At 44.3% G+C, this 144,179-nt stretch overlaps 1 protein-coding gene and 1 pseudogene across 2 annotated transcripts; one reads left to right on the top strand and one right to left on the bottom strand.

The window, feature by feature from the left end:
- The first annotated feature begins 31,973 nt into the window (after nucleotides 1-31,973).
- Nucleotides 31,974-33,016, top strand: LOC114200894 (glyceraldehyde-3-phosphate dehydrogenase pseudogene; annotated as a pseudogene).
- Nucleotides 33,017-70,894: 37,878 nt separating this feature from the next.
- Nucleotides 70,895-121,744, bottom strand: XPNPEP1 (X-prolyl aminopeptidase 1). 2 transcript variants are annotated; one of them, XM_088019780.1, is made up of 21 exons: nucleotides 121,638-121,744; nucleotides 114,533-114,621; nucleotides 107,760-107,884; nucleotides 97,199-97,262; nucleotides 95,885-95,989; nucleotides 93,481-93,573; nucleotides 93,014-93,157; nucleotides 91,187-91,282; nucleotides 88,914-88,995; nucleotides 87,187-87,397; nucleotides 85,529-85,618; nucleotides 84,894-84,944; nucleotides 83,479-83,537; nucleotides 83,270-83,347; nucleotides 81,333-81,404; nucleotides 79,509-79,569; nucleotides 77,978-78,047; nucleotides 76,903-77,076; nucleotides 76,103-76,179; nucleotides 74,578-74,676; nucleotides 70,895-71,112 (listed from the first exon to the last, which is right to left on the bottom strand). In XM_088019780.1, exons 1-21 carry the CDS (start codon nucleotides 121,667-121,669, stop codon nucleotides 70,984-70,986), a joined length of 2,001 nt encoding a protein of 666 aa, XP_087875906.1. In that variant the 5' UTR covers nucleotides 121,670-121,744; the 3' UTR covers nucleotides 70,895-70,983. The 2 variants fall into 2 exon arrangements, with proteins under 2 accessions (XP_087875906.1, XP_087875907.1); XM_088019781.1 differs by lacking the exon at nucleotides 114,533-114,621 and having other exon boundaries at nucleotides 121,638-121,717.
- Nucleotides 121,745-144,179: the final 22,435 nt, after the last annotated feature.

Genomic DNA, 144,179 nt, shown 5'->3' with positions numbered 1-144,179 from the left:
CTTCACTGTCACCTCTAATCCTTTCCCCACAAACCGAAACAAGACCAAGAATAGGACAGGAGGCACGCCTTTTCCTCAAATAGCTACTCTCTTTCTTCCTGTGTCAGCCCACAAACAAATACTCTCTTGCCAAAAAAATAATAACAGCAAAGCAAAAGTTATGCATTTCAGTTCATGCAAATTGGTGCCCTGGTCCCAGCCAGGCCTTCCTGCTACATGAGAGCTGAGGGAAGCAACGCTGCTCAGACTGGGGTATCTGATCTTCTCCAGAAGTTTCCCTGCTGAGGCTGTAACAAGTAAAAATCTGTTTTTTAAGAAAGTACCTTCCCTGCAAAAGGCAGCCCTATATTTTTCTGTGACTTGAGCAATGTCATTACCACCCAGAGAATGGAGACAGAGGGGATTTACTGCTTAAAAGGCTTCTCAATAAGTCACTGGCCTCAGTAGAGATGCATATCCATAATTTATGGAGGAAGTGATCAATCACTAGAAAATACGTCCTGCCCATTAAAGTGAGCCGTTGGCTTCCGGACTCTTGTCAGCCCATCCCACTGAAATGGAGGGTCTGGGCCAAGGACACCTGCTACTGCGTCTCTCTCCACTGGTGTTCAGGGCACAGACAGGAACTATCTCATTGCCTCCGAGGCTTCAAGGCTTATAAAGGAACAGGGGTGTACAAGATAAGTTCATGTAGGGGAAATGGGGGGAAGAGATGTCTGTCCTTCATGAGGTCTGCTGTTCCCACAGGGCATGGGGGAGTGTGCATATCTGTGGCCAGAAATAAGATCTGGAGATTGAAGGCTGGTGAGCAAGGATGTAGAGACAGACAATGAGCGCTGGCTTATCTAATCCACTTGCAAAAGGGAGACTGAAGGGAAAACAAGAGAGCAAGCGAGGACGGAAGTAACCAATGAAGAAACAAGAAAGTATTTACTAATCAACAAACCAAAGGGAGACAGAGGAAGTTGAACCCTAGAGTCATAATGTGTCTGTAATTGCTCAGCACTCTGGCAAACTTGGCCCAAGTCTAATGTCATTTTTATTTTCAAACACTCAGGAGTCTAAGAGATAACACGGTCCTGTCTCCCTAATTAATGGTAATGGAAAACCAAGCACCTGGGCAGCTCAGCAGACATTCCTAGTCACACTGACCTGAGCTCCTGCTGGCTCTTCTGACAGCACAGGGGCAACTCGCTGCTTCCTGACCCTCAGGAACTATCCATGAGAGCCTTGCCCCCTTGGAGAGGGGGAAGGCCAGTAGGAACAACTGGGAGATATTTCCCTCTTCTGCTCCCACTGAGGCATTGCTGTAAGAACCTCTAGAGACTGAAGTGAGAAGCAGCCCCCTAGTATTCTGATTTTTCTCACCCACAGCTCTCATGAGAGAAAGCATCCACTCCTCCTCTAATAGAACCTCACAGAGACATCACTTACACCAAGATATCACTGAAATTTCTTCCCCTCTGTTTTCACATTTTAATGGAGTCCAATCCCTAAGTCTAAAAGAATGAATTGCTGAGGGTGGGATTTTAGTTAATAGCCAGCCTCGTGAGTAGGGTGGGCCCCAGTGAAGTCACCCTTGGTATGGCCTATAAGACACTGAAAGATCCAGTCTCTGCCCCAGGTCTCTAACATATCCTATCTCTGTGACACTTAGCTCCCTCCTCAAAAACACCACCGTCTCACCAAACCCAAGGCCTTTGAACATGCTCTCTTTTCTATCTGGAACTCTCCCCTGCAGCTCTTCACAGAGTTAATAGTCCAACTTAGCCTTCACATGCCAGCACAAATGTCACTCTTTCAGGGAAATCCTCCCTGCTTCCCCCAGACAAAGTCAGGTCTCCTTATTCTAGGCTCCCCAGCATCATGCATGACTTTTCCACAGCACATATCATTCATTCCTTCTTTGTCCTAAAGGCCCTAAAGGCACAAGCTTGACAGTTTCCAGCTACTTAAAGAGGGCCAGTGTGTTTGGGGATATAGTAGGAAGGGGGGGATGTGTAGGTCAGAAAGGCAAATTAGTCAGGCCCATAAAAGCTTAATTCAGGATTTAGTCTAAGGGCAATCAGAAAAAATGGGAGGTTTTAGGCAATGGAGTGACACAATCTGATTTATATCGTGAATGGTTACTCCAGCTCCCGTGTGGCAGGAGATAGGGGCAACCTTGGAGCAGAGAGATCATTTGGAAGGCTACCATACTGGGGCTGTAACTGTGCTATAGGGGTATTTGGGGGAGGTGCAGAGGAGTAGATGGATTCCGTGTGTGTTTTGGAAGAAGATAAAACACAGTGTATTGATAGGTGGAATGTAGTGTTTGAGGAAAAGAGAAGAATCAGTTTGTGGCTCGAGTACCTAGTAAACGTGGCATTGTTTATTGACATGGGGAAGACAGAAGGAGTAGGTAAGGGAGGGAAATCAATGTTGTTTTGGTGAGTTAAACTTGAAAACTCTTTTAGATATCCAAGTGGAAATGTCAAGAAAGCTGATGGGTCTGCTAGGAAAAGTCAGAGCTGGAAAAGGAGACCCAGCGATCACTGATCTATGGACAGGTTCACCAGGGTCAAGGCTGCTGCCCGAGTACAGTGAAGGAGGGAGCTGGCATCAGTGATGTTTGCGAGTGAGTGAGCATATGGAACCATGAAGCCCGGGGGAGCAGGGGAAGAAGGACCTGAGAACAGTGAGAATAGGAGAAACGGAGGGCTGAACGTCACAGTGAGGGGGTAGAATTGCCGCAGTGGGAGCTGTAGAGTAGGCGAGGTGCGAGGACCAGAGATGCTTGTCTGAGAGCGGATCTGAGGAGGCGGAGACCTCCACTTCAGACTTAGCTCGTTAGGTGAGCACACACATTCCAGTCCCAAGCCTTTGCTAGGCGTTGACGTTGCTCTGCTCCAAAATATCCTCCCTCCTGTTTAGATACCTGTCCTCCCATGACGGTTGTTACACATTCTGCAACTTTAAACCAGCTCCTTGTGCCTGTGGGTTGCCTACATGCCAACCATTACATGAGCACCAGAAAGGCTCCAAAACCATTTGTGAACACCTTCCCAAACCACATCCTGCGTGTTGTTGCTCTGCTTGATTTCTCACCCTGTGGAATTCTGCTCGGCGCCTACACTCTTTGCTCTGGTCCAGATTCAGGGTTCCATGGTCCATGCAAGATCATGCCTTCTGCTCTGGATTCCCTCCTATGTGCTCACTCCTCCAGTTAGTGCCATGGGACTAAGCCTCTGGCTGACATGGCACCCCAGCTGGTTCTGCCTGGTTCTCCATGAAGGAGAGGATTAGAAAACACCCATGATCCCCTCCCTGGAAGGGCTTCACTAGCAGACACCATCTCTGCGCTGATGGGCACCACCTCCCGTTTTCTCTTTATACCTGAGACTATGTTCCCGTCAGCTTTATATACATGCTCCTTCTAGACTGCTTTAATTGTCTACAGGAATGTTGTTCTGCTCCTTACTCTCTCTCCTTTCTTTTTATTTTTAACATCTTTTTGTGGAATTTGATTTCAATCTTTTTGTTGTTCATTTTTATAGGGATTTGGGTTGCTTTTTTCCTTCCTAACATCATGGCCCTAGAGCTCCCTCTTCTGCTGCTTTTGTGAAATGTCCACAATAGGTTTCCGGGTCTAAAAATCCATCTCTGCTCTCCTCCCTTCTTTCATCTGGACTTTTTTTCTCCTTGTCTCTATTGACCCCTTGTCTCTATTGGATCTTATTCCCAGCAGTTTCCACTCACTGTGGGGCTTCGTCTTGGAAGGGAGTTTTGTCTGGTTAGTTTTAAGGACTTGTGGGACCCTGACGACCAGGCCCTTGAGATCTCATAGCTTGCCCCCAGCCTAGTGGAGTCTAAAACCTCCTCCGGTTCCAGCCGTTGTTCTCAAACTGGCCCACTACATTTCCAGTGACTGCCCATCTACTTGTTTTGGAGGTTATAGCTCCATCAGATGTCCTGTTGCTCTCCCTTACTTTCTCCAACACAGATGTTGATACAATTCAGGTCTTGGAGTGTTGGTGGTTTGTCCCCACCTACTCATATTTAGGGTTCATCAAGATGCTTTGTCAATTAGCTTTTTTGTGGGTATTGACTATAGATTTTGGGAGTGGAGGGGGATAGTTCTAGCTAACGGCTTTGTTTTATTTATAGGTATATGTGGAGAAATTACAAAATCATACCACCACTGACTGCCATTTTTCCAGAATCCCTTGGGTTATCTGTTCAAGCCTTTGAACAACCCCTCTGAGTTGGGGTACTTACCACTATTATTCCCATTATATAGATGAGGAAGTAAAGCCTAGAGAGGTTAGACAAATATCCCAAGGCCAAATATCGTAAGCAGTAGAAATCAGATACAAATCCAGACATTCTGCCTATGCAGCATGCACTAACCCCTCTGCAAGCCTACATTTAAGCTACCAGAAGGATGAGTAGAAATTGAGCAAATGAACAATAGGGAGACACTTGTTCTCAGTTGAAAGAATGGGATAAACAAAGGCCCTGAGGTTTCCCCGCTTTTGAGCTATTGAAAGAAGCCTGTGTGGCTAGAGACTTGTGAGGTATAGGGGGATCCCATGAGATGCTGCATGAAAAAGAAGCCAAAAGAGACTATTCAGAACACTGTAAGCTGTGGGAGACATTCTGCATTATAACCTATATGCAATGCAATGTCATCCAAGAAACTCTAAGTTGTATGCAACAAAACTCAGAAGGATCACTCTGCACCACTTAAAGAACTCAATTAGGTATCTTTGGACCAACAGAATAATTTGACCACAGAGAAGGTGGGTGAATGGTATGGTATAGTATATTCATTGCCCGCTGGGGAGTGAACCAAGATAGAAGGAAAATGGTACCCAGGGAGGGGACGAATCATGAGAAAGGAGGGTAGGTAGCTTGGACGGGGGACCAGATGGAGAAAACCCCGGACAGTCCTTGCTCAGCAGGCTCCTGGGAGCAATGGCCTTTCTTCAGATCAGCTGCTTCTGAGAGAAGAATGGTGACAGAGCCACGGAGCCTGTAACACAATCAGAGCTAAAAAGAGCTACGGCTTTAGGCTGAATAGCACAGCACATTCTTTCAAGGGGCTGCATCCCCTATGACAATTTTTAGGACTTTGCGTCAGAAGGTCAGCCGTATTCACCTGTCAAGATATTTTGGGTAGTAATGACTCCCCTTTCTTGCTATTCATATCAGTCGCCTTTTGTTAGAGTCACCGAGGCTTTGAGAGCTGGCTTTGTGATACGACTTCCAGACAATGTAATATTTGGCATTTTTTCTATTCGCATTCAAACTTCGAGAGAAGTATCAGGGAAAATGGAAGAAAGGATGATGCCCATGACTCGGGATTATTTTTATCTACATCACATGGAGGAAGGTTGCTTAGATGCTATGGAATTGTCTTTCTGGGACTTCATATGTTTGATAAATAAAGCAGAATCACTTTTCCATACCCACTGATGATTTAATTTCTAGAGCTGTCCTAGGCTTCTATTTTAAACTCTGCCTTCTTTGGAATCATTGGGCATTATTTGTGGAAAGGCCACTGGGTGATGGGTCATAGGCCATAGGCCTGAGGAAGGTCGGGACAGCTGTAGTCCGCTAAGGGCAGTCATGGGGAGATTGCCACTAGTCAACCAGCCAACCTTACTCTCTGTCAACTCCCACCACTAGGATGGTTAGGAATGACGTGAGGCACTTGGGGCACTTTGTCCCAGGAAAGGACCGACAGCAGCAGTGATGCCATCATAAGATTTGATGCTTGGGCGCCTGGGTGGCTCAGCTGGCTAAGCGACTGCCTTCGGCTCAGGTCATGATCCTGGAGTGCCGGGATCGAGTCCCACATCGGGCTCCCTGCTTGGCGGGGAGTCTGTTTCTTCCTCTGACCCTCTTCCCTCTCATGCTCTCTGTCTCTCATTCTCTCAAAAAAAAAAAAAAAAAAAAAGATTTGATGCTTGACATGAGTATGACTGTTTCCTACTCAGCTGGAGCTACTCTGTGGATGGAAAAATGTGCCTCTAATTCTCTTACACAACCCTACATGAAACTTCCCTTCCTACACCAAACAGGCTAGGGGATCCCCTACTGAGCATGCCAGTGGTTCTCAACATTACCTGGGAACATGTTAGAATACAAAGTATGGACCCCACCCCAGAACTACTCAATGAGAAACACTGGGAGTGGGGCGAACAGTTTGTCTTAATAAGTCCTCCAGGGGATCCTGACGCTCCCTGAAGATGAAGAACCTGTGCATCCCACTAAACCTAGCAGCTAAGTAGGAAGCATGGGGTGGTCCCTGAGGCCTCCTCACCTCTGAGGATGTGGCATTGGCCCTGCGTCACTTGCACAGACCACACCATGTGCTTTCCACCTGTTCTCCACTCAAGCCACACCCTGTGGAGGAGTCAGAAGTCAGGGTCAGCTGGAGGGCATATCCTGGCGAACTTGCTGTGGACCAAGGGGATCTGTGCTTTCTACACAGTCACAGCAAGCAGGCTTGAGAACGTGCCCTTTTTTCCAAACTTCCTCATGCAGTCAGAAGTTTCACCATTCACTGGTAAAGGGGAGCAGACTAGCCACCTTAAAATACACTACTTTGGCATATTGATTACTTTGAATTAAAGTTACTTGAGAAACAGCCAATTCAAGAAGGACACTCTGACCTCCTTTGTCCCCCTGAAAGCAGAAAATAAATTACATGTGAAGGTACCCTCCCTATATCAAGAGGATAGAAGGCTTCCTTATTGCCAGAGATAGGGTATTCAGGGCCGAGAAGGCTGTATAAACAAACCTTGTTACCTCTTTGCTAATTAGCTACCCCAAGCCCAAACTCCTTTGTTTTGTCAATTCCTCACAAATTTATTGTTTCCTTGCCTAAAAAGCATAAAAGATGTCTGCTTTGGTGACTTCTTTGAGTCTCATTTTTTATGCGCTCCTGTACATATGAAATTAAATTTGGTTTTCTCCTATTAGTCTTATGTCAACGTAATTATTAGACCAGCCAAACAACCTAGGTGGGAAGAAGGGAAGTGTTTTCCTTCCCTACGCTGACAACTCCTTGTCCCAGGCTAAAGGTCCATCTATCTGCATTTGCCTAAGCAGCAAAGGAAGGCAATTTCCACAGATGGGGGTGGGGAACTGGCTCATACACTCTACCTCCCATGTGATGGTGATGATGATGATGTTGATGATATGATCCCACTGGAAAGGCATGTCCTTCATCATTAATGAGATGAATGCATGATGGAGACTTGGAAAAACCTCTTAAAAGACCATCTCCTTTAGAAATCTTCCCGACCACAGGGGCGTCTGGGTGGCTCAGTCGGTTAAGCATCTGCCTTCAGCTCAGGTCATGATCCCTCCTGGAATCAAGCCCCACGTCGGGATCCCTGCTCAGCAAGGAGTCTGCTTCTCCCTCTCCCTCTGCCTTGCTCATGCTCTCTCTCACTCTCCCTCTCTCTCAAATAAATAAATATTTTTTTTTAAAAAAAAGGAATCTTCCCTACTACAAAAATGAGGCAACATTTCTCTCCTCTTGCCCATCACTCAGAATCCTTTGTAGAATCACTTCCAATAATGTTTGCAATAAATCCAAGCTTGGGAGGGTGGAGTTTGTTCATGTTGTTTTGTAGTGTTTCAGCTTATTTTAAATAGAGTTTTGGAGCAGAGACTTTGGGATCAGAAAGATTTGGATTTGAATCTGAAAATACAACTTACTTGTTGTGTATCTTGTAATCTAAAGCAAACTCAACCTTTCTAGGTCTCTGTTTTCTTGTCTGTCTAGTGGAGAGGACAATGTCTACCTTACAGAGTAGTGAAAATTTTAATAAAATAATTTGTGCTTTCTATGTAAAGTAAGTACCTTTTTGTCTCCCCTGCCATTTTCTCTTTTACATGCCTTGCGTAATAATCTTGCACACAGGTACCTCCTGGGTGAGACTTCTTTCCATAGGGGAAAATGAAGGACATCACCTTGTAACTTTCCAGTTTTTAATGATCCTTATATTAGTCATGTCCAAATCCCCCACTGGACTAGAACACTTCCATTTCTCTATAAGCCTCTGAAGTTTGTGCCCCATGTCCCCCTTGAATGTTAGAACCAAAAGGGGCCTTAGCATTGGTCCATTTAATGTAATGTTCTCATTTTATACATGAAAAAACAGTGATCACAAAGGCTGAGATGACCCGTTCAAGGTCATTTGGTTAGGTAGTAGTGAAGCACAGATTTAGGTCTATTCCAGTCCATCTTCCACTCTGTTATCTTACCTAACAGCTGAAATTGAAGACACCACAATTTTCCCTTGGTTACCTGCCTGCTAAATTTTTAACTTAAAAAAAAATGGGAAAGAAACTGATTTTTCTTCCCACTCAATCCTGCCTCTAGATTATGCGCCTGTTTTTAAATCAGAGAATAATGGAACAGGCATGATCATGGATATATTTCAGAGTAGCAAGAGCAAAACAATTCTGTGGATCTCAAACATGTTTTTAAAAACAATAATCTTTGCAGAATTCAGTAAGGAAACACAAGAGCCCTACCAGACCACACACATGGTTCTGCATCCAGGAACACCCAATAGGAAGTCAAAAACATGACCCAGAAAGGAGGCTAATTAAAGCACACAGCAGGGAATGAAGCGGGCCACCTGCATCATCAATAAGCAGTGTTTATTCAAACAACTGTAGCATTGAGAGAAGAAAAAGTAAAGAAACCTCCTCTATTGTAGTTGATTCTGAGAGAGGCATGCTATGATTTCTTTGATGTTCCACCACAGGATGTCTGCAACAAGCCGCCAGGCCTGACAACAGAGCTGCTCCACTGGGAGGTCAACATTAAAGCCAAATGATATCAGGAGAGTTGGTAAGATGGACCCAAAGATCACTACATGTGTGACTTGGATGCAGAGTAAGACTGTTTCCAAATGTCAGATTTGTTCAGCAACCGTGCACTGAGGTGGCCAAACCCGTGCCTGAAGATGGACCAAGGCCTCCTTGATCTAACTGGAGAGCCAAAGCAGCCCCATACTAATAGTACTGGCTGCCAGAAACAGCAAACTGCAGTGCTAGGTGGGTAGAACCGCAGTGAGAGCTGAGGGAGTCCAGCTAAGAAGAGACCTCTAGGGGTGGACTGAAGGAGGACTGTACTTAGGAGGGAGGGCCCCAACTCCCACTTCCTGCTCACCTCCTCTTGGGCTCATGGATCTTAACCTTAATAGTTCACTTTGGGCCATACTAGCATCATCTACTACTGACCTCTTTGTGTTCCTACACAAGATTTACAGAAAAGTTGGGAACATGAGCTCCTACTTCTGTGCCACCTCCGTGTGTCCGCAACACTGACAGAGGCTGTATGGGAAGCTCTTCACCAATTCAGCCCTAACACAATACATTGAGGCTGGTATCACAGTCCTGCTTGTGCACTCCTCAGGCCCCCTGTCTTTCTCTCAGAGAACACTATTCACTCCAATCTCTTCAATTCTTCATGATCCCTTTCCCTAACAATGCCTCTGCAATAGTCTCCTCCCCTCCCAACCCCTCCCCTCAAGACGACTCACAAATCATCCTGGGCTTCATTGACTCCTGCAAGCACTGGGCTTTCTACTCACCTGTTCCCTCTATCGCGCCTTTGAATGATACGGCTTCTGGAGTATCAGTGATTTGTGCTTATCTACATAATACCAGTGCATCTCTTCACTCTTCTTATCCACATTTAACTTGGACTTAAATATCCCAGTGAGCTATCCACAAAATAAGAAAAATAAAAAGATTCTCTAAGAGCCTCCTAATTTTCCCAAGTCATATGCTGTGGTTGTTACTCTTAAGTATTATTGTAAGTGTTATTTAACAGTGTACTAGCTGCTGTGAAGAAACAGAGATGTATTCCCTTCTCGGTGAGTTAACAAGTTAAATCAGAAAAAAAAAAATGTGGGGGGCGGAGTATAACAGGAGAGGAAATAAAATACTAAGGAGATTGGTAATTACTCTGTATGAGTGTTCAAGGTACATGGAGTGGTGTGTGCTTCTGAGCATGTATTTCATAAACCTGGGAACCCACCAGAAGGTAGTTGTGAGACTCTTGGAGCATTGCTTGGATGATTTAAACTGGTAGCAAACTCATTTCCAACTGGAAAAGATTTCCTTTACTCAGTTTAAACAGTCAGAGTTAATTGTTTTAATCCCTTTGAACAATGACCTCTAGGTCTCTGGATCGTGGTGGTTATTCCTTGGCCATTCCCAGATGGATCACAACTTGCTATAAATAGCCTGTCTCTGAGGATGGGCTGTAACCTACAGTCATTTTCCCTACAGAGAGGAGTATGTTCCCAGGGTGCACAAGATACTAGCAGGCCGTAGGTCTCTGTCATGGAGTTTACGGTCCAGCGGAGTGGACACACTTACATGTGTACCCACGTGATTATGTGTTTCATTATAGATGCTCTGGAGGCAAAGTCCTGGGAGAGTTCATGGCAGAGACACAACCTCTGGGAAGGGAGGTGGTCAGAGAAGTTCTCCCTGAAGATGGGGTGATTAAGTGATGGTATAAGAGGTGAAGAGGAATTAATCAGAGAAACAGAAAGGGACTGAGGGGTTGGCAGCATCTAGAGGCCCATTAACACAGAAAGGGTGACACATTTGAGTCAATGGACAGTGGTCAATGTGGCTAGGACACAGGCAACACTGGCCAGTCATGAGGCTGGAGAGCCAAACAAGGACCAGATCAGGCACAGTCCTACGGCTCATATAGACAAATCTGAATTTTATATCAAGAACAATGGCTAGTCACTGTGGGGTGCAGATTTAACTATGGAACATGGAGCAAGACTTGAATGTTTAAATCATTCCTACCTTTGACTGACAGGAAGAAGTAGTTCTTTGAATATTTCTCAACTTTGTGTATTCATTTTTACAAATGAAGAATGGCATGTGAGGCCTTTATCTTCTTGACATCCATCTGGAATCTGGGCTCTAAACTGCCCTGACAGGATGCAGCATGGCGGATGAGTCTGCTTCTGTTTTCTGGTGACAGCAGAGATCTCTTGTGTGCTACATGTCTGCCCTCTTGTGTTTACTTCAGAATCGACTACTTTGTAAGCCAAAGGTCCAAAATAAAGCCGCATGGGAGTGTGAATGAGGGAGAAGACGATGGGTTGGGTCTGCAGTAGGGAAAACAGCAGCGTCTAAGTCACGACATGAAGGAGAGTAATGCTATCTTCCTCTCCCTCACTCCCCTGTCCTCCCAGGACAGGTGTTAAAAACCTGGGTTATGCAGGTTAACATGAAAAGCTATGGGGTTTTGAAATGGATTAACTATCGATTTGAAGTTAGCAGCCTAAAAATTGACCAAATCCATACAGATTACTGAAATCAACATCTTGAGGCACACTTTAGTTTAGAGAGAGCTCAATATTTTTTTTTAAACTTATTTATTTATTTTAGAGGGGGGAGGGGCAGAGGGAGAGGGAGAATCCTAGAGCAGACTCCCTGTCTTGAAGATATCATGACCTGAGCCAAAATCAAGAGCTGGCCACTTAACTGCCTGAGCCACCCAGGCACCCCAAAAGAGCTCAATATTAAGAAGGAAATTTGTTGTTGATCCTGAGCCACTTCTGCCTCCTCAGATCCATTCTGGGGGGCCACTTTCCCCCAAGTAGTCTTTCTGTCAGCATTTCCTGGCACAGCCTAGCTTGCTCTCCCCGCTCCTACCAGCCAGCAACTACTCCTCACCTACCCAGTCTATCTCCTCACCATATTTTTTTCTCTTTTTTTTAATTTTTATTGATTTCTTTTTGGAATGAAACTGAATAGAGGGAAATGTATGAAGAAATTGTACACCATAATATTATATCAAGAAGAACTTCCTAAAAGTCAGCTCAATGACATGGTAGAGTGAGTTTCCAGGAGAAATAAGAGGACAATCACCCGAGTTATTTAAAAATCAACTGGACAAAGTCTCCAAGGCCGGCAGGAAGGCCCCAGTCTCAGCCCTATTGGAATGAAGAAAATGATCCTAATAGGATTTCTCTCTCCTTGTCTTATTTTTTCTGTAGGCTGAATTCGTTAACTCACACTGAAATCAGTTATATCCAAAGACAGCAAGATTCACTGCTTTCCTGTGGCCAAATTCATCAGAAACTAGAACAAAAGCTAGGGAGAGGGATATTAAGAATCCCTTCTTCAACTATCAGAAAACACCCTGGTCCCGTGGGAGCAAATCAATGCAGGGCTTTCATTCTAGACCTGCTCCTGACTCTGTGATCAAAGGAAAAATCCTCTAAAAATAGGGGGGTAAACACTGCTAACATTTTGTGGTAAAAACTGCTATGTTATACCTAGTTTCCTGTAGTGTCTGCACATAATTCTTGCCCAACAACAAGTAAAGCTTTATCCCCCAAATAGCACCTGTTTTCCCATTATAGGTTTATGGTAATTTCTCTGAAGTCCATTTATTATTTTTTTGTGTACAGCCTTGCAGAACTTTGCAGTAATTTTTTCAAAATCAAAACATGTGAAATATGAGCATTACTATATAGGGGCAGATCAATGTCCTTACTGTCTAGCACTCTAGGGTCCAAGGAAGCATTGTAGTTTTCTATTAGGGCATGCTCAGATAAACATATCCTTTGACTTTACCCAAAATTTCAATGAAAAATCTACCATGATTTGATAATTTGATTGTACTTCATACATAGAGCACTTGTACTTTATAAGCTCTTTCATAAATACCCACTCTTCTAATTTAATTTGAGGAATATTAAGTCCATTTTACAAATGAAGGATCTGCAGCTCAAAAGGGGGAAACGATTTTCTCAATGAATGACACAGAGATGGCAAGAGCAGGCTGGAACACAACCCTGGATCTGTCTCCCAAACCAGAACTGTTGCTGCATTGCAAACTACATCAACTAGAGGCTTAAAACAACACCCCATTACTATCTCACAGTTTCTGTGGGGCAGGAATCTGGGAATGGCTTAATTGGGTCCCTTACTCAGGGTCTCACAAGATTGCAGTCAAAATGCCCACCACACTGAGAAAGATCTGCTCAAGCTCCCTCAGGTTGTTGGCAGATTTCATTTGCTTGCACTTGTAGAACTGACGGTGGCTAGCTTCTTCAAGACAAGCAGGAGAGAGAGTCTCTGATCCCAAGGAGAGGCCCCAGTTTCTCTTTTAAGAGATTGTACCTGATTAAGTCAGGCCCACCCAGGATAATCTCCCTTTTGATTCACTCAAAATCAACTGATTTGGGATGTTAATTGCATCCTCAAAAGTTACTTCATTTCTGTCATATTCTATTGGCTAGAAGCAAACCACCAGTCCTACACACACACGAGGGAAGAGAATACAATAACACGACTCATTGGGAGTCACCTTATGATATGCCCAACACAGGCAAGGTACAGTCTAAAATTTCTGATCAGTGTCAGTAAGTACTTTCATTTAGCCATATTATTTTATCAATTTTCATTAACTTTTAGTACCTTCATTTAGCCATTATTATTTTACCAATTTTTATTATCTTTATGATGAGGATCTATATCTCATACTTATTGCCAGGTGATTCTCTACTGGGTGTCAGCATCCTAATTAGGTTACATTTGAGCACATACTGATTTTGGAACTTATTTAATACATAAAACCCAATATATGGGTGAACCAAAAGGATCTTACAGTCCCCTAGCTGCTAAGTCTATTAACATGTGAGTATTATTTAATCTTACAAGAGGCAAACCTTAGGGTCTGCAACCATAGTGCCTAAGAGTGACTTGAACCTCCTGTAATGGACCACACTGACCCAGTTCCTGATGAGAGTGTTTTTCCCACAGTCTTCCTTCCATGCCAGGGTGTCTCAGTTCTCCGTTGTCCAGAGCAGGGACAATGATCAGTGGTCACCAAGGGACCAGAAGATCAGGACCAAGTGTAGGACTCTTGCAAGATTCTTCCTTAACTTTCATGTTTAATTTTTATCTCTTTGGGTTAAATAGTTAAGTGGTTTAGACATACCCCACAGCCTTGATTTCCGGTCTGCCAACAAGAAGTAGGAAGAGGTGTCTGCCCTCTACCCAAAATGGATTAATAGAGCAGGGAAAGACAAACACTACATGGGATCACTTATAACACAACTGAGTAGAAGAAACAGAGTAGAAAAGTAATTGCCAGGGGCTAGGAGTTGAAAGAAATAGGGAAACACTGGAAAAAGTGCAAACTTTCCATTAGAAGATAAATAAGGTCTGAGGATCTAATGTATAACATGGTGATCATAGTTGATAACACTGTATTGTATAATTGAAATTTGCCAAGAGAGTAGAGCTTAAATGTTTTCTCAAGAAAAAAAAAGAAAAGATAGAGTTACCTGGATGGCTCAGTCAGTTAAGCATCCAACTCTTCATTTCAGCTGGCGAAATGATCTCAGGGGTGTGAGGTTGAACAGCTCCGCTGAAAAAGCTTAGAATTCTCCCTCTCCCTCGCCCTCTGCCCCTGCCTCACCCCCTCACCCCACCCCACCCCCCGCTCATGCATGCTCTCTCTCTCTCTAATCAAATAATAAAATTTTAAAAATTAAAAAAATTGAAAGGAAAAAAGGAAAGGTAAACATGTGAGGTGATGGATGTGCTAATTAACTCAATGAGGGACTACTTTCACAATTTTTATGTCAAATCATGTTGTATGCTTTAAATATCTTACGATTTTATTTGTCAACTGTACACCAATAAAGCTGGAGGGAAAACTAGTTAATAGAGTACACAGTATTTGGTACTTTTATGATTTGGAGAGGTAATAAATGAGGGAGATGAACCAAATTAACTTTGCTGTAACTTATCCTCTAATACTGTAAGATTCCCAATATTTTTGAGTACCTTCTGTACCTTCTTCCATGGGTTTTTACAGGAGCAAATGCCCCTGGTCTGGAGTCACTTTGGCAAGGTTCCCTTATCCGTGTGGTATAATGAGATCCTCTCACGGGCAGTCTGGGAAAAGACAAAAGAAGGGATTGTACAAATCTGGAAAGATCCTCACCACCTTCTTGCTCTGAGAGCAAGTATGGAAGGGTGCTTGGGAATGCCTATCTTGCCAAAAGGAATATGGGCAAAACAAAATTGGTCAATGAACTGAAAGAGTTAAGTATAATTCATGGGGAAGCTAAAACCTCCTTTCCAAGTCAAAAATATCTTACCCCACACTAGCCCATGTAATTTACTTAACACGTATGTCCTAAGCAGTCACTCTGGGCCAGGAACTAGACGAGGTTCAAGGGCTCCACAATGTGCAAGAGATAATGCCAGGCTCTCAGTGACCCTGGTGATCCTGCTGGGAAGGAAAAGTATATTCCCAGAAAGGTTAACACATTGAGCTTGATATACTAGGAAAACCTGGGACCAAATCCAAACTCAGTGGTGTACCAGCCATATGACTTGAGAACAATTAAGACATCTCACCCTCTGAGGACAGTAATAATACCCACTTCCTTGGAACATGTGAGGATATGTAAAGCATCTGACACAGGGCCTAGCAAAAAGAAGTTTCTTTTCTCTTCCTTATCATATCCCTCTTCCCCTGAAGATTCCTGTAGAGAGCAGGGCAATGAGATGACAGAGCGAGGACAAGTATAATTCAAGATGGAAGGTACCTGGGAGGCCAGGCCTAAGCATGGTCTAAGACATGTGGCTTTCAGGACTGTGCAGGAATTGGCTGGGACACTGAAAGGAGGACTGAGGGTAAGGTTCACACTCAACAGCATCACTGCAGAACTTCTGAGACTTTGAGTCTGGTCAGCATGGGCCTTTCTAGCAAGAGTCCCTGCCTCCTGGAAAATAAAGTCAGGGCTCTGGGGAGTATTTTAGGTTCATCTTATTTTTCTTAGTGATTTATGTTTCTTTCACATTCTTAACTGCCTGGGAATAGGGCTGGCTTATGAATCCTGGAGTTAATGTCTTCTATTTTCATGAAGCTGGGAATGCCTTTTCCTTAGGGATAACAGGTTGGCTGGCCATAGCAAGTATTATATTTCAAGAGAAAATGCAAATGGTATGAATTCTAGGGATGGAATTCACAGGCAGAGATATCTTTAGGAGAAGGCAAGGTCTCAATACCCCTCCACCTGCCCCCTGTAGTTCCAGGGGAAAGGCCACGCCCTATCCTCTGATGACCTATTAGGACTGTCAAGAAAGGAAAAGGTGACTACCCATTGGAAACCCAGTAGGATTTGAGGTTCTGACCCTCAGGCTATTAGATGAATGGCTGAATCATGAGGGCTTAGAAGCCTATGAGCCCCTCAGCTGTTACTTACTTAGGGCAAAATATGAAGACAAACAGGGAAGAAAGAGGAATCAAATTTTGTTCACTTGCAATTAGAGGACATCTATTATTTCTTACCATCCAGGATTCCTTCACCCTTCTTTACATAAAATAGTTGTCTAAATTCCCTCTGGTACATCACCCCTCCTATAATCTCAGTCTATGGGTTTTGGCTACAGTTGGCTTCAATCACCCTTCCAGGAGTAGATACTGAAAAGTCTAAGTCACTGGTTCTCAAACCTGGGTGCACAGTGAAATTACCTGGAGAGCTTTTAGAAAATGCTAATGCTTGCATTTCATCCCCAGATATTCCGTCATAATTCTAGAGTATGGAAACAACATAAATATTTTTTAGCAACTCTAGGTGACTCTACTGTGAAGCCAGAATACAGAAGCACTGGTTGATCTTATCAACATATCCTATGCTCCTAGCTATAGTGATTGCTTCAGAGATAGGAATTCAACCTTATCTAAGAGACCCTGACCCTAAACATCTGTCTATTTGGAACGCTGAGGAGAAGGAGACAAAGTTCTCTCTTTCCAGCTGGAGGTAAAGCTAAAATGATAAAATGTTTGTAGATGCTGTGACCCTGAGGAGCATAAGAATGAAACCAACATTTGGAGGAGCACAACACTGAGAAGAGAGATGGAGGATGAGGGGTCATTGTTTCAAGCTGCACCTGAAGCTAACGAGAGCCCTAGACTTTGCAGTTCTCAGCCAGTGCATTTCCTTTACCTTAAGATAACTGGTGGGTGTGGTGGTGGGGGTCTGTTACTTGCCTAATATACTGCCACCCTCCGACTCAGACCAAAAGTCTAGTTTCCTAGGTTGATCTCCACAACAACATAGATCAATCAGAGTTATAGATTTTTTTAGGCTAGAAAGAACCCATTGAGTTTCTAGTCCAACACACTTACTTTATGGATTAAGGTCTACAACACTTTGGGAAAAAGCCCAGTAGGTGACAAGCTATATATCAAGATCAAATTTCTTGACTTGAAATCAAGTGATTTTTTTTTTCAGTACTCCACACTACTTCAGTAATACATTAAAAATCTATTAGTGGGGAGGAGGAGCAAGATGGCAGAGGAGTAGGAGACCTGAATTTTGTCTGGTCCCAGGAATTCAGCTAGATAGGGATCAAACCATTCTGAACACCTACGAACTCAACAGGAAATGGAAGAAAAGAATAGCAGCAGCTCTCTGAACAGAAAAGCGACCACTTTCTGGAAGGTAAGACGTGCAAAGACGTGAATCCCAGGCGATATTTGGGAAGATAGACGGGGGGGTAGCCTCCATCAGCTGCTACCTGCAAGTGACAGAGCAGCGGAGCACAAATTCGTAACTTTTAGAAGTCGGCTCCGCTGAGGGACCTCACTCCAGTGGCTAATCAGGAGGTGGAATCCTCGCTGGGACAGTGTGGTCTCAGGACCCTTGGGGTCACAGAACGACCGGGGGTGCCTGAGTGTGGAAGAGCTCCCAGGTATTGGAGCGGGGAAGCCAGCTGCAGAGATGGAGCCGAGGAGTGGGCTCTCAGCTCGGGGTTGCCATAAACCGTGATCCACGGCATAGTCGGCCCACTGCTCCTCCAGCAGGGACCTAACAAGTGGCAGATCCGGGGAGACTCCCCTTCCTCCCCTGGGAGGAGCAGTGGGGGAGCGCACCGCAGGGATCCGCTGGGTTTGGAGACTCCACACGGGGTCGGGTGCCAGAGATAGAAACACACGGTCACAGGCCAGGTGAGCACGGAGTGCAGCCAGAGACCAGGGAGACGGGAGTGATTAACTGCTTTTCTCTGGGGGTGCACTGAAGAGTGGGGCCCCGAGTTCTCGGCTCCTCCAGGGTGGAGATGGGGAGGCCGCCATTTTCACTCTCCTCCTCCAATGCTGTACGGAAAGCTTGCAGGGAACAAAAGCTCCCGAGAGCAAACCTGAGCAGATTACTTAGCCCGGACCGACAAGGGCGGGGCAATTCTGCCTCCGGCAAAGACATTTGGGAACCACGGCAACAGGACCCTCCTCCAGAAGAGCAGCAAGAACCGCCAGCCAAGACCAAGTTTACCAATCAATGAGAACACCAGCACTAGGGGAATACAGCACATAGAATTCATTGCTTTTTTTCCCGTGATTCTTTAGTCTTCCAAAGTTAATTTTTTTAATTTTCTTTTTTTTCTTTTTCTATTTTTTTAATTTTTCTTTTTCCCTTTTTCAACTAACATCTTATCAATCCCCTTTTTTTTAATCGTTTTTATTCTTCATTTTTAGAGTCATATTCTATCCCTTCATTGTAGTTAACCTTATTTTTTGGTCATATATATAAATTGTTCTCTCTTTAAAATTTTGGGATACAGTTTCTTCTAACAGACCAAAATATACTCTAAATCTCTAGTATATGGCTTTGTTCTAGTCTCCCACCTTATCACATTCTCTCCCCCTTTTTTCTAATTTCTCTTCTTTCTTTTTTAACCAACTTATCTTATCAATTCCTTTTATAAAATCTTTTATAATTTTTATCTTTAAAGGCATATTCCATCCCTTCATCATATTTACCCTTATTTTTGTACATATATGTTTTTCTTTCTTTAAAATTTTGGGAGGCAGTTTCTTCTAACAGACCAAAATATGCCTAAAATCTAGTGTGTGGCACTGATCTATTCACCAGCCTGATCATATTTGATCATATTCTCTTTCTCTTTCTTTCTTTCTTTCTTTTCTTTTTCTTTTTTCTTTCCTTCCATTTCTTTTCCCCCGGTTTTGGGTCTCTTCTGATTTGTTTAGTGCATGTTTTTTTCTGGGGTCATTGTTACCCTGTTAGCATTTTGTTCTCTCATTCATCTATTCTCCTCTGGACAAAATGACAAGATGGAAAAACTCACCTCAAAAAAAAGAACAAGAGGCAGTACCGACTGCCAGGGACCTAATAAATAGGGACATTAGTAAGATGTCGGAACTAGAGTTCAGAATGACGATTATAAAGATACTAGCTGGGCTCGAAAAAAAATGGAAGATACTAGAGAAACCCTTTCTGGAGAAATAAAAGAACTAAAATCTAACCAAGTTGAAAACAAAAAGGCTATTAAAGAGGTGCAGTCAAAAATGGAGGCTCTAACTGCTAGGATAAATGAAGAAGAAGAGAGAATTAGTGATATAAAAGACCAAATGAGGGAGAATAAAGAAAGTGAGCAAAAGAGAGATAAAAAACTACTGGAACTCGAGGGCAGAATTCGAAAGATAAGTGATACCATAAGATGAAATATTTATGCCCCTAACACGGGAGCAGCAAATTATATAAGCCAATTAATAACAAAAGCAAAGAAACACATCGAAAACAATATAATAATAGTAGGCGACGTTAACATCCCCTCACTGAAATGGACAGATCACCTAAGCAAAAGATCAATAAGGAAATAAAGACTTTAAATGACACACTGGACCAAATGGACTTCACAGATATATTCAGAACATTCTATCCCGAAGCAACAGAATACACATTCTTCTCTAGTGCCCATGGAACATTCTCCAGAAGAGATCACATCCTAGGTCACAAATCAGGTCTCAACTGATACCAAAAGATTGGGATCATTCCCTGCATATTTTCAGACCACAATGCTTTGAAACTAGAACTCAGTCACAAAGGGAAGTCACAAAGAACTCAAATACATGGAGGATAAAGAGCATCCTACTAAAGAATGAATGGATCAACCAGGAAATTAAAGAAGAATTTAAAAAATTCATGGAAACCAATGAAAATGAAAACACAACTGTTCAAAATCATTGGGATGCAGCAAAGCCACCTAAGAGGAAAGTATATAGCAATAAAAGCCTTTCTCAAGAAATAAGAAAGGTCTCAAATACACAACCTAACCCTACACCTACAGAAGCTGGAGAAAGAACAGCAAATAAAGCCTAAACCCAGCAGGAGAAGAGAAACAGTAAAGATCAGAGCAGAAATCAATGAAATAGAAACCAAAAGAACAGTAGAACAGATCAATGAAACTAGGAGCTGGTTCTTTGAAAGAATTAACAAGATTGATAAACCCCTGGCCAGACTTATCAAAAAGAAAAGAGAAATGACCCAAATCAACAAAATCATGAATGAAAGACGAGCGATCACAACCAACATCAAAGAAATACAAACAATTATAAGAACATATTTTGAGCAACTATATGCCAGCAAATTAGATAATCTGGAAGAAATGGATGCAATCCTAGAGATGTATCAACTACCAAAACTGAACCAGGAAGAAATAGAAAACCTGAAGAGACCCATAACCACAAGGAAATTGAAGCAGTCATCAAAAATCTCCCAACAAACAAGAGCCCAGGACCAGATGGCTTCCCAGGGGAATTCTACCAAACATTTAAAGAAGAATTAATACCTATTGTCCTGAAACTGTTCCAAAAAATAGAAATGGAAGGAAAACTTCCAAATTCATTTTATGAGGCCACCATTACCTTGATCCCAAAACCAGACAAAGACCCCATCATAAAGGAGAATTACAGACCAATATCCTTGATGAATATGGATGCAAAAATTCTCACCAAAATACTAGCCAATAGGATCCTACAGTACATTAAAAGGATTATTCACCACGACCAAGTGGGATTTATTCCTGGGCTGCAGGGTTGGTTCAACATCTGCAAATCAATCAATGTGATCCAATATATTAATAAAAGAAAGAACAAGAACCATATGATCCTCTCAATAGATGCAGAAAAAGCATTTGACAAAGTACAGCATCCTCTCTTGATTAGAACTCTTCACAGTGTAGGGATAGAGGGTACATACCTCAATATCATAAAAGCCATCTATGAAAAACCCACAGCAAATATCATTCTCAATGGGGAAAAACTGAGAGCTTTCCCCCTAAGGTCAGGAACGCGGCAGGGATGTCCACTATCACCACTGCTATTCAACATAGTATTAGAAGTCCCAGCCTCAGCAATCAGACAACAAAAAGAAATAAAAGGCATCCAAATCGGCAAAGAAGAAGTCAAACTCTCACTCTTTGTAGATATGATACTTTATGTGGAAAACCCAAAAGACTCCACCCCAAAACTGCTAGAACTCATACAGGAATTCAGTAAAGTGGCAGGATATAAAAATCAATGCACAGAAATCAGTGGCATTTCTATACACCAACACCAAGACAGAAGAAAGAGAAATTAAGGGGTTGATCCCATTTACAATTGCACCCAAAACCATAAGATACCTAGGAATAAATCTAACAAAAGAGGCAAAGAATCTGTACTCAGAAAACTATAAAATACTCATGAAAGAAATTGAAGAAGACACAAAGAAATCGAAAAACGTTCCATGCTCATGGATTGGAAGAACAAATATTGTGAAGATGTCAATACTACCTAGAGCAATCTACACATTCAATGCAATCCCTATCTAAATACCATCCACTTTTTTCAAAGAAATGGAACAAATAATCCTAAAATTTGTATGGAACCAGAAAAGATCCCGAATAGCCAGAGGAATGTTGAAAAAGAAAAGCAAAGCTGGTGGCATCACAATTCCGGACTTCAAGCTCTATTACAAAGCTGTCATCATCAAGACAGTATGGTACTGGCACAAAAACAGACACATGGATCAATGGAACAGAATCGAGAGCCCAGAAATGGACCCTCAACTCTATGGTCAACTCATCTTCAACAAAGCAGGAAAGAATGTCCAATGGAAAAAAGACAGTCTCTTCAACAAATGGTGTTGGGGAAATTGGACAGCCACATGCAGAAGAATGAAATTGGACCACTTCCTTACACCACACACAAAAATAGACTCCAAATGGTTGAAAGACCTAAATGTGAGACAAGAGTCCATCAACATCATAGAGGAAAACACAGGGAGTAACCTCTTCAACCTTAGCCACAGCAACTTCTTCCTAGAAACATCACCAAAGGCAAGGGAAGCAAGGACAAAAATGAACTATTGGGACTTCATCAAGATAAAAAGCTTTTGCACAGCAATGGAAATAATCAACAAACGAAAAGACAACCAACAGAATGGAGAAGATATTTACAAGTGACATATCAGATAAAGGGCTAGTATCCAAAATCTATAAGGAACTTATCAAATTCAACACCCAAAGAACAAATAATCCAATCAAGAAATGGGCAGAAGACATGAACAGACAGTTTTCCAAAGAAGACATCCAAATGGCCAACAGACACATGAAAAAGTGCTGTACATCGCTCGGCATCAGGGAAATCCAAATCAAAACCTCAATGAGATACCACCTCATACCAGTCAGAATGGCTAAAATTAACAGGTCAGGAAATGACAGATGTTGGCAGGGATGTGGAAAAAGGGGAACCCTCCTACACTGTTGGTGGGAATGCAAGCTGGTGCAGCCACTCTAGAAAACAGTATGGAGGTTCCTCAAAAAGTTGAAAATAGAGCTACCATACAACCCAGCAATTGCACTACTGGGTATTTACCCCAAAGATATAAATGTAGTGATCCGAAGGGGCATGTGCACCCCAGTGTTTATAGCAGCAATGTCCACAATAGCCAAACTATGGAAAGAGCCAAGATGTCCAGCAACAGACGAATGGATAAAGAAGATGTGGTATATATATATATATATATACACACACACACACACACAATGGAATATTATGCAGCCATTAAAAAAAAAAAAACGAAATCTTGCCATTTGCAATGACGTGGATGGAACTAGGGGGTATTATTCTAAAAGAAATAAGTCAATCAGAGAAAGACATGTATCATATGATCTCACTGATATGAGGAATTCTTAATCTCAGGAAACAAACTGAGGGTTGCTGGAGTGGTGGGGGGTGGGAGGGATGGGGTGGCTGGGTGATAGACATTGGGGAGGGTATGTGCTATGGTGAGCGCTGTGAATTGTGTAAGACTGATGAATCACAGACCTGTACCTCTGAAACAAATAATATATTATATGTTAAAAAAAAATAAGATGTAAGAAGAGTGAAATGAAGGGGGGGTAATCGGAGGGGGAGACGAACCATGAGAGACTATGGACTCTGAGAAACAAACTGAGGGTTCTAGAGAGGAGGGTGTTAGCCTGGTGATGGGTATTAAAGAGTGCATGTATTGAATGGAGCACTGGATGTTATACGCAGACAATGAATCATGGAGCACTACATCAAAAACTAATGATGTAATGTATGGTGATTAACATAACATAATAAAATTAAATTTAAAAAAAATCTATTAGTGATTTTTGAGAACCAACTATGTGTCTAGTTGTATGGGTCCCCTCCTGTAAAGAGTTGGCTATACAATAGAAGTAGAAGATGTGGTTGCCATATCAAAGAATTTACATTCTATCTATTATGAATTCCCCAGTTGAAGACAAGAGATTTGAACATAGAATTAGTGGTAAAGCATACGGACTTGTCAAGCCCACCCACTTATCACCACTTTCTTTTGACCTAGAATGATATACTTAATCTCTTTAATTTCCCTATTTCCTCACCTTAAAATGTAGTTAATACATGCCTTCATATGGCAAAGATTCAGCTAATTACCCTAGGTTTGAGTCCTTAACACCATATCTGGCATTATTTGGTGAATGAGTTAATATTGTTATCATTACATACATGAAAACCCAATGCAATATAATGCACAATTTAAATATCACACATGGAAAACTGAAATATATCAGATAGGACAAAGCACTGGGTGGTAAGTGATGGATACTAGCCCTTTATCTGATATGTCATGGCCTTCTCAGAGTATGCAAGTCATCTGCCTATAGGGTGAATCTACTTGGCAGGCATGTTTTATGTGATCCACACAGTGTTTTAAAAAACATTTAAATTATTTTCCAACACCTAAAGTTTAGGCATTTTATATAAAAATCTAGATTTCTCTCTTCACTTGACAAGTCAGAAGATCCGAAACTGCTGAAGCTACACTCCAGCATTGCAACAATCAGCTGGAACTGAGAAGTGTCTGCCCAATTCAGAAAGACCACACTGCCCCCCGGTCCCAGACCCTACTCAACGGTAGTTTCCGTCCAACCCTTGTAGGCTTTGGAGTTCTATGACTCAAATCAACACATAACAAAGATGTTCTTAGAATCCCCACTTCCACATTATGCTAACATGCATTTCACACACACACACACACACATACACACACACACATATATGCACACACAGTCTCCTTAGTCACATACATTAGGAAATGCTTCATAATAAATCCTCAGCCACCTGAAGCATAACAATTCACTTAAGACTCTAGAAATATTACAGAAAAGAAACCTGTTCAGATTGTTTTAACCTGGTATTTCTCAAATATATTAGACCATAGAAAATTTTCTCCCAAAGACTTGGTAACACTATCTACCCTAGTGTTTTTGGAAGACAGCTGGAGATTATTGGAATAGACTTGAAAGGACCTGTGTGCTCATAAGAAGAGAAGGTTCAAAAGAAGTAGGGTATGTCATGTCCTCTGCCCAATGTGTAGACATAGCCTCCCTACTAAGGCTGCAGAGTAAAGTTAACAAACAATCTAAAAGAGAAGAGAAGTTGGACAAATGGTATTTACGAAGAGAGATACAAGAAAAAGAAATATATTCTGATTTCTCATTAAAAAAAAAATGGAGGGCTTGGGTAATTAAGCCCTGTAAATATTTGGTACCATTTCTTGAAGAGAGGCAACTCCATGATAATGGCACCCAGAGAGCCAAAGCTGCAGCTGGCATTGTTACAGAATCTCCACTTTCATCTGCTGTTTGGTGTGCCTTTGCTTTTTCTCCATATGCTACATTATGATAACTTAAGAACAGATTTTCCTTTCATAATAAGTAGACTGGAGAATTTGACTAATGATCTACTTTTCTTCAGCAAACTGAACTCAGAACGATCAGTAAACCTTTAGTTACATGGGCCAGCATAGAAGTCCTTTGTTCACTGGCTTTCATCAACTCAAAAAGCTGGTTTTGCTCTGTGCCATGGGCTTGGCTTGGTGAGTCATCAAATATTAGTAGTGCCAATAATTTATGGCCAGATTAATTTGGCAAAGCTTGTCTTTAATCCCATGAGGTGGTTTCTGTTTGTTTGTTTAGAGTACTGAACAAATAGTTGTTAACTAGAGAAATTTGGAAAGTACAGATAGAAGAAAGACAATTAAAAATAATTAAAGGCAAATAATAATAATAATTGAAGGCAGAATTAACGGTTAATATTTGATATATTCCCTCAAAACCTTTCCAAAGAATATTTAATATATACATAGTATTCTGTATAATATGAATTTTTAAACCCATAATTTAAAAGTTTCAAAAAAAACATTTTTTTTAATTTTAAATTTATTCAAACCATCCAAATGCCCATCAACAGAACAGATAATATTCTATTATACATACACAATGAGAACGAACTCTCTGAAATCGTATACCTTAGACAAATTCCACAGAAATATAACATTAAGGAAAAGAAACCAAACACAAAAGAGTGCAAACTATAATGCTTCTCTTAATACAAAGAACTAAAATAGACAAAATGAATTTATGCAGTTAGAGGTCAGGATCGTGCTTTGTCTTCAAGGAATGATACCTGAAAGGTATCAAGAGGTCCACCAGATCTGCTGGCTGTGCTCTAGATCTGAGTGTGTTGACACAGACGTTTCTGTGTGTTTATATACAGAAAAAAATTTTAAGAAAAATTTTTTAAGTTTGTGAAGTTTATGTAAGCCTCATCTCAGAACTTATATGGGACATCTGCCTGCAGCTGGCCTGGTCATTGTTTTCTGCCCCTCTTCAAGAAAGGCTGAATACTGAGTCTTTCAGAAAATGGCCCTTTGGAAACACTGAATAAAAGCATTTAAAGTGTCAGTGCAACCACAAAAAAACAATAAAAATTCTGTTCCCCCTTCAAATACTTTAAGATGATATAAGATTTTGCAGATTTATGTTTATCTACATCTAACTTCCTTAGTCTTCAAAATAGCCTATCTTCTTTTACCCAATTTTTTATTGTGGTAAAATGCATACAACACAGGATTCAAAATAAAAGTAGTAGGTGGAAATATAGGTGAACTACACTTGTTAAGGATCTTTTTAAAATTTCCAGTTACTCCCTCCTGTTTCCAGTTACTCCCTCATGACCTTTACGGTCTCGTTGTCCTATATTTTAATTTTATGTATGCTATAAACTCACAAAAACATTGTTACTATTTTTGCTTTAAACAAGCGTGTGTAATTTGGAGTAGTTAAACATAAGCAAAAAAATTGTTTCATTTAAAAAAAAGACTGAATAGTTGTTTATTTCCTCTCTCTGACTTCTCTTCCTTTTTCTCAGAAAAGGAACTATCATTACAATTATATCATTACAACTATCATTTCATGCAGAATATATTTTACTTAGTCAATAAACTCAATCACAGATCAGATTTAATTCACAGGTTGTACAGATGTATGTTAATAGAGTTAATAGGGTTAATAGAGTTATTTTTTATTGATGTATGATTGACCTATAACATTATATTAGTTTCAGAGGTACAACATAATGCTTCAGTATTTGGATACACTGTGAAATGATCACCACAATAGGTCTATTTACCATCCATCATCATAAAATGTTACAAAATTTTCCTTTCTTCTTTTTTTTTAAATTTTATTTATTTATTTGAGAGCGAAAGCACGAGAGAGAGCAGAGAACACAAGCGGGGGAGGGATGGGGGAGAGGGACAGAGGAGAGGGAGAAGCAGACTCCCCATTGAGCAGGGACCTGGACACAGGGGCTCTATCCCAGGACCCCGAGATCATGACCTGAACCCAAGGCAGAGGCTTAACCAAATGAGTAACCCAGGCACCCCAAAATTTTCCTTTCCTCTGATGAGAACTATTAAGATTTACTCCCTTGGCAACTTTCAAATATGCACTACAGTATTATTGACTACAGTCACCATGCTTTATATTACATCCCCAAAACTTACATATTTTGTAACTGGATGTTTGTATCTAATAAAGTCATTTTTACTGGGATTCTAGACTATGTATAGAGGTAAGAAATAACTTAACCATAATTTTTAATTTCTTTATCATATAATAAATAATTTCTGAATTATGACCATGAATAAAATTAAATTCTCTATACTAAGTATAATATTATCCAAAAGTTATGTTTTTCTCTGGCCATTTTTAAATATACAGTTCTATAGTATCAGAACCAGAGGTAAGTAATTTGGACCTCTTGTTTTACTTATTTTCAGTGGCCAAAGACAAAAAATTTCTGTTGATACCAAGAAACTATTCCTTTTTAGCAAGAAATGAGCTGAAAGCATTGGATCAGTAACAACCTCTAAAATCGGATTAGTGTTACATTCGATTCAAGCTGGCTTTGAGGACCTGTTCCAATCTGGCTTAATTATAGCATGTATAGTCAAATGTAAATGAAGGAGATTTTGCTTCTGGCCATAGTAGAATAACTATGACTTATCCAATCTCTTATTCTGTTCTACAGCCAATTTGACCTAATAGATATTTATAGAACATCACACTGAAAACAGCAGAATGCCCATTGTTTTCAATTTCTCATGTAACATTCACCACCATAGACCAGATGGTAAGCCATAAAACAAGACTCAATAAATTTTCAAAGACTGAAATTAAAGAGAGTATGTTCTCTGACCAAAATATAATTACATTAGAAATAAACAAAAAGATATCTTGAAAATCTCTAAATATTTAAAAATTTAAAATATACTTCTAATTAACCAATATGTCAAAGAAAAAAACCACAAAAGAAATGAGAAAAATGTTGAATTGAATGAAAATTAAAGCATAACATATCAAAATATGTATGATGCAACTAAAGAAGTGACTGCCAGAAAAGTTATAACTTTGAATGTTCACATTAAAAAAGAATAAAGGTATAAAAATCAAGGGTGTAAGTTGCCATCTTAGGAAAGTGGAAAAAGTGAAGCAAATTAACCCCAAAGTGAATAAAATTAAGAAAAAAATAAAGACAAGTAGAAACCAATGCAGAGAAAAAAGCCAAGGAATAAAGAAATACAGTATAAACAAAGCTCATTGAAAAGCTCAGTGCAGTTGATAAACTTCCATGTTTAGCAGGAAAAAAAAGATAAGACACAAATTACTGATGTCAGGAATGAAAAATGGGAAATTGCTACAGATCCTACAGATATTAAAAGGATAAAAAGGAAATATTGTGGAAAACTTTATTCCATTAAATTCCAAAATTCTGGTGAAATGAACACATTCCTAGAAAGACTAAATCATCACAAGAAATTAAAACATTAACAATCTTATATGTGTTAAGGAAATTGAATTCCTTCCTTAAAACATTGCTATAAAGGAAATTCAAGCTCCAAACAGCTTCATGTAAACTTTATCAAATATTTAAGAGCAATTTAATATAATATTAAACTTTTTCATAAAATACAGAAGAAAGGAACACTTCTGAAATGATTTTATGAGATCAACTTATTCTGATACCAGAAACAAAGATATTATAAAAAAAGAAAGCTAACTACAGGCCAACATCCCCTATGAAGAATAGATTTTTTTTAATTTTTTTTTTTAATTAAGAAAGTTTATCCAGCAATATATAAAAAAGACAATGAATTGTGGTGCCCGGGTGGTTCAGTTGATTAAGCTTCCAATTCTTTTGTTTTGTTTTGTTTTGTTTTTAAGATTTATCTACCCTTTTGAGAGAGAGAAAGAGTGTAAGCCCATGAGTCGGGGGAGAGGCAGAGAGAGAGAATCCCCAAGGAGACTCCCTGCTGAGTGTGGAGTAAGACACACCCAATTGCCGAACCCTTAGATCATGACCCCAGCTGAAACCAAGAGTCCCATGCTTAAGCAACTGAGCCACCCAGGCGCCCCAAGTTTCCAACTCTTGATTTAGGCTCAGGTCATGATCTCAGGGTCATGGGATGGAGCGCTGCATCAGGCTCCACACTCATCTGCTTGAGATTTTTTCTCTCCCTCTCCCTTCGCTCCTCCCCACATTCACTCTCTCTCTCTCTCTTTCTCTGTCTCTCTCAAATAAATAAATCTTTAAAAATAAATAAATAAATAGATAGATAGATAGATAGATAGATAGATAGATAGATAGATAAATCATTACCAAGTTGGTGTTTTTCCAGGAATGCAAAGTTGGGTTAACATTCAAAATGTAATCATTATAATTTATCATATTAGCAGAATAAAGGAGAAAAGGCAGACGATCACTTGCTTAGATGCATAAAATGTTTTACCAAATTAAACACCCACTCATAATAGTAACTCTCAACACATTAGGAACGGAAGAGAATATCCTTAACCTGATTTTTAAAAAGCATCTCTGAATCATACTGAATGATGAAAGGTTGAATGCCCTAAGACTGGGAACAAAACAAGGATGTCCACAATCACTACTACTATTCAACATTGTACTAGAGGTCCTAGGTAATGAGAGAAACCAAAATAAATAAGTAATAAGAAAAACTAACAGGCATACAGTTAAGAAAAAAAAGTAAAACTGTCTTTACTCACAGATGACATAATTATGTGTGTAGAAAATTCTAAGGAATCCATTAAAAAAAAGCTACCATAACTGACAAGTAAGTCTAACATGTTTCTAGGATACAAAGTCAACATACATAAATCAATTTTATGTCTACACACAAGTAACAAACAATTAGAAAGTGAAATACAAAGTAAATAAATAAATAAATAAAAAACACTACCTACAGTATCATCAGAAATCCTGAAATGCTTAGAGATAAATATATCAAAATATATATAAGACCTGTAAAATAAAAATCATAAAACACTGCTGAGAGAAATTGAAGGAACTCTAAATAAATGGAAAATATACCTATACTAACCTGTAGATTCCATGTAATCTCAGTTAAAACCCAAAAAGTCTTGTTTGTATTTAAAAAAATAAAAAGCAATTTCCAAAGACTGGTATAGTCTAAACAATTCTGAAAAAAAAAAACAATATATACAGAAGCCTATACTACATCATTTCAGACAGTAATTAAATTGTGTGGTATGGGCATAAACATAATCATACAAATTTTCTAGAACAGAAAATTCTGAAATAAATTCACACATTTATAGTCAATTGAGTTTTGGCAATGTGTCAAGGTTCTTTACTTGGGAAAATAATAACCGTTTCAATATTGCAGCTGGAACAACTAAATATAAACACAAGGGAAACACGTTGACTCTGATGTTGATGTACCTCACACCATATATAAAAATTAACTTTAAATGGATCATAGACTTCTATAGATAATTTAAAACTTTAAAACTTCTAGGTAAATACGGATAAAGAAGAAAAGATCTTTATGGCCCTGAGATGGGCAATGATTTAAGAAAAAAGGAAAATCAGACTTAATCAAAATTTAAAACTTCCACTCATTAAAAATAAAAATGCAAACAGGCCAGGATAAAATGTTTACACTATCTACATCTGACAAATCTAGAATTTTTTAAACTTACAAAATAATAAGACAAATAATAAAATTGGCCAAATACTTGAGCAGACACTTCACAGAAGAAGATATGTAAATGACTAAAAGTACATGAAAAGATGCTCAACATTATTAATCATCAGGAAAATACAAATAAAAGCACAATGAGATATTACTCCACATACACTAAAATGACTAAAATTAAGACAACAATACTGGGGCGCCTGACTGACACAGTCAGTAGAGAATGCAACTCTTGATCTTGGGGCTGTGAGTTCAAGCACCACATTAGGTGTAGAGATTATTTTAAAACAATTAAAAATCCTAAAAAAAAAAGACTAATAATACCATGTGGGTAATGATATGGAGCAAATGGAACTCTCATGCATTGCTCATGGGAATGTAAAATAGCACACATGCTTTAGAGACCTTTTGACAGTTTGTTAAAAATTTAAATCTAGGGGCGCCTAGGTGGCTCAGTAGTTAGGCGTCTGCCTTCGGCTCAGGTCATGATCCCAGGGTCCTGGGATCGAGCCCCGCATCGGGCTCCCTGCTCAGCGGGAAGCCTGCTTCTCCCTCTCCCACTCCCCCTGCTTGTGTTCCCTCTCCTGCTGTGTCTCTGTCAAATAAATAAAATAAAAAAATTTAAACCTATATTTACCATATGATCCAGCCGTTGTATTCATAGATACTCTTCTAAGAAATGTATGTCTACAAAGAAGACTTTTGTTCATAGAAACTTTATTCGTAGAAGCCAAAAACTGAAAACAACCCAAATGCCCATCGACAGGTAAATGGATAGCAACTTGTGGTATATTTATGCAACGAATACTGCTCAGAAACAAAAGGAACTCCTGGCATGCAGAGAAACGTGGCTGAATCTCGAAACCATATGCTAAGCAAAAGAAGCCAGAAACAAGAATACACACCATATTGTTCCATTCATTTAACTTTCCTGAGTAGGTAAAACTAATCTCTAATGACAGAAAGCCGTCATGGCCCAGAGTTAGGGTGCATGCGGGGCATTGAGTATAAAGGGCATAAGGCACTATGGAGGATGACAAAAATGTTCTGTATCTTGATTATGATGGTCACATGGTATACATAGTTGCCAAAACATTAAACGGTACACTTAAAATGAGTGCGTTTCATTATAGGAAAATTAAATCTCAATAAAGTTTAAAGAAAAAATGAAGAGTCAGACGCCAGGACAAGAATACTTTTTCCCCAGCTCTCTGCTCCTCCCCATTCGACAGACAGCCGCGTATTCTGGTGCAGTGCCAGCCGCGTCCCTGAGACACGATGGTGAAGGTCGGAGTGAACGGATTTGGCCGTATTGGGCGCCTGGTCACCAGGGCTGCTTTTAACTCTGGCAAAGTGGATATTGTCACCATCAATGATCCCTTCATTGACCTCAACTACATGGTCTACATGTTCCAGTATGATTCCACCCGTGGCAAATTCCACGGTACAGTCAAGGCTGAGAACGGGAAGCTTGTCATCAATGGAAAGTCCATCTCCATCTTCCAGGAGCGAGATCCCGCCATCAAATGGGGTGATGCTGGTGCTGAGTATGTTGTGGAGTCCACTGGGGTCTTCACCACCATGGAGAAGGCTGGGGCTCACTTGAAGGGCGGGGCCAAGAGGGTCATCATCTCTGCTCCATCTGCCGATGCCCCATGTTCGTGATGGGTGTGAACCATGAGAAGTATGACAACTCCCTCAAGATTGTCAGCAATGCCTCCTGCATCACCAACTGCTTGGCTCCTCTGGCCAAGGTCATCCATGACAACTTCGGCATCGTGGAGGGCCTCATGACCACCGTCCATGCCATCACTGCCACCCAGAAGACCGTGGACGGTCCTTCTGGGAAGCTGTGGCGCGACAGCCGAGGGGCTGCCCAGAACATCATCCCTGCTTCCACTGGTGCTGCCAAGGCTGTGGGCAAGGTCATCCCTGAGCTGAACGGGAAGCTCACTGGCATGGCCTTCTGTGTCCCCACCCCCAACGTGTCCGTCGTGGATCTGACCTACCGCCTGGAGAAAGCTGCCAAATACGACGACATCAAGAAGGTGATAAAGCAGGCATCAGAGGGCCCCCTCAAGGGCATCCTGGGGTACACTGAGGACCAGGTTGTCTCCTGCGACTTCAACAGTGACACCCACTCCTCCACCTTTGATGCCGGGGCTGGCATTGCTCTCAACGACCACTTTGTCAAGCTCATTTCCTGGTATGACAATGAATTCGGTTACAGCAACTGGGTGGTGGACCTTATGGTCCACATGGCCTCCAAGGAGTAAGAGCCCCCTGGACCACCAGCCCCAGTGAGAGCAAGAGGAAGAGAGGCCCTCAGCTGCTGGGGAGTCCCTGCTCCAACTTATCCCACAAAACACTGAGAATCTCCCGACCTCCACCGTTTCCATCCCAGACCCCCTGAAGAAGGGGAGGGGCTTGGGGAGCCCCACCTTGTCATGTACCATCAATAAAGTATACTGTACCCAGCCAAAAAAAAAAAAAAATACTTTTTCCCCTTCGGATTAATTCCCATTTCTCATGTGGTATGGGTCTCCCAAAAGACAGTGTGTTGAATGTGCTGATAAGCCCGGGTTCTGAGCTGGAAGTTTCCTGTTAGTGACATCAACTGTCAAAAGCAATGCCTGACATACATCCTTGAGAGCCCTTTAAAGGGGCCTTAGGTCTTTGTGGCTGTGAAGGTTGAAAGGATGGCAGTTCCTGCCTTGAGGTCCCAGGGGACAAAGACAGCCTTCTGATTTAAGGACCAAGTAAGGTACTTGTCAGCATAACCAATGTGTTCTCCCAGTCTCTGCAACCAAGGGAGACTTGCTCTTTGGCCCCTAGCAGTGAGCAGACCTTTGCTGAGTTTGTTAGGGCTGCGCCAGAGAAGCTGGCAAATTGCACACAGGGACACCAGAGGCATATTATATATTATTGTTGCCACATAATTCTAGCACTTGTCGACATCTAGTAATCCCCTGTAACTCAGGCATGCTTCTAAAATGGCAAACAGTTTTTTACTGGAGCCAATAGAGGTCTAGCAATTACAAAACTAGTTATTAAGACCAAAAGAAGAAAATAATGAATAAATAATTGTCCCTGCAGTTTTTCCACCTTCTTGTTACCAAGAAGCAAGTAGTTTAGCTGACCTGTACTAAGGGGGTTATAGCATGCTTTTAGAGAAGACATATCCAGAAAGGAATTTTTTCCTGAATGTGTTCCATCTAAATTTATCAGGGATATTAAGAAGTAGCCCAGGAAGAAATAAATCAAACAAAGAAGGATAAGTTCCTGAATTCAAGGATTTACTAAAGAATTCCATAGAATTTTGCTGTGTCCTTAACTTTCTCATCAAAGGATGACATTCAGATCAGAATATTGTGAAACAAGGAATGGGAATGTGGGTTTGTTTGGGGGAAATGAGAGGAATTATCTACTCCAAATTTCTTTAAACCTCAGGAGGTTTAGGAGCTACAAGGGACCCTCAGGTCATGTAGCTCTGATGTTCCCCACACTCAGGAATGAGGTGGTAATGCCCACAGAGATGAAGAATCCAAGGCAAACATGGCTCAGCTTCTAAGATAATTCTATGCACTTAGAAGGTTTCGTACACACACATTATTATATATTAAAACAAACAGATATACTGTTAAGTCAAGTGAGCAATTTGCCAGAAATTTTTAAGGAGGCCTTGTCAAAAAACTTTACCAATTGCAGTGGCTGCTCCAAACCCACAGGTCTTCTCTCCTCTCTGCCACCAGATGTACCCAGGGGAATGTCAGAGATGCCCAGAATGAACCAATTCCTCACCAATTCTGTGATGATGGAAAGAGAGACCCAGGAAATGAAAGGGACTTGTCCAGTCCATACTGGGTCTATGGGCACAGCCAGAGCTCAGTTCCCTTTCTCCTCTTCCAGGGCTCTTTCTCTGACCTACAACAGGGTGGAACCTGGAGAGGGGAGCCTGCCCAACCCCATTTGCTTCAGTCTGGCCTTTGAGGTAAAAACAGATTTCCTTGCAAGCTGGTATAGCCGCTCTGGAAAACAATGGTGGTTCCTCAAGATGTTAAAAATACAGCTACCCTATGACCCAGCAATTGCACTACTAGGTATTTACCCCAAAGATACAGATGTAGTGAAAAGAAGGGGCACATGCACCCCAATGTTCATAGCAGCAATGTCCACAATAGCTAAACTGTGGAAGGAGCCAAGATGCCCTTCAACAGAAGAATGAATAAAGAAGATGTGGTCCATACATACAATGGAATATGACTCAGCCATCAGAAAGGGTGAACACCCACCATTTGCATCAACATGGATGGAACTGGAGGGGATTATGCTAAGTGAAATAAGTCAAGCAGAGAAAGACAATCATCATAGGGTTTCACTCATATGTGGAACATAAGCAATAGCACGGAAGACTACAGGGGAAGGGAGGAAAATCTGAAAGGGGAGAAATCAGAGAGGGAGATGAACCATGAGAGACTATGGACCCCAGGAAATGAACTGAGGGTCTCAGAAGGAAGGGAAGAGGGGGAGGGGAATAACAGGGTGATGGGTATTAAGGAGGACACGTGTTGTGATGAGCACTGGGTGTTATACATAACTAATGAATCATTGAACACGACATCAAAAACTAATGATGTACTATACAGTGGCTACCTGAACATAATATTGATTAATTAATTGATTTTAAAAAGCCGGGGGGTTGGGGGGACCAGATTCCCTGGTTGCTCTTCCTCGGGAGAAATCAGCCCCAGGGTGATGGTGTGTGGTCCTTCTCTAGGAGCCAGGTCACATCCCTTCCCACCCTGTTTCCACCTTCCTGCAACACGCTCCCCCTAAAACAGAGCTGAGTACTCATCTGTCTCTGTGGGTGGTGTTAAAGAGAGCTCATTCCTTCATTCATTCCTTCACTTTTATCCTATGCATGTTGTTGGAAATACAGAGCTAAGTAATCGAGCCATTGCCTCTCCCCTCCGAGAGGTTACAGTCTAGTCCAGCAGCAAGAAGGCAGGGAGAATGGTGTCCATTCACTTGACACTCAATGTGCATTCTCCATCCTGGTTCTCACCCCAGGAGGAGTTTTAATGACAGAGAAAATGATTTGTCTTGCCCATGTCCAGCAGCTGAGATTGCTCAGTCCTATCTCCCTGATGAGAGAAAGTAACTGTTACTTTCTGGTCCTGCCCCCAACTACAATAAAATATGTCAACAATAAACAGTGGAACTGAAGCTCTAGAAATTAATAATTTGGGTAAATATTTGCCTGATGATGATGAAGCCTCCAGCAAACTTCAGGAGAACGAGTCCTGGTGCTAAGATGGAGACTCAGGGATTTGTGTATCCTAAAGACTTTTTCCCCTTGTTTCTAGGTGGTGTATCCTCCCCTCTCCCTGCAACATGTGAAGGCAGGATGGAGATTAAGGCCAAACATCCTGACCAGCAGTAACAGAGTGTGGCCCCAGGGCCTCTCAACCAAGGGGGCTTCCTCTCCCTGCCTCCTTCCATGAGCCACACCCCTTCTTCTGGTCTTCCTGATGCTTCATGTTTCCCTACATCCTGTTGAAGGAGGAAGCACGATAAGCAGCCCTCCTCTCCCCCTGGACCTTCTAAGAAGGAGAAGACCCTAGATGTCAGAGGCCAACCTGCCATCTAAAGTTGAAGAGTAGAGCACAATCAATGTTTGCAAATACAACTGTTGATGGGTAGATTGTGTTCCAAAGCGTCACTCTATCTTGCCATTCACTACCTCTTTCCATACTCTATTAAAAAAAAAAAAAAAAGGCAACATCCTACCCTTTTTGACTCATGATAAAACGGGATTTTCTTGTTCTGAAGAGCTGCTGAGGCAGGAGACTTGGATTCTTGAAGACAGATTAGCAGATGCCAGCTGGGTTTATGAGCAGCCATATGATTTCTCACACAGATTCTTCTTGTCCAGTTTGATTTGAAAATGTTTGATTTGTGTATAGTTCACTACCGGGTATATTAATACTTATAATTTCCCTTGATCCTTGCTACAATTCTGTGGGAGCTTTGCTTACTATACTGGGGAAGAAACTTATTCAGCCAATATTTACTAATTGTCCTCCAAGTGCCATCACTATGCAGTGGATATAAAGTCGAGCCAGACCTGTCTCCCATTTTTAATACTTATAATACTCTGTGATACATAAGCCTCACCACCATCATACTATCTTATATTCACGATATTAATAAATGTTGATGGTTGTCCTGTCATCTGCTCTACCTGGAGAGAGCAGGGGAAGATCTAATGAAGATATTCTAGCAGAAACTTGAAGGAAGACAATTTACCAAGTGAGACCTTTGAGGAAAAGAGGCAACAGGACATGCAAAGATCTGGCAGCATTAATGTGCATTATAGCATGTTTATGGAACTTCATAGTGGGGAGTAAAGTGACTTCTCCAAGATCCTGCAGCATCAAGATTGGGGATCAAGGTCAGCTCTCTTTCCACCATCTCTTTCTCCCCATTTGTAAGCAGCCAGGCTCTCCCTACCACACTGAGCTTCCCAAATGGAATTCTGCCTGACCAGTTGCCCTTTCAATGGGTGCTCACAACAAATCACCTGTTATTCATGATTTCAAGCTGCATCTCTTTGGACAAGCTATCTCAATACACTGGCAAATTTCAATAGTTATAATCACAGTAATAACATCACAAGAATAATCACATGCTATTGAAACAAAAATGCACCAATTTAAGCTAGGCTTTAGCCACTGTAATGTGCATTTAAGTTTATGCACATTTATGATTTACGATAAAGATGATGCCCTTTATGATTCCCTGGAAGCTGTGATAGACTGCCCCCTTTGCAATCTGGTTTTGTTTGGCAATTTATCTCCCCTTCCCGCATCCTCAGTTTTGAAAGGGAGGGAAAACAACCCACTGGCTGCAATCTGAGCCTCTGCAAGCTAAGGCAAGGCTAAAGTCTGATGAACTATTAATTGATAATTCCCTTCAATCCTCTTTTCACTGGCCAGGACCAGATTGGGTTTGTGTAAATAACCTTTGTGCAGCAATCAGCTCAGCAAGTTGGTCCCTTTATCATTTTCCTGAGGCTGACTGGATACCACATTCTCCTGCCCTGTGTCTGCTGGTGTCATTCCGGCTGCTCAGGTCATTTTCAGACTCTTGAAAGCAGACAGTGTCTGCCACTGATTTTCTCTGCAGAAAGAAGCTGTCTGGTTGGTTGGAAGTGGGGGCCAGAAGACTTTTTTGAAGCTTGCATATCAAGGACATTGGGTTGACTTCAATTGTATGCTTATTTGAGGTGGCTGGGGGGAAAGGGGATGCAGGTGTGCTTAGATTTGCTCTCACCACTCTGTACCTCCCGCAGGGGACCACATATTGGGAAGGTTGTTCTGCTCTTCCATACCTATTTTAAATTCCATATTTCCCAGCAGCATTTTCTTCCAGGAGCCCAGGAAATATTTTATTGACAACCAGGGACATAGCCATAGGAGAGGGAGGCACACAGAACTGAAAACCCCACCTCCATCTCCACAGTTACCTTGGTGCTCTTCACCTCTCTTAAGTGCTTATTACAGCCTCCAGGCACTAGGATTACTCATGTTTGTTTATCTTTTATCTATTGCATGTTGAGCTCTTAGAAGAAAGAGTATCATAGCTATCTCTGCCTCCCCCATGTACAATAGAGGTTCAATAAAACTTGGGTAGCTTGTCAAAGGCAAAAACAGGTCAGTAGTATCTCAGTAAACATGGGGGGAGAGGCAAACACCAGATGAATAAGAAGATTGATTGTATTCGGGCTGTTGCAATAAAAAGAGCACCCAATCCAAAGATCAGGGCGTCTCCATGGGGTGGTTTTGCCTTAAACTTCTAAGGGAGCAGAAGGAGAGTAAATAAGCTGCAAGTGAGGTCATTTATAGTTGGGGTTGTTTTGCAAAGCAGGACAAGTCTCAGTCAGTTATCAGACCAGAAAACGTTTTCCTCTATGGTTAGCTAATTTCAGGGGGACAAACAGTTCTAATCTCAGCTAACCAATCATAAGACAAAGAACAGGAAGTTGGAGAGGCTGTGTCCAGCCTTGTCAGCAGGTTCAGACAAAAGGGAGAGGGCTGTGTTTGGCTCTGTCCTGGGTAAATAAGGGAGGCACCCCCATGTCTATGTGAGCCATAAGAAAGAGTGGACTTTGAGTCTTATCAAAGTCACATGGGGAAGGGTAGTTCTTTATGATAAACTGTTTATTGGAACACAAAAGGCTAGGAGATTTCTTAACTGTCACTGTTTTCCAGGAGTAATGGGCTCAGGTAAAGTTTAATATTGTGAAACGGAATAAGCAAATATGCTACACACAGAGAGAGAGAGAGAGAGAGAATGCTTTGTAGAGAGTATATACATAATATATATATATATATATATATTTATCAATCTATATTGGCCAGTGGTCTCTTCAAAGAAAAATTATTCCTGCTTTCTCTTCCTGCCTCTTCTATTTGTGACCTACTCAAATGAAGAACTAGAGAGAAGACAGAAAGTCCAAAGGGAAGAATTGCCTTTGAGGTTACTGGATTCTAAAACTTGCAGGATAAATATCACACTGGCAACTGAAGGTATGAGAAGCAGTGAAAAAAAAGAGGGTTTCTGCATGTGTTGATGGTGGTCAAGGGTGCTGTGATCTGAAGAGCTGTCACCAGGGAATCGTGAAGTTTTGGCATGATCCTTGTTGACCCCATGGTGGTCCATTACTGGCCATCACCACAGTTCGGTGGAGCTGAAACCCCATATCCCTACTGTTCTGCAACCACCCACCTATACCTGAGGCTCACTGGGTCAGGACCTGTGGGCAAAGAGTGATGCCTGCTCAGGAACTGGCTAAAGATTTCCTTCTTGCTAGAGGCATGGAGCTTGTGCCCATGTGTTTCTAGCCCAGACTGAAGAGCAGACAGAAGGCATAAGCCATAAAGAAAAGAGTTGTAAGGTGAAGAAATTCTTTGAAAAACAAGCTTTGTTTGAAGTCCCTCCTCTTTTTTAAGTTTCAATTTCTTTATCCCTAACAAACAGTAGATGAGCAGCTCTAGATATAATTATTTAAAAGAAAAAAAAAAGGAGGGGGGCTGGGTGGTTCAGTCGGTTAAACAACTGCTTTCAGTTCAGGTCATGATCCGGGAGTCCTGGGATCGAGCCCTGAGTTGTATGAGGCTCCTTGCTCAGCGGGGAGTCTGCTCCCTCTCCCACTTGTCTCTCTCTCTCTCAAATAAATAAATAAAATTAAAAAAAAAAAGATAAGCCTGTATGTACAGACATTCTTATCTTGTGCTATTTGGTGGGGTGCCCTGCTGTTTTTAACTCTAATACCCCATTACCTATTATAGTCTTTAGCATATAGTAGGTACTCAATTAATTGTTATTAGTTGACTGAATTGCCTTTCAATGGTGTATCTTATTAGGGGATATTGCCATACCTCCCAACATTTTGTGGGAGCACAGCAGGGTTTATTTGTTTCCGGGATTTTTAATAAACTGCCCTTGTCATTAGTGTGGCAGGTGAAAGACTTTACCCACAGACCCAGAAGATGCAGGCCAACTTGCTCAAAAACAGCACAGGTGGATGCTAATTCTCAGTCAAAAGAAAGAAAAGTTCTCTTCCACTTGCCCGATGAAGGCTGAACTTTCGTTCATAGAGAATGAAGCTTTTCACACCAGGATTCATTTTGGCCTTGGAAGCCAGGATCCTCCTCTCCCTTCTCCCGGGCCTTGTCACTGTTCAGTGGAGCTGAACAAAGTGGAGGCATAAGATTCACGTGGAATCAGGGCATGGTCAACTTGGGGAATAGCCATCATGTGCCCAGGCTTGTGCTAGGAGCCACAAGGTGTATGGAGCTAAATCCAAGGTTCCTACTCTAGGAGCAGGTGTGAAAATGCAAGGCCCCTGGAGGCAGTGTAATGGGCACCCTCAAAGCCTTCCCCAGAGAGGGGTGTGGGGTGGGGAAGTGCTGGGGCACTTCTCTCCTGTGATGGGGAATGCTGACTCACAGGGAAATCAGAACTGAGTTGGACAGCAAAGCTCAGAGCTGAAGCCTCGTTCCCACGTGGCCCGGTCCTCCTGAGGGGAAGCTTTCAGAAGATGCCAAGGCCAGACTGTGCATCTCCACTAGCTGCTCTCCCTGAGCTGAGTATCATTTGGGAAACTTCACTAGCTTGTTTTGCTGTTTGACCTAGTGGTACCACCAGTTTCTAACTTTTCCAGACTAATTTAGAGAGGTTGTTGTTTTTGTTTTTGTTTTTAATTTTCTTCTCTCATGCAGTCTGAGCAGATTAACCCACTGGGTACAAGAGTGTTCTGTGAAGCTCAATCATTGTGAGAATTTCTTTATCTCCTTGACGCAGCACTTCTCCCTTTGGCCTTTTTGGAGTTTTTCTGACCCCCAACCACCAATTTTCTGATTCTCCAGACACCAACCGGGTACTCAATAACTCAATTCAACTCTGATACTCAACTACCCGGAGTTAGTGCAGACCTCATAGGTTCGGGGCTCAGTCCCACAAGATGGCCCCCAACCACTTCAGATGCCAGCCGCAAATCCTGGGCCTCCTGTACTTCTGACCAACAGGCTGGCTATAAGTCAGGGGCTCCCACAATCCCTCCCTCAGGGTGGATAATTTGCTAAGTCAACTTACAGAACTCAGGAAAGCACTTTCCTTTTTATGAGCACTTTCTTATAAAGGGTACAACTCAGGAACAGCCAAGTGGAAAAGATACAGAGCAAAGATGCATAAAGAAAAGGGTGCACAGGACTCCCCTGCCCTCTCCAGGTATGCCAGCTTAACACCTTGCTGTGTTTGTTTACCAACCCAGAAGCTCTCTGAGCCTGTCATTTAGGAGTTCTTATGGAGGTTTCATTTCATAGGCATGATTGATTGAATCACTGAGCACTGGTGATTAATTCAATCTCCAGCCCCTATTCCACCACAAAGGTTGAGAGGTTAGGGCTGAAAGTTCCAAGTTCATGATCAAGGCTTGGCCTTTCTGGATCAAGCCCCCATCCTGAAGCTATCTAGGGGTCCAGAAAGAGTCACCTCATTAGAACAAAAGAGCTTCCTATCACCCTCATCACTCAAATTCCAATGTTTTTAGGAGCTCTGTGCCCAAAACCAGGGACGATAGCAGCTCTCTAAATAATGTCCTGCTCCTTGTTTCAGTCAGTTCATAAACAATCAGATATGGTATTTTGAGTGTGTGTAGTGAGAGAGAAGCACAAAAAGATAGGAAAGACAGTGTCACTTCCATGGGGAGGCTTATGGCAATGTCACTAGTAATTACTATATCAATTAAAGAATTATCCAAGGCAATGTCTTATCAAGTGCTGAAGCGGGCATTTTTACAGTTTCCTGCCCAGCTAACACTGCCTCCCATTCCCATGTCAGAGAAACTGACCCCACTCACACCGTGTACCCTTGGTTGGGTCACAGCTGATTGAACCGCAGTGGTATCCCGTAAACACCAAAATGGGCTAATAAGAGTGTCCCTTCCAGGGTGCCTGGGTGGCTCAGACTCTTGATCTCAGCTCAGGTCTTTTTTTTTTTTTTAAGACTGATTGATTGATTGATTGATTGATTTGAAAGAGAGCAGGGGGAGGGGCAGAGGGAGAAGGAGAGAGAGAATCTCAAGCAGATAACCCACTGAGCACAGAGCCAGACATGGGGCTTGATCTTACAACCCTGAGATCATGACCTGAGCTGAAAGCTGAAATCAAGAGTTGGGAGCTCAACTGACTGAGCCACCCAGGCGCCCCGATCTCAGCTCAGGTCTTGACTCCAGGGTTGTGAGTTCAAGCCCCACGTTGGACTCCATGCTGGGCATGGAGCCTACTTTAAAAAAAAGAAAGTGTCCCTCCCACAACATTGAAATCCCTGTGTTTCTCTTTAAACACCTGAACTAAAAGAGCAGAGGGATGCTGACCAAGTAAGGGACATGAAATAACACAGAAAACCTTTTATATGGAAATAATGGAGCAAAACACAGAGAGAACCTGAGACCCACAAGAGAGGAGCAGCCTTGCTTCCTGAAGGCTTTCAAGTCCCTCATAAGGCCCAGCTACATGAGCTGCCCCTCAGTTTCAGGAGATACTTTTGTGTCCTTCTGGTACATTCTCTTCATATGCCTGAGGTTGGAGTGGCATTTGCTACTTTTGACCGAAGGACATTGACTTAGACAAGTGCTCACCTACAGAGTCTAGGCCCTGCTTGCAGTAAGAATTCAAAGAAAAGAAAGGTCTACACAGCCTGGAGCAGCCAGAGATGTCACAGAGATGAGGGTTCAAGTGGGGCCTTAAGAAATTAGAAATATTTGGAGAGGAAGGCAGAGGAGGAAAGAGTCACAGACAGTGAGAGTAGCAGGACCAGAAGCAAAGGGATGGGAAGGGACACACAGAGGGGAGACCATGGGGCCAACCCGATTAACAAGATGTGTTTATGTTATGAGGCTATGACAGGTAAGAGCAGGAACATCAGAAATGTCCATTTTGAGGAAGGTCATCGTTGTTGCCCCTTGTAATGTTGACCTGAAATATCAAGAATGCAGCATGGGAGCCTTAACTTTCCATTGCCTTTCCATTACCCCTTCTGCAAAATGCTGAGACCGAACAAGGCAGTCAGTTGCGAACAAAAACACATAAACTTTGGGACCAGCCACACTGGGATCCAAACCTATCTCCATCATTTATCAGTGAGACTGAACAAGATACTTAGATGCTCTGGCTTCAGCTTGCTCATGTGTAAACTAGAAACAATAATAATTTAAGGCTAAATGAAACAATGTATGTAAACTGCCTGGTACAGTCCCTCGAAGATGTTAAAATATGTGCAATTACCCACAACCACTGTACATCAGTATCACTGTTAATTAGGGTTGTCACACGGCACTGATTAGGAATTATGATAGTAATAATAACACTGTTGATTACTTCTGTTTATTGAGCACACACTCTGCCACAAGCCCAACATTAAATGCGGTATGTGTGTTATCTCATTTGAACCTCACAACAATGCTGAGAGTAAGACAATCCAGTACAAGTTTACCCTTGTAAAACTCTCCAGTGAAATTGTGGCCAAATGATTATCAAGTTTGGACAAATAAAAGCTTCTCTCTTGTGAAGAGGAGGTGGACACTGTCATGAAAACAAATGCTCTCCCTCAAATCTAAGCTCGTCAGGCTCCAAAGAATATGGCTTTGTTCTCATGAGAAGGGGGGTCAGAGTTCAGAATTCAAAGAGAATGAACTGCTCATAAATTGGTAATGTGAGGAGAAGGTAGACAAATTATGGAAACAGCCCAAGTGTCCATCAACTGATGAATGGATAAAGATGTGGTGTGTGTGTGTATATATACACACACACATACATAATGAAATATTATTCAACCAAAAGAACTAAATCTTGCCATTTACAATGATGTGGATGGAACTAGAGAGTATTATGCTAAGCAAAAGAGGTCAGAGAAAAATTTCACTCATGTAGAATTTAAGAAACAAAACAAATGAGCAAAGGGAAAAAAAGAAAAGCAAAACAAGAAACAGACTCTTTAGAGAACAATCCAATGGTTACCAAAGGGGAGGAGGGTGGAGGGATGGGTGAAATAAGTGATGGGGATTACGAATGTACTTGTTGTGATGAGCACCAGGTGATATATAAAAGTTGAATCACTATATTGTATACCTGAAACTAATATAACACCGTATGTTAACTGGAATTCGAATAAAAACTTTAAAAAAGAATTAAATAAATAAATAGCAGCATAGGAAGGAGACTTTGGTTCTAGATGAAGATCTGCTGTATATTAGGCTCCTTGTGTGAGCCTCAGACAAGTCACTTGACCTCTCCAGACTTGAGTTTCTTCCCTTGTAACAGATAATGAGTTTTGTCATATATAAGGAACGTGCCTTAGATCAGTGGTTCTAACTTCTCATTATACATTAGAATCACCTGGGGAGAATTGTTTGGGGGGTTTTTTTGTTTTTTATTTTTTGTTTTTAATAGGATGTCCAGGTCTCTACCCAGGGCAATTAAATCACAGTCTCTGGAGAGTGGATCCCAAGCATAGATGTTTTTTTAAAATTCCCCCATTTGATTTTAATGTGCAGCCAAGTTTAAAAACCAACAAACTAGATGATTTTTAAGAGTTCTTCCAGATTTAAGATTCAAAGTACCAGACACTTGAAACAACAAAATGAAGAAAAAGTAGATATCCCATTATTTGAATTGAAAGGGGTCAGTGAATATAGTGCGGTACAAATAAAAGTTATGGCTGCCTGGTGATTTGGGGCAACTATATGAAGAGCTGAGCCCAATGTGGTGAAAAGATGTATGAAGCTGGACAAAGACAATGGGGTTAGCAATAAACCTAGACATCAGCATCCCGGGAGATTTACCGAATTTATTAATCAATAAATATTTATTGACCACTATAGGCCAATTGCTGTTAGATTCTGTAGTTGAAACATAGGTAAATTGGACATGGAGAGCTAAATACGAGCATAACACAGACCCTGGCAGTGGCGATACTAGTCACTTCTCTGTAGGCATCAGGAATTGCTCATGAAGGAAGTGATATTTGAATTGAACCTGAAGAATGGGTAGAGGCACATGCACATGTGGAACTCAGGTTGGGGTGGGAAGCACTTTGGAGGGGAGAGGAGAGGGTAAACAAAGCTTCACACTTCACACTCAGCAAAACTGAACTCCATGTTTCCCCACACACAGCCCTTTCACCTCTCCATACCTTTAATCAAGGTATTCCGCCTGCTGCTGGTACCTTTCCTCTTTTCACCTGGCTAAGTCCTGTCATTTCTAAACAGCCAGCTGAGAGTAACTTACTCTAGGACACCATCCCTGAGGCACCAGTTCTGTCTCCCAATACTTCATGCCTACCTCCATCGTGACATTCGCACATAATAGCCTCAGTCACTCTGCGAGCTCTTCTAGGGCAGGAACGTCCTATATATTCATCCATGGTCCGGTTTCCATTGTCTGTCACATGTCCTGGCTCATATAGGTCTCCAATAAGTGTTTATTTAGTTGAACCCAGAAAACAGTCTTTTTAAAAAGATAGATTGTATCATTCTTTAGCCGAAAATTTTGTACTGGTTTCTTGTTTAAGTAAAATCCAGACTCCTTACTGGGGTCTACAAAGTTCTAGATGATTTGGCCCCTAAATATTTTTCTAACCTTTAGTCACTTTCCTCCTTTTTTCACTATATACCTGAAACAAGTCTTGAGCCCCATGTAAATTAACGGCCTGCCAGGACCAAACTTAACTCTTCTAACAAGGAAAACGATAAAATACAGATAATCATACTGTGGCATCCAGCATACAACCAAAACTTTCCAGTTATGTGAAAAAGCATGAAAATGTGACCCAAATCCAAGAGAGAAATCAGTCAATAGGAACAGATACAGAAATGAAAGGAATGGTGGGATTAGCAGAAAGGGCTTTAAAATAGCTGTTAGAGGAGATCAAATAGCATACTAAAAAAAAGTCTCAGTTAATCTTAAAGAATGCAGGAAAGGAGGGAAAAAGGAACAAAGAACAGATGGCCCAAATAGAAAACAAAAAGCAAGATGGTAGACTCAAACCCAGTTAAATGCAAGTAAATTAAACACTCCAATTAAAGGGCAGAGATTATCTGACTAGATAAAAATAAAACTGAAAATAATTACATGGGAAATGAGAAATGTCCAGTTTGACCAACTCATCAGGTGTGAAAGTAATGGGTGATACAACTGGGAAGTCTGACTGAAGCCAAATTATGTTGGGTCACAGATGTCAAATCCTATACTTACTTTAGGCACTTGTGCCGTTGTGTGCAAATAAATAGTAGACCCCCCCCCCATAAAATGGAATGACCTTCTGGAAGAACAAGTATAAAGCTGACTTATTTTCCAGAATGTTTTATTTCATAAGAGAAGCAACGCTTTCTCCCATCTGATTCTTCTTACCTTCCTCATGAGGAAACAGGGTGGTCATGGTCATGCATTTCAGCTGCCCAAGCTACCAATGCATAAAGAAGCCAGGTGATAAACAAAACGTCAACCTTTAAGCTATACACTATGACCTTTCTTTTAAAAGTGAAAATGTACTTGGACACTGAAGAAAGTAATAAGTCGAATCTTCTCTTGTCATTAAATCAATAAAGAAATTAAAGAAAACATTACTCAAAACTGTGGTTCTTAGAAGATATCACTATTTTTTATTATTGTCATTATTATTATTTCATTTCTCCGTGGCCACCGAGTATAAAAGTTCCTGGAGTTAAAGGCACAGCAAGGTATAGAAAAGATATTGCTTTTGCCTGAGTTTCATGAAGCTGATATCAATCTTTTATTTCATAAACGTCAGGCTGGTTATTGCTTTAAACGCAGGCTTTGGTGCATTAAAAGTGGCAGCGACAGGAATACAAATAAGAGAATTCCCAAGGATACTAAGCAGGAGCCAGGAGAAGGACTGGCTTCACTCCCACGCCTGGAGAATGAAATTCAGGAAAGGTCACAGAACAGCCAGACTTTGGAGATAAATCTGAGCTCAACTGACTCAGTGAATAACTCAGAGGTACTGTGTTTGCTCTTGTTTTTTCTCAACCAGAGGAGAAAGGACAAAAGATTTGACTGAGCCTCAGAGGGAGGTCTGGCTGTGGGGAGGTGGAAAAGGCCCAGATTTGCATCAGAAGATCTGGAGTTTACCCCACAATTCAGCCCCCAAATAGGGCTCCCTGGTGGCCTCAGTTAGATTAGTACAATAATAGCATTTCCAAGCATGCTCGCTCTAAAAATCCTTTCTGGCTTGAAATCTTAAGGACCTAGTACATACCTATATGGAGGAATCGTTGACATTTGGAAAATACTCTTCAAAACACCAGTTGTCCCCATGCTAATCACAACTTCAAGAGGAATGAAGGGTATAGTTGAGTACATTGAGTTTTAGCTAAACTGAAGGCCAGGCAATTTTAGCTAACCAGCTGATAGCCCTAGTCCTAAGTTGCAGGTCTTCTGGCCTCAGGCCACGTGTCCTCAATCCTATCCCACACTGCCTTTCAACAAAGAGAATAGAAGGCTTATTTAAAGGGAACATTCAGAGGCGCCTGGGTGGCTCGGGTCATGATCCCAGGGTCCTGGGATGGGCCCAATTCAGGCTCCCTGCTTAGTGGGAGCCCTCTCCCTCGTTCGTGCTCTCTCTCTCTCTCTCTCTCAAATAAATAATTCTTTAAAAATAAAAAGTAAAAGTAAATAAATAAAGGGAACATTCAAGCAGAATTGGGAAATGGTGCTTTTGAGTTCTGCAGGAAGGATTTGGATCTGAGATCAAACTATAAAATGGGATGGGGCCATCCATCAGGTCAGGATTAAGAATGGAGTTTGCCTACTTTGGGGTATATACTCAAAAGAATTGAAAACAGGTCCTCAAACAAATCATTGTACACAGATGTCATTAGTGTCAGGGGATAAGAACAAATCTTTAGGCAAGACATCTGGATAATTCCACCATTAACAAAACTCTTAACCTCCAAAGCCCCAAACCAGCTGCCCACTCTTAGCTTTCCTCACTACTCTTCCCTTCAGGTACCTCATGCCCCAGTCAACCAAAGGACAGTTGTACTTGCCCTACACTCTCCTGACACCATATCCTTGCTCACACTATTCCCTTGGTCCATAACTGGATTCTCTGCCTTCATCTAAACATACCTCCACAATTCCGAGAAGCATCCTCTGATTCTTCCAGCTGCAAGGGCTTCTCTCTCTTTCTCCTCTGTACACTTTACTTCTTTCCTATAATTATTCCTGAACTTCCCTTAGCTCCCCTCTTAAATGGTACATCCCTTTAAGGCTAGAGGAATTGTCACAGGAGGTAAATTTAAGGATTCAAACCAATCTTATCTTGATCTTTAGGGTGCCAAGAGCCACGAATTGTCATCTCAATTTGGATATTAAACAGCCCAATACATATTAAGTGTTCAGTAATATTTGCTGAATGTTATTTCTTTGCTTATTCATTTTAAGACCACTTCAACATTAAAGCTCTCTTTCAACATTTATTCACTAGTTTATTTTAAAACTGGCTTTTGGAGTAATATTATCTAATACCAAAACAAATTTGCAAAATAGCTATGGACTTCTATGAATTTTTTTTAATTTTATTTATTTATTTGTCAGAGAGAGAGAGAGCACAAGCAGGGAGAGTGGCAGGCAGAGGGAGAGGCATCTCAACAAGGAGCCAGATGCAGGACTCAATCCCAGGACCTTGGGATCATGATCTGAGCCAAAGGCAGACGCTTAACAGACTGAGCCACCCAGGCGTCCCTTCTATGAACATTTTTAGGGAATTTTCTTCTAGAAAAAAAATGGAGGCTCTAAAGACCAAGACTCAAGATCTCTTTCCCATTGTTGATATCATCAGGAGAACCTTAGCCTTGGAGATTTTTCCTTGTGACATGTTTTTAAAGCTCCCAGATGAAAACATGTTGAACTGAAAGGAAATACTGCCATTTCATTGCTTTAAAGCCTTATCCTCTTGACTCCTAAAACACATACCTAATCATGGCACATATTAAAAGCCATGAAATATTTACAGTGCATTGCCTAAAGCAAATGATACATCGTATTATCCATTCTACAGTTCAGTAAATTCTGGATACAAAGACGCAAGATGATGCTCTCAAGTGATCATGTCAGGGCCAACAAACTTCCCTTAAAAAGCAGTTCTTCATCTCCAGAATTTGATTTTCACTTTGAAAGATGGTATTCTCTAGACATGTCATAATGATGACATAAATCAATCTAGGCTAGAGCTCTTTCCTACTGCCATCAAAGTACATTCTGCTTTGTGACTCACTCGTTTCTGAACAGGTGAGGCTCTTCCTGCTGCCCCTAACAGGTTAGAGCTGCCCCATAAAAGGCTACATCTAAGTACGTATTTGCTAAATGAAATAAAAATTCTCCGTTGAGTTTCCCAGAGTTTGGAACAACTCCCCACCACGGTTTTGATGTCTCTCAGGAAGTGCTGGCTACCTCAGGGAGTTCGTCATCCTGGAAAACCACAAACTAGGCAATAGCCACAAATGGAAGTGTGGCACGCCAAGAGCCTTGCTTTGTCAGAGACTGAGAAACTGTTGTACTAACAGCCCTACTTCATCCATTTGCCTCTTGAAATCATATTGTCTCTGTAACTTTCCCTCTGTGGTGATTCCACCACCATTATGTTTTGGGCTTTTTTTTTTTCCCCTCTCTCACTTTGTACAAATAGTCACTAGCATCAGTCCATGGGTGTTCAGTAGATATTTGTTGGATGAATGGAAAAGTATTTGTGAAACTCTGTTACCACATGTGAGGTACAACGCTAGGAGCCTAGAGGTTGAACTCAGAACAAATAGGGCCTCTGACACTGTGGAACTCACAGTCTGGTGGGGAAGACAGAGCATCAGTCAAATCATGACAAAATAAATGTTGGCTTACAGGTGCAGTAAGTACCACATAGAGCAGCAGGTGCCGTGGTAAGAGGGTGTTTTGGTGGGGGGAGGTTGCTCTGAGCTGGTCAGGAAGGTCAGGGAGCACTTCCCTGAGACAATGAAGCTCGAACTGAGATCTGACTTGTGAGTGGGAGCTGACCGGTGGAGACGGAGGAGGTGAGCATTCCAGGTAGAGCTAGTGGCCTGTGCAAAGGCCTGTGGGAAGCAGTCTGGAAGTTACCAGGGGCTGAAAGTCAGGTTGTAGGACTGGAGCAAAGAGAGTTAGAAAGAGCTCGAAGAGAAAGAAGCCTAGGGAGGGAGGACGATGCGGAGCCAGGCCCTTAGCTCCACATTCCAGGGTCCTTATCCTAAGAGCCTCAGAAGTCAGTGGAGGATTTTGAGCAGAAGGCTGACATAATTGGATTCGGGTTTCAAAACCAAAGTGAAAATTACTGATACCACAGGAGGAGGGGGCAGCAGAACTGCCCAGTGAGGGGAGAGAAATAGTAACCAGAAGGCTAATATTAACAATATGTTTTCATGATTGAGCTTTTACTGTGTCCCACTCTCAGTGCTAAACTGACCATCTATTCGTAGAGGAATCATCTATTTGAAATCATCTCCAAGTAGATCCTTGCCAACCCACCCTCCTGCACTAACTTTCCGGCCTTCAGAGGCACTAATGGAAATGATGGGAGAAAGAGCAGCCCTCTGGGGCCAGTGGTAGTCATGAACTCACTGGGTTTCCACATGTGAAGTGCTCAGAGGCCACATGGTGTGCAGTTTCCTGGGCCAATGGGAAGCACAATGTCGCTGTGCAGCCAGCTCCAAACTGTATCATTACCGAGCAAGGACCTCAGTCACATGCCACCTCAGTCTTGCAGGAACTCTGAGCGTATGACTTTAAGTCAGAGGTCCATCACATTAGCTTTGTATATGAACCAATGGCCCTATTTGCTTTTCCTCTAGGGTGTTTTAGTGACAGTGATGCCTCACTAAGCCTTGAGATTTAGTGCATAATAGGGGACTGTCTGATAAGTGAGGAGGCTTTTGAAATGAGAACCCTATCAACTTGTGTGCTTAATCATCTTTGTGTGGATTACAGGACTAACTTTGGGACTACTGTTTATTTAGGAAGACTCCCAAAATATCAAAGACATTCTACCTAACAATCTGAACCTTTATCCTCCATTCTATCTTCCTGATGAAACTGAAAAGACTGGTCCTGGGGAGGGGGTCTCACTGATTGTCAAATCTGCTATGTTCACAAATCCAAGCACAACCCTGCAGGGGTCCCCTTTTCCTCTTGGTTGAAATTCCACCAATCATCAGGGTCCATATTTCTAACAATACCTCTTCTGTGGAGCTTTTCCTGATCACTGCCCCTCAAGGAGCCATGATAGCTTTCTTCTCTAAATCTTCCAAAGCTTTTATTTATTTTTTTAAAGATTTTATTTATTTATTTGAGAGAGAGAATGAGAGATAGAGAGCACAAGAGGGAAGAGGGTCAGAGGGAGAAGCAGACTCCCCGCTGAGCAGGGACTCCAGGATCATGACCTGAGCCAAAGGCAGTCGCTTAACCAACTGAGCCACCCAGGCGCCTAAATCTTCCAAAGCTTTTAGAACTCAGCTTTTTAGACCAATGCCCCCGCATACACACTCCCTAGGTGGTAAGTTGTTTGAAGGCATGAGCTTCAACAATGAGCATTTACTGCATGCTGAAGTTTTCAGGGGGTGGTCCATGTGTTGAGTTGAGCTTTAAATGACATGCAGATGGTCCCTGAGAGCCCCAAACTTAATCCCTGTCCTCCCAAGGCTGTCTTAACAATGTAGGAAAATACATTTCTTATGTTTGAGCTGCTATTTCCATCAGCAAGGCTGGATCTTCTTATTGCCAGGATGATAATAATAAAGATGAATCCAAGCCTACAAAATGAGAGAATCACAATCTCAAGTGTGTAAATGCGTGAAGATCACTGAAGAGAGCAATGGGTGTGTGTACGCTACTGTATACAGGGGACTTATTTATTTATGTAAGCTGCTCTTTGCTTTCCTTACAGAACCTTATATGCTAAGGAATTAGGGCCACTCTCATCTTTGTACTTACAGTACCCAGAACTATGCCTGGTTGATAGTAGAAACCCCACAAATATTTGTGGAAAGTGATTCTGGTATGCCTTGCCACCATGATCAAGGTAAACTATGTTATAACAATGTTACCCTTTCCCAGATGTATTTCCATGTTAAAAGGGACACCTGCAGAAAATACAGCTTAACCTACATCTTTACAAAAGTTGGTTGCTGCTTCTTTGAACCACAGCTATAGGATGGCCCACCCACCCCTCAGAAGGCATCTGTTTTCCCAGCTCGACTTTCAGTTTGCCAAGAGCAAGGACTGGGTCTTGCGTTCATTCCTCAGTCACCAGGCACAGAAGGGAGCACACAGAAAGAATACAGTAAAGATTTGGTATTTCTAACCAATATTTATGGGTGCAATCTCAAAAGCTGACAGGAGAGAGTAACAATGCATTGCCTCTGTCAATCCCAGCTCCAGGAACCGACACTATAGAGCACCAAGCTATCCTATGCCAGAACATTCTCACCCACCCAGGAAGAAGGCATGTCCAGGTCTTCCAAAAGGCCAAAACTGAGCCATAAAAAGAGGATCGATAAAACAAGCATTTGGGGGCGCCTGGGTGGCTCAGTTGATTAAGCGACTGCCTTCGACTCAGGTCATGATCCTGGAGTCCCGGTATCGAGTCCCACATCGGGCTCCCTGCTCAATGGGGAGTCTGCTTCTCCCTCTGACCCTCTTCCCTCTCGTGCTATCTCTCATTCTCTCTCTCTCAAATGAATAAATAAAATCTTTAAAAAAAAAAAACAAGCATTTGGCTGTCACTTGTGAATTTGACTTTTTTTACCTATATCATTACCAAGAGTGGTCAATCCAGTAAAAATCCTGAATATTCTCTTTATCCCGTCAAGGAAAAAGTCCATCTTTGAACAGTCCTGGCTGTAGAAATTCATCCTGATATTGGGCCTGTCTTCCCTGCAACTTCCTCTATTGAGAAAAAAAAAAAATCAGCTCCTTAATGACAGGCATTTTTGCCTTTTAACTGCTTGTATCCCAGTGTCTAGAACAGAGCCTGGCACAGAATAGCACTCAATAAATATTTGTTAAATGAATGAATGCTGAGTCTTCACTCTGCTTCTCTGAGCCACATGGAATAAGTCTGCCTTCTTCCACATGACACGCTTTTAGACACTAAGGACCCTCACCTTCCCCTACAATTTCTCCAAGACAAATTTCCAAGCCGCTTCACTATCCTGGTCTGTCTCACGAAATCAAGGTGCTCAACAGGCTGGCTCAAGGTGGCTTTCTCCCTCTAACTAGACTACAAGCCCGGTGAGAATGAGGTCATGGTCACAATTATGTATGTAATATGTATTATGTCTACACAGCCTGGTACAGCACATTGCATCACTGCATGCAGTAAGTATTCAATAAATGTTGCTGAATGGGGATGCCTGGGTGGCTCAGTCAGTTAAATGTCCGACTCTTGATTTCAGCTCAGTTCATGATCTCAGGGTCAAGCCCTGCATTGGGCTCCGTGCTCAGCAGGGAGTCTGCTTCTCTCTCTCTCTCCCTCTGCACCTCCTCTGGCTTGCACTATAAATCAATCAATCAATCAATCAATCAATCAATAATAAGATCTTTAAAAAATAATAAATGCTGATGAATGAAGCTTTCTTTAGGTTTATAGCTCCCTGCGTGGCTCATCCGGATTTCCATGGCAAGGTCTTTTGCTCTTTCTTCCTTTCTGTTTTGTCTGTCTTTTCTCCATAGCATTCCTTCCTCCTAGGACTAATTAGGACTTGCCATTAATTAGGAAATTAACAACAAAACACACTATAACTATAAAATGAAAATACCCTCTTAAAACAAAGGTTATTCTCCCTACCCCACCCCCATGCTCACACATCACTTCGTTTCAACCTGTAGAGTAGAAGCTAAGAGCCATGGGAGAGAATTAAAATGATCAATGAGGCAAAAGCTGAGACGATGGGGAGAGCGTGGATCCCCTCATTCATGAGTTAAGTGAAATCTTTGACACATGTTCATTTGACATGTGTCTGAAAATTATGGCTTTATTTTTTTTTAAATATATCCCTTCTCACTTTCTAGAAGTACAGGAGGATAATTAATAAGGTAGGTCCAGCGTTTTTAATTAACCCCAGACACATCTTGCTTTGGGAGGTGACTTGTGCCTTCACGGAGTGCTGTGTGCCCAGCCCCTGCAGAAGCCAGCTGGTGACACACAGTCCTCCAGGAAGGTGAAGAGCTTGACGCTCTGGAGTTGCATCCTGAGCTGAACTGAGCGCGTGTGAACTTCCAGGCACTTAGGCTCGCTGGGTCATTGTACCTCCTGCTGTCCTGTCAGCATGAGAAAACTGAACTCAGGTCACTTTCCCAAGGTCACTCAGTCAACCATCAGGAGATCCAGGATTTCAGCTCCAGTAAGTCACTCTGCTACCACAGCCTGGGGTCTCGGTCACTACATCACGTGGTAGCCAGAAGAGGAAACAGAGACTCGGAGCTCCAGCAACTGGGACAGGCGTTGTCCCTCAACCAGTGACGCCACAGACACCGCTGCCCCCGCCCCCGCCCCAGGCCCCCGTCTATGGCGAGTTAGCCCTCGCGCCTCCCTGCCTTCAAGTCTCTGTGCAAACCGGCCGCTCCTCGGAGCCTCCCCCATCACACACGAGGCTGAGTCCTTCCTGCCCTGCAGCCTTGGAGAACTGGCCAGTTCCCTGGGGCACTGCCTTCACCCGCTCCATTTTGCTTGCTGTGCGGCTCTGAGAATGTTCCCAAGACAGTTCACATGTGCGCGCACACTCTCCCCCAGCTGGGCTTCATGATCCCTCGCAGCAGAGGAGACTCGGCCTGTCTTCGCAGCGCCCCCCTCAGGTTCTGCGCGCGGCGACATTCAGTAGCTCCAGGCCTGGACACGCTCGCTGAGGGAGGCTGCGTGGCTACGGACAGCCGTCAGGAGACAAGCAGACACAGGAACAGTGGCAGGTAGCCTGCTGTGAACGAATCATGTTCCAACAAAAAGCAGAGTGGAAAGTGGAGCAGTGACTGGAGAGGTTCAAACAAAGTTCTAGAGAATCCTTCCAATTTGGGGCAGGCTAGAAGGAGAAGGTGACATTTCCCCTTGGGCTTTGAAGAATGGTAGAAGTTGGGTATGTGGGAGGGGATGGGTGCTCCAGATGGACAGCAAGGGCAAAAGCCTCGAGGTGAGTAACCACGGGGAAGACACAAGGGAGAAAGAACAAATCCATTCGGTGCATCATCTGAAGGATGGAGCAGGGGAACGAAGGTTGTTAGGTGGGTGGGGTCCAGATGGGCGGAGTCTGAACCACAAGACTGGGATTTAAGATCTAGTCTGTGGACAACAGGGAGTCATAGGAGGTTTTAGAGCAGAGGAGTGGTGCAATCAGAAATGTGCTTCAGAAAATATTCATCTGCTATTTATATGGGAAATGTACTAGAAAGAGACTTGTAGCAGGGATGCTGGTCTGAGTAGGTCAGAACAAAATGAACAAAGTGAACTAAATGAAACAACAGGGACGGGGCAGCTCCCACCCAGCAGCTCAGGAAGGGAAAGAGAGGGTCATGAGGGCCCCAAGAGGTAGAACGAACGAGATTCCACACAGAGGGTGTCAGAGAGGACAGACACCTGGGGAGCTGGGAATAGTAACATTTACTGGGTGTTTATTGGGTACCAAGCACTGTGCTGAACACTGATGCATATCTTAGCCCTCAGGATCCTCATACCCCCCCTATGAAGTGGGCATCCCCATTCTGCAGGTGTGGTCACCGAGGCACCAAGAAGTTACACAACTTGCCCATGCACACACAGCTGGTAAATGGCAGCCCTGGGATTTGAACCAGAGCATCATCGTTGCAGTTCACACCCCTCATCACAAGACTGGGTTGAATCATAGAATTCTAGCAGGTTAGGGCAGAAAAGGACGAAGAGACAGAGAAAGTGCCTAGAAAGCATTGGAGAGCAAGGCAGAGACTATGGGGAGTCCAGGGGTGAAGGGGGAGGAGGCCCCCAGAAGGGAGCACTCCTCACTGAGCACTCGCTCTGTACCTGGAGCCATACCAAGCACTTTTTTTAAATTAAGATTTTAGCTTTAATTCCAATATAGTTAACATACAATGTTATATTAGTTTTGGGTATACAATATAGTGATTCAACAATTCTATACTCAGTGCTCATCATGCTAAGTGTTCTCTTAAACCCCGTCACTTACTTCTCCCATGCCCCCACTCTCCTCCCCTCTGGTAACCTTCGGTTTGTTCTCCAAGGTTAAGAGTCTGTTTCTTGGTTTGTCTCTTTCTCTCTTTTCTTTTTTTCCTTTGTGCATTTGTTTTGTTTCTTAAATTCCACGTATAAGTGAGATCATATGGTATTTGTCTTTCTCTGACTGGCTTATTTCGCTTAGCATTGTATCCCTTAGTTCTATCCATGTCATTGCAAATGGCAAGATTTCATTCTTTTTTATGGCTGAATAACATTCCATTGTATATAAATACACATCTTCTTTATCCATTCATCAATCGATGGACACTTGGGCTACTTCCACAATTTGGCTGGTTTTGTTCTTTTGTTGATACATTTGTCTTTGTCCCTGTTTAGCAAATTCAGCCTCTAGATTATATCATCTTGAAATTTGGCTGGGCCCAGAAATCCCCAAACGTGGGCCCTGTTGGTGTGAATGGTTCTGGGTACTGTGGGTTCTGGGTACTGTGATTCACTGGGCAGAGCTTCTTCAAGACTCTGAGCTTCCTGGTTAGAGCCCCCCGGACGGCTGAGTGTGGAGAAGTCCACAGACGCCCATTGGCTCCTGAGAAGCCGCAGAACTAAAACTCTGGACTTTTCTTAAGAGGAGAATGAAGAGAGGGAAGGGAGGTATATAGCCCACACAAGCTGTGTCCACACAGTGATAGTAAACAACAGTGTCAACTTCTCTTCAAAACAGACCAGATGAGGTTTAGTCAGGCAGCCCGAGGAAACGGTGTGTAACCCACTCACAGGACAGGACCAGAGAACAGAGCAGAACCACATGAAGTCACGTCTGAGTGTCCCCCCCTTGGGGCCCAGGTGGAGTTCAGGGAAGAAGAGAGGCCATGGGCTGTGTGCTAGGAGACCCTCAGAGCTGAAGCGGGACCTTGAAGAACCTGCAGGGCCTCATGGCAGGCACTCAGTTAATTAAAGACAACAACAACAACAACAACAACAACTTGCTACACTAACTGGCAGACGGGTAAGAAAATCCTGTGCTGCAGCAAACACCAGCTGTGATGGAATTTGAGTCCATCTGCAACACCTTCCATCCAACAAGAGCACCCAGTGAAGAAACCCTTAAAGAAAAACCATTCAGGCTCATTCACTGCCCCGAAGGGAGCCATGAAGGCAACAGGATAAACATGGAAGAAAAAATGGAAATCCTAGTGTGCCCAGTTCTTAAGGAGATTATGGAGCCTGTGATGGAATCTTCCAGCAAGATCTACTTAAGGGGAGGGGACTTCACGGGAAAACTCAGATCTACCTTCCCCACAGGTGCGCAGTTAAGTATGCAGCTGAATCTCCTTCAGAACAATCCATTATAAGGCAATCCACTTCAAATCAAGTCAATCTGAGGCTATGTTTCACATCACCAGTTTGTAAAAGGATGCACCAAGAGCTCCTCTTTTTTTTTTAATAAGCGTGACCTTACAGTCTTCTTTTTTTTTTTAAAGATTTTATTTATTTATTCATGAGAGACAGAGAGAGAGAGAGAGAGAGGCAGAGGGAGAAGCAGGCTCCCAAGGAGCAGGGAGCCCGATGCGGGACTCGATTCCAGGACCCTGGGATCATGACCTGAGCCGAAGGCAGACGCTTAACCATCTGAGCCACCCAGGCGCCCCAAGAGCTCCTTTTTATAGGTGGTACCCTGGTCCATCTGACATAGGATTCCTTACAAACATAACTTTTTTAAAAACCTTACATATTGCATAAAGCAAAATATATAGCAGTAGCTCTCTATCCTTGGTTTTTTTACCACTGGGTCAAGAGGGGGCAGTTTTATTTTGTTGTTGGCTATACAGCCTTCAACACCCACCATTCCATTTCTGTTTAGCCCCTCCATCTCCCGTTTGGGAGGATTCCCCAACTTTCAAGGCCTTGGCAGAAGGTAAGTCCAGCCCCTGCCACCTCACACTGCCTCCTATGCTAGCAGAAGTCAAGGCGCTACATTGTTTCTCCACTGCCCCCTGAACCCAGGCTTCACAGGGCAGGTTCCTGGGACCCTGAGCCTTGGCCACGTGGTGGTAAGTCAGAGAGAATGTAGAGGGCAGATTCAGCACAGGACTGCACCCTTTTGACACCAACTGTTCCTGATGCCCAACACCAGCGCCACCAACCACCCTCCATAAACCTCTTCTCCTTCCACTTTTTTTCCCCTAAATATGGAAAGAGTCTGATTCTTACAAATGAGAACCCAGCTGGTACAGTTTCTACCATATGTGTAATGTGGCCATATGTCCGCTCAATAAGCACAATCTCCAAAACATCACAGATTCTTCCATAGTAGAGACATGTTCTATTACCTCTTCCCATAGATGCTCAATGAAAGGGTTGGGCAACACTAACTGATACTAACAAAAGAAAGAGAAAGGGATTCGATGACCTCACAAGTCAAGGTATCAAAACTTAGTATGAAGTTCTCTGAAAAGAGGCCAAATAGGCACCTTAAATCTCCCGGAGTGGATTTGGTTTTAAATAATACAATAAGTTAACATGCTAAAGAGCAAGAATATAAATAACTCCACTTCATGTCCGCCTCATGAGACATTATGTCTTAGGTATTTAATTTTAAAGTCACACTGAACATTATGTTTTAGTTAATGAACCTTGCTTCATAAGGCAATGAAAGCATTCCTGCCAATTAGCATCAGGTCTACCTTATAGCCATGTCCTCTAATTCTGCACTTGCACCCTGGGGTAGGGGGGTAGAAGGTAATGACTTCCCTTTCACTTCATGCACAGGAGTATTTTCACCCACTGGCACCTCACATTTGGTCACCAAATGTGAGCCAAAGGACAGCTGGAACATTACATCTGCATCTGTAGATGCTATTCCTTGGTCCATGATCATGGCAAATACAATTGCCCTTCAGAGTGCTCCTCCAGGCCCCCAAGACCTCCCATCACATCCAGCTTGTGCAAGGAGTGTGTCCAGCTCTGCAAATATCAGCTGCCTACCTGGGATCAGCGTGAGGGTGGGGATGACAGGAGCATAGTCTCCAAAGTCAGACGGCCAGGTGAGATTCCTGGTTCCATCACTTATTGGCTGTGCAATCATGAACAAGTCATTTATTTCATTTCCTCTGTAGCTTCTTTACATACAAAATTGGGTGCCTGGGTGGCTCAGTTGGTTAAGCAGCTGCCTTCGGCTCAGGTCATGATCCTAGAGTCCCAGGATCGAGTCCCACATCGGGCTCCCTGCTCAGCAGGGGGGTTTGCTTCTCCCTCTGACCCTCTTCCCTCTCATGCTCTCTGTCTCTCATTCTCTCTCTCGAATAAATAAATAAAATCTTTAAAAAAAAAAAACAAAATTGGACTCTTAGTAGTACCCACCTTATAGGGTTTGGGGGGAGGATTACAGGAAAGAAGAAATATGTGGTACTTAGAAGAGGACCCACACTTAGGAAGTACTCAGAAAAATAAGTGTTCTCTATCGATCTACCTCCAATATATGTACTTTGTAGAGATTTTTCTGCCAGTCTTTACAGGAAACTGATAGACCCAGATGTTCCAAATCATCAATGTCAGGGTTGGGTTGGGTTGGGTTGGGTTGGGTTGGGTTGGGTTGGGTTTGGTTTGGTTTGGTTTGGTTTCACAAGCACCTTCCTTACCAGATGTTCTTTGAACCAGGCACCCAGGATGGTGATGGGCTACATTGTCATCCAGGCTCCCTCACCTGGTTGCAACCAAGTCCAGTGCTATAGAAGTTAGTAAGCCATGTGTCTTCTGATGCCCTTGAGAGAGAAGGATAAACCACAGCAGGAAGTGGCCTGGCAGGATCAGGGATCGGAACCTACACAACCCTGGGGCAGGCAGCTACACCAAAACAGCAGAGCAATGGTGCTGGAGAGGGAGTGAGAGGCAGTGTTCCAGGCTAGTGGCATCTCAGCAGAGTCCTGCAAAAGGGGAGTGTCCCACCAGGTATGAAGGTACATGGGGTTCTGTAGTCTGGGCGTGAGAAAGATGGGCAAATAGTTGGCACCAATCAAGCTGGAACATTCCCGGGAACGCAAAGACAGAGGAAGTGGGAAAATGGCAACTATATTTTGTGGAAGATTGTACAGGCAAGGTTATTAGCCATTCCCATCCCTTTAAGAAAGGAAGAAACTGGTTCAGAGAAGCCAGGGAACCAAGCCAAGGTCATACAGTGGGTAAGTGGTAGGTCTACTCCACCCCCACCAGGCTAGTACTTCTGCCCTTGTGAAGTCCAGGAGCCACCAGAAGGCTGAGCAGGAAACAAAAGCTGGACCTCAAGCAGGCAGGATCACTCAGAAGCCCAGGCCCTGTCCTAGAAGTGGGCACAAGAAAGGACTCAGAATCAGCTCAGCATTCAGCTGGGCAGAGGATGGGTATGGTCCTGGAGTGTGGAAGGGGCCAGGCCTGAAGGTGGGAGCTAAAAGACCTCATTTTTAGACTGAAGAGATGGGGATAAAACAGGAGAAGCCAGGACACCATGACAATGGTGACAAGTTTGAAGATACTGGCTATGATCATGGAACAAAAGAAATCTACTGGCTCACCTGGGCTCTCAACAAAGGATTCTGATCTTACTGGTGCTGAGCTCCAAATCACTAAACTAACCAGACTTCCTGAGTCCTGAGGCTACAGAGTACAAATCACAACACATGGAGAGGGCAGAAAAAGTTTCTAGGGTCGGAGAGAACATACCTTTTAGCCTTTGCTTAGATAGGAAATAGCACTGTAGAAGGGAACCCATAGCTGTATATTTCCTGCTACAGATAATGAAATCCACATGGAGTTTCCTTGTTCAAGACACAAAGGGACACAGTCAGGGGAAAACCACAAAGGGCTGCAAAGTAAGAGTCCCGGAGGGAGAGGGAAAGGAGGTGAGATTGCTGATGGCGAAGATGAAAAGGCAGCAACCACACTGGGGAAGACAGTTTGGCAGGTCCCTACAAAACCAAACATACTCTCACTATACGAACCAGCAACTGTGCTCCTTGATATTTACCCAAAGGAGTTGAAAACACGTCCACACAAAAACCTGCGCATGAATGTTTAATTCATAATTGCAGCCTTATTGATGTTTGTCAAAACGTGGAAGCAGCCAAGGTGTCCTACGGAAGGTGCATGGATAAACTGTCATAGCTCCCGACAATGGAATATTATTCAGCACTAAAAAGAAATGAGTACCAAGCCATGAAAAGACATGGACGAAACTTAAATGCATATGGATGGCTATGTGAAAAAAGCCAACCTGAAAAGGCTACATACTGTGTGATTCCAACTCTAGGACATTCTGGAGAAGGCAAAACCATGGAGACATTAAAGATCCGTACTGGCCAGGGGTCGGGGAGTGGGGGATGAATCGCTGGAGCACGAGTATTTTTAGGGCAGTGAAAAATTCTGCATGATACCATAATGATGAATACATGTTCTTAGACATTTACCCAAACCCACAGAATGCACAGCGCCAAGAGCGAAACAGAATATAGACTATGGATTTTAGTGATTATAATGCATCCATGTAGGTTCATCAATTGTAACAAATGTACCACTCGGGGGCGGGGTATTAATAATGGGGGAGTCTGCACATGTCTGGGGGCAGGGGTACATGGGAAATCTGTACCTGCCTCTCAATTTTGCTGTGAATCTAAAACTTCTCTTAAAATAATTAAGTCTTTTTTTAAAAGGCCAGAGAGCAAAGCTGTGGTGATTTTTCTAGCATCTGGCATGGTGAGCCAGCTTAGCAGAGGTCGGCTACTTTTGCTGGATGGACTCACACAAGCTGAGAAGTTCGGATGTGCCAATGGGCGGGGGGCTAGAGAGGTTCTATAGAAACCTCCTGGCTGCCCCACTTACATTATAAACCTCCCTGTGCTGTAGTCACACTGGGACATGTGTCTCCGTTAACGCACATGCTCTGTGAGGAGCCCCACAGGACGCATCTTTCTGCACCCATCACACCCAGCTGAGGGTCCCATCAGAGCTGGCATTTCAGTCCATCTTTGTTAAATGAACTCTACCGACATTCCTGCCTACAGACGTGGGCTGGGCACATTGGTTTCTGAGGGGACATTGAGTGGCAGCCCTGGGAGCACACGAGGGTGCCCCGCAGGTCTTTCTTAGTACCTAGAATTCCATGCACTTCCTCCGCGGCTGGCTATCTCCGCTCTCTCTGAAGAACCACACTGCCATCTGCTGGCGGAACACAGGAGGGCCTCGGACGCCGCTATGCCCGCACTGCAGGGGCTTGCTCTGAAGTCGCAGGGTTCGACTAACCCCTGGTGTGCGACACTCTCAACTGTTGGAAACTCCAGGCTCTCCCCCCTCTGGTTTTCCAAGCATCTCCTTGGGGATTCATCCTTTTCTTCAAAAACCTTTCTCTTGGGGCACCTGGGTGGCTCAGTTAAGCGTCTGACTCTTGATTTCGGCTCAGGTCATGGTCTAAGCCCCACCGGGCTCTGTGCGGAGCGCAGAGACTGCTTGAGATTCTCTCTCTCCCTCCTCCCATCCCTCTCTCTAAAATAAATAGATAAATAAAATCTGAAAAAAAGAAATTTAAAAACAAATTTCTCTTGTTCAGTGAAGTGTGTTCTCCCCCGTCCCCCTGAGCATATTGCAGACTCTTCTGACCCTGGGAGGAAGGGAAGAGAGGATGGGGTGGTGGAGAAGCCATCTCCCACTCACTCCTTTTCCAAGAGGCTTTACCACAGCCCCAGATCACCCGAGCAGGTGTAGTCAGGTTTTCTGTAATGAGGTTTGTTACACATTCTAACAACTCAGACCTGAGGATGCATCTTAGAGTTATGTCTCTGTGTGAAAACCTTCTTTGATACCTTCTGGGGATATCGAGAGAAAGCACCAGCATCAATGTCTCACTTTAAACAGAGAATTGCATATTGTGTGAATTATATCTCAATAAACTGCAATTTCAAAAACAAGTCTCTCTCTGGCTGGGTTGGAAGTTATGGGCATCCAGGCTGAGCTTACATTCGGGGACATGCTCTGCAGGAGCTTTCCCAATCAGTCCTCACAACCAAAGGACAGGGAGATGCCACCACTAATCTCCCTTTGCAGAAAGGAACACCGGGGCTCAGAAAAGTTGCGCTCTTACCCAAGGACTCACCGTGAGTACCCTGTACCATCTGCTTTGGAACCAGGTTCCTAATCACTACAGTACCCTGCCTTTCACATGCTATTCCTATCATGAAAAAATAAAATAAAAATTCCCTTAGAAAGAAAAAAACTTTCCCTCTTATTAAAAAAATTATGATAGGTGGGCACCTAGGTGGCTCAGTCAGTGAAGCATGGCTCAGGTCATGATCCTGGAGTCCCGGGATCGAGTCCGGCATCAGCCTCCCTGCTCAGCGGGGAGTCGGCTTCCCCTTCTGCCCCTCCCCCTGCTCATGCTCTCTCTCTCTCTCCCTCAAATAAATAATCTTTAAAAAATTTATGATAAAAAAGACATCTTCCAATAGATGAATGTATAAACAAACTGGCGTATCTATTTGATGGAATATTATTCAGTGATAAAAAGAAATAAGCTATCAAGCCACAAAAAGACATGGATAAATCTATATATTGCTAAGTTTGAGAAGTCAGTCTGAAACAATCTACATACTGTATGATTCCAAATATATGACCTTCTAGAAAAGGCAACACTGTAGAGACAGTGAACAGATCAGTGGGTGCCAACAGCAGGGGAAGAGGTGGGAAGTCCGAATAGGTGAAGCCCCGGGGACATTTCGAGGGTTTTCTGTATTCTGTATGACACTGTAGGTGTGGATACGTGACACTATGCATGCACCAAAACTCAATGAACCATTCAGCACAAAGAGTGAATCTTAATGTATGCACATTGGGAAAATCATTTAAGAGGTTGGGAGAATCCCAGGATGGAACGCAGACTGTGACAAGACACTCTAACTATATTCAAATGTGTGAAACAAGTTCCCTGAAGGGAGAGGCGGGAGGGTGCTGACTTAAGTCACTTTGGAAATGAGTGGTGTCTGCAAACCAAAGCACAAGGAACTGCACACAAACACTGTACTCGAGTTGATAAGAGTTTTTCCCACAGTGGCACAGGCTCACAATCCTACTACTGCCACACATGTACATCAGAATTCGACAGTTTGGCAAATGGATGGGGATGGCAGGAGCCAGGTTTCTCAAAGGTAGAGTGGGAGGTTCCACGTAAGCAAGAGGAGGTGATCATGGATTAGAGCTGGAGACATCAGTACAAACTCACATCTAGCTTCATATAGACACAGATGGTTACATATAGAAACTGGTAGGTAAATAAATGATAGATAGATAGATAGATAGATAGATAGATAGATAGATAGATAGATAGAGATGCATTAGTGTGCATGTATACATTTCCTTGCTCTCGCTGAGAGGGCCTACAAACAATGACAGTCCAGTAGCAAAGAACACATCTGCTGCCCAGATGGTAATTTTAAATACCTTTCTCCAATAAAAGGAACGAGGGCTCCTTGGAGAAATCGCTGATTCTAGAACTGAGGTGAGAAATACACAAGATGAGCCTGGGGCTTCTTGGAGTGCCAGAAAGTAAGAACATGCTCCACACACACACACACACACACACACACACACACACACACACACACACACACACAATTATGGAAGTGTATCAAAAAGACAAAGAAACCAACTGAAAGAGTCCCTATGGCCAAAGCTGGAACAATTTGAGCAACAAAATAAGTAGTATTCATGATAAACCAAAGCACAAGTCAATTTGGATATGAAATGATTGAAAAAATAAATGTGAGAAAAGAGACAAATCTTCTATGCAGAATTCCAAATAATTGATGCAGACAGTCCACCCTCAAGAAAACTGAGCAGAGCTTAGTAGGCTACACATAGTGACTTCCTTCCAGAGTACACTATGGAAAGGGGAGATTAAGAGTAAGTGGAGAAACCTGACAAACACTACCTCAGCCAGATGACCAAGGTCAACAATGGGAAAGTCATATTCTAAGTCTGTACCCTTGATAAGATGCAATAAAAATGACCCTTTATCTCTGGGGTTTTCCTCCAAAAACCCATAACCACAGTCTAGTCATGTGAAAACTCCCAGTAGAGAGACATTCTACAGTACTCCTCAAAACTGCCAAGGTCACCCAAAACAAAGAAAGTCCAAGAAACACAGCTAAGAAGAGCCATGAAAACAAAATGGAATGTGATATCCTGAATGGGATCCTGGAACAGAAAAAGGACATTCGGTTAAAACTAAGGAAATCTTAGTAAACTATGGTCTGTAGTTACTAATAACACATCAACATCAGTCCATTAATGGTGACAAATGTACCATAATACATAAGATGCTAGTAACAGGGGAACCAGGGGCAGGGTGTAAAGGAACTCCCTATACCATCGTCACCGTAAATCTAAAACTGTTCTAAAGTTTATTTTTTTAAGTAATGATATGAGAAAATTAGAGAAGGAAGAAACAGGGGGAAATAAGCAGAGAATTCAAAACGGGCACCTCACCTTCCGCTTAAAAATATAGATGTCCCAGCTAATTGAGTACTTACTACTTAGTACCTGCCTAGCACTAGGCTGTTTTGTGCTCACTTTTTCACATAACCCTCACAAATGTGCTACCGGTAAATATCATATCATCCCCATTTGCAGACGATGATGAGGTCAAAGATACGTTAACTTGCCCCACACCAACAATTAAGAGGTGGGACCGAATTCAATTCACTCCTGTGGTTCACTCTGCTGTAAACCTGTTTGGAATGTCTTCACCACTATATCAATAAATATTTACGAGCACCTACTGTGTGCCCAGTCCAGGCAATAGCTGGTGTCGGACCCGAACAAGCTACAAGTCTAGTTGGAAAGACATCAGAAAAGTTGGTTTTATGAAGAGAATATCCACTACAGTCTGTGAAGAAAGTGCAACAGAAATTTAGAGCAGGGACTTTCAGTTGGAGCAATCAGGAAACACTTCATAGAGACTCTGAAGAAGGGAAGAAGGATTAATTAGCACAGGAGGGGGCCCCTGCAGTGAGGCTGGAGCCCTCAGCTGTACCTGCTGTAGGTCAGGCGTTGGGGAAGTAGCTCTCCTTGGTGGAAAGAGCCCCGGCTGGAGAGCCAGGAGCCCCAGAATCGGTGCCACACTGGTGTGGGCCTTCAATCTGACCTGGTTCCTCCCGTGGTCCCTTCTACCTCTTTCAAAATAATAATAAAATAATAACAATTCTGGATGGCAATCCCACATTTTTCCTATTGTTAAGTTACTAGATCATTTGAATACTAAAGGATTCATTCTTTTTCTTAAAGTACAATAACTTTATTACAATATGTCCTGGTGGTCATTCTGGGTCTATTTATTCAGTTTTGGGGTATTCTCCTGCAATGTGTAATTTCAAACTTTTTGGTTTTCTTTTAATCTTGGGGATGTTTTCTAAAATTACAGTTTTTAATTTTTGTTCTGTTTCCTTGCTTTAGTTTTCTTCTTTGGGGAACCTATTGCACAAATGTTACATTCTTTACCTATCTTTTATAACTGTCACTTTCTCTTAAATCCTTTTTATTCATTTTTTTCTTTTTTTTTATTTTCTCCTTATTCATCTTCTACTGCTCTTCAAACATTGTTGCATTGATTCATTCCTGTGTTCCTTCTGGTTTTTCCTTCATTTTTTTTTAAAGATTTTATTTATTTATTTTGAGCGAGAGAATGAGAGAGAGAGAGAGAGAGAGCACATGAGAGAGGGGAGGGTCGGAGGGAGAAGCAGACTCCCCACTGCACAGGGAGCCCGATGCGGGACTCGATCCCGGGACTCCAGGATCATGACCTGAGCCGAAGGCGGTCGCTTAACCAACTGAGACACCCAGGCGTCCCTTTCCTTCGTATTTTAAATGATTGCTTTTTCTAATTCTTTCCTGAGTTCTTAATTTCCCAACTTTTCTAATTCTGTCTTATGTCATTCTTGCATGTTATTTTTAAATCTATAGATATGTTTTTGAGACATTATCATTTTCATTTATTTTATGGGCATGTCCCGACGATGTGATTTCACTGTAGGCAGGTCATTCACATTATTTTTAAGTTTGCAATAGTATTTTACCTCAATCTTTATTCTCTTTTGCCCATTTTTAGGTGAAATTAATTCTTCTGAACTTCTGGAAGAGAGACTTGAACTAGGGTAGTTTTATTCAGGGTTCTAGAGCCCCCTTTGCTGTTGACTTTGTGATGTGTTAAAAAATACAGCTCTTACTTTCTGCAAAGTCTTGACTCTGTTCCGTCTGACTGGAGGGAAAGAGGAGTCTTTTCCTTTGTGTCTCCTGCACCGGCGCTGCTTCCTTTGGGATCCTATCTCCGGCAGTTTCTCCTCGGCGTGGGACTTTGCCCTAGGCATTCCTGGGACACTGACTGCTCCAGCCCCAGGAGGCCTTACCGCAAATTCCTCCTGCTCACCTACTGGAGTGGGCAAACCACGCCCTAGTTCCAGGGGCTGCTCTCAAATTGGCTCACTGAGATTTCAACTTCCTGATGGTTATTTGGGGGTTCTTGGGTCCACCAGACCTTCGGCTTCCTCCTGCACAGACGCTGATGACATGCTCATATTAAGAGTTTGTGGGGATACTTGTCACCTCTATCTGGTGTAGATCTTCTCCATGAGCTCTGTCTGGTCTAGAGCTCCTCCATGAGCTATCCCAGCAAAACCCCATTTATAGGGCGTGATTTGGGGAAATCCACAAACTACAACCCAACTTGTCATGTGTACGGTGCGAAAGGCAGTCCACATGCAGTCGACTGTTCTGGAAGCATTTTACTGTAAGCAGTGTGGCCCTGTCCCCTTGGTTTCCAGGGAAATGGAGCCCAAGGAAGTTACTCGTCCCTGAGCAGGGAGAAAAGGTTTTGTGTATCTCTGCTCTCAACTCGTGATCTCCGCGCCCGGGGGCCTCTCCCTGTTTGCCCCTGTAGCCGCTGGGAGAGGTGTGAATACTGCCTGTCTTTCTCCCGTCTTGCAGAGCACACTTTCCGAGAGCAAAGTGACTTCATACGGGAGAGCCCCTTGCTAAACCCCTGAGACCCTTTCAGTTGTACGCGCAGCCTCAGGGGGGCCTGATCTAGATACATCACCTTGCCAAAGTCTGCATTTTTGTTTCTAAACACTGACGCTGTGTACTGAATCCCGACTCTGTACTCCCAACACTTTCACATCTAGCAACCACAGCATGGGCTCTACCTGCCAAGCCCCTCCGCCCCTCTGTCGACCTCCCCCCCACCCCCCTGCATTTCTCCTCAGAGCCAAAGCACTCAAGCTATTGCATGAAACGTGTCACAAAGTGCTTCTTGTCGAGTCTTCATGTCCTTGCCGGCATAAATCCCCCCGGCTGTGGGGAAACAAGAGGGCAAAACCTCCTCTGTGGCTCTCACAGGTACAACCTCGCCTCCTGCACAACTGCTCACTCCTCTCTCAGTACCGGGCAGCTGATGCCAGGACGGGCCCTCAGGCTGGACCAGCACGGAGGGCCGAGTGAAGGCTGGTCCCTCGCACCGGACACATGACATGGATGGATTCATTTTACCAGAGGGAAGTCAGCCCCTGACAGCATGTCCACAGTGTAGGCCCCCCATCTGTACCCTTCCTAGAATCCTTACTACCTTGTACATCAGACTTCACCAAGGGATAAACTGAGCAAGAAAAAGAAAATCAGCTTCCCTGGACTTATTCCATAAATTTAGCATACTGCCTGTTTTTACACCCAACCTTTTTTTTTTTTAATCATTTATTCAAAAAGTAGAGAAGAGTCTTTTGATTCTCGTTTAGCTCATCCTCCCTCTGGGCACTTGCACATTGCAGTTTTATTCCCGTTAACCATCTTTCTGGGATCAGCTTGCCTAGTTTTGTCTCTTGGACTTAATGCCAAGACATGCAGATCCAGGCAGGAAACTCCAGGCACCCGGCACCAGGAACCTTTGCTTCTGGGGCTTGAGGCAATTAAATCAAACTTTGCTCTAAGGCTGCCTTGGGAAGGGACAGGTTTACGAGCCTGATGAACAAACAGTGGAGTGGCTGTCATGCTTGAGTTCCGGCCTGCTTGAACTCCAAACCAACTGCAATTCACAGCTCCCGTTTTCTGGGAGAGGAAAACCTTTGGGGGGAGCAGAGAAGATGATGGTCTGAGTCCTAACGGGGAGGTTCTTCTGACTTTTAGAGGGATGACGGAGGAGAAACACAATTAATACATCCTATCATTCAAGGAGAAACTTCTTTTAAGAACAATCCCGTGGGACATAGAAATAGGAGCAAGTGCGAAACAAACACATTCAAGAATGGATCTCTGGCGGATCAAAATACATCCCGTTATTGAGTCCGCATCACAAATACAACCTGAGAACTAGCCGTGTATCTTGCTTCCTCCCACACAGCAAGTTGGAGCCAACGATCCTTCAGAGAAAAGGAGAGAGGAGGGACAACGGAAATGTTGGCAAGGGTTTTAAGGCACTCTTGTCAATTTAGGCTCATCATACTGGGGAAACTTTCCCTGCTGATGCCCTGGTTCTGAATGGTAAAAATAGATTAGCTCACTTCATTTTCTGCTTCCCCAGCTACAAAGTAATGGACGTTGCCAACCATGCTTTGGTGGATGGCCGAAGTATCTTATATTTATTCATCATTCAAAGCCATCCAAATCCAAGATATGGTTTAAGATTTAATGAGACTATTTTAAAAAAGAACTAGCCATACAACAAAATATCAAAAATAGTCAAATCTATTTGAGACTCCGCAATGTGTAACACATGGTGGACCATGGAAGACTCACTTTTGACATTACACTCACCAAAATATTAGGTTTTCCAGAGAAAAGAAAAAGGCTTTCCAGTTAAGCCAGACAGTATGTGGGGAGGCCAGAGATCCCTCTTGAAAGGGGACCTTCTATCTAGAAAATCTCCCCCAAAGGCCACCAGTCCTGGAGATGAGATCGCCTAACATGCGGGGTGGACAGTGCTGAGAGGAAAGACACAGCCGAGACAAAGCACATTCTGACATTTTATTCACTGATCATAAATACAGTCTCATGAATCAAGGTGATCATGAATAATGTACTAGCACCTGGAACCTGACCATCAGAGAGCAAGCACTCAGTGTTTCACCATCACTGGCCAGAGAACTCACTGCGGCTGCTCGGGGCGTCTCCCTGAGCGAGTGATCAGCTTTGTGGGGACCCTCCTTCTGGTGCAGCAATTTTATTCTTGGCTCGTTCTCAACAATTAAAAAAATCATAAAAGATTGAGTGTTTGCAAGAAAATATCAAAGAGGATAAGATTTTTCAGTTCTTCTTAGAATCTCAAAGTAAAAAGGGGAAGGAAAGCAGGGAGGAGAGGAAAGGGGACAGATGTCAGGGATCTGCCAGGCTTCTTCCCTTCCCCAGAGCATTTTACAAAAACGAAAACCAGGGAGGATTAATGCTGCTTGGAGATGGGCTGCGTCTCCCTGATGAGCCACTCGAGAGCTTCCTGGCGGCCCTGCTTCTGCAATTCCTTCCCGATCACGTCCCTGCAGGTCAGGTGGTAATTGTTGAGCCAGTCACACTGCAAGACGGGAGAAAGACAGGCAGTATTCACACCTCTCCCAGCGGCTACAGGGGCAAACAGGGCGAGGCCCCCGGGCGCGGAGATCACGAGTTGAGAGCAGAGATACACAAAACCTTTTCTCCCTGCTCAGGGACGAGCAACTTCCTTGGGCACCATTTCCCTGGAAACCGAGGGGACAAGGCCACACTGCTTACGGTAAAATGCTTCCAGAACAGTCTACTGCATGTGGACTGGCAATGACTGTGAAGGAACTAAAAATACCTGAGAGCAAGTCATGGCTTCGGGCTTCCCTGAGTGCAGAGTAACCTGTAACCAGGTATCCTTCCCAACAGGAGCACCAAGCCAAACTCACAGGACACTGTGAGAGGGACGGGGCAGGGGGTCTGGTAGGTCCTACACCTACCTATGTGGCCTCCTTCCCTTACACCTCAGCCATCTTGGGGTGGCAGTGGAGGGGAGGGGGGCTGAAAACTAGCCCCTAGAGGGCTGGTTAAACTCCTGCTAAGAGACACACCTGAAGGTGTCGCACCAATGCACGGAGTTTCCTACCCATTTCCATTGCCAAAGCTGAATAAACTAGGATCAGCCAAGCCCCCATGGTCTTATGAGTGTGGCTATCTAGATAAACCCCAAACCTCTGGTGACCAAGGACTGTGGTGCTGCAGGGTGGGGCCGGGAGCTTGCTTAACTTTCAGACACTCAAAGGAATGTGCCCACCGCCCCAGGAGATTTTTTTAAAAAGAGGTAAGAAGGAAGGAGGTCTGACAGGACTTGGTGTCTGGGTTGGGGCGGATCCACAGGGGCCTAACGGCAAAAGTTCTGCGGCCATAAAAGAGTAAACTCTCCCCCCTTGGGGCGGGGCGGGTGCGAAGGCTGGAGTGATGCAAGTTCTACCCAGAGGACAACCACCCATTCTCTTCCCTGGCCATGAAGTGGGCCCGACCCGACACTCAGCTGCAGCGAAGCTGGCAAGACAGACCCCGCCATCTGTGCCACTGTTGCCATGAGCCACATGCCATCTGGGAAGGCAATGGTGTTACAGAAACACGGGCATCGGGGCCTACAGTCTGGACCAGGTACCAAGGATGAGCCCAGGGGTTGAGATGGGCAGACAGACACAGCGGTATTGCCAACAGGCTTTGACCCAGCCAGGGCTCCACTCCCCACTGGTAAGAGCCTACTGGCCCCTGCTAGGAGTTAGGAGCAGGACAGGGAGTCAAAAGCAAGCCAACTGCTGTGGGTCAGGCAGGACTATGAGACAGCCTGCAGTCCAAAGCAGCCAACCCTGGAGCCAAGGTGAAACCCCCGAGACCCTTTCAGTTGTACGCGCAGCCTCAGGGGGGCCTGACCAACATTCCAAAGGCCCTGAAAGTCTGCAGCTGCCCACATTCATGACCGAAGTCCTCAGCTGCCATCTGGTGATAAATGACGGGAATGCAAACCCAACCCAAAAAGTCCTTAAAGTAACCAAAAACACTGTCGGTTTGGGAGGCGGTAAGGGGCATGACCGAGTATTTTAAAAAGCCAAATAGACAGAATCTGGGTGTGGGGTATTACTGTGCCTTCTGACAGAATGAGGCCCCAGATTTAAGTGGTATATGGAAGGAGTTTTGTTTTTGTTTTTGTTTTTTGCTAAAAGAGACAATAAATGTACTCTGCTTGGTATATTAAATACATCTACTGTTATTTGTAGAAACTTGCTTATGATCTAAGGGTAAGAAGCTATTATCTGCCCCATAAAAACTAACTGGCAGAAAGAAGAGTTCAGTGCTTCGGCCACGCAAGGTATAGTAATGAACCACTGAATACAACAGAGGCCACTGGTCTATGTTCAATGTCATGGGGTGGGCCGAGTCAGGTTAACAAAATTCCTCCCTCAAGAAAGAATGGCCTCACTCAACCTTCCTCATGCACTATTTCTGTGGATAAGGTGGAATGTCATTGGGAGGAAGCCTCCTGATGAGCACACTTTATGTGGACAGCAGAGACTGCATGACCTAGAGCTGCATGGTAGGAAGCCATGGCCTTGGGCTTCTGAGAGCAAAGTGACTTCGTACGGGAGAGCCCCTTACTAAGACCCTGGAAGCTGTACCCGAGGCCATGAGAAGAGACCCTGGCTCCTACAGAGCACAAAGGACTCAAGCCGGCGGCTTCCAAGTCCGCTCATGTGTTCTTGTCCCCTCTCCCCTAAGCCAGGGACCACTGGAGGGACTCTTCCTGCCAGGCCCACGGCAGACACTGTGCCGCTAACAAGCTGTTTCCTGCCTGGCACCCTTGACAAGCTGAATAAACCCACAACGGTCGCCTCATTTAGGGGCCGTTAAGTGGGGATGTCTGGCCGGTCAAGGACACTGACGGGCAAAGCAGAAGTGCCCACGCTAAGGAGGAAGCAGATGACCTTTTATTGTCACCCCTCTGTGAGCTGGGTCCGGCAGAAGAGGCTTCTGGCTGGGAGAGTTCCAGTCCATGGTCCAGCAGAAGAGGCCTCCCCGCGCCTCAGAGGCACTTTTCCTAGTGCCGAGCATGGGGCCAGGTGTGCACCACAGAGGACGCCTCAAGAGGCGCTTCACCGTGGCCGGGGTGAGGTCAGTAGCTGCTCTGGCAACAAGAACTTACTTCTTACGGGACCTGCCAGGCTCGTCCTGCCTTTGGCTCCCACCACTCATTTGCCATTTGCAGGGACTTCCGACCACCTGCCTCTTGCTCTGAAACTTCTTTCCTCCTGGCTTCTGGCTCCCTGGCTCAGGAACTGTTTGGTCTGTCCAGTGCTGACTCTTCCTGCCCTGTTTCTGACCCATCTCTGCTCCAATTTTTATCACCTGCCTGATCCCTCAAGCCTGACTCACCCCAGGTCCCGGGGCCAATCACCTCACCTGGCCTTGTGGGCCTGGGGACCCGGCACAGGATTGAAGGGGTTTCAAGACCTGTATCCCTCTGAGCTTGACAGTGAGCCCCACTGTGCTCCTAGCTTTACGAAGAGCTTCACAGCCCGGAGTGACGAGAAGAGTAGGCACTGCCTCTCTCCTTGTCTATGTGAAAACTGGGCATATGATAATAGATTTTGCTTTTCATTCCCTTAATGTTTCATTCAACACGAGGAAACAATGTGGTACATGCAATGGCCAACAGGCCCTACCACCCATCTGGCTCCTCCTAGGAAGACACATGGCCCATGGTTTGCTAAACGCTCCTCAGCGCAGCCATGGCTCGTGCCCTCAAGGAAAGCAATGGCGAACTAGTCCCACTCATGAAACCTTACAGCCCCACAATGGTGCAGGGAGGACTATCTCTACCTACAGAGCCAACAAGTACAGGAAAAGCATCCAAAGTCCTCAGGAGACCTGGGATTTTCAGACGCAGGTGGCACAGATCTCTAAATTACAAAGTGAGAAGAGGTGAGAGAATGTAAGGTAGCTCCCCAGCCCCACTCCCACTCTGTCTCCTCCAAGCCACCCTCATTACCTCTTTGTCTGTAAGAGAATCCACATCTATCATTTTGGTCTGTATCGGAACCAAAGTTAAAGGTTCAAAGGTGAGGCTTCCCCGGTTATTGAAGTTATACTGTTGGAAAAGGAAGAAAACAGAAGCTTTTACTCCTATCTACTCCAATGAACCACCATGAGGTCATTCCCACCAGCCATGACCAGCCCCGCCCCCAGGGCAGGTGTGACCGGGAACCAGGAAGGGGTTTGCTGGTCGGCATCTTCAGGGGGTCCAGGAGGCACGATGAACCCATCGGACGCCACTGTCCTAGAGCTGCCCTGCTGTACCAACAGCCATCATTGGGGAAAGCCGAGGGGCTCTGTGCAGCAGGTCCCCAGGCTAACGTCCACTGTGATGGAGAAGCAGTGGGGGCAGAGCATGGCAGTGTCTGGATGAGGGGCATCACCGGTTTTGGTTCTCAAGACTCTACCAGAGTGCAAGTCCCCAACATCACTTTTATTTAACAGTTAACCACGTGTCCTGCCTCGACCAGCCAGTCCCATCTGGTGACAGACAGCAGGTGTGTCCACGCTACAGAGTACGGACTGGCCAGGGCACCTGAGAGCATGCTGGGTCTCTGTTTCTGGCAAGACCTCTGGGAGCGAGGTGAGAGGCCACTCTCAAGGTGACTTCGATGTGGAAGCAGAGAGCAGAGGCCCGCCCACACGCTGAGGATGCCACTTCCCTCCAACTGTTCGATTTCCACCGTCACCCACAGAAGAGCAGTAAACGGGTCTTCTAGGTAAAGCCTAGCACCTAAGCCCTGCGAACTCTTGGTAATAGTGATGGGGAGAAGGTGAAGCGCTTGTCTTCTGGAAGGCAACAGATCTGTCTAATCACCAACCTGTGGGGCCTGACCCACTGTATAAGTAAGGGTTCCTCAGCTTTACCCGGTAAAAATCATCTGAGGCATTTGTTGAAAATAGTTTCCAGGGCGCCTGGGTGGCTCAGTCGTTAAGCATCTGCCTTTGGCTCAGGTCATGATTCCAGGGTCCTGGGATCGAGCCCCACTTCGGGCTCCCTGCTCAGCAGGAAGCCTGCTTCTCCCTCTGCCCGCTCTCCCTGCTTGTGTTCCCTCTCTCACTGTCTCTCTGTCAAATAAATAAAATCTTAAAAAAAAAAAAAAAAAAAAAGAAGATACAGTTTCCAGGCCATGGCCTCAGGTCTGGGAGGAGCCTTGCCTTTAAACAAGCACCTCCCCCACCCCCAGCATCATGACAAGGAGCTGCCTCTAGTAAACTCAAGAGCCCCAAACCCAAATCCCCTCAAGCAGGGGCCTGCCTTGTGCCCCAGGAATCCCAATTCTGGGTCCCAGTTCATTACGGATTTTCTTTCTGGCTTCTGCAGAGGACAGTGATTTCTAGGAGACTCCCTGGTATCAGGGGGAGGAAGCTCCATTTTGGCTCCGGAATGGCACACTCTTGGCTCCAAAGACAAATATCTTCATCCTCCCTCATTAAGAAATAAGGAAAATTTAAAAATAAATAAATAGCCAATTACCTACCTTTGTCTTCACAGGAACCACCAGGACCACATTTTCAATGCGAATTCCAAAAGCCCCGTCTTCATAATACCCTGGCTCTAAAAAAAAATCAAACCCAGAAATGAGAAGCAGCCCGTGATGCGCACGCACACACGGAGCAGAAGTGCTTGCTCCCAGGATGACAGCCCCACCCTGGAGGAGGGGATACAGGCAAACAGCCCACTCAGTCCGGCGACAAGAGCCCAGAGACGCCACCTCCTCTCGCACGGCCACTTCCAACAGGTACTCGAGGAACAGAAAGAAAGGTTCTAAAGTCCCTGAAAACTGGTGCCAGGGTGGGGAGTACAACAGCAGAGGATCCACCAAATAAGTCACAGTGCCTATTCATAAGACATAACGAAGCGGGCATCAAACTCTAGGCACAGACATCTGGTAATGACATGGGGAAAGTACACTAAGTAAGCAAGCCGAATACAAACAATACGTCCAGTATAATCTGAATGATGAGAACAAAAGACGTAGAGGTATATAGAAGACCCAAAGCTAACACATCAAACCACGAAGCAATGTTTCCCCTGGGCGGCTGGATTACAAGTGATTTTCATTTTCTTCCACATGCTGTCCCATGGCCTCACCTTTTCTAAAATGAACACGTATCACTTTTATAATCATAAAAAGTTGTTGTTCTTGTTTAATTCAAGGTGACAAGAGGGGGAAATTATATCCAATTTACTTTAAGATAATGAAAAGATAAGCAACAACAGAGAGCCTTCAAACAGGCTCGAAGACCCATGCACACCCTGGATGTGAAGGACACTCACCATCGGTGACAATCATGCCTGCTTCCAAGGGCTCATCAGAGAACGTTTTATAACTGATGCCACAAGGGCCCTCGTGAACATTTAGAAAAGACCCAACACCGTGTCCCGTTCCGTGCAGGTAATCCAGGCCAGAATCCCATAAAGCTGAGCGGGCAAACGAGTCAAGAAGGTGTCCTGAAAGACACATAAAGAACCACTTGATGATATTTGTCCAGTACTTTTCAATTTGCAAAGCACTTTAGAGATTAGATTTATTATGTTTGGCTCCAGAAAGTGAAACAGAAACCAGCATGTAAAAGTGACTAGAGGGTTCTGATTTCAAGCCAGCACAAGAAAGAACTAACCACCCGAGCTCCTGAGACAGCCGCGCCCCCACCAGCCAGAGCTCAGTCTGAAGCGGGAGGACTGTGTGTCCGGGAAGCCAGTAAAGGGGCTGGACGCCTGCAGCACTAAGGTGTGGCTGAGGCAGACTTTCCCTTCCCAGCTCTGGGACCCTGAAGCGTCACAATTACAGAGATGAGACTCTAAGGAAACAGATGCCCAGGGGGATATGAGTGCAGACCCCACCTAAGCAGATTCAAGGCCCAGGTCTTGTCAACTCCCCATCCAGTGCCCCATCCATCAGTCCTCGAGCAGACTGGTATCTATCTGAAGTCAGGTTCCCAGTAAAATAAAGCCCGACAAGGGTCCCAAAAGGAGGCACTGGCCCTGCAAGGCAGGAGAGACAGGAGGCTGCACCAACCAACTTCCACCTGGGCCCGGAGGCCTTCATGCGCTGGCCGCCCTCTCCTGGGAGCCACCTGCCTGTGTCATCTGACACCCCAGGTGGTCAGGAGAGAGGTCCACCACTGACGTCAAGCCCAAACCGAAGCCTGGCTCCCTGGGAGGCCCGCCGAGCTCAGTCAGGAGCTCAGTCAGGGGTCTAGGAGACTCACTCCACACAGCACTTGCCCCGGCTGGGCCTGAAGGGGCCAAGGCTGACGGGAAACAAAGGACATGTTCTTCTGCTCAACCTTAGACACGTTTGGTGCCTGAACAAGGAAAAGCCTGCCAGATGACAGAAGGACCCACCTACCTTTGGTTCCAGCCGGGAAAACAGCTGCACTCACAGCTATGTGGCCCTTGAGGACGTATGTGAAGCATTCCTGCCAAAGAAAACCCAGGGGCATGTTGCAGACGAGGACAGATGCTTCAGTCCTGGAGTTTTCCGGCAGCTCAGAAAACCTTGCCTCTGAAGGTTTTTAGCAATAGCACAGAGAAAATCAGAGTAAAAAGAAAAAACTCTGGTGGAAAAACAAAAAGCCTGGCCATGGGACCCATCATCTAGAAAATCTTGAAATTAAATTTAGTTAAAAGGAACTGTCAGAGAGATGGTCCCACAGGTCCCCCCCTTGTACTGAACATTCTGACACACTCTAGCTGAGCCTGAGAAAGACGAGCAAGTCATAAAACTACCGATGACGTGAGCTAACATTTACCGAGCTATTCCTCTGTGCCGGGCATGGTACTAAGCACTGAGCACTTCATCCCACACTTGGTGCTGGAGATGCTATTGTCATCCTCACTTGACAGATTAACCAGTCTGCCAGGCGGCGTAGTTCGTAAGTGACAGCACCTGGCCTTGAAGCCAGGGGTCCGGCATCAACATCTGTCCCTTACCCATGTTAGACTCGGGGGTGATCCCTACTGCCCGGGTAAGAAAAGTGATGCTTGGAGGGTTAGTGGCTTGCCAGTAAGGTGCAGAGCGAGGACTGAACCCACACTCTTCCATCTGGTCTAGAGCTCTTTATCCAGCACAGAAAGGAGTCACACCAAAGGTACGTGGAGCCGAGGTCAGATTCTCCTAAGGTGCTCGTGCCTACAAACAGGTCAGGTGCAGGACTAAAACTAAAATCTGCTCTGCCGCACTGCGTAAAACTCTCTTCCTGTAGGAGCTCCTAGAAAAACAGATTCACTCAGGGACTCAACCAACATTTGCTGGGTACTGACTGATCCGGGAACTTGCGAGGGTCCTGGAACCATTATAACCAGCCTTGGAGGCAGGTACTCGTATCCCCATTTTTATGGATGTGTCTAAGTGCTTTACTCCAGGCCACAGAGCCAGCAAACGGCAGAGAAGACCTGAAGTCCAGTCTCCAGACTCCTACCTCACCATCATCTCCTCCTCTCCATGCCAGGCAGACCAGAAACTGAGCAGTGTATACCATTTTAGAGGCTTCCTGAGCTAAGCCTATAAATGGAAATGCTGAACTTGAAAGAAGAAGGGATGGGGTGGCTTTCAGAATCAAATCTAGACACTGTTTGTAAAAAGTATACACTTCACTACCCTACTCCCATCCACAAAGAGATTTCCTGAGTCAAGAGAATACTGACGCTGTTTAAACTTGAATCTGAGTTACTCTGACCTTAGCAGACAGAATGCTTTTAAAATTTCTCCAGTAATTAATTAAATGGACATCATAAAGCAGAGAAGCCTGACTCCACAGTAATGAGCTATTTTATTCTCCCACATATAAATTTTCCTTCATTACACAATTCCTTTTCCTTAGAGCTGTGCCGTTGTTAAGAAAGCAGAGAGGGCTCTCCAGTTTCCTGCCCCACCTTACCTTCTCATAGGCTGTAGGGGTCCCAAAATGCATGGTCCGTGTCACATCTGTCGTTCCATCCCTTTCCAGAAGAAAGGACAAATTAGTTTTCACTCAAAATAAGCTTTGGCTCAGGGGTGCCTAGGTGGTGCAGTTAAGCATCTGAACATTGGTTTTGAATCGAGTCATGATCTCGGGGTTGTGAGATCAAGCCCCATGGTGGGCTCGGCACTCAGCAAGGAATCTGCTTGAGATTCTCTCCCCCTCTCCCTCTGACCCTCCTGCTTGTGCTCTAAAATAAATAAATCTTTTTCTAAATAAATAAATAAAATGAGACAAAGTATGAAAGCAAGGATGGCCTGAGGTGGTGAGAATGAACTCAGTCGGGCCCTGACACACACACACACACACACGCACGCACGCACGCTCTCGGTCTACAGTGTAAGGACTGTTTCATGGGTGACACTATCACAGGGTTATAAACGAGAAGGAGGACAAAGGAACCAGGAGCAAGTGGGAGCCTGCTTCTATCAAAAGAGGGCCAACCTCTAATGCTTCCCGTCAGGACAGCAAAGGACTGGACCCTACAATTACCCAAAGACATCTCTTAGAATGCACTAATCCACACCCCTGACACAGAAAGGGTAACTTCTGGTATCTTGCTAAAATTTAGACGTGAACCAAAATTTACACCAGAACCCAAACAATTTCAACACCGAGCTCTAAGCTGTTATTATGAATACAGACCCATGTGTCCCGAGGCTAGGCTGTGATCTCCATCGATGTGGTGGAGCCCGCTTAATAATCAGGCTCTCCAGGGGCACCCGGGTGGCTCAGTTGCTTGAGCAACTGACTCTTGGTTTTGGCTCAGGTCATGATCTCATGGTGGTGGAACGGAGCCCTGCATCAGGCTCTGCGCTCAGCACAGAGTCCGCTTGAGATTCTTTCCCTCTCTCTCCCCCTCTGCCCGTCCCCCTGCTCTTGCTCTCTTTCTCCCTAAAATAAAATAAAATCTTTAAAAATAAAAATACAGTCAGGCTCTCCATCAGCCACAGTCCCAACTGCAGTGGGAACGGAGCATTAAAACTGCTCGTGCTATCTTAATACAGACAACACCTATTCCAGCGCCTTCTCGTGGGTTCCACATGGGGACCCAGCCAAATCTTGGGTTCTCCTCTGAGAAGTGTCCTAGAGGATGAACATGACAGCAGTGAGACATGAAGATGGAAATTCAGAAATTCAGGGGCAACCCTAGTTTCTCATCTACTCATTTAAAATTAATCCCTCTCTTCCCAAGGCCATGAGGGCGTTACGAGTCCAGAGAACTAGCAGGCGGTTTATGAACTAGGGCAGAAGCCTTTCCAACGGTTTTGAAAGCTTGCTTTCAGTTATTTATTTAGTATTTAACAACTTCCGGCCAAGAACTAAACATTTCTATCAAACGGTCTTTTGTGGGAAGAGTCACCACTGGACAACTTCAAGCAGGGGTGAAAAAAAGGACAAAACATGAGAAGGATTCCATTAGGGGCTGGTGCACAGTGAGATTCCCGTCTGGGCACCCTCCGCTGGGGCCTGGCTTGCCCCCTACTCAACTTTTTTATTTTTTAGATTTTATTTATTTATTTTACAGGCAGAGACACAGCGAGAGAGGGAACACAAGCAGGGGGAGTGGGAGAGGGAGAAGCAGGCTTCCCGCGGAGCAGGGAGCCCAATGCGGGGCTCGATCCCAGGACCCTGGGATCATGACCTGAGCCAAAGTAAGTAACGACTGAGCCACCCAGGCGCCCCTATTCAACTTTTTTGACCCGACACCATCCCGTTCTATGGCAGCCCCAGTTCACTTACTTGTACTGGGCTCCCGAGTCGATCAGGTACACTTCATCTAGCGACAATGTCCTATTCGTCTCAGGGACCGGCCTAAGAAAGTTAATTAAAAATTAATTATTCCACAAATGTACTTGCTGAATCTGGGAGGAGACATCCGAGAGTTCCTTATACTATTCTTACAACTTACATAGGTCTGAAAGTATATCAAAATCCAAAGTTACCCACTAAATCGATTATTCCAAATAATTTAATCTTCTAGAACTACTCAAAGACCCAGTCAACCTATCTCCCCAACTGGATAAAGAGCTCAAGAGAAGGAAGAATAACATATTTCCTCATATCTATCTCCATTTGTGTCTGGAACAAAACAGGTTAATGAAATAGTTGTAAAAGCTACAAAAACAATAATCATCAGATGCGAGAGGACCAAGCTAGAGTCTTGAGAACTGGGAATACAGCAGCCAGGAGTCGCCTGTCTCTGGGTATGGGGTCCCAGGCCCCATGTGCTTCCCAGACCACCAGACACAGGAGGTAAATGTCCCAAATTTGGGAGAAAAAGTAAAGGGATTTTTATTAGGAAAAGGAGTGAATCACAATGTTCTTATGCCATAGTACTTTTTTTAAATGAACATGAAGTATTTTAAAAAAGTGATCTGATTTCCCCATGCCATCTCCAGACAGTACCACTGCACTGGGAAATGCTAGAAGGAGTAAGGGCATTCCAAGTCTCTACCCTGCAGCTGAGAAAGGGACTCGTTCATTTCCAGGCACCACACCCTCTCTTCAGCACGAAGGGCATCAGTGGTCACTCCAGCCAAACGAATGGAACCAGCTCCAGGCCCTGCTTCTTAGCAGGCTTCCAACAGCCCACGGCGAAAAAATGCCAAAGCAGAAGCAGACTTCTCCCTGCCTGATCTGAAATTTTTTAATGTGTTAATTACATGCAAAATTCTAGGATAGTATCCAACCAAGAAATTCACCACCTGAATTAAACATAAGACAAAAACTGAAAGTCCTCTTTATATTTTAATTTTCGAATAGAAGCATTAATAGGAGAGAACTGCACAATCACATCTGTGACTGTCTCCCACACACAGGTTCCAAATGTGCCCCAGACTAAAAGCTCTAAAAGCAATTATTAAGAGTGGGGTGAGGGGGGCCTCTGCCTGTGTACAGCACAGTGAGAAAGACCAAGTGTCCCTCCACTGATTGTATATATCATACACACGGAGCAAAGAACTCAAAATGCCCAACACTAGGCAAAACCATTAGCCTGGGCAAATCTGAAGCTGGCATCCAATGACCAAGCCACGCTCCACTTCCCACCGTCTCCACAGGCAGATCAATCCTAAACTTATCAGTGCCCCTCCCGTCTCACAGCACAGGGAATGCTCCACTCTGTGAGTCCACACACTACTGGAGGTCATCTGCTGAAATCCCCCACAGGCTGGGCACCCAGCTTTAAGTCCACAGGGAGGGAAGAAAGGGTGCTAATTACCTCCCTCACCACAACAGGATACTCAACAACCTAGTGCTAAGTTTTTCAGTATGGGGGTGATGGAGCTCACAAGATGTTTGGACTCATGCATCACAAAGGCTGCCATTATCAGGAAAGACAAACACTAAAATATTCTGATCACCATGATCAAGAGCTATGAATACACCTCCTGTTGCCTCGGAAAGGAAAGAGGGGGACAACCCATTTGACTACCTCATGGAGAAGGTCAACACCATACACCTGAGCCTAAGAGGAGGCTCCCAAAAGGCAGAGACTTGGAGATTTAGAGGAAACGAGAGAAAGCAAGTCCTCGTTTCCTATCTAAGAACAGTCTCAACAGACACAGGGAGGTGGGCACTAAGGCCCCTGGTAAACTAGTGCCCCCACCCACCCACCCACTCAGGCTCCTGCAGAAGCAGCAGCAAAGCCAGGCAGAGAGCTCCTCCGCATGCCTTACGCGTAGTGAATGATGGCGCCATTGGGTCCCGTACTGGAGATTGTTGGGAAGCTAAGGTCCACAAAGTCAGCCTGTTGCCTAGAACAGAAAGAGAGCAGAGCAGCATGAAGGATTTTATTGTGCCAAGAACCAGGGCCCTCTCAGCCTCATGCAACTCGCCAAAGAAATGCCCACAAGGTTCAGGCCCCCCCACACACACGGATCCTCACCTGCGAAATTCCTCGGCCTTGTCAGCAGCTGAGATCTCTGACACGCCACCTTTGGGCACCTACAAGGGAGTTGCTTATAAATCGTCTGGGGTGATAAATTCATGTGCTTCATACAAGTTAAAGGGGATGCAGTAAAAGCTTATTTTTTCCTCACTTCCCATGTCCCAACTGTCCCACTTCCAGGACACAGCCGATGTCTCATCTTTAACCAGGAGGGAATTTCCAAAGACTCTCATCAAAGCTATCTAAAGTAGAAGGATTTCTATCCTTTCAATTTTCCACTCAACTATTTGTCTCAGTGTTATATCCTAAAGCCTCCCCCAAACTTAATCCATCTAAGTTTAAAAATTCAAAAGCATCTCCTGCTAGGGTATCATCCTAAGAAAGTCATCCTGAATAAATAAAAAAGACCAATGCAAAGGTAATATTACAGGGTGACTGATAATAGCAAAAGAAAAATTAAAAATGATCTAAACACTTGAAAATAGGAGGAATGGCAAATCGGTCTAACCACCAAACACAACCTCTCTACTTGGATCCCTTTTTTTTGTTTTTTGTTTTTTTTTTTAATGCAAGTAGCTGACACACGATGCTATGTTAGTTGCAGGTGTACGAAACAGTGATTCAGCATCTCTGTGTTACGCTGTGCTCACCAGAAGTGTAGCTACCATCTGTCAGCACACAACGCTTTCACAATTTGGATTCTTTTTTAAAGGCCTCAAAGCACATGGAGAAGGCTCACACTATGGTACTAAGTGAATAAAATAAAATACAAAACCATATCTATACACTGAGAGACATGTAAAAATGATTTACACAGAAGAACAACAGCCAGAGGGAATAAACTAGTTACATAGGTGGGAGTAAGCGTGATATTCTTTTTCCACTTTAAGCTACTTTTAAAGAGTCGTTTATATAATATTTAAAGGGAACATGAGACTGTTTAATAACAGCACAAAGAAATCCCCTGCTGTCAACCATAAGGAATGAAAAGGCAAGAAACTAATGGCCAAGAATCAATTTACTATCAAAAGTTTTACATCTTAAACTGAAGTCCAAAATGTACACAAAGATCTTTTTCTCTTAATACTGTCAGCTTGCCGATAATATTATTATGAACCACTTTTCCTTATAATGAAATTCCACTTAGTTATAAGACAATGCCTTGACCCAAAAAGGATCCTCTCAGTTAAGGAAATTCTTCCTTCATCTGTGTTACTATTTTCTACAATTAAAAAAATTTCTAAATACACACCAAATTTCCAGAAAGAACTACCAAGAGAAGAGTCCTAAAATTAGATCAAGACCTTGGACCTCATGGTCACTGGAGCACGGAGGGGGCCACGGTTAGAATCACATGTTGACAGTTTCAGAATAATCGAAATCCACGTGTTAAACAAAGACGAAGAACCAACCTCTTTCTCCAGCCAGTTAAAGAGTTCACAGAGGGCAACAGCATCTTTAATCTGTGCAAACAATGGAGACATTTTTTAAAAAGTTATTACTGAAAATCAGCTGGGCAAATTCAGAGCCCAGCCCCAACATGGGACTGAGAAGGCTGGACCCACAGGGCACAACCACCAGCAATCAGGGCTTCCCACGCAGGCACGCCCTGTAAACACATCTGCAGCAATTCCCACCAGCAGGGACAGGGCTCCTCACCTGTTCAGTAGCTCAGGCACAACCAGGAAAGGGCCCACCGGAGAGCAGGGGCAAATCCCTCAGCGGGTTCACTCCCACCCTCCCGAAGCAGGAAAGGCAAGCCACTGGCAAAAGCCATCTGTGGGCCTTGCATCTTTCCAGACCCACTGCGGGCTTTGAAACATACTCTGGGCCATTTAAGAAGCATCATCATCATCACCTTTTTTTGTGGGGTATGCTATACTCTGTAAAGATCTAGCCTATTGAGTATTTTATTTCATGCTCTCATTAACGCTGAAAGGCTCAAAGAATTTCCCACCTTGTGCCAGGCTCAAAGCCACCTAGCAGGTGAGGGACTGGGCCTTCCGACCACCATACACCCCTCCTCTGCACAGGCTGCTTTACTCACATGAGCTCGCCTCATGCCTTCTGATTCGGCAGAGTTCTTCACAGCTTTGGCGATGCAGATGGGAGTGTAAGGCATACAGCATCGATGATCCTACGGGCAAAAGGAGTAGTATGGGAAATCGAGTCTGGCTCCACACACCCAAGACCAAGGCAATCACCTCTTCACCTGGCAACATCACACTTAAGACAAATCATCTGAAGAGCTCCCTCTCAGGACCCCCCTAGTTGTGCCTTTTGGTTGATGACTCTGAGCATGACGAAAGGGGCTTGGGCTCTTCCAAAAAGATAAAGTACATCAAACAAGGTATTTCTCTTCTATCCTCCATATCCTCAGCTCTTTGACACTGCTGGCCACCAGCCATCAGAAGATACTGCTTTTCAAGCCTCCATGGTCATGGTCAGAGTTCACTAACGATCAAAGCTTGACCAAAATAACCCCTTTCTTGCCGCACAAAGGAGGCTTTTTCCCATAGTCTGGGGACACACATGACTGATGAGGGAAGGGCTCCCACTCCCACTCCTTCCTCCATCTTGCTCAGGAATCACACATCACGTACTCTTCATGGTCTGATCATAAAGGGCTAGGGAAGACCCTTCCCGATTTAAGAACAAGTTAGAACCCCGCCCTGAGTTACAGGAGGGGGATTCAGGACGACCTTGCACTTGCACAGAGCTTGTTGAAAGGTGTTCATTCTCTCCACTCTCCTATTCCCTCGCTCTCACGTGCATATCCCTCACGAAACTGAGAAGGCAGGCATGATCCCCTAACTCAGGTCAAGGAAGCAAATCTCTGAGTAACTGAGGGTCACGCAGCAGGAGCGTGGTAGGGCCAGTGGGCCAGGCCTAGGCTCTTCCCAGGATGGAGAAGAGAGGATACCCCTGGGCTTGGGTACCCCCTTGGCAGCCAGAGACCCAGGCAGGACAGTCGAAAAGGCTACATCCAGGGTGGCTTGGATTCCAGTCCTGCCCTGAGCCCTAGTTAAAATGAGGAGACAGGTGTCCAGAGCTTGGCACCACCCAGCAGGGGCTCAGGAAAGGGCAAGGCTATCACTGTCATTTGACCCCCAACAAGTCCCCAACTTCCCAAGCCCCTCGGGGCCTCCAGTCTCCTCAGCTGTAAAATGTGGTGGGGAGGGGGCACGCGAAGCGTTTCCCAGACTTCAGGCACTCTCCTACCACCTACGCAGCTCGTACCCTGGCTGCCTATCCTCTCGATCCCTGTTCACTTAATACTTTTCTTTAGACCATCTTTAGATCAACTTAGTCTGTTAAACCCTATCTCAAGAAATAATTTTATAACCTTACGGTCTCAAATGCTAGAAATGTGTTTTCTAGTATAGACTAAATTGCTTTTAAAACAGTTAACATTTAAATAAACATAAGTTTGAATGTCTACCACCTAAAATCATCTCTCATGCCACACTCTAGAAAACACAGAGGACTCCATGAGTTCTAAGGGCCCTCAGTCTCTGAATATGGCTCCAGCCCAAAGGGCTCTTCCAGGGAGGGGGCATCTCTGATCTGACAGCTAGTCCCAGAGATCTTCCAGCACAGCGTCTGTTTCAAAGACAAAGCTGCAAGATGCTGGAACTGGGAAGAGGCTGGCAGTTGGAACGTGACAGGCTTTGAACGCGCATGGCCCTTAGCAGGGCTACGAACCTTGGGGATGGCCTCGCTCACGGCATAGCTGGCTTTGTCGCTGACCCACACCTTCTCCCTTGGAGAGAGATTGGTACAAAGAGCCTTGAGCTCGCTCAGGATGGATTTGTAGGGAAGCACCTGGATTCTGTATTCTGCGTCCAGGCCCAAGTCAAAGAGCAGGTGCTCCTTCACACTGGGGGCATCTATGCGGTCACCATCAATGAAGAGCCTGCAGAGGGGCGAGAGGTAAGACGACAGAGAAAGGAGGGCATGTGAGCGAGAGCTGGGGGAACACGGACCCACAGATACACTCCATCTTCTAGCAATCAAAACCAAGCAGCTTCTCCTTCCTCCCCATGCCTCTCCCAAATCCTGCTCTCCAAGTTGTGTCCCTACCCCTGTATATGTTATCACCGTCCACCTCATTCCCCCAGCCAGGACCTGGGCACTGTCCCTGATGTCCTTCCTTCCCTCCACTAAGATCACTGGACCTACAGTCTAAACCCCCATCAAATCTGTCCAGCTTTGCCTCCAACCCTCCCCAGTCACCAGCCAGGCTCAGGCTGCACGGACTCCCCACCGGATTAGTGCCACAGCCTCCTAGCTGGTCTCCCTGCACCCAGTCCTGCCCCCAACCAGCCCATTTGCACAGCCACAGTATTCTTTATGACTTGCCAACCTGATCCTGTGGTTCCTTGTGAAAAATCCATTCAAACGCTCCCCCGTGTCCTCAGAATAAAGGTCTGAGCTCCTGGACTTGGCTCACAGGTCTTCCGTTACATGGCCCCTGCTCACCCTCCGGCCTCACACTCCACGTTCCAACCGCACTGAACCACTCCAGGTCCTCTGCAGGCACTGTGCTCTCTCCTGCCCAGAGCCACCACCAATGCTATTCCCTCTGTTCAGATCACCATTCCTTTTGCTCCCCATTCACCTAGCCAACTCTCACGTGCCCTTGATCTCTGCTTCAATATTACTTGTCAGTCTCTTCTGACCGCCCCCCCAGGGTAGGCTAGGCCCCTCCGATAATACCCGAACCCACCCCACTGTCAAGTCAGTGCCCACTTACATGCCTGAATCCCCTGAAGAGACACTCATCTCCCCAACTCTATCCCAGGACCCTGCCTGCCTCATTCGTCCTGGCACGCAACAGAGACCCTAGCAACTTCATAAACTTTATCAGAATAAAGAGAGCCATCCAAATCAAAGAGCAACCACAGGAAGGCCACAGCAATTCTTTAACAGATAGACAATTCGACAAAGCACAACTGAGGGGGTTTTCCTGTGTCATTTCTGACCTTCGAAATGCCTGGGTTTATTTGAATTGTGGACCCAGGATTGTATAATGGAGCCCATATATCCCTTTGCAATGGCTGCTATAAAACAAAATCAAATGTGTGGCCTGACCAAGACCTTGCAGCAGAAATTTTGTGAACTAACCTCATTCCGGTTTTGTTCTGATGTCCCTGCCTACTTATTTTTTTAATCTCCTAGTACTAGAGATACTTCCATAGATTTCAAGTCATTTGGGAATTAAGAGAGAGGCAAGATGTAAAAAATACCTAGTGTTTAGGAAGACCAGAGGGAAAGGAAGAGAGAGGCAGGAAAGGGGAAATTCGCAGAAGAAAAGCAGCACATCAGCAGGACCTCAGACAGTGATGGGGTTGACCAGCAAGGAAGGGGAGACAGGGCATCTGAGGAGCTTCGAGGAAGGAAGGACTTTCCGATGTGGGGCAAACACTCACATGATCGTCTCCAATCCTATGACTGCATAGGAGAAAAACACCGGATTGTGCTCCACATCTGACCCTCGGAGATTGAACAGCCCTTTAAAAAAAAAAAAAAAAAAAGAAAAAGAAAAAAAAAAAAAGACCCTGTCACCTGCCTGACTTGAGATTTTAACAGGTAGATTAGAGGGGGAGGGAAGCACTTTGGCATCTGTGGAAGGCTTCCCTGGAAGGATTTGGTGGCATCTCTCACAAAAGCAGGAAACCTGACTTCCTGGTTCCACCTCTGAGCTGCAGTTGCTCATGTCCACCAAATGATGGCACCAGAACTGTTTCTCAAGCTGCCGCATCACTGTCCCGGGAACAAAGTGGAAGTTAGTCAAAAACTTGAGAATTACCCTCCAAACAAAGAGTTGAAACGGTCCGCCCGGTGGTGACCTGCCAGGCCTGGCCTTGCCGCAGGGAAAACCTCTGGCACTCCCAAGTGAAGGGAAAAGAGCCAAGCGCTCTCTCCCTTCTGAAGCAAACGACTAGGGTAGAAAAACTGAGACCCACCCACGATGAGGGAACCCAAATAAGGCCCTCTGGCTAAGAGTCAAGGAGCCCCATGGAGGCGGAGCTTCCAACACAGGAACAAAAGCAGTGAGTCAGCAGGGCTTAGGCCCATGAATGAAACTCAAATCCAAGCCCACCCAAGGGCAGGCTGTGGTACCCAACCAGGGTGGAGGACCCGCCTACAGCCAGTGTCAAGAGGGGTTGGGGGAGGTCATTGTATGTTTAAGAAATTACGGGGGCCAGCAGAAAGCACAGCCTGATGCTTGCTCTCCTGAAGAACACAGTATAACAAAAAAGACCCTGGTGAGAAAAGTACTGGCTCTATTTTAGAATAATGGCTTCTCGCAGTAAAGCAATGCAACTTCTTTCACCTATCAGACTAGCACTTTTTAAAAACGACAGTACCTGGGACTGGCGAGGGTGAGCAGGACAGGCACATTCACACCCACCATAAACATTTCTGGCAGGTAAATGGCAAGATGGGTCCAAAGCACTACCACGCACACACCCTCTAACCCGTAATACCACCCCTAAAAGCCAGCCACAAATAGAAGAAAATCATCGGAAACCAAGACACAGATTCTGATGCACTAAGATTTTGATGGTAGCATCATAATAAAATCATGGGAAAATCAGAAATAACTCAAAGGTCATCCTTAGGGTAACGGTTAAATAAATTATGGTATAACCAGATGATAGGATATTTATATTAACTTAAATCATGATTATACATGCCTAGAGTATACTGATACACTGGAAAACTCAAGCTATAAAATTTATATATGCACAGAATATTAACAGTGACTATCTCTGGGCAACAAAGTATTAGGTGATTTTTTTTTCTTCTTTTTACTTCCTCTACATTTTCCAGGTTTTCCACAACAGGAATGTGTTTTCTTAAAATCAAAGGGAGAAATTAACTTTATATATGCTATTTTCTCTAATGTCAAGGTTGTTAATTAATTAAGAATATCGATCACTGATACATGACATACCTGTCAGGCATCAGTAATATCTGACAAAGTTTTGGGGCTGGGGATTGGAAAGATAGGACACTGTGTAGTAGGGTCTCTTTCTCTAGTGAGAAAATAAAAAGATAAGGTAGTTAACAGTTAACCCTGGGTCAAATCCAATCAGAAAACAGAAGACAGGGGGACAGGAAGGTTCAACCAGATTCCTTCAGGTTCTGGAGGATGACAAGGTACTAAACAATTACATAAGGGTTACATAAAGATTCACAAACTGCTACTGTATCAAAAAGGTTGGTGAAGAATTTTTAGTTCCCGAGTTTTCTGAGGTAGAAGTATTTCTAGAACACTCTCACTGTGAAGAACTTAGGGAACTAGAGGAAAAGCGTAGAGAAAAAAATAATCTTCTATGATGCCACTTCTACAAACAGAGACACACATGAATGTCGATAGACTCAAAATGTTAGGAAGAAATGTCCTTCCTCAGTGGTGTCACAGTCCTGAAGAGACTGGCCAGGGGTGGACATCACCACTGATTTAACATCAGCCCCTAGCTGTAATACTACTTTGGGAAAAGCCACATTCCTCTCCGCATTCTCTATAATTCTTTCTCCGTCCTATTTGGTGTATCATATACCCATTTGGTGACACAGTCTTTTGTTTATTCCCTGGCCACTCAGAAAGCTGATTGGCCTGAACACACAGATTCCCAGAGAACCCAGGGAGAGACGGGGTAACATGCCCAAACACTAAAGCCAGAGCTCTTACATGCAATCTCATCCAGGGCAGTGACCACAAACCACACGACGTTCCTCTCAGCCATTTTCAACCGAAGGTCTGCAACCTTGTCCTTCCAGGAGATGCCTGCAAGAAACAAATGTGCTTGCAACTCTCGCTCCGGGGACCCTCGGGAGCCAAGGAGAAGAACCCATCTCGAACACCGCTAACCAGCACCACATCCTAGAGAGAGCATATCACTTGAGCAAACAAGTCCTAGCCTGTTGACTTTCCAGAGCCCTGACTGCCTCACCCACAAAATTAATGCATCTGTTCATCGAACAAGTGTGTACGAAGTATCTAGACTTCCTAGGCATAGATATCTGCCAGGCGCTGTGCCTGGTCACTGTAGTTCCAGCTCTGAGCGATGCCCTGCCCCTGACCTCATGGGGCTTACAATCTCTCTAGAATCTTCTAGATTGTAAGACAGACAATTAATCCAGCAATAGCTATACTTCTGTGTAAAGACTGACACAGTTGCAGAAGCACAGGGGGCTATGAGAACATACTGCCTGGCAGAGAAAACTCAGCCAGTCTTAGAGGCCAGGGGGATACCACCCACCACTTCACGTTCTTGGAGCCCAGAGACTCGCGTCTTGGTGCCAAGACCTAGGAACTCCCTGCCATCTGACTCACTGTGACTAATGCTCCCAAATCACACTTGCCCTGTCACAGCCAGGGTCTCCCTGTGGCTCTCCAGATGAAACTGTGGCCCTAGAGAAGCTCACCCCATCACCACCATGACCACCACCGCCACCCGCCATGAAACAGCACTTATTTACAACTCAGGTTACAACCCCCTGGGAACAGGGTAACCATCTGCCATATTCACCCAGCACCTGGCACAGTGTCCCGCACGTAGTAGGCACTCATGTTTGCTGAACAAATGTCTTACCCACCAACATCTGCTCTCCCCTCTCCTACCAGTAATAGGTCCAAGCCTCTGATTCAGTTAAAAAAAATTCAAAACACTCTCACGGAAAATGTTTAGCTGACCCTGGGCCACTCACTGGACCTATCCCCCTCAGTCTGTGCTACCCTCTGGTTAGGGCGTCACAGGGAAAGCAAGCTGAGGGCTGCCCCCACAACCAACACCGCTTTGAAGATCAGCTCGGGAATGCTGTTTAAAACTTGGCAAGAGTCTGGGCTGCAATGCTTTCTTCCCAGGACCCCTCTGGGCAATCTGCCTGCATTCCAGACATCCCCCATCCACCTCTCCTCTTCTGTTTCTACAGCACGGCTCCCTCCCCTGCAGCCCCACATCCCTGGCCTCTCTCTGCATCCCTCGCTGTTCCATAAATCCACACTTTCAGCTCCCACGAACGGTTCACAGCGCTCGCTCTTCACCAACCACTATCACACAGGCCAAAGAAACCCACCCACGCCCAAAGCCTCTAAGGCAGAAGGTACTAGATGCAGGGTTGGGGGGGGGTGCCTAGGAAGGTAAATCTACCAATGTGGGCAGAAGGAAAGGAAATGGAACCTAGAAACCCGCGCCCCACCCCCGCCCCGGCCATTTCCAGTATCAGACATGTTAGAGAGGCAGTGTGGTAAAAAAGCCATCTTAGCAGCCGCCAAAGGTCTGCCCAGAAGAGCGTGGCAAGAATAAATTATGTAAAATAAGTGGCAAGTAGGTAGCCACTGTGGAAACAAATAAAGCTCCTGCTTTCATCAAATGCCGCACTGGTGCCAGGGTGGGGCCAAATCCTGCCATCAGCTCAAGTTCAACTCTGATGCAGAGGACTGGGATGGGGAGAGCAGTGACAGGTGGAGGGGATGGTGGCCGGGGGCCCCCGATGGGTGCAGCAGGGTTCTGACCTGTGTAGTCCAGACCCAGTGTGAGGAGGGGCTTGCATGGGCGCTCAGGGCGGTCTGTCCAGATTTTGTCCACGAGGTTCTCCTTGACAGGAATGAGGTGGTGGCCTGCACTTCTCAGCACCTTGGCCATCTTCTTCCAGTAATCTGGGGAGAAATACACGTGGCCCAGCCATGCATGAACCAAATGCCATTTCAGCTGAGGCAGGCAGCAGTGCCTTCTGAAAGGCGATCCTCCCGTGGCCCGGTGCCGGGTTTGCAGGGTGAGGAACTATAAAAAGGTTATCTTCACCACCCATAGCCTTCCCCTGCCTCTCTGCCAGAACTCTTTTCTTCACCTTGACCTTTATCATGACATCAAGTCATGCTGAGCCCCCAAATGATCCAAGTCCCACAAGCAAACAAAGAGTATGGAGAACCATCTAGAAGGCACTTCCTCACCCACGCTGGAAGGACTCCAGCTCACTCACCTGTAGGAATGATCAATGGGTCCACACCAACCCTGGATCCTTCAGGAAGTACACTCACCAGCCAGTCTTCCTGAGTTGGTGTGTCCTTCAGACCTACAGAGGAAAGCACATAGAAGAAACTATTCCCAATGGACCCAAGCTCATAGTTCTACCCAGAAGGATGCAATCCACCAACATGATAACAGGGTCCTTATGAAGCACCTTCTGTAAGGTGGGTTGGCAGCACTTGAAAAATGTGAACTTTCCTTAATCCTGGAAGGATGCAAGGAGGGTAAGATGGTATATTCAAAAGCATACGATGGGGCACCTGGGTGGCACAGCTGGTTAAGCATCCAACTCTTGGTTTTGGCTCAGGCCACGATCTCAGGTTTGTGGGATCAAGCCCCAAGTCGGGCTGTGTTCAGCATGGAGTCTGCTTGAGATTCTCTCTCCCTCTCCCCCTGCCCCTCCCACTCATGCTCTCCCCCATCTCTCTTTCTAAAATAAATAAATAAATCTTAAAAAAAAAAAAGCATAGGGATAAGAAGACCAAAAAAAAAAAAAGAAAGAAAGAAAGAAAAGGCAAGATTTTCATTCGACTCCTGGTAAAAATGGCATCCTGAGAATCACAGCAACAATGGTACATGTGTCATTACAAAGAACATTCCCCCAGCCTTTGGTCACTTTACCACTACTGGGCACTTGATGAGCACCTGGGTGGCGACTGGTGAAGGCTGGGAGCTGGGGACCTCGCTTACACCCCACACCAGGTAAGGAAAACACAGGCCACGGTGCTCTTCCCTCGCTGGAAGGCAGGGTGGGTGGCAGACAGGAGGCGCCCACTCCTGAACCAGGCCTGACTGGACAGCTGAACACAAGTCTCAGAAGCAAAGAAATCTCTCGAAAGATTACAAGAGGGCTGCACAGGTCCCGTCACCATCATCTCTACGATGGCTCCCTGCCTTCCCAATTCCCAAGAGCAAACAGCCCTTCCCGTTTCCAAGAGACTAGTCCTAGAACCGCAAATAAGCTTCAACAGAGGAACTGAAATTATTTTTGATATTCCAGTTTTTCTTTAATCTAAGCCAATACCTTCTACGTTTGGATGTATGCTTCTTAACTGATCAGATTTTTACTAAAAGTTATCATTTTGGTGAAACAGATCTATATTTAGAGTGAAAGTTCATATGTTCTAAAACAGTACTTATCTTTACTGTTTTCCCTACTGCCTGCTGATAACCACATAACCACAGAGGGGAAGCTCAAAGGTTTATAAAGAAATGAGCTCATGAATCTCAATTCCAAAAAACTGCCTAAAAACTGGCACTGACTTGTTATTTTGCTATTTGATTCTTTGCTATTTTCTTCCAAACCGCTAAAAAGCCACTTACTAACGAAGTTTCTTTTAATGCCCCTAGTATGACTTTTATAGGATGAAGTCATGCTATTTCCTAGCAGACAGATATCTGGCAAAATCCCAGGGATGAATCACTCCCCAACCAAACCCCCCAGAATTTCCCTACACAGGAGAGATGCCTGAGGAAAGGGGGCGTTAGGGAAGACACAGCGAAGTAGAGAGGGACTTGGAAGGAAGGAGGACTCGTCCCCCGGGGCCGCCACATAAGGAACAGGCAGACAGAATTCGCTTCTCTGACACTCTGACCCCCAAAGTGCTGACAGCTGGAGATGTGGGCCCCAAAGAGAGATACCCACACCCCAGGGGTACACTGAATGATCCACTGGGGTGCAAACAGAAAGTATTAAGATGTCTTTTTGTATTTTTTCTAAAAAATAAAGAAATTAAGCTTTGCTCACATTTGAAATGCAGATGGACACCAGTACATGTGTATAAACCTATAAATAAGTATACATCTATGTTGAGGGTGCGTGCACGCACCATTAACAGAGGCATACAATCAAAAAGTTTAAAGTCTGCCAGCCTGTCCATTTATAACAAATGTCTTCCTCTGTGTGTGTGTCTGCATGTATATGTGAGAGAAAGAGGGCTTTCTTATGCCATGAACTGGATCGTGTCCTGCCAAAATTCGTATGTTACAGTCGTAAGGGTGGCATTCTCATCTGACAGAACTGGTGGCCCTTTAAGTAGAAGAAGAGAGAGCTCTCTCTCTGCCAGGTGAGGTGGCGGCCATCTGTCCATCAGGAGCTGGGCTGTCCCCAGAACCTGACCGGGCTAGCACCCTGATCTCCGACTTCCAGCCTTCAGAACTGAGAAAACAAATTTCTGTCGTTTAGGTCCCCTAGTCTATGGTATTTTGTTATGGCAGCCCAAGCAGACTAACCCACCCTGAATTCTCAAAAGGGTCCTCGACCTCATCAAAAGGTTAAGATCCAGAAACCCTGAGGCCTCGAGGGTCCCTTCCCAAAGCTGGCCAACTCAGGTTGGGCTGGCCATGCCTCTACACACCCATCTTCATGAGCGTCCAGTTGCTGTCCATCTGCTTGGCTGCCTGGAGAAAGTAGCGTCCATCAGTCCACATGGCCGCATGCTCTTCTGTGATGATGGCCGTGCCTGGAGCAGGGGAGCCAAAGAAAGCGAAAGGTTTCTGATGACCACATGGAAGCTGCACACAGCGGCAACAGGCTGGCAAGCACAGTGAGAAGCACCGGCTCCTGTGTGGCCCAGCCTCCCACCAGCACTCACTCTAGCGGGACAGATGGGCCTTCGACTCCAGGAAACACTCTAGGCCAGAGAAGACGATGCCACTGAGAACCAGCTGTGGGTCAAGCTCTGAAGGACTCAGTCTGCAGGCAGCCCTGGCTGCCCGGTCCCGGCCCAGAACCCCATTTGCACAGCACAAGTCAAGGCCAGCAGAACCGGGGACTATGCACCTATGGTCAAAACAGCCTCATATTCAACAAGATGGAGGTGAAAATGATTCCTGCACAGTGATCACAGCCTTCTGTTCCACCAAATACCCCAAGGGAACTGCTTCACCTTTCTGAGAGAAACCAAGTGTACTCTTAAGTACTCACAGGACTCACTGGTCACCAGCAGGGAGCTGACACCTCCCACCCCTACCTGCCCAGTTCCTACAGGCCTGGCAGAACCCCAGGCTTTCAGCAGAGGTGCCAGCCAAAAGCAATCCTGAGGTGCCAACCAACACAAGCACGTATAGGAAAGGAAGCAGTTCTTGCCGAGTCTAGCTAGCTCAACAGATGGGAGTCTGAGGGGCGGGGGAAATTACCCTAAACCTCAAGAGCACAACAGTTTTGGACAAGTTTGGGCAGGGCATCAGTGTAGCTCGAAGTTAACCTTTGTTATTTAAACTGAAAGTGAAATTACTGAGCCCCAAAGCCAAGCACTTAAGAGAATTACACAGGACCAGCAAGCTAAGGCAGGGGATCTGGGGTGCCCTTAGGGTCCCATTTCTTGGTATTTTCAGTTTGATACAACTTACTGTATGTATGCTATAGTCAGTAAAAGGTTCAAAATATTTTTAAATAAAAATGTTTTAAAACGTTACTAGCAAAAAAAAAATAACGGTAAGAAAAATAAATAAAACTTTAATAGCAAAAGCACTGAGAAAAGGGCCACTAAAAGGTGAACTTTGAGAGCTGGGGGATGCTGGGAGTTCACACCTTTCTGCAGAGGCTCAAGGGGGGAGTGTCTGGTTTACATTTTCTTTCTGGTTCTGTCACAGGCTGAAACTTGGCCCAGTTATTTTTGGGAAGCGAACAAAAGTACAGAAAGAACAGAAGAGAAAATTTAGCAACTCACCCGCAGAGCCATCAAATCCAGAGACGAAGGCCCGCCGGCAGTCACACGGAGCAATGTACTCGCTCTGGAAAACACAAAGGATGATGAAGTGGACCTGGACCCATCATGTACCAACCGCTCTCCACGTGCCCAGTTGTGTGCAAGGCCCAGCAGGGACACAGAGGCTGGCGAAGCCTTGGCACCTTCAAGGAACAGTCTAGCTTAAAAGTCAAGCTGAACAGTCTAGCTTAAAAGTCAAGCTGAACATGAAAAAAAAAAAAATTAGCACACACTGCAGAAGACCCTAATTAAGTAAGGGCTAAAAGAGCTATTCCCGCTAGCCTCTATTTCTTCTTCTGGAAAACAAAGCAAATCAAGACAAAACATAATAAACTGCTCTTTCCTCACCGAGATCTTACTCAAAAAACACCCCAACAGCCTCCCCCCCCTTCCTTTGCCACTGACATTTAGGCATCTGTTATTTTTCTGAAAGGAAAGGCTGAATTTCTGTTTTAGGTGCCAATAATTCTCTGAGATCTCTTTAGGCATGAGCCTGTTTCCGAACTTCCTGTGTGTGTTCCCCTCCAAGGTAGCATCACCAAACGCTCCCATGCAGACCCTGTCCCTTCCTATTACGGAATAAATGGAAACACTTCCTCCGATCCAGGAGGCTTCAGCAAAAGAAAACGTCATGTCCCAAACCAGGTCTTTGCCATCCCCTTGCCTCTAAATGGAAGGGGCTGGGAAACTGAAGAACACAGGCAGTTCTCATTCCCGTGCAGAGGGTACATGGCCATGGGGTACTTCTGCCAACAGCCTTGAAGCACAGAGAGTGAAGTAACTTCCCCAAAGTCACACAGTGGACGGGGCGGGCTTTGAACTTGGGCTCTGAAGCACTCTGCCATGCTGCTCCCATAGGACACATTATCTCTCATCCTCGTAACGACTCTCCAGGGTAAGACACCTGGCAGATGAGAACACTGAGGGGTGAGGCCAGAATCTTTAAGCAACGTGCCCACTCCCAGGTCAGGAGCAGGGCCCGGATGTGGTGTGCTGGAAACCAAAGCTGCCGCCCCTTCTAGTGCTGGCAGCTTTCTCCTGAGCTAAAGCGCCTCGCAGGGTTAGGAGCGCTGAGGATGGAGAATGGCGCTGCCGGACCAAGGCACTTTTAGGTCACCACGAAGGAGGGGTGAGAAGGCACCCACGTCTCACTCCTGCCCCTTTCACTGAGGCAGCTGCAGCCAAAGGACCGCTACCCACAGAGATGCTGGAAGAGCTCTCGGGGAACCCTGCCCAGGCCCAGCAGGCCCCGCTAGGTGGTCTGCAGCAAGTCTCACTGCACCTCTCAGCTGGGTTCCTCATCTAAAACAGCTCTCCTCAGACTGCTGCAAGCAAGAGCAGGTACATGTTTTACCCCAGAACACAGAGGAACACTTGATCTTAGCAGTAAGAACAAGAAGAAATGGCCGCCAGCAGCACTGATGAGCTGCAGATTTCTCATTTGATTATAACCCAGTAATCCCTGGGTGCAAGACTAAAGAAAAATGGAGGGCATAGGAGAGTTCCCACCCTTCTCCCAGGATTGTTGTGAGGAAGACTAAGTTAATGTTTAAAACAACTCACCAGAAAGCTGAGAATGCTGCATATACGCAATGGAGCAGACAGTATTAGTTTCTTCCTGAATCGTGTGTGAAAAAGCCACCAAGAGGCTGCGCAAATGAGGTCAACAAAAATAACTCTCGTGCTGTAACTCAGGGTACACAACGGGGAAGACACAGGGGACACTCCTGATGGGCGAGGAGGTCCCCCTGCTTGGGGCTCACCCACCTACGACATACAGTGAGGATGCCAGCGCAGGGCTGGCAGAGAAGGTCCTGCTCGTGTCGGCCCAGCGAGACTCTTCCACGCAGGGACGCAGCTCTCCTGCCTCTTCCAGGGACAGGGCCTCTCGAAGGAGCTGCCTATCAGCAAAGGCAGGGGGCAGGTTTCTCCAAAGGGAGGTGGAATTAACAGCAGGTGAACATGTTTGGTTTGGGATCAAGACAAGGTCTGGGCAAGAACGTCTAGACATGACCTAAGTAGTCAAAACGCCAGGAAGCCGTCACTGACCGAAGCTGTCACCTCCACACCAACGGGCTAGGCAGAGTCCAGACAAGCACTGGGCCTGGGCCTCCCACTCTTCCCCCAGTTGTGAAGCTGGCAAAACCCAAGAACATTCTCCCCAGAGAACAGAAAAAGGTCTAAAATAAGCCAAAGCCTTAGCATGCCGGGAAAAAGAAACAAGGAAGCAGAGCTATTGGCTTTTTCTCCAAAACCACCATTTCTCTCCATCTCTAAGACCAGCACTCAGTCCAGGCCTCCATCATCTCCCCCTGGACCAGGGACCCAACAATCCATTCTTCACACACACTCAGAGTGAGCTTTCCCAAATGTCTATATAGGCCATGTTAGCATCCTGCTCAAAACCCGCCAATAGCTCCCCATCATACTTAGGGTAAAATCCAAACCCCAGCCCAGTTCCCAAGGTACTGCCTGACCAGGCCCTGCTGTCCTCTCAGAGCTCTCCTCCACTCTCCCAGCCACTCAAGACATTCAAGCCACACCGCCTGCTTTCTGCTCTTTGTACTTCCCAAGCTCGTTCCTGCCTCAGGGCCTTTGCACATGCTGTTTCTTGTGCCAATCAGAGGCTCTCTCTGATCATGGCATGGTTAGCTCCTCCTCATCACAGCATGTGGTCCTCAACTGATATCTGCCGAATAAACGAACAAGCAAAAGGAAAGATGAACCTGGTGCACATAGGTGGCTCAGTCGTTGAGCGTCTGCCTTCGGTTCAGGTCATGATCCCAGGGTCCTGGGATCGAGCCCCGCATTGGGCTCCCTGCTCTGCGGGAAGCCTGCTTCTCCCTCTCCCACTCCCCCTGCTTGTGTTCCCTCTCTCGCTGTGTCTCTGTCAAATAAATAAATAAAATCTTTATTAAAAAAAAGGAAAGATGAACCTTTTTCCCTCTATCTAGTTAAAACCTTAGCCATCTCTTTGAAGACGGAGAAAGGGCTACAACCCCAGGAATGCAGGTGGCCTCTAGAAACTGGAAAAGGCAAGGAAATAGATTGACCCTGGAGCCTCGAGAAAAAAAACATAGCCCTACTGACCCACTGTAGGCTCCAGAGCTCCAGAACTGTAAGTTAATAGATTTGTGTTATTGTAAGCCACTAAGTTTGTGGTACTTTGTTACAGCAGCAGTAGGAAATAATATATTATTCAGACCAGAAGGTATTATAACTGTGGTTTCAAACTCAAATGTCTTGGGGTACATGCAAGCAAACTAAACCAGTAAAGCAGGATAAGGAAGTGACTTTTCCAGAGAGCAGCTCTTCTCAGCTCTGATTCCTGTCATGCTGGAATGCAGGCCACATGTTGCCACCCCTTAGTATTTCAGAAGCTAAATATATGTGTGTTCATGAGAGATCACCTAACTTTTAAGTGGTGACATCAAATACAAACAATGTAAATAATACACAGCCAAATAAAGCACATCTATAAATAAGGAAGAAAAAAAAAGCTTCGGCCACCTCTCAAAATCCAGCTCAAACATGCCCTCTTCCACAAAGCTTTCCCACTCCACTCCGAGAACTCCCACGTGTCAGAATTTTTCAGGACCATCCAGACGGGCATTTATCCATGCCCTACCTTAGGTGATGAAAACAAAACTCCTACTATTGCCAACAACTATATTCCCATCTGGGACTTCATTTCCCAGGTCCCCATGCAGCTAGGTAGGGTCACATGACTAGTTCCCGCCAATGGAACGTGGGGCCGAAGTGATGTCCCGGTCAGGACAGTTAAAAAGCAGTGTGGCCTCTCCAAGCTCCTCCTCCGGCCAGCAGCTGGAATAGTGGCATCAGAGAATGGAAAGAGCCTGGATCTCTGCATCACTCTCCTCCTAGGAGAAGACAGACACCCACCAACCAAGAACACCCACGCCAGACCACTGCGTAAACAAGAGACAGGTACCAGGCCACTGCAGCTGTGAGATGTGTTATCGCAGTAGCAATGCTCTAATTAATACAGTGGGTAAAATCACTGTGATAAAAATCACTACTCCACCCTAGGAGAGAGCCTGTTTAAGAAATACCAAACAGGAAGCCAACTCCAGAAGGAATGGGCGTAGGACAGAGGTTAGGAGGATCTGACTCACGTCTTCCAGAAGGAGGAATCATAAAAACAGCCAAAAACTCAAGTTGGTGGAGTCACCTCTGACAGACACGACCCTCTGACTGCACTATGCGCAAGAGCAGAATATGAAGCCTTAAAGGTGCGGAGGATAAAGAACTGAGATTTCTAAAAGGCGCTGCCGGTACGGCTCTGGCCCCGACCAATGATTCTCCTGGTTTGGAGCCAGGGGTACCAACGAATCTCAATGTTTGACTCAGATGGTACCTGAAAGCATCCAGATTACCAGAAAGAATGGACAAATTCCTCACTGTGAAAGTGCCCCTGGGCCCAAACTCATGGTTACCACAACCCTTGTTCTGGGTTTACAAAGAACGAACCCTTAGAGTTGCAGAGGACAGCAACTGGAGTGCCCGGGCCTTGCGTATTATGCATTCGGGGTGCGTTCTCTCGCTAGCACGGAACAGTGTGTGGGTGTGTGTATTTGTGTTTTGGAAAGTACACAAAGGACAGAATTCAAGATTCCCCTTCATTCTCCAACACCCTCCCTTCCCCACCCTTAGGAGAAATTCCATCAACCCTGAATCTAGCCTGAAATGAAACAATTAGGAACAAGAGCCACAGAGAACAGTAGCCTCTCTATTACTGAGAAGGCTGCTATGGCAGGTCACACACAAAGCCAACCCTTGCTCCTTGTCCTCACAGCCCTGGCAAGGCCCCAGAGTCCCAATTAGCAGTCACCCCAACTACGCCCCACCTCGCCAAAGGAACTGAAACAAGGAACTGAGGACTTCTCATTTGTTTCTCTGGATGGCACCACAAACCCTCCCAGGTTCCAACCTTCCCAAGCCTCTCTGCCAACTGCCTGTAAGGTCCACACTCAATCTATGTTCTTCTGCTTCTCCTCCAAACCCTTCCCTTCTTCTCTGCTCCTAAGGCCAGCACCAAGTCCAAGCCCTCCGTACCCTGACTCCAGGATCCTGCAATGGTCTCCCAATGGCTTCTCAGTTCCCAGGATGTCCCTTCTCCATTCCACGCTAAACACTACTCCTTTGATTAATCATGTCACTCTCTTGTTCAAAAGCCCTCAATGGGTCCCTACTATCTGATAAAAACCTAAATTCCTGAGTCACAGTTTCCTCATCCAGGGAGAAGCCATCCAATTCTAAAATTCTGGGGTCATTAGCAGGGGGTGAAGAGCTGGGAAGAGCCTGGAATATCACCTGTGGTTTGGCCAGTCTCACTGCCATTCCCCAGTTTAACAAGGAACTGCTTTGGGCATATGAGGCCCAATCAGGGTTTCAGACTAGAAACAGCTTTATAACGACAGAAAAAAAAAAAAAAATGGCTCACCAACAGCACCCAGAACCAAGAATATCAAAATAAACCTGGCTTATCTTGGCTACAAGGACATCCCCTACTAGTAAACATATAGGTTGTATCCTAACTCCAGGCAGAAGAATACAAACTGAAATCCCAACCCACCCTTAACCAGAAACTTTCAACTTTTAATTCAAATAACATTCACGGTCCAGCCTTTCCTACACCGAGGCCTCCCCTGGAGGGGAAGCTCACAAATGAAGCAGTACTGTAAGGAGTCTTTGGCTGGCACTCTACAACAGACTGTACGACCCTCTCGGAGGAGAGACCCGATTTCACACAACACAGTGCTAGGGGACTGTGATGGTGAATTTTCCGCATCACCTTGGGGGTTAAGGCACCCCCAGAGAGCTAGCTGGTAAAACATTATTTCTGGCTATGTCTGTGAGGTGGTTTCTGGAAGAGACCACATCTGAATCAGCAGACTGAAGATTGCCCTACCGATGTGTTCAGCATCCAATCCACTGAAGGTCTGAAGAGAACAAAAGTATGGTGGAAAGTCGAATTGGCTCTCTCGTTTCAGCTGAGGCATCTGTCTTCCATCCTCAGAGATCACCGTTCCTGGTTCTCGGGCCTTTAACTCAGACAGGGACACACGCCATCCGTGCTGTCTGCAAGCTGGAGAGCCAGGAATGCTGGTGTTCAAACGGCATTTGTTCTAGTTCAAACTCAAATGCCTGAGAACCAGGGGAGCTAATGTGGGAGCCCATCCCCTCAGGATAAGTCTCTCTCTACGTAGATATCTCTATATATCCTATTGGTTCTGTCTCTCTGGAGAACCCAGACTGAGGGACTTACAGAAGACCCCATACACCAATTGCCATGTAAGGTGCTCCCACCACAGGAACCACCATCCTGCTCAATACTGAGATAAAATAGCTACGATCAAATCAGTCCAGGGCAACTGCCTGATGCTTGAAAGGCAGAAAATGAAAAACGCCACTGGTACATCAGCACAGAATCCACATGACATGAAGCCCAAGTCCAGAGGCTAAAGCCTGGCCCTGACAGGAGGGCGGTGGGGGGCAAGGAAAGGGGGATTTCCTCAGGGACAAGACTAGGGTCTGCCCTTCTTAAATGCTGGGGCGCCTGTTACCTAGACCTCATGACTCAGGCCCAGGCTGTGCTGGCCAACCGACTTATCCATCTAGTCCTCAGCCAAGATGAAACTTTCATTCCTATGAAGGTGGTGAATCTTGTTCATCTATCCTAGAGAACAGAGGTGAATGGAAGAATTGTTATCGACCCCCACCCTAAACCGCACCCACCTCCCCCCACCTCCCCCTGCTTATTCAGTCTAACAGTAATGTACCCCACTACCATAGCTTCCTCACATGCCACCAACCCCTACTCCAGCCGGATCCACTACTTCTCCAATACTCACGTCTCGTACTCTCTCGCCTCCCCTTCACCCACTTTTACATGCAGAACCCTAGTCTTCGGTGGCTTCTCCTCTCCACACAAGGATCTCCCTTTCCTCTCCCCTCTTCGAGGATCAAGTTCTGACCCATCATAGCATGAAAAGTACCGTTGTAGATGAACGGACCAAGGAATTCCATGGAACACTGAGTACCTGAGCCTACCCCTGAGAGGACTGTGGGAATTCCACGGACATTTAAGTCCAGAAAATGCTGAATACTTCATCCTCTCCTTGGAGCTGCACAGTGCACATCTGCATATTAAAGGCCCTGAGAAGTCCTGCAGTTAAGAAACTTGTTCAAAAGGGCAAAGAACTTGAATAGACATTTCTCCAAAAGAGACAGATGGCCAACAAGCATATGAAAAGATGTTCAAAATCACTAATCATCATGAAAATGGAAATCAAAATCACAATGAAATATTACCTCATATCTGTTAGGATTCCACTACTGAAGAAAAAAAAAAAGTATTGGCAAGTATGTGGAGAAATTGGAACCCCTGTGTACTGCTGTGAGAATGTAAAATGGTACAGCTACCATAGAAACCAGTATGGAGGTTCCTCAAAAAATTAAAAATAGAATTACTGGAGTGCCTGGCTGGTTCAGTCCATAGAGCATGAGACTCTTGATCTTGGGGTCCTGAGTTTGAGCCCCACAGTGGGGGCAGAGCTTACTTAAAAAAAAATAGAATTACTACATGATTCAGCAATTCCACTTGTGGTATATATCCAAAATAATTGAAAACAGGATCTCGAAGAGACAATTGTACACCCATGTTCACTGCAACATTATTCACAAGAGCCAAGAGCTAAAAGCCACCTAAATGTTCATAAAAAGATTTTTTAAAATGTGGTTTGGAAAAAAAATGGGGTATATACATACAATGGATTATCAGCCTTTAAAAAGGAAATCCTGTCATAAACTACACCATGGACGAACTTTAAAGACATTATGCTAAGTGAAATAAGCCAGTCACAAAAAGACAATTGTATGATTCCACTTCTATGAGGTATATAAAGCAGTCAAACTCTTCGAAAGAGAAAGTAGAGTGGTGATTGGTGGGAGGCAAGGGTAGGGGGTGTTCAGTGGGTATAGAGTTTCAGTTCTACAAACGAAAAAGTTTTAGAGATCTATTACACAACAGTGTGCACACAGTTAACACTATTATACTGTACACTTAGAAATAGTTGAGATGGGGGCGCCTGGGTGGCTCAGTCGGTTAAGCGTCTGCCTTCAGCTCAGGTCATGATCCCAGGTCCTGGGATTGAGCCCCGGGCTGGGCTCCCCGGGGCTCCCTGCTCAGTGGGAAGTCTGCTTCTCCCTCTCCTTCTGCCCCTCCTCACAACCCCCACCCCACTCGTGTTTGCTTTTTCTCTCTCACTCGCTCTCTCAAATAAATAAAATCTTAAAAAAAAAAATAGTTGAGATGATAAATTGAATGTTAAACTTGTTATTCATTTCAGCCCTTCATTTGCTCCTGAGGCCAGGAAATCTTGTTTCCAGGCAGGGGTCCAATCTTCCTGCTATCCCAGGTTAATGCTACTGTCACAACCATGGGGTCTGACACCTTTGGGGAGGGGCAGAAAAGAGGCCAGTTAAAGTGGACATCTTTTGGCAACTGCTCAACTTACAGTAATCTCTTACATGCCGCCCCTCCATCATGGTAGACCCTCATCAGTCATGTCTGCACCACGTGCCATCCCACATATGCACACACAGACAGACAAACACACGCATACACACCAGGACCAAGGGTAAACACCAAGCTACTGTGCTAATCAAGTTCTCACCCAGGACTCTGGATTTGGGATTAAGGTTCTAGCTCAATCTGGTATCTTGAAAGTAAAAGATCAAGAGATATAAATGTGAGAACTGTTGGGTGGCCCCCTATTTACCATCTACCTTGTTGCCTTTAAAAAAGGGAGAAACAGATCTATGGCGAGAGCTGAAACCCTTCCCATCCCAGTAGTTCTGGGCCAGCTGCATACCTGCCCTCAGTTTCCATGAGACACCCAATCTGAGGTCCTGACATTCCACAAGTCCAGAGACCACCATTCACAAGCTGGAGTTCTGCCTAAGCAGTGGCCCTGCCCCTAAACCCTTATAAAGCCTTTTTATTGTTTAAAGGATCTCAAGGCGGTTTCTATTACCTGCAGCTAAAGGATCCTACAGCACCAGCTGTAGCTGTATTTCCCCCTATTGCTTATGCCCCCCTTGGGCTTCTGCCAGGGGAATCTGCCATGCTGTTTCTGAAAAGCACTCCAACCTTCCCTGCTTCTCCACCTTTGCCCCTACTAACCTTCCCACCTAGAATCCTTTCCACTTCCTCTATTTTTCCAACTCTACCCATTCTTTGACATCCAGTTCAAATGTCTCTCCTGCTCATGAAACCTTCCATCATCTTCCCTCCCACCCTCAAACTCCCATAGTGCTTTGTCCGTATTTTCTTGATGGCACTTCCACATTCCACCTTGTAATACAGACATGTCTTTACTCCATCACTCAACTGTCTGCTTCTTGAGAACAGGACCACTCTCATCTTCCTGTCCTGCACCACACCTAGCGCAGTGCCTTGCACATAAGCAAAGGATATAAAATATTTATGTACAGACGACTCTATGGAAGAATAGTACTTTTTATGTTGTCTCATCCCTCCATCAAACCATAAGCATAGTGAGGGCAGGAATTCAATCCTAAATTCATCTTTGGAACCCTGCAGTCCCACGGCCATGGTATAGGCATTCAAACACTTGCTGACTCAATGACCTAAAAGAGAAGATACTAGAATCCCTTCACCCTTCTGCCCTTCGGCCCCATCACATGCAGTCTCCACCTCTCCAAACCCGACTCCTCCATATTTAGGTCACTAGTGTTTTCTCAGTGATTTAAGCAACACTTACTGAGCTGCTTCCATCAAAGGTAACGGTTGTGGGTGGCAGGAGAGGAGAGGATGGTATTCAGAATTATCCCTAAAATCTGCTGGGGTAGAGATCCATGACAACCTCCTGGCTGTTTCTCCGGCCATGTGAGAGGGATGGGACAGTCTGAATGGGGAGAAGGGAGGCCGGACAGACAATTCTTGTTAAGGACAGGGTGTGGCAGGGGCGCCTGGGTGGCTCAGTCGGTTGAGCGACTGCCTTCGGCTCAGGTCATGATCCTGGAGTCCCGGGATCGAGTCCCGCATCGGGCTCCCTGCTCGGCAGGGAGTCTGCTTCTCCCTCTGACCCTCCCCCTTCTCGTGCTCTCTATCTCTCATTCTCTCTCTCTCTTAAAATCTTAAAAAAAAAAAAAAAGGACAGGGTGTGGCAGAAGAGATGGAGTAAAGTGTGTCAGCAACACAAAGGCCCACACCTCTGCTCCTTCATTTGTCCATTAATGCTTCCACAAGTTATTGAAAGCTGGCTATATGCACCAGAAATAAGGAAGCCAGGGACAAATCAACACACGTTTGGTGAGACCCTATTAGACACAGGTCCCTGTGCCAAGCCCTGGAGGACATGCTTAGTTGTGGACTGACAACTAGAATCCTACAAACACAATGGAGATGGGGGAAAAGAATGAAAACAGACGAGAGGCTGATGAGGTCCATCACCGGCCCAGCTCCACTCAGTACCTGGTGGGCATCTCCCGATGGGATGATGTAGGCCTGGATTGGTTCTGCCACATACTCGGTGTTCCTCATGGCTTGTCTCAGCTGCCAAAGCAGCTCGGAGGTGACCTTTGGAGCCATTCCGCCGTCTGCAACAACAGGAGAGTTAGTTCCAAAACCAGCCTGCCCCATGCAACTCAATGACTAGTTCAAAGGGAGCCCTAGAGATCACCTATAAATTGTTTTGTAGTGTACTATTGCATCTATGAAAGTTCATTTACCCAATTACGTATCCCCCCTTTTTTACTATAAACAAAGATAAATCTCCTCCCCGCTCTGCTCTATCTCTGTCTCTCTCTCTCAAATAAATAAATAAAATCTTAAAAAAAAATTACAAAAGAAGATATATAGGTCATTCTTATTTAAAATTCTGTATGTGCATATGCACAGAGAAGTTTCTAGAACGCCAGTCACCCAAGTGTGGATCGGAGGAGAGGGAGAAACAGACTCCCCACTGAACAGGGAGCCCAATGCGAGGCTCAATTCCAGGACCCTGGGATCATGACCTGAGCAGAAGGCAGACGCTTAACCAATGGAGCCACTCAGGCACCCCTGGAATAATTTTCATTTTCTTTCTCTGGTGTCTTACTGCTTAAGTTTGACTGCATTAAAAGAGGTGTGTTTTACATTTTTGTTAAATAGCCAACCACTGATTAGGAGCAGAAAGGTCAATGACTTTGACATGTGCTCTGCTGAATACCTACTATCAACCGAGGGCGTGCAACCTCAAGGAGAAGGGGATCCAGGCCTTAGTGGTCTGTGTTCACCACTCTAAAATATGGTGGGAGCAGAGTAGATCCAGGGTTTTCAGACTGAGCCCTGAAAAAGTCACAGGGGTCCCTAGGAGTCTATCCCAATAAAGCTAGACTTTTTGGGGATAAAGTCACCAGCTCCAGAAAATACAAAGTAGAAACAGAAATATGAAAATCATTAAAAAGAAAATGATAAATGTAGTCTTACTAAAAATTCTTAAACTTTTACTAATTTCTATGTACCCAAAAAGAGCATTGCCTCCTAGTGAGTACAGAAGACTTTCTATGTGATAAAGGCACAGATGATGCAAGCTGACCTTCAAATCATTTTTGTTGGTTCTTCAAAAAACCTTTTCTCAAAAAAATACTGATATCAGTGAACAGTTCTGATAAATCATACTGTCTGATAACTATAGATAAATGAATACATAAGGACTATCTCTAGCTATAGTCCCATGGGTGTATAACAAAACAACTTCAAAAAAAGCCAATTATAAAACAGTGACCATACATATTTTCCTATATCCCATACAGTAGCACAAAACTTAGAATTCAGGTAGAATAATGAGTTTTTCCAGCTCATTTTTTAAATAGTTTTCTTTTTTAAAGAGTTATAGATTCACAGCAAAACTGAGCAGAAAATACAGAGAGTTCCCATATACCTCCCTTTTCCCAACATACACACAGCCTCCCCCACAATCAGGACGCCCACCTATGGAGCTAGAGAGCATTATGCTAAGTGAAACAAGTCAGTCAGAGAAAGACAAATGCCATATGACTTCACTCATATGTGGAATTTAAGAAACAAAACAAACAAACATGGGTGGGGTGGGGAAGAAGAGGAAAACGAAGAAACAGACTCATAACTACAGAGAACTGATGGTTACCAGAGCGGAAGTGGGTAAGGGGAGGGGGGCCAAGGAGTGCACTTACTGTGATGGGCACCCGGTGTTGTAAGTAAGTACTGAATCACTAAATTGTACACCTGAAACTCATATCACATTATCTGTTAACTAACCGGAGTTTAAATAAAAACTTGAAAAAAAATAAATAAATTATTTAAAAAAGATCCCTCGCCAGAGTGGTCTATTTGTTATTACTGATGAACCTACACTGACACATTATTATCCCCCTAAATCCACAGTTCATATTAGGATTCACTCTTGGTGTGGTACATTCCATAGGTTCTGACAACCACAAAATGTCATGTATCTAATATATAGTATCATACGAAACAGCTTAATAGTTTTCATTGCCCTAAAAATCCTCTCTGCTCAGTCTATTTATCCCTCCTCTCACTGTCCCCAACACCTGAAAATGACTAATCTTGTTACTGTCTTCATAGTCTTGCCTTTTCCAGAAAGTCCAACAGCTGGAATCATAGAGGTACACAGCCTTTTCAGATTGGTTTCTTTCACTAAGCAATATGTATTTAAGGTTCTTCTGTGGCTTTTCATGGCTTGATAGCTCATTTCTTTTTAGTGATGAATAATAGTCCATTGTCTGGGTATACCACAGTTTATTTATACATTCATTTACTGAAGGTCATCTTGGTTACTTCCAAGTTTGGGCCATTATGTATGAAGCTGCTATAAACATCCATGTGCAGGTTTTTGTGTGGACATAAGTTTTCAACTCCTTTGGGTAAATACCAAGGAGCATGACCACTGGATCATAAGGTAAGAATATATTTAGTTTTGTAAGGAACTGCCAAACTGTCTTCCAAAGTGACTGCACCATTCTGCATTCCTACCATTAATGAATGACAGGTCCTATTGCTCCACTTCCTCACCAGCATTCAGATTTTGCCAACTCATTTTTTTAAACAAATAAAAATACTTTACTTAACCAAAAGCATCCTAACACACAATGCTGTAAGTAACACAGAGTTACACTGGGGCCATTACACCACCAGTTATCTTCAAGGATTGGCACCCTGACTCACTGTAGCTTGAACTCTGCTAGGTATGGATCTTTTTAAGTTTCTCTTCAACATTTTCATCTGCTTCTTGTCCATCATTACCAGCATCTGGGGCTACAGAAGTCTCAGTCATGATGGTTACCTCCCACAGATTCCCCTCTGAGGTACCAAACTGATGTTGGGACTCACTGAAAAAGTGCCCCATTCTTAATTTGCGAGGGTAGTTTCAACCACCAGCCTCAGAACTCCAACTCAGAGCCTCCAAAGGACAGACATACTTAAAAGACAGAGTCACGGGAAAGGGTCCTAGTCACAATTCAAACATACCCATGTTCCTTGCATTATAGCTGCTTCTGAATACTTTACAGAGGAGCATCCTCTCCTTTTGTCTAATGTACTGAACCTGTAATTTCTCATCTATCTAAGAAAGAGAGATCACAATTACCTGATCCAACCTAAGTTTATATGTCAACACCTCCAACTAGGTTCAAAATAAAGCCCATTGTGACCTTGTAAGATTGCCAGCATCTGAAACTTTTTCAGGACACTTCCAGGGGTTTCAAACCAAATTTCTAAGCAAGTTAACAGTATTAAAGGGGGCACGTACTGCATGGAGCACTGGGTGTTATACACAAACAATGAATCACGGAACAGTACATCAAAAACTAATGATGTCATGTATGGTGATTAACATAACAAAATAAAATAAATAAAAAATAAATAAATAGATAAATAAATAAATAAAAGAGTCAAGCCAAAATGTAGACTTCCTCTGGAGCAGTATTTCAACCCTGATTACAAAACAGAACTACCTGGCGGACTTCTAATTTAATTAGTCTGGAGTACAGCCTGGGCATCTGGAATCTTAAAAAGCAAATATATGATAGAAGCCAATGTATTTTCTGTCAAGATCATTAACTTCCTTATAGAATGTGGCTTCTATTTGGGCACATTCTGACGTAAGGAATTTGATGGCACCGACTGGGTGTTTACAGCACTGACTATAGCATGTATCAACATTATCAGCCACTGACTTCATCAATGAAGTCAACAGAACCAACGGCAAGCACAAAATCCTCAATTACAAACTGAAAACCATCAAAGGTGAAATGGAACTGGTCAAAGGCATCCTCTGGCTCCTGGGCACCAGAACCTGCCTCCTGCCTCCTCACCACCACATTCTGGCCTTCATTACCATCTCCTGCCTCACCATCACCTTCTTCCCCTTGACCGGCCTTACTCTCTAGCGCGGCATTTCACACTTTCCTAAACAATGCCAGCTGCCATCACCACTGCCCCTGCTCCCTCCTCCTCCATGCCCTTCACATTTAGTTGGCCGCCTGGGTCAGAGGCAGCCACTGCTTTGCCGCCCACATCAGACACAAAGAGAGAACTCGCAATACCACAACCTGCAGTTAGGACGTGGTAAGCGGCGGCGGCATCCACAGCAAAGGTGAAGAAGACAGTGACGGGCAATGGCCAAAGCAATGGGCTGTGGCCATGGAGGCAGCTTCCACTGAGGCGATGACAATGCCCAAAGATGGCTGGGGCAGCTGTAGCCACAAGCACAAGAGGCCGTGAAAGCGACTGACCGGGTGAGCAGCTAGCTGAGGAGGGGACAAAGCTGATACAATTATGAGAAGCAGCCAAGACACAGATGAGAGTCTTACAAGGATCAAATGGGTTACCATGTGCAAAGCACTTAGAAACAGTGCCTGGCACATAGGAAATGTTATGTGTGCTTAATTCATAGAGTTAGACACACAATTAACTAGCCATGAAAGCAAAGTGATAAACAGTGCAACAGGTGTATATATATTGCCTCTCCTTAAGATAGGAACACGTCATCCTCGTTCCTAATTATGTGTGCTTAATTCATAGAGTTAGACACACAATTAACTAGCCATGAAAGCAAAGTGATAAACAGTGCAACAGGTGTATATATATTGCCTCTCCTTAAGATAGGAACACGTCATCCTCGTTCCTGAATATCTAGCCCGCCACCTAAACCTACGTATAACTCACTCAAAGATGGCTGAGGGAATGTCCCACCTTTGTGTCATGATCTTTTCAGACTCAATATAATCAACAGTAATGAATCTTCCTTCAGTGAAAGAAGAGAGCTAGGATATCAGATGACGTCATATTACAGCATCTGCTCATTCCACATTCCATGACTTTCAGAAATTTAGAAGCAGCCAAGAGCTAATCAGGGTGTGCAGGGAAGTAGGAGGCCAGGAGCAACAAGCCTAGTCCATGATGTAACATTAGCCCATACACTGCCAGGTATGTTTAAATCATGCTTTAAAGAGAATGACTCATTTCAAAGTCTCTTGCATATGTGGGCCTGCTTTTAGAAATAAGTTCCCAAACCTTCAGCCTTTATCATAAACAAAACTTTTCACTGCTTAGGAGTGCATGAAAAGCACACCGTATTTACCTCACTGGGTGGGTAGGAGAATTCAACTTGAAACAACATGTGTGAAAGCACCATGTACAGCATCTGGTACATCATAAAGGCTCAAGAAATATTATTTGAATCTGGGTCTGCAGCACCAGCTGGGTTTCTTACACACCTTGTTATAAGCCTAGAAGGGGCTGATTTACACCAATTTCAGCATCTTAACACCCACATAGATGCCAGGCTGCTCTTCCAGCATCAATAGCTTTAGAGACAGTGATTTGTTTCTCTGTCTCACTGCTGAGCAAGGACCAAGGGCTTTACACGGCATTAGTGGTTAATTCTCAAAATAAGCCTCCCAAGGGAGGTTTCAGTATTCCCATTTTACAGATAAAGAAACAAGAGTTAAATACACGCCCCAGCCAACTGGGTTATCAAGCACCAGGACCCAATATCTATCCAACTCCCAAGTCGATGCTCTATTATACCATATTATCTAGAGGACATGAGAGGCTCTCTTAAAATATCCTAAGACCAATAGAATCAAAACAAGTGGATTCCAGTTTCCAGCTGGATCTGCAACCTCAGACAACTGATGTACCCTGAACCTCTATTTCTTCATACAAACTAAAAAGAAGTTCTCTTTAAACTCTACATTTGACAATTCTATCAGTTTCCCTTTCCTTACTTTTCTTCCCCTTCCTTCTTCCTTCTTCCTCTCCTTCCGAATTATGGCCCAAAATATGTTGGATATCTGTATTTTTAAAGAAAAGGGACCTAATTGCATGCAATTATAGCATTGCTCTTCCAAAGAGAGACCAGTCATGATTTATGAACCTCAGGTAATCAATTTTTTTAGTCAACTAAAAGAAAATGCTCTGGTTCTCCTGGGTGGCCTACAGAAAAGCACTAGCTTTCAAGGGATAGAAATATAGTAATATACCACTTTTCAGAATTCAGGTTTCTGGTAACCCAACAATACAAATAACCAGTTCTGGGAAGAGAGCATGGTTCCAGAAATTTTTCCTAAAAAGATTTTCCTGAATGCATAATTTATACAGCAGAGTAATATACTCTAAACTTTTCTCTTTTCAAAATCTTATGACAAAAATTGAAAGCCAACCTCTAAGGTAATCAATAAAAGTTTATATTAGAGATGAGAAAAACTAGAATTGGGCTTTTTGCGGGGGGGGGGTAGTGTGTGCATGAGGGGGTAGGGGGGAGAAGGAAAGAGAGACTCTTAAGCCCGGAGTCTGATGCAGGGCTTGATCTCACAAGACTGAGATCATGACCTGAGCTGAAATCAAGAGTGGGAAACTTAACCAACTGAGCCACCCAGGCACCCCCTAGACCCTAGAATAGGGCATTTTCAGTAATAACCTATCTCCTCTACCACCACTGCCCAATCCCCAGAAACAGGACATACAAAAATTTTAATTCCCTAACTTACTACCTAAAAAAAGTGGTAAATATACAAATAGTAACCAACTACCCAGAACCCAAAGGACAAAATGGTTTTTAATTTCCAGATATATGTCCCCGTAGTCCCAGCCATGAGCAATTATTAATCCTTTACCCTCTATTCTCTCCCAACTTGGGGTTAGGGTACAGGAACCTAAAATTCTTTTGAGACATTCCATCTAATTAATAAGTAAAATATTACCTCTTTCCACACCTGGGTCTCCTGAGTGTGTCACCTCGTTAGGCTCAATTATCCTTAAATTTTTCAGCTGAAAATCCTGATGATTCGCCCTTAAGAAGAGAAAAAACAGGATATTGCAGACTTTGACCATAGGAAACGTGGCAAGGCTTAGTTAGCGAGGATATCTACCTGACTTAGCAATTTTCCTTCGTGACTCAGAAGGACTCTCACCCCAGTATCATAACGAAGTAAGTAAAAGTTTCGGATAAAACTTGCAGCTAAAAGAGCACCATGGTAGGCAAACCTTCTCAGATCTAACCTCTAATTCTTGAATTCTCTTCAGTTATGTCTAATCTCCTAACTAGTCTAAAAAGATTTTATTTGCAATGACTGTATTTTTCACACGTATAAATTCTTTTGGTTCTTTTTAAATCTGCCTGCTCTTTCTTCATGGTGTCCCATTCTTTCACTATGGTTTCTATTCCTTCTCTTAGTTTTAATTATTTGGGGCCTTTATTTTAAAATTCACTTCAGGGCGCGTGGGTGGCTCAGTTGGTTAAGCAACTGCCTTCGGCTCAGGTCCATGATCCTGGAGTCCCGGGATCTAATCCCGCATTGGGCTCCCTGCTCAGCAGGGAGTCTGCTTCTCCCTCTGACCCCCTTCCCTCTCGTGCTCTCTATCTCTCATTCTCTCTCTCTCAAATAAACAAATAAAATCTTAAAAAAATAAAAAAATAAAATTCATTTCAGACTTCCCATTAGAAGGTCTTGGGATAGTAATCTTCAAGTTTGCTGGGTCTGCTGGCTCCCCCTCAGTAAGTTATTCCTTATTTGTTTCATAATCTTTTATTAAGAGCTTATCTTCAGGAGAAACTACTTTATGTATGAAAATTAGTCTCTTTGCTAACAGATGATATTTTAGCAGAGTCCTAAAAAAAAAAGTAAGGGATCAAGCCATGTGAATGTCCAAGAAAAGAACGTTCTAGAAAAGGGGAATTTTAAGTGCAAAGGCCCTACGGCAGGAGTATGCCTGGTATACATCAGAGAAAGCAAGGAGGCCAGTGTGGTTACCTGTGCTGGTGGGTGAGGAGGTACGTGGTTAGGAGACAAGATCAGAGAGGCAACAAGGAGCCCCCGTAATAGGTTATACAAAGCGTTTGGATTTTATTCAGTTATGAACTTAAAAGTAATTTTGTTATAATTTTACCACATTTTTATGTGGTAGTAGAGGGAGAAGAGCCCGCATTAGCTCAGTCTCCCACACAGAGAACCAGAAGACCAGACACTTTCACTAATCACTCCAGGCCTGTTCTCAGATGGAGAATTTAATTTTGTTGGACAGAATGGGATGTTCTTTACTGAGGGAATCATGTATTCTTTCATTAAAAAGTAAGACATATCAATATTTCTTATAAATTAAGTGCAAATATCCTCAAGAAAATACTAGCAAAACTGAATCCAGTAACATATAAAAAGGATCATACACCATCACCAAAAGGGATTTATCCTAGGAATGCAAGATTGGTTCAACATACAAAAATTAATGTAATACACAATTATCAATAGAATAAATAAAAACTACATGACCACCTCAACAGAAAAAAGGCACTTTGACAAAATCCAACACCTCTTCATGATAAAAGAACTCCAAAAACCAGAAAAGAAATTCCTCAACCTGATTAAGAATACTACAAAAATCCCCAGCTAACATCATCTTTAATATTAAAAGGCTGAATGTTTTCCCCCTAAGATCAAGAACAAGACAGAAATGTCCAATCTTGCTACTTCAGTCAACACTATATTGGAGGTTCTATCCAGGGCAATTAGGCAAAAACTGAAACAGAAGGCATCTAGATTAGAAAAGAAGTAAAATTATTTCTACTTGCAAAGGGCATTATCTTCAGTATAGAAAAATCTTAAAGAATCTACACCAAAAAATTAGAACCAACAAGTTCATCAAGACCGCAGGATACATGGGTGCCTGGGTGGCTCAGTTGGTTAGGCGACTGCCTTCGGCTCAGGTCATGATCCTGGAGTCCTGGGATCGAGTCCCACATCAGGCTCCCTGCTCAGCAGGGAGTCTGCTTCTCCCTCTGACCCTCCCCCCTCTCATGCTCTCTCTCTATCTCATTCTATCTCTCAAATAAATAAAAATCTTTAAAAAAAAAAAGACTGCAGGATACAAAATCAATATATAATATAAATTGTTTTTCTATATACTTAAAATGAACAATCCAAAAATGAAATTAAGAAAAGTTCACTTACAATAGCATCAAAAGAATAAGTACCTAGGAATAAATTTAACAAAACAGAGGCAAAACTTATACTCTGAAAACTACAAAACATTGTTGAAAGAAATTAAAGACGTAAATAAATGGAAAGACATTCCATGTTCATTGATTAGAAGACTCAATATTGTTAAAATGCAGTACTCCCCAAAATAATCTAGAGGCAATCCCTATCAAATTTCAGCTAGCTTGTATATGCAAAAATTGACAAGCAGATCCTAAAATTCATATGAAAATGCAATCCAGAACAGCCAAATCAATCTTGAAAAAGAACAAAGTTGGAGGATTCATCCTTCCTGATGTCAAAACTAATAAAACTACCGTAATCAAGACAGGGTGAGGGGCGCCTGGGTGGCTCAGATGGTTGAGCATCAGGTCATGATCCCAGGGTCGTGGGATCAAGCCCCACGTCCGGCTCCTGGCTCAGCAGGGAGCCTACTTCTCTCTCTGCCTCTCCTCCTGCTCATGCTCTATCTCTGTGTCTCGAATGAATAAATAAAATCTTAAAAAAAAGAGATAGTGTGATACTGGCATAAGGGCAGACTTATAGATCAATGAAACAGAATTAGTTCAGAAATAAACCTCACATTTACTGTCAATTTTTGACAACAGTGCCAAAACTATTCAATGGAGGGAAAAAAAAAATAGTCTCCTCAACAAAAAATGCTGGGACAACCAGATATCCACATGCAAAAGAATGAAGCTGAACCTTCACCCTCACATCATAAATAAAAATTAACTCAAAATGGATCATAAACATAAATGTTTTCTTAGAAGAATAGACACAAATCTGCCTGATCTTGGAGTGGGCAATGATTTCTTAGATATGACATCAAAAGCATATGCAACCAAAGAAAACAGATACACTGGACTTCATTAAAGACTGCTGTACGGGCGCCTGGGTGGCTCAGTCGGTTAAGCGACTGCCTTCGGCTCAGATCATGATCCCAAGGTCCTGGGATTGAGTCCACATTGGGCTCCCTGCTCAGAGGGAGAAACCCTGTTTCTCCCTCTCCCTCTGCCTGCCACTCCCCCTGCCTGTGCTCTCTATCTCTCTGACATATAAATAAAATCTTTAAAAAAAAAAATAGACTTCTGTACTTCAAAGGATACCATCAAAAAAGTGAAAAGACAACAAAAAAATGAGAGAAAATGTCTGCAACTCATATCTGGTAAGAGTCTAACATCCAGAGTATATAAAAAGCTATTACAACTCAACAATAAAAAGACCACCCAATTTTAAAATGGTCCAGGGCATCTGAATAGACATTTCTGAATAGACATTTCTCCAAAGAAGATAAACAAATGGCCAATGAGCACATGAGAAGATTTTCAACATCTTTATCCATTAGGGAAATGCAAATCAAAACCACAATGAGATATAATTTCACATCCACTAGGAAAGTTATAATAAAAAAAAAAAAACAGACAATAACAAGTATGAGTAAGGATGTGGAAAAAGTGCAACCCTCAAACATTGCTGGTGGGAATATAAAATGGTGTAGTGACTTTGGAAAACAATCCACCGCTCCTCAAAACATTAAATAAAGAATTATCCTATGACCCAGCAATTCCACTAGGTATGGGAAATTTAAAACATAAGTCCACATAAAAACTTGTATACAAATGTTCATAGCATACTCATAATATCCAAAAAGTAGAAACATCCCAAATGTTCATCAACTGATGAATGGATAAATAAGTGGCCTATCCATACAATGGAATATTATTTGGCAATAAAAAGGAATCAAGTAATGATAACATGCTACAACATAGTGAACTCTGAAAACATTTTATGCTAAATGAAAAAAGCCAGTCACAGAAAACCATATATTGTATGAATCTACATGCAATGTCCAGAAGAGGCAAATCCATAGAGACAGAAAGTAATTGGCCATTGCCTAGAGCTAGAGTGAAGCTGGGGGGAAATGAGGAGTGACTGCTAACATGTACAGGGTTTCTTTTGGCAAGGGGATAAAGATGTTTCGAAAACTGATGGTGGTGATGGTTGTACAACTCTAACGAATATTCTAAAAGCCACTGAAATGTATGTTTTAAAAAGGTGAATGGTGTGGTACATGAATTATATCTCAAGAAAGCTGTTATAATATTTTACAAAGTAAGAAACCTCTCTTTTTTGGACAGAGATCCATGTAACATTGTCACCATTTCCTTTGACTTCATATACCCGTTGACAAGATGGTGAGCCAAGGAAGTCAGTTTCTCTAAACGTTCAGAGTTAACTGGGCCCAGTGACTAATTAAGACACAGGCAAGACAGTTGGAGGGAAATTATTCAGAAGTAGCTCTATTCATTCAGTTTACGAGAAAACAAAGATGACTTGCCACAGGCCATACACCTCAGCTGCAAAGCCAGCACAAGAAATCAGGTCTGACACATGATGCTCATGGGAGAATTTCAATTCAAGCTCTCTCCCTTAGCATCACTACCTCTACCTTCCTATCAAGATCAAAGGGGCCATGAAGCAGCTAAACATTATAGTTGTTCTGCTCAGGTCCTACCCTGGTCTCTGCAGAATCCAAGATCCAGCAGCCCTTCACTTACTTGAACAGATACATTCTCAGGCTCTCAGTTGAAGCAGGGCTACCATTTAAATGTTAGAGCTACAATGTACGTTAGGGACCATCCAACTCAGCTCCCTCCTCTAGACAAAGAAACAGAAACAGATCAAACAACTTGCTGGAAGCCTCACAGCTAGCTGGTAACAGAGCAGCTGTCTAGAACTACAGTCCAGCCTCCCAACTGCCAGCACAGTGCTCTTCCCCTTTCCAGGATTTCTTCAGCCTACACCTTCTCAAGATCATGATGTGCCATGTGCCAGGAGGTGGGTCAGGGGAAAGAAGCATGCAGAGAACTTCCTGTTCGATCTTTGCATAAGATGGGAAGGGCACATCTTTCTCTGTCTCTCTTTTTAAAGAAGTCCCAGCAGGGTTGTGTGCTTATCATCCCCCTTACCCTGGTCCATGATGAGAATCAGACACATCTATCACCTGGGATGGGGCAAAACAAGGACCACGTTGCTCAATCACACCTCAGGAGTTCAGATAAGGGTAGACTGAAACAAGTTATAGGGTGCAGTAGTGGGAAATGTGGTCTCTTCCCACCCCAAATCTATCCCTCCCTCTTTTGGTCAAAGCACAATGGTTTCCATCTGAGACTGTCTTGTCTCCATTTCAGTCCACAGAGTTGGGATCAATCTCATCCCCTAACCCACCAAGTTCTGGGACCCAATCTATCCCTGTGGCCACGACTGGTTCAGGAATAAACATAAGGTCAAGTCAGCCCACTGGAAATCAGATCTGGGATTTGTGCTCCAACCATTAGGAAAGAGGGCTCTATTTCTGCTGGGGCTGCCAGCACAGAATGGTCATACCTCCCAGAAGGAAAGTCTGCCTTAGAACGAAGCCTTAAGAAATCAGAGCCAAGAGATGCAAAAAAGAGGCCAAGTCTGATGCCAGTGTTGGTCTCCTGGACTCAGATGCACTAGAAGACAGCTCAACCCCTTTTTACCTAAGTCAATTTTACCTGAACTGCAATAAGTTCTCGTGTTTACACTGAATATCACTTAAATTCTGCCACTAGGGGAAGGGCCTGGGGCAAATGGCCCTTCTCAGCCTCTCAGTTGCCTTCTGTGTGTGGTAAGGAGGCTCTGCCAGCTGATGCTGAAAGACCCTTCTGCCCCCAAAATGTTGTGATTCTATAAATCTAATCTTGGTCCTCAAAGCTACCCATGTGCCTAGGACTTAATTCATCATTATCCACTTGCCTAACCCCATTGCCAGCACTTAACATAGGGGCAACTCCTTCCACACTAGGTTTGCCACACCTCCCCACATCCTTACACCAAGATAGGTCTGGTTCTCTACTCACCCCCAACCTGACATAGCAAGGCCAAGGCCAGGTCAAGGTCAGCTTGGGATCTGTCCACTCACAATCACAAGTACAAGCCATGGTCTGTGTTCAGCAAGGGAGCCTGGCCATGCTGCCAAGTGTATTCATTCAAGTCTCAACGGGTCTGAGGATGGCTGATCCCTGATCCCATGCGGATCGCCAGGGATTCTGGCTTCCAGCCTTTGTGATCTCAGAACATTTCTCAGTCTCCCACCTTGTTAGCTACTGTATGTAATAAGTACATCCTAGTTGTGGGGGGAGTATAGGCTGAAATGTGTTTGAGACCAGGAGATTATCCTTCCCACCTCCCTACCCCCAGGGAAAGCCCAGGACAGGTTACTGGTGGGATCTTTCTAGAGATTATGCCGAAGTATTCCCTAATACAACCTCTGAAACCATGTGGGTGGGGATGGGCCCGCAGGTGCCTATCTTCCTGGCCATGGCACATCAATAAGGCGAATTGCTGGTGTATTGTCAAGGTTGTAATCTGAAGATTATATTCCACGGGAAGCGGGGCGAGGGCAGGGGCTCACCCACTTCCCCGGGCACCCGGAGGCGCCTGGAGGGGCCAACTTCCTGCAACAGCGGGGGCTTTCCTGCCAAGCCAGGGGGAGAGGTGGGACACGGCCACCGCCCCTCGGGCTGAGCGCCGCAGCTCGGCGGGCACACACATCCGGGGGCCGGGATCGGGCTGCCTGAGGATGCCCGCGGCCCTCCTGAAACGAACCGGAACTTGCCCGGCTGCATGGCCCCCTCCCCCTGCTCCCGCTCAGGGGGCTCCCGCAAGCCGGAGCCCTCTCCAGACTGTGATGGGCCGCCTGCCGCTTCTACCCCTCTCGTTCCTGCCCTCCGGGGTGCAACATGCTCGTCCGGACCCCGGGGATCGCGCACTGCCCAGAAGCCGGATCCCCGGCAGAGTCCCTCACCTTACTCGCGGTGCCTTTCTGGAGGCTGCCATTCGGCGGTGACGTGCCCCGACCCACGTCAGGGGAGCGCAGACCAGCTGATCAGCCTGGGAAGAGCAGGAAGGAGCGAGGCCGGCGCGCACGCTGCAAGCGCGCGAGCCAAGAGGCCACGCCCCCTTCTGTGGCGTGCGCTCGCGCCGCGGCCCCGCCCACCAGCAGGCCCCGCCCACCGGCGCGGAGCTTCCAGGGGGCGGTCAGGGAGGCGGGAAGCAGGCGGCGGGTCAGCTTTCCACCCCAGTGGGCTTTGCCTCTTTCCCTGCAGCGAGTTAGGCGGTGGAGGCGTGCCACGGCGCACCATTTCTGTTGATTTTTATCACTGTTCCCCAAAGGGAAGAAAGGGCCTTTGCCGGCTGAAAGGGCTGTGGCCCGAAGAGCTGCCCTCCGGGGAGGTTCCGGCCTTGAGGAGGGCAGAGAGGAGAGAGACGAAGCCAGTTCTGATAGTACTTCAGCAGGGTCTCACTTCCTGAGGCTTTAGAGATGTCCCCCAAAATCACTTCCCCAGGCAACGTCCAAATCCAGCTGGCCACTCCACTTGGAGAGCTAACAAGCCCTTCAAACTTAACATGTCTGAACGGCGCTCCCGGCCCAAAGCAACAAAACAAAACAAAACTGTGCTCCACCAGTCTTGGCCATCCCAGTCAGTGGCTGCTCCATTCTTTCAGGATGCTCAGGCCAAAATCTTGGAGTCACCCCTGCCCTCTTCGTTCAAACACCGCATCAGGTCGGCCACAAAATCGTGTTGCCCTGTTTTTAAAATAAATCCCTAATCCCACCCCTCTCACTGCCCCCCTCCCGCCCCCAACAGTCCTATTCTGGTCTGGCGCACTTGTGTGATTGATTTCACTGACCTCCCTACTGCCCCCGGCGCTGCACAGTCTGGCCTAAACACTGCAGCCGGGTCAGTCCTGAGATCCTGTTGCTACTCTGCTTAGCACTTTCTGTTGGTTCCTCGTGTCACTCAAGCCAAAAGCTCTACTCGATCTGCCCCTAACCTCACTTCCTTCTATTCACACCTTGTTCACTCTGCTCCAGCTAAACTATCCTCCTTGCTATCCTTGGAAAAACCAGGCACACTCGCCCCAGGGCCTTTGGACTTGCTCTTCCAGCAAATATGAGGGCTGTCTTCCTCACCTTTCTCTCATCTTTCCTTTGAGTCTTTGCTTACACATCACCTTCTCTCTTTAAAATTAAAAAATATATATATATTTATTTATTTGAGAGAGAGAGAACAAGCAGGGAGAGGGGCAGAGGGAGAAGCAGGCTCCCCGTTGAGCCAGGAGCCTGATGCGAGGCTCCATCCCAAGACCCTGAGATCATGACCTGAGCTGAAGGCAGACGCTTAACCAACTGTGCCACCCAGGTGCCTTATATACCACCTTCTCAAAGAGACCTTCTCTGACCACCCTATTTAAAATGCAACTCCACTACCACTCCTAATCCCCTTTACCCTGCTGTATTTTTTCCATAGTGCTTATCACCTTTTACTACGATAAAAATTTACTTGTGTGTATTGTATTCTATCCCCTCTTACACACACACACACACACACACACACACAAAATAGCCATCAGTGCAGGAATTGTGTCTGTGTTGTTTAATGATGAACAATTCCTGCCGTGTAGTAGGTTCTCACTGCATATTTTCCGTGTGAATGAATGCCCCTAGAATGTGCAGTCCTCAAGGGTAAGGGACCCTGGTGCTTAGAACAGCACCTGGCACAGAGTCAGCACTTAGGAAATATTTGCTAAGTGAAAGTAACCATGTGTTTAAAGGTGACCTACACTTCTTGCTTTGACCTTGGTGAAGGCCTTAATACACCTTATCAAATAGGTCCTGCAGCCTGCAAGAACTGGAAGTTCTGGTTGTTATTCAATAGGCATTTAGACAAGCTAAATTAGGCCCTGTAGAAAAAGTCTGAAAGAACTAAAAGATGTGGCGCCTTGGCAAGCAGCAGACAGCTGTTCCATATCCCCAAATTTATAGAGCCAAAAAGAGAGAGATTGTAAATAAAATGACTGGTTCCAGCCCACATCTGATAGATGGTGGGAAAGATCAAGTTGTAAGAGAAAGAAGGAAATGTCAGAGAGACGGATAAGGGGGACGTAAAAGAAACAGGTATTTCGTAACCGCACCACCTAGGAGGAGCCTGCTCAGCATTTACAGCATCTGGCTTTAGCAGAGAAAGAGAATACTTTGTGTTCCCTGGACTGGATCTGAATTCTGGTTTGCTCTCTAACAAGGCATCCCTTAATGCCTAAGGCATCTCTTAAGCTTCTTTTGGGACGAACTCAGAGAGAAGTTGTTGAGCCAAATTATCACAAAAGGTGAGAACACTGGGGTTATGTCAGGCTCTTCTGACTCTCCGGTCCTCATATGTCTGAAGAGGTGGTACAGTGACTAACATTTCCTGAGCGCTATGTGCCTGGCCCACAACAACCCAAGGAGTGGAGGACTGTTATCCTCATTTTACTGCTTAAGGGGACTGAGGTTTGCAGAGGGTAAGTCACTTGTCCAAAGTCCACAAGCTAGGCAGTGGTGGGGCTCTGTGGGGGTACATTCAGGCAACAGGATGGATTCCTAGCCCCCAAGGCCTTAAACACGAAGGGGCCCTAGAGGTCACCTCATCCAATCTGCTAGTCCACACACCAGCAAGAGAGAAGTAGCCAGACTCATCATTCAAACCTAGACTGCATGGGCCTTAAATGTAGCCAGAAACATTAAGTGTGTAAAGACATATTATAGGTTGAATTGTGCCACCTACATACACAATTCATATTTTGAAGCCCTAACCCCCAGTACCTCAAAATGTGATCGACTGTATTTGGAAACAGAACCTTTGCAGGGATAATTATTAAGACGAGGTCATACTGAAGTACTGGGCCCCTAATCCAATACAACTGGTATCCTTATAAAAAGGGGAAACTTGGACACAGACAGAACACCATGTGACAATGAAGGCAGAGATCAGGGTGATGCATCTACAAGCCAAAGACTGCCAGCGAACCAGTGGAAGCTAGGAGAGGGGCATGGAACAGATTTTCCTTCTCAACCCTCGGAAGGGACCAACCCCGCCTTGATCTTGGAGTTCCAGCCTCCAGAACTGTGAGAAAATACATTTCTGTTTAAGCCATCCAGTGTGTGGTAGTTTGTGACAAAAGCCCTAGGAAACAATACAAAATGAGTTCTAAATGTTCAAGGATATGAATTGTGAGACTTATTTTGGCCACACAATAAAGTATACAACGCAATGGCTTTTAGTATCTCCTTCTGGTAACCATCCTTCTTTTTCCCCTGGAAGACCCATCCTTTCCTCCACCCCCTCACCCCTCATTCTCAATCTCTGTTATTCTGGTGAAACACTTGGATTCCAGGAGTCTTTCATGACCTGGGCATAAGCTGCAGTGAAGACTCCGAGATTGCTATGGGACGAGGGCAACGCGGTTTTCATGGCGAGTGCCGGAATGGAGCTTTGTTCTCCTCTGCCAGGCAAAAACCCGGACGCACGTTCTCTGGAACTGTTGCCTCTACATGCAACATGTGAGTGGCACCAAAGCGCAGAAGGAAGAGCAAAAGGAGAGGAAGAGAAGCAGAAATGTCATAACGTTATTTGAGCCCTGAATCCTGCCATGCCTGAAACCAAATCTCCCCCTGGACTTTGTGTTTAAGTCAGTTTGACATGGATTTTCTGTCACTTGCAATTGAAAGACTCCCTGAATCATTTAAGTAAGTTACATTCCATCTGTACAAGTGAATGTTATGCATGAAGTAGATATAATTTTATTAATATTGATAATTAGTCATGAACTAAGAAATGGAAAAAAACGATTACAAAACAATGTAATATCCCATTTTTATGATCATATATATACATATATCTCTATTAATATAGATACATTTTTTTTTAGAATACAGGAGAATGATCCACAGAATATTAACAATGCTTATCTTGAGGTGACAGAATTTGGGGTGATCTTAATTTTGCTCTGCTTCTTTATTTTGAGATTGGTTTTGTTATTTTTAAAAAACTCAAAATACTACTCATTTCTCTGACCCTTTCTCATTAAAAGATGGAATGGAAGACCTGTACCATTCTCCAAATCTGAGCACCACAAGCATAGTAGTCCTCCAATATTCACCTTAATAACTGCTTGATGGCCTGACCATTGATGGGGGGAAGGGCGCAACAACCCTTTTGATAAACCCCCAGATGAAAGGACTGAAAAAATAAACATTCTTGTAGGATATCAAACAAAATTACAACTTCAGAGGAGGGTTTTAACCTTTTCAAACAATCCAATTTGTTCTAATAAAATTGATAACTGTAGAACCAGTGATGAGTGAGGCTCTCATAAATTGTTACAATATGGCCTTATTTTTTGTAAAGTTAACCAAAAGATAGGCTTGTGGTTACACCCTAAGAAGGAATGGGAGAAGAAAAGCCAACTTTGGGGATTGTAGAGTCTGCCAAAACAATGTACTGTAAATTAAGGGTGGGAGAATGCGTTTGGCTCAGCTCAGAATCTACTCACCCTTTGTATTCAATGAAAACTGAACTCAGACCTTTTGATATCTGAGTTCTATTTACTCTTGGCAAAGTTCAGTTCTTTGGTTCACATGAAAAAAAAATTTTTTTTAACTTAAAGAGACCCAAAGGATTTCTTGGACATCAAATGGTTCTTACACAAACAACATAATGATGAGCTAAGTGTAAATGAATCAGGAATATACAGAGAAAGTGACTGAAACATGCAGACCTCCCCATGATATAGGAAAAGAGGCCCAGGGAAGCACTGTGTCTGTCTCTTCCTTTAAGGAAGATTCCTTTTTGCCATATTTTATCCTTTTCTCAAGAAGTCTTTGAGGGACCTTTGGAAAATGTGGGAAAAAGATGAGAGTATATCCAGCTGTTCCTGATGTTGACTTTTCACAATCCCTTCCTGGCTCCGCCTTGAAATCTGGGCTTTGGATAGAAACGGCATGGCCTAGAGGTAAAGGTCAAGAGACAAGTTCTGGCCCTGACTCTGCCACTAAATAGGCATGTGACTTTGGAACTGGCAAATCATCCTCTTCTCTGGTTTCCTAGGAATTTGGGTTTGACCAGCCCCTTCCAGACCTGCTACGCATTTGATCAAGTTCTAATCAAAAGACTTGAAGTTGGCAGCCTGGTACATGTGTTTTGTGTGGCTCCCACTATAGTCATTTTTCATAACAGTTTTATTAGGATATAACTTACTTTCTATACAATTTACCCATTTAAAGTATACAACTCAATGGCTTTTAGTATATTCAATTTTAGAACATTTTATCACCCTTGGCATTTACCTCCCATTTCCCTTGGCACTTACTTCCCATTTCCCTCCATCCTTTCTATTCTAGGCCATCACCAATCTACTTTCTATAGATCTGCCTTTTCTGGACGTGTCATGTAAATGTAATCTTATAGTATATGGTCTTTTGAAACTGGCCTCTTTCATTTAGTGTAATGTTTTCAAGGTTTATCCATGTTGTAGTATGTACTTGACTCCTTTTCATTGCCAAATAATATCCCATGTAATGTTTATCCATTCATCAGTTAGTGGACATTTGGGTTGTTTTCACTTTTTGGATATTGTGAATAATGCTGCTGAATAATACATTCATGTACAAGTTTTTGTGTGGACATGCTTTCATGTCTCTTGAGTAGATATGTAGGCATAGAAATGTTAAATCATATGGTCACTCTAAGTTTCACCTTTTGAGGAAGTGCTAAACTGTTCTCCAAAGTGGCTCCACCAATTGTACATGCCCATCAGCCATGTATGAGGGTTCCAATTTCTCCACATCCTAATCAACACTTGCTGTTATCTTTCTTTTTTATTTTAGTCATCTATTATAGTAGATATAAAATGGTATCTCGTGGTTTTGATTCGCATTTCCTGATAGCTAATGATGTTGAGGGTTTTTTTCATGTGTTTATTGGCCATTTGCATATCTCTACTGAAGAAATAGCTATTAAGACCCTTTGCCCATTAAAAAATTGGGTTGTTTTGTCAGTATTGAGTTGTAAGCATTCTTTATATATTCTAGATGCAAGTCCCTCATCAGATATATGATTTGCAAATATTTTCTCCCATTCCGTGGGTTGTTGCATTTTTAAATTCTAGTTAGATAGCAACATTTAAAAAAGGAAAAGTTTGCTATTTAAAAATCCCTATCTTCAGCTTCTTTTGAAAAATCAGAAGATTGGTTTGGCAACACTGGCCCTTCCTTCTATGCAGCAACAAGCAGCATGAACAGGGACTTCTCCCTTAAGATGGGACAGGGAGCCCTCCATTTGATCATGTAGGAGGATCTGTTACCTGCCAGGCCACTGCAGACATCCCAGTATGTGACTTCTAGAGAATTTGACAAAGCGTGGCCTGGATTGAAACTCCATTGAGGGCGCCTGGGTGGCTCAGATGGTTGGGCGTCTGCCTTCGGCTCGGGTCGTGATCCCAGAATCCTGGGATCGAGTCCCGCATCGGGCTCCCTGCTCCTTGGGAGCCTGCTTCTCCCTCTGCTCTCTCTCTCTCTCTCTCATGAATAAATAAATAAAAATCTTAAAAAAAAAAAGAAACTCCATTGAAATTGCCCTTGGAATTGAATTAAATCAACTACATCTTGCTGAAATGTTTCACCTCTGGCGCTTAAACACAGAATGCCCCAAACTGAGCACCAGCTAGCAAGTCCTTCACTCTTCCTGTTTAGTGATTTGGATTTTGCAAGGCATGGGGCAACTCACTGGGGCTTGGCAAGTTCTGCAGAATTTTGGCAGCCCTGTCGGTACTTACGTCATGAGTGTCCCTTGCTATAATGCATCCTCACTATTAACTCAAACAAGCCAAACTCAAGCAAATGGAATAAAAAAACAGAGGAGCAGTCTGCCTGAGCTTCAGAATACTGCATAAAAATATCAGGAAAATAATTTCATGCTTAGGACCATAGCCAAGACTAAAAATCACAATTTCTGATCGTTAAACATCCCTTCTTCTAACCATAATTTGCCTGCTAAAAGCAGCCCCTTCTCAGAATAAAATGAAGAGCTCTAAAAATATGTATTAGCAACTTAACATACTCTATAACATTCTTCTCTCCTATTTCTCATTGACCTTTGTTTAAATTTTTATTCATACACCCCTTCATTTAAATCTTTTTATCCTTGGTATTCTTTTTTAAACAACCTCATTGGTATATAATTCACATACCATATAATTCACTCATTTAAAGTACACAAGTAAGCGATTTTTAGCATATTCACGGAGCTGGGCAACCGTCGCCACTATAACGTTTCATCTCCCCTAAAGAAATCTCGTATCTTTTAGTATCACTCCTCACTTACCCCATCCTCCCCAGCCTTATAAAACCACTAACCTGTCTTCTGCTTCTATAGGGTTGCCTCTTCTGAGCATTCCATATAAATGAAATTATACAATATGTCCCGTTTTGTGTCCGTTTCTTTCATTTAGCATAATGTTTTCAAGGTTCATCCATGTTGTAGCCTATATCAGGGTCTCAGTCCTTTTTATGATAGAATAGTATTCCATTGTATGAATATGCCACATTTTATTTATCCGTTCAAATGAATATTTGGGATATATAAGGAAACTCATACAACTCAATAGCAAAAAGAAATAACCTAATTTATAAATGGGCAAAGGACCTGAATAGCGATTTTTCCAAAGAAGCCATACAAATGGCCAACAGGTTTATGAAAAGGTGCTCAACATCACTAACCATCAGGGAAATGCAAATCAGAACCACAGTGAGCTATCACCCCACACCTGTTAGAATGGCTATTATCAAAAAGACAAGAAATAACAAGTATTGGGGAGAATGTAGAGAGAAGACCCTTGTACATTGTTGGTGAGAATGTAAAATGATACAGCTATTGTGAAAAATAGTATGGAGGTTCTTTGAAACATCAAAATAGAACTACAATCTGATCCAGCAATCCCACTTCTGGCCATATATTCAAAAATCACCATCTTGATAAGATATCTGCCCTCGCACATTCATTGCAGGATTATTCACGATAGCCAAGACATGGACACAACCTAAGGGTCCATCAACAGATAAGGGATAAAGAAAGTGTGATAATATATACACAACGGAATATTATTCTGCATTAGAAAAGAAGGAAATCCTGCATTTGAGACAACATGGATGAACCTAGAGGACATTATGCTAAGTGAAATAAGCCAGACACAGAAAGACAAATATTGCATGATTTCACTTATATGTGAATTCTAAAAAAAAAAAAAAAAAAAAAAGTTGAATTCATAGTAACAGAGTAGAATGGTGGTTACCAGAGGCTAGAGGGGAGTGGAGAGTAAGGAGGGAAGAGGTAATGTTGATCAAAGGATACAAACTTTTAGTTATAAGATGGGCGCCTGGGTGGTTCAGCTGGTTAAGCGACTGCCTTGGGCTCAGGTCATGATCCAGGAGTCCCTGGATCGAGTCCCACATCAGGCTCCCTGCTCGGTGGAGAGTCTGCTTCTCCCTCTGACCCTCCCCCCTCTCATGTGCGCTCTCTCTCTCTCTCTCTCTCTTTCTCATTCTCTCTATCTCAAATAAATAAATAAATAAATAATCTTTAAAAAAAAACTTTTAGTTATAAGATAAGTTCTGGAGACCTAATGTACAACTTGGTGAATATAGCTAATAATAATGTATTATATATATGAAATCTGCTGAGAGAGTAGATCTTAAGTATTCTCACCACACACACACACACAAAATAACTACGGGAGGTAATGAATATGTTAATTAGTTCAATCGCAGTAATCATTTCAGAATGTATACATATATCAAAACATCGCATTGCATACCTTGAATATATATAATTTTTATTTGTCATAAATAAATAAATTTTTCAGTGGACATTTGTGCTATTTCTACTTTTTGGCTGTTATAAATAATGGTGCTATGAATATTTATGTATAACGTTTTTTGTAAATGTATGTTTTCATTGCTCTTAGGTATATACCTAGGAGTAGAATTGCTAGGTCATATGGCAACTCTATGTTTAAGTTACTTTGAAGAACTGCCTGTTCTCTAAAGTGGTTGCTCCATTTTATATGCACACCAGCAATGAATAAGAGTTCCAATATTTCCACATCCTGGTCTGTTCTTACTATTCTTTATCGTTATATTTGTCTTTCCTCCATCTAGTATCTCCATATTTCTTTCTTTTTTAAGATTTTATTTATTTATTTATGAAAGAGAGAGCACAAGCGGGGGCGGGGGACAGCAGGCAGAAGGAGAAGCAGGCTCCGCACAGAGCAGGAAGCCCGATGCGGGACTCGATCCCAGGATCCGGGGATCATGACCCGAGCCAAAGGGAGACACTTAACTGACTGACCCACCAAGAAGTCCCTACGCTCTCCATATTTCAAATGAAATTCCTAATGACTTTTGCCACTGGGAAAGTGAAGTAGCACTTCACATTAGATTGAACCCTTATTTAGCCCCTCCTTTTAGGGAAACCGGCGGGAAAAATTACACCTCAGATTTCCCCTATACTCTAGTAAATTAGATTTGTTTCCCTAGTGCACCATAAGCCTGAGTCTCTAAGCACCTAGTATAGACATTTTAGGTACAAACAAAAAAAGGAGTACTAATTCCATCACTTACATTAAAGTCATAGACTTATGGAATTTTGGAACTGGAAGGATCCCTTCACCAATGCCTTCATTTAATAAATGAGGATGTTCAAACCAAGAGATTCATGTGAGCAACGCTACACACCCGAGTTACTGCAGAAGCCTGGTCTGCTGCTTCCCCTCTACTCCTCTTGTTCTTCAGCCCACAGTCTCTCAGTCAGCTGTGCAAACCCAGAGTAGCAAACCCTGGATGGTTAAAATTTCAAGAACAAGGGCTACATCCATACATACATGAAGTAAAGTGAAAAATTAGGTGATTCCCTGGATAACCTCTACAACAAAACTCACACAAGTGAAAACCGCCATCAAAGGTTGTGAATTGGGTACCCAAGGACTAAGTCTGGCCCACAGATATGTTTCACTCATCCCACATGGTATTTTAAGATTTTTAAAAAATAGTTGTCAACACATAAAAATGAAGAGATTTCACCCCACCACAAAAAAAAAAAAATCTATTAAGATTGGACCTGTGGTTCTTGCTAAAATTTTGCAACCAGACATGATGGAGTTGAGCAGTGGTGCCCAGTGCCCAGCCAGCGGGCCACCTGCGTCATGCTATCTGCCTTGTTCCTGAAAGTATTCAGTTGGGCACTCTTAATCCAGGTGATTGAGACATCCATAAGGTGTTAGTGCATTTGCTGTCTGCAGGAGGGGTCTAGGCAAGTTCACCATAAACATCTTTGCTGCAGGCATTTCTGTCACATTAGCTAATTGGCCATAAGGCAATTTTGCTATACAGGAGACAATCATGAAAAATAAAAGAGGGACATTCATTTAAAAGAACATAATGAAACATGAAAAGTGAAACAAAATTTAAAAGACTATTACAAAATGCAAAATTTTTGAATATATTCAAAACATATAATGTAGATTCGTGGCGATACTGCACAAATAACTGTAGATTCGTGGCAATACTGCACAAATAACTGATTTTATTTTGTGGACTCTACCTATGCACTTGTCTTCAAAGTCTTGTTAATAGTATTATATTTTTTTTCTTGTTAATTTGTCTTTTCATCCAGCATCGCACTTTTTCTTTCCCACTAAGATTTCTTCCTTCATTAAAAGAAATACTAGGAAGGGGCGCCTGGGTGGCTCAGTCGTCAAGCATCTGCCTTCGGCTCAGGTCGAGCCCCGCGTCGGGCTCCCTGCTCGGCGGGAAGCCTGCTTCTCCCTCTCCCACTCCCCCTGCTCGTGTTCCCTCTCTCGCTGTGTCTCTCTCTGTCAAATAAATAAATAAAATCTTTAAAAAAAAAAAGCAGAAATACTAGGATGGATATTTGTTACTGAGCTTTGTATTGCATTGTGAAAGCTTTCTTTAAAAAAAAAAAGATTTTATTTATGTTTTTGAGAGAGAGACTGTATGAGCATACAAGGTGGGGGGAGGGCAGAGGGAGAAGGAGAAGTAGACCCCCGATCCCAGGACCCTGGGATCATGACCTGAGCCAAAGGCAGATGCTTAACCAGCTGAGCCACCCAGGGCCCCTTGCGAAAACCTTCTATACTGGCATTTGCTCTTGGCATATTATCACATGTCTGTTGATAGATGTTCTAAAGTTCTATGGGAGATGTGGGTTCAAAAGTACACCACTGTATAGACCATTATGAGGGCTAAGATTTATATAATAAAAAAAAAATGAGAGTACTGCAGCAGTGGAGAAATGAAACCAAACTGTCAGCCAATTATTTTTTTCTTTTATGACACAAATGCCTTATGGCCAATTACTTATGCAGCAAAAACGTTTGTGGCAAAGGTGTCTATACCAGAGATGCTTACAGTGACAATGCCAGACATGCTGCAGGACTGCTCCCAATCTACATGGCTCTGGTTAATAGAAAAACAAACACCAGACAGACAGACAGACACTGGTGGGCAAGTGAGATCCTTGCAGGCTTCGAGGGCTTATCAGAGGAGCAGATGATCAAAAAAGGGCACCAGAGTGCTGAGAAAGTAGGGCAGGGAGGAGGCTGCGGGGCCCCTGCAGGACCTCCTTTCTGCCGAAGTTCACAAAATAAGCAGCAGATGCTGTAAGACAGCCACAGATTTCAAACTAATGACGGTGTGACCTCAGAGCGCAAGTCCCTGCAGGAGAAAGGCTGGGAACCGCGTGCAGTCTTGTGAGCTGGGGCCCTTCACCTCCTCAGGTGCAAGGAGCTGGGCCTCCCTTGTTTCCAGAAAGTGCCATCTAGTTTGCTCTGCTGTTCAGCACATCCATTCTTGTAATCAATTGCTCATTGCTGATTGGGAAAAAGAAGAGGTGACCCAAAAGGCTGTCTGAAGACTAAACAAAAGAACACACGAGAAGCACTTTGCACTTTATCCGGAACCCAGAGAGAACACAGTGAACGTTAGCTCTGTTATTACTGGTGAACTCCCACAGTGACTTTTAAAAATCTGAAATCTATACATCTTCATAAAATCATGACTGTCAAAATCGGAGTCCTTGGAGACCTCCTAGTTCACTGAACTTATGGGAAAAGCAGTTTCCTCCTCCAGAAGAAGAGGTGGTGGCCCCGACCAGTGTGTGGCCCTATCAATCTAGGGTTTTGTCAATGCTCCGATTGTGTAGAGCAAGGCACACCTGTAGATAGGAGGGGGGCTCGGCCCGAGGGGTAGGCCTTACTGTTATGCTGAAGAGTCACCTTTCTGGGCAGTTTTGGCTCACTACTTAATAGTCAGAAGTTAAGAGGCCCCTGGGTGAGACTCAGAGACAAATGAGCTCGGAACACATCGGGGAGGGCATGATTTACACCCTCTCCCTCCTCAGTGGAGTCGAGCGAGCGTGCGAGGAGTGGGATGGAGGGCCCTCAGGTTGGAGTTCAGCGCAGCTGTAAAAACAGCCCGTCCCCATGGCTCCTCCACCCCCAGCTCTCTGGCACAAAGGAGCTGCCGAGTGGCTTAAGGAAGTAAGAGCCAAGCAGGAACTGCTCTTAAGTGGAGAGAGAGTAAAACAAAAAGTTTCTATTGTATGACCTCATCACCAATCAGGTCTTTCTTCCTTTCTTTGGAATTAGGAAGAACTGGAATCATGTGGGTGTTAAGTAATTAAAAAAAAAAAAAGAAAAGAAACGAAAGAAAAAGTTACAGATTGAAAAGCTCTAGAGAAGATTTTGTTGTCTGTCATGATCACGGGTTCTCAGGGCCTATCAACCAGACAGGCTTTAAAAATCTAAAACCCTGAAGCTGCTGCGCTAGGCAAGGCCCTGACCCACCTCCACCTCATCAATGCCCCTCTCTCTGGGCTCCAGCCCCACCTTCCAGGTCCTCTACGGTAACTTCCCTTGTGCTTTGGGACTTTTGCACAGTGTAAATGCCCCAAGGGGCTGCATGTTCTCTGAAACAACAACAGTGCTTGGGGGAAGGGGGCTGGGACTGGCGCGGAGCTTAAAGGGGATCCAGCTGATGGCTCAGAGCAGCCATAGGACAAACTAGAAGGAGAAGGAGCCCTGGCTTTTAGAAGATCTGACTCTGCCAAGGCTGAAATGTGTAACCTCAGGAACCCATGCCCCACTGGGCCACAATTCAAGGAGCTGTACTATTATAACGTACGCCCTTCCCTGTAAGCATATTATACTTCAGTCAACAACATTTTACTTAAAAATACTTTTAAAGAAGAAAATACAGGAGACTACCTTGGGGTAAGGAAAAATCTTGGGGTACAGAATATTTTCTTAAATAAGACACAAAGAACACAAATCATTAAGGAAAAAATTGATTAATCAGTAATATAAAGTTTTTTTAAAATTAAGAGGGAAGCAGAGATAATAACTGCAGTGATCCTGCAAACAGCCTCAGTCTGATAAGGAATAACATCAGGAGTAGGTAACATTTATTTTGCCATGAACTATGCCATGCCCTTTGCAAACATCACCCATTGAACCCTTATAATGACCCTGTTGGGTCAGCACTGTGATTCTCCCCTAGTCCTCTCCCCCTGGCGGTTGCCCCCAAATGCCAGGTTCATTCCAACCTCTGAACACAGTTTCATAGTTTCTCCTACCTGGAAGTCCCTCCCCCTCCTCTTCAATCTAGTTCTGCAATCCTTCCAGGCCCACCCAGAGCCATGCCTATTCTCCAAAGTCAACCTATATCACTCTAGGCTAGCACTGCCCAATAGAACTTTCTGCAAAGTAAAAATACTAATTTTGCACTGTCCAATATGGTGGCCACTAGCCACGTGTGGCTACAGAGTACCCCCTATGGTGAGGATGACCGAGAAACTAAGTTTTTCATTGCATTCCATTTTATTACACTTAAATAGCCACATGTGCCTAGTGGCTATGGTATTAGGTAGCACAACTCTGGACTATGCTGACTCCCTGTATTGCCTTGATTTTTTTTTCCTTCTCCCAGAACTAAATACAAAGTTGGTTAGTTCTCTAAATATTTTATTTGCATAAGTCTAACCTTTGGGGCTGGACCATTAGTTACAGTAGGAAAAAGCTACTTTTGTGGCCCTACTATTGGTATACAGTGCTGAGCCCAGAGCGGGTTGGTATCCTGCTAAAATCAGTTGTCATTCAGAACAGGGAGAGGGGAAAATGCAAAGCCAAGAGCACTTGGAACCCGAAGTAGAGGATGCTCCAGGACGGAGGGGTGGGGCAGGGTGGGGTGAGATTCCAGGGAAGATGTGAATAGCTCCCTTGTTAGAGAAGCCGTGCCTAGAGCCCACATGGAGGCAGCTCTCGCTCTAGCCAAGTACTTAACCTCCTCTGAGGCCTCCTGCATTTCCAGGAACCCTCATGTTGCACCTCACAAGTGACTCACACGTTCAGTAACCGTCAGTAACCGCCCGGGGCTGAGGCAGAGGGCAGAGATCGTTCCACTGCGGCAGGCGGGAGGGAGCCCCAGTGCCCCTGGGTGCTGGCTAGAGGCGTTGACCGTCTAATACTCCTGTAAAGCTGTGAACTCTCTCTTTCTTCTCTCAGCCTCAGAAACACCCTCATTGAGACTTGCTCTCTGAAGTGCTGACTGAACAGCAGGGGTTGGAAGGGGAGGTGGGCCAGGGACACCTTGATATGGACCCAGTCACTGCAGCTTGTCCTTAGGCTCTGCCCACCAGTCCAGGGTGTTTTCCATGGGGACAAGGCATGAGGAAGGGGTCAGCAGGGGCACGCTCAGAAAAGGAGAAGGGGCTCTGAGTCCACTGAGACAGGAAGATGGAAGACATAAAGAATGTTCATCAGATCCTCCCTCCGCCCCGCTGCCCGCAAGGCATAGGCACTCCCACTGGTCAAATGGAGATTTTGAAACAGACAAAGGTTAAGTTGCAAGATGAAGATAGGAGTGAAAGCGAGAGGATTTGGGGAGCCTGGATGTTGTGGCAAGTAGTTTACACATTAGGCAGTCTGGAAGGTCCTTGAGTGGAGTTTGAAGGGTCCCCAGTACCTTCCTTTAGGGGAAGGGGGGAGGCGGAGAGGAATGGCGATATCGCACTATCCCCCAGGATGCCCAGACTGTCACTGGAAGATGTCTCTGGGCTGGCAGAGTGAAAGGAAGAGCAGGAAGGTACCTGGGTACCTGGGTGTGTTGCAGATGGGCACCCTGGGGTGTCAAGTGTCCCTACATAGTCTGGGAGGAGAAAGTATTTGGGGTCTGCAGGCTGTGGTCTGCCATCTGTAGTAAACTCCACTCCCTCCTGCTACGCCCACACTTGTCCTTCCTGTCCTGAGAGAAGTACGTCAACAGATGAAAGGCCCGATACGAAAAGTTCTTCACCTCTCTAAGCCCCTCGTAGGAAAAAGATCGCCTGCTCCCTCTTCTCTGAATTCGGCCCTCTCTCCCTTGACCTTCACAGACAGGCTCTGCACGGTGTGGTCTCTGTCCCTGGCACCACTGCCTCACTTCCCCTCTCTCCTCACTGACTATCCTCCACCTACCCCATCCCTGCACAGGGACCACCAATGACCTCCCAGCCACCCACCTGAACAGGCACTGCTGAGGCCTGATCTAACTTGGCCTCGGAGACAACCCCTCGTTCCTTCGTGAACTGCTCTTCCTCTAGGCCCTCTTGATACAGTGTTCTCTCAATTTCTCCAGCCTCTTGGGTCCCCCTTCCTTTTCCCACTGCTGTAGGTGTCAAGGCTTCTTCTCACTCACCTTGCACTCCTCCTGGGCACTGGCCCTGCACTGCCCCTGGGTGCTCGCCCTGAACCCACTCACCTCCACTGTCATGTCTTTAACTACCATATCTATATCACCAGTAAAACCCGATATTCTGAGCACTGCGTCCTTATTCCTAACTTTCTACTCAACAGCTTTGCCCAAATATTCTGCAGGTACTTGAAACTCAGTAAGCCCAAAACTAAAATTATATGCTCTGTCTTTGAAGTTTGATTCTCATGTATTTACAAATATTCAATATCATTCTATTCACTAATAAAAAGCCAGAGCCTAATGAGATGCAGTTTTGCATTTATTTTCCCTCTTTCCATTGACAATACAGAGATTTCCAGTCAGGCAAGATCCCTGGCCACCCCATCCCATCTCCAGCCCATGTGTGTCTGGTTAAGATAGTGCCAGGGATGGTCCTGTTTACCTCATGGCCTGAAACTTAGGTTTAGGAATAAGGAGTACATGGCCCAATCTGAGCTGGTGAGATATGAGGAGATATTCTCAGGGGAGGGGGGGGGAGCTACCACACCCTTATAAACTTGAACAATTGGTTTTATCCTAATGGATGTAACTAAGGAAGCATAAACTGCTCAGAACATTCTGGAAGCCATCCTATGATCATAAGGCAGCCAGTCTTACGGTGAAGTAGAAAGCCTGGAAGTCTGAAGAGAAAGAGAAGAAGCTGGGTCTTTGGTAAACTTCAGAATCAAGCCCCACCTGAAGGCCACCTTACCACTGGGCTTGCCAAAAAATTCCTTTTAATTTTAAAAACTACTGGACCTGGATTTTCTGTTACTTGCAACTGAAAGCACCCTAAGTGATACAACTAGTAATAAGCCCTTAATAACTATTTGTTGAATTAAGCTGACTCTTAAAAATGCATTATGTGTTGACCTCCCAGCAATATAATGCCTTGATCCAGTTAAACTACACACATCTCATTAAGAAAGCAAGTCAGTGGCAGAGATTGCTCGTTTTAGAGGTTTCCAAAAATAGTAGGCCTTACGAAATGCCTCTAGTCATACCGTGGAAATAACTAGCCATGCTGCTAACACATGAGCCTGGTTTTCTCTCTCTGTTTCAATTTCCTTGTCTCTAAATCCAGGTGATTAAAACTTACACTTCCTTCTACTGCCCCCAGGTCATGAAAAAGTTGGGAAATCAGAGGTACTAAATTTTGTAAGGTGTTTTGTTGTTTTTTTTTCCACAGCAAGAAGTACAGATGTTATCTATAGAAAGCTTGCCTAGTAATCTCCTCTTCACCTTTGGAGGGGCCATTTGTTTCTTGGAAACTTGTCAGAAGACCCCTTAGCTTGGCTCCTTACATTAAGAAAACCTCTGATGAGGTATCAAAATCACAAACAACTCATTATGCCCAAAATAAACTTATCAAGCTATAAGAAAATCTGGAAAATGAGAAGGATGAACTAGACAGAGGTTTTCAATCACACTTTTCTAACACACTGCTAAATTGCAACCCAATTGTAATGTGAGTTGTAAGTAATTTCTTACCAATAATTGTCTAAGTACCATGTTTACTGTAATGAACATCTGTGAGTTTCGCCCACCCAGCCTCCGTTCTGGTTTCTGGTAACAGCCCCTCAATTTTCCTTTGGGGAATACCACACACCCACTGTTAGACCATGTGGTTCAGATAAAGCTGACCCTAACTCCACCCCCCATCCCCCATGGTAGAGAGAGAGAAAATACAGTCCCAACCAATCAGCACATCCCATTGACCCAAACCCAGGGCCTGATTCAGAAAGAGCAGGCATTTCTTCCAATGAGTCTTAATCCTGGGATTTATGCTGGAACTATTGGGAAAATAAAGCTCTCTTTTCACAGAGGGTGCTAAGCCTTGCGAACACAAGCCAGCAGCCATTTATCACTCATGAAGAGACTCTGTCTGAAAAGGTCAATACAAAGAAAAGCAGAACCTGGAGATGGATAGTCTAAGTCCTGATGAAATCATTTGAGCCCCTGGATCCAGCCATGACCAAAGCATCTGCTCCTGGACATTCTTTTATTACATAAGTCTGTAAATTTTACCTGTTGCTAAAGTAGGTTTGGGTCAAGGTTTTGTTTTATATAAGGGTCCTGAGTTTGTATTTTTGGAAAATAAATTGAATGAAAATAAATTGAATGAAATCAAGGTTACCCTCATAATAACATAATAACATCTCTCTTGCTTACCTTCTGATATGCTTTCTTGAGTGAGAAAGAAAGGAGCCAACACCAGCAATGGCATTCGACCTACAGTTTAGGTGTCTTGAAGCGAGAGACCAAAAATCTGAGCCTGCCAAAGTAATGTGTACTGTTCTTGACCATGATTCATCTGAGGGTCTTCACAAGACAAAGGCTGAAAACCTCTTTACTGTGTTACTGCTTAAGTTTCCTTCCAGATTGTATAAATGACTTTTATCATCACAGCACATTTCTGTCTTTAGCTTTTTTGATTTCTCAAAGCACTTTTCTGCTCAACACATGGGCACATTTGCACTTTACACAACCCCACGCACCCAACAGAAATTATGATACCACTTGACAGATGAAGAAACTGAACCTGAGAAACAAGCAGGGACCTGCCCAGCCCCAGAGCAGGAGGAACTCAGGTTTGCTCATTCTAACCAGCAACCTTTCCTCATCCTGTGAGGGCAAAGTGAGATCATAAATAGAAAAGCACTTTGGAAAGAAGGAAACTCTATCGATGCCAGATGTATTACTATAAAGCCAAACCCAAGTACAGAATGACCTTGTTATCACCCCTGGAGTGGGGATGCTTACAGATCAGGCCTGCTTAATCTCCTGGTCCCCTGGGGAGAGCATCTGCAGCTTTCTCTAGTGGGGCTAAGTCTTGTAAGTTCCTGACATCACTTTCTCCAGAGGGGACCCATCAGGAAGAAAAGAGTGACATCTTTTGTCATTCCTTGAAAACATCGCCCCCCTAATTATGCCCAACTCAGGCCAATCCAAACGTCAGAGGGTAATAGGGTAGATGTCAGGATTCAAAATTTATAGACAATGTGGACATGTGTGATGGTTTGTTTGGGGAAATGGATTCGTCATGTGCAAGATATATGGCACCAGATAAAACATCCTGACAATATTACACGCTTGGGGATGGGGGTGCACGAGCATATTATTTTGAAAGCACACTGTTATGACATTTAAAAAATTCCAGACTGAATGCTGAGCAGATCTAGAGGCTGATGTGATGCGGGAACACGCAGCTGTGCAGGACCACGAAGAATGAGCCGTTTTTGCATCACAAAGTGCATTTTTCAGCTTCTTCTCTCTCAAATCACGGAGTGCAGAGCACTTTAAGCAAATTTGATTGCGGTCTATTTAAAAGTGTGTAATGTAAAGGTGATAATAAAGACTCGTTTTTGAAATGTTGAAAATATGGATACTCAGAAATTAAGAATTCGTTCAACACTGCAAAATTTTTAACGTGAGAACCAGTGACTTGGAAACTCTGCTTATTCTCTTGCCAGCTGGCCAACATAAAAGGCCACCATCCTTTGTTAGGAGGAGCCTTGGATCATGAGGTTGTTTGGTTTTGACTTACAAGAGGTCTCACAAAGTGCAACTCTCATATAAAAAACTTCCCTATACTCAGATATACTAAATGTTTTAGAGGGCTTGTTATGTGTAGGCTCTCACACATCTGCTATTTTAAACTTCACAACAGCCTAAGAAGTAGGTAATTCCACCCTCATTTTCCAGAGGAGAAAATAGAGGCTTAGAGGAATCAAGTAACTTGGCCAAGGTTACGTGGGCAGGAGGGTGCAGAGCCAGAGCCCATAGGTAGGGCTTCTAACCCCTCAGACACAAGCACCTGAACCCTTTGGGGTTGAGATGAAGGACATTCGTGCATGCATCCATTGACCTCCAGGCAGGTACAGGCACTGAGCTGGGCACTGAGATGATGGGGACAGGAAGATTCCAGAACCAAGATCTCAGATGGGCAGACAGTGTCACAAGATACAGGGTGCCAAGTTCCAGGCTGGTCCCTCCAGACTTCAGTATCTAGAGATTTGCATGGTAGTAAGACATAGGAGGTAAGGCTGCAGGTATTCCTCCTACCAATTGACTCACTTTCTCTAACTGAGTTCAAAGCCCTGAGAGAGAACATCTGTTTAGTTCACTTAATCACTATTAATCCCCTTGTGCAAAACTTTTATACCAGGCTACCTTATAGCCTGCGGGCCAGCCAGTGGACTAGCTGCCTTTAGGACAAGTGTTCACCACTGTTCCAATCAGCTATGACTTTGGGGGTGGAGTGGGATGGTGGTGGGGTCCTATAATACAGAACCACCTATCTATGCTTAAGGAAGAGCTTAAGACCATTTATTCTGCAAGGAACTGTCATTCATCCAACCTTCCCTTCCTGGAATGCTGGGGAGTCTAACCAGGCTGGACTTCCCAGGGCTGGACCTGAGCATGGAGCCAAGAGGAAGTCTGAGACCTGAATGAATGAGGAGCAAGAACCAGATACAAAACCAAGGGTCAGCCAAGAAGATCAGGCAGGAACAGCCGGGGAGGCCAGGCCCAGAGACACCCTCTGAGATAAATGGGCCTGCATCAAACCTGTGGGCCAGCAGGTAGGAGGGAGGGTCACTGTCTGGTTTGGACTTTGGTTTGGCTTTTGATCCTTTTGCAACACAACGCACAATCCACACTTCATATACTGATCCCATATACAAATAAATAAATAAAATGTAACTTCACAGAACAATGTTTACCTTTGCTAGATGGCTTGTCTGCTGTTATTTTCTTATCTCTTTTATATCATTTTTATGTTTCTAAAAAATGTGACTCACTAAATTGATTTCACAGCTCATTAATGGGTCATAGCTCACAGTTTGAAAACATTGGCTGGATTATATTTATATGCCCCCTTTGGCTATTTATTCTTTTCTATGATTGGCCCTTGCCAATGCCAATACCAAAATCTTTCAACAAATGCCATGTTCTTTTTTTTTTTTTTCTTATTTATTTGACAGAGGGGGAGAGAGAGAGAGAGAGAGAGCATGCAAGCAGGGGGAGCAGCAGAGGGAGAGGGAGAAGCAGGCTCCCCACTGAGCAGGGAGCCCCATGCAGGACTCAATACCAGGACCCCAGGATCATGACCTGAGCCAAAGGCAGACACTTAAACAACTGAGCCACCTAAGCACTCCAGTAAATGCCATGTTCTAAGACGTATACCCTTCCCATACAACCCCTTCTCTGAGAACTCTTTCCAATTCCCCCTGAGGAAGGCTCCCCAAAAGTAATGAATCTTTAGATTCGTGTGTCTATAACATGATGTTTCCACTCTGGGCATATCTCATTGGACAGGAATGGACGACTGATCCAAAATGGACAACAGTTTCTCCCAGAAATTTGAAACTAGACCACTGAGATGATAGCTAGTTAGATGATGGGTGGTCTTTGAAACAGGGCTGTAACATATAGTTGTATAGGTTGTGGACTACATAATGTTAGGGACTGTCAATCACATGGAGCCTAGTGTGAAAGGTGCCCCCTAGAGTTGCTTAGTGTACACGGTGTATAACTCTATATGACAACCCTGCTGGAACTAGAAGCTAATTAATTCCAGGGATACAACAGCCATATTCTATCATTTCCATGTAAAACAAGGTGAAAACATTTTTATATTATCAGATAGAACCAGAATTCGTTTTAGGGAGAGAATTCTCTCTGTATGGGAAAGTACCTTGATAAACTACTTATGGACTCTTTCAATAACAAACATAGGCTGATGTGGAGACATCAGGAGAAAAGGGAAGCCACACTGCTGGAGAAAAAGAGAAATATTTCTTGTGTTTCTCCTAAAATGGAAAAAGAGTTGGACCTTCCTTAGGAGGAAGCTGGTAGGCCACGGCCTAGAATGCCAATCTATAAGCAGCAGTAAAACCTCATATAAAAATGCCACTGGAAACATGAAGAAAATAGAAAATTTTGAGGTTATCAAAACTTCTTTCAGAAAGAGAAGGGTAAGTTTGTAACAGATATTTTGTTTAGCCACATGGGTTGGGATGAGTCTCCAGAGCATGGCTGCACAACAACAGATAATTGGTTTTAAAACAACTTCCTAGGAGAGTGGGTCAAGTTAAACACAATTCTCTTATTTTACCTAGTGAGCTGTGCATGTTTGGGGCTGGAGCAGAATTGCTCAGGAGGACAGCAGAGGCCGAGTGTGAGCCTCATCCTTTGCTTTCCCCCTTACACCCCACACAGGACGTTGCCTCCCTTCCAAATATTGGTTTGAGAAACATCTCATTATTAGTATTTCCAGAGTGACAGATTGTTGATCTGTCCATGGAATCCAAGAACTTTTGTCTGGTCCTGGGTATAAGAAGAAGGAGAAAGAGGGAGAGAGAAGAGTGAAAACTAAGGAGAGAAGTTCAGAAGAGGTGAAGTGAAACGGTGCGTGACTTAAGAATGGCAACACCTACAGTTTCGTTTAAGGTTTGCATCATCAGAGTTGTAAGCTCTTCCTCCATTTCTTCCTCTCCAGTTGCTCCGTACAAATTTTCATGCTTGTAAATAATTTGTGTGAGGGGTGTGTATGTGTGTGTGAGTCAGAAAAGGGTCTAAGTTTCATGTCTGGTCACTGTGGAACAGAACAGAGACCATATGAGCTGAAGAACTCCAGAGGGAAAGGAATCCGTAAGATCCATTGGGAATTCAGAGACATTGTGG

Source organism: Eumetopias jubatus, unplaced genomic scaffold, assembly GCF_037043125.1.
Source record: "Eumetopias jubatus isolate StellerSeaLion01/CBP00866 unplaced genomic scaffold, mEumJub1_p1.0 scaffold_17, whole genome shotgun sequence".
NCBI classification, from domain to species: domain Eukaryota; kingdom Metazoa; phylum Chordata; class Mammalia; order Carnivora; family Otariidae; genus Eumetopias; species Eumetopias jubatus.
The sequence above is the reverse complement of the archived record's forward strand: the minus strand, read 5'-3'. Positions and strand labels throughout refer to the sequence as shown.

What these genes read in the sequence shown, in the direction of transcription:
- XPNPEP1 (XM_088019780.1), bottom strand. Translation starts at nt 121,669, where the DNA reads ATGGCAGCCTCCAGAAAGGCACCGCGAGTAAG. An exon ending in CCCATTGATCATTCCTACAG is followed by an intron (nt 93,158 to 93,480) that starts GTGAGTGAGCTG and finishes ATTTCTCCCCAG; the next exon opens with ATTACTGGAAGAAGATGGCC. An exon ending in ATTCTCTTACAGACAAAGAG is followed by an intron (nt 71,113 to 74,577) that starts GTAATGAGGGTG and finishes CCCGTCTTGCAG; the next exon opens with TGTGACTGGCTCAACAATTA.